Raw genomic sequence first — 144,179 nt, 5'->3', positions numbered from 1 at the left:
GTCTGGCCACAGTGAATCAAAAGTGAGCAAGACACTGCACACAGCATGAATAGCAGCCCCAAAAGCCTACAAGCAATCTTTTTCTAGATCAGTTTTCTGTATCAAGGTTACAAAAGAAAATATCCAGTCTTATCACAAGAAAGGACTCTGCCATTCTCAACACATCAGCTTCAATGAAATTTGAAATTACACAGTACTTTCCAAATGCTGTAACTGCTGGAATAATAGGACACTTACATATTAGCAGTTAAGTTTAAAAAGATGTAGACAAGGACTTGTGCTTTCTGCACTTCCAGCACAGAGCCACTGTACCCAAAATTTCTTGCACCTTTTTACCCATCTCTGTCAGCTGGCTTGGGTTTTTTTCTTTACCCTTGTTCGTAACACTGGCTTCCTCCCACCACCCCTGTATTTCAGACTAAATATCAGTTCTTATCCAGTCTACTGCCAAGCCACCTGCCACTCTTTTCCTTCCAGCCAGATATCAATTTTTCTCATTACCTACACTTGAAAATAAATCCTCATCACAATACCACACCCTCGTCCACTTAGGCTAACAGGACTGAATCTTCTCACAATCTGCTTTTCACAAGCAATTTGCTCTTTCACTAATAAATCAAAACTAATTTCCTCTTCAAAGCCAGCAACAGTTCTCCAATTGAAAATCAATTCCCCAACCTGCCAGACAATTTTAATACAGTTTAGCCCACCCTTCAAATATATTTGACATATAGTTTCTTATCTTAGTATTTCTTTAATGTAATGAGCTTTTTGGTTTTTATTTTCTTCCCATTTTCCCATCCAGAGGTGCTCAAAACTTGACTGAAGAGTTTGCTCTAGAAAATCTGAGGATGACAACAGACCCAGAAAGACAAAAGGTTATTTCACCAGTGTAAACTGGAAGACTAAATACTCAGCTGATCTGCGCCCTGAAGTTTGGTCCTAAGGACGCTTTGGAGACTGTCAAGATCAGAAAGCAATCTTAAAATCTACTTGAATCTGAGAACACCACCACAGCTAATGGCTCTTTTATTCATGGGACTGGAGGAAGGAGTGTAAGAAAGCACAAGAGGAGAGATGTGACTGAACATAATAGAAATATTCCGAAAAAGAAGAGTAAAGAGATGGTAAGAAGGTAAAGAACGGAGAGGCATCTGCAGAGATGAAGAGACAAAGCTGTTTACATGCTTGCTCTCTCCTTACTTCAAGCCATTTTATTTCCAGAATCCTACTGGGTTCCTGCTTCTTCCCGTAAACTCACCTCCTGCTTCATGACTGCAAGAAAGGGCAGCAACAATATTTTTACTCTTGTGGGAAAAGAAGAAAATTCCTTTTCTTAAAGCACAGGAAACATAACCATTCAGAAGCAGTAAGGACACATTATGCTCTGCCCCCAGTGTCTTTGACTGAGTCAGTCTATTTTTATTTATAGGTCCCTTGTGTTATCAGGAAGGATGGTTTCCCATCTGATTTCCCCGACGGCAAAAGAATGTCCATCAGTTTTGTTTGTTTTGTTACTTTCTCTAAAAGCTCACTGAGTAACTGGAAATTATGTCAAGATAAGAAAGATACTTCACCAAAAAATAGATAATTATTCTAAATTAATTGCGAAGAATTATAACAAATTAACCATTAAATGAGAGTTTCTATTTGCTTCTGAACCAGAAATAGGCAAAATTAGTTTCAACTAATAACACCACAAGAATGCTTACTGCTTCCAAAGATATTTCTCAACTAGAGGAAAATAATTAAGACCCAGATTTTTTGCTTAACAATTGGAGATTTCTTATTTCTTATCCCCCCTTTTGAACTAATCTCAAATAATCAAGAAAACAGTCTAATATTTTAGCTCATCTTATTTTGATAATAGAGGCAGCATCATAAAATTTAAAAAGCAATATAAAAAAAGAAGTGGAAAAGGAATACAAGTGTTCCAACGTTATACATGTAACTAGTTTCTCAAGTAAAAGAACAAGTCCCAGTAATAAATCCAATAATCTTAGGAATAAAAAATATCTATAGTACAAACTTTTAAGCAAATATAAATATCATTAAATGATGAAAAAAATGGCACACTGATTCACCATACATTTATATTCCTCCAGGGAAGAAACATTCCACAATTAACTTTATTAGTAAGCAAAAAGGTTACAGAGCAACTGTTAAGAAAGACAAACATTAAAACTAACTTGACTTGTGAACTTGTACTCAAGAATTCATCTTGATAAAAGAGCTAACTCCCACCGGCACACCCTTGTAACTAGGCCCAAACGACATTCCAGCAAAAAGAGACCACATTGGTCTCAACTGTTTGAAGTTTCATGACTTGACAAAAAACAAAAGGCTATAGTAATCCAAAAGTTCCAGTTGATTTAACAATCCATGAGTGTTAAAGAACTAAAGGGAATTAAATATATATACATATCTACGTATGTATCACATATAAACTACATACAATTAAGTACTCAATAATCGGAGGACAAAACACATTAATTTATTCAAATTAATTGAAAATAGCTTGTTTAAGTTAAGACTGAAATTAAAGAGAACATTTAATATAAATAGTTTGTTTTGCACATCTCTTTTTAAGCTGTTGTTCCACACATTTAATCACTGAAGCAGTCAAACAGTTCTTTGTTTTAGTTTTTTTTAATTAAACAAGGCATGCTACATTGCATATTTATGTAAGAAGCAATAGAATTTAACGTGTTCAATCCAGACTTTGAGTTTTAATTAATTACATTATGCTAAAAGCACACTGGCTATGGTTTCCAAGACAGTAATTTTTAACTTATTTTAACATGATGCATTTAGAAAATTGGAATTTAACGAAAGCATATACAGAACTAAAAATCTGCAGTTTACATTATTAAATACAACACTTCTAAAGAAATGCTACACAACCAAACAAATTTATCTAAAAACATTTTACATTTCAAATTGAGCAGTTCATTAAAGAAGGGAAGCACTATAATTATATGAGCTGAGCAGATTGTTTCTGGTCATAGTGCCCTTTAAAGGTTTAAAACCAACATATCTCATAATTTTATGAGTTATTTTTTTACATAAATTGAGAGAGAAAAATGTTCTCAGTTTGGCTGTTGGAGTTTCTGACCACCTCCTGTCCTCCCTGTTCTTTAGAACTTTGCCAATACTCAAGATCTTACTCAAATTTAAAATTCCATGTGCAGACCCTATCCCATACCCCTAATAGAGAAAAAACACTGATAAATGGGAACATGATCACAGCAGAGGGCATAGGCATAGTTAGGGACTATAGCACAGACCCTGGGGAGATAGAGTGGGGAGTGAGACCCATTCCACCTGAAGAAGAAAAGACTTTGGGGAAGCCTAACAGCTACCCCTTGTACCAGCAAGGAGGTTATTCAGAAGACAGTCAGGCTCTGTACAGGACAAGAGATGACAGGCATTAGTTGAAACACTAATAGTTCAGAGAGGATCTAAGCAGCAATCTTCCACCCTGAGGTCAGCCCAGCAGTGGATGTGTTGCCTCCATCCTTATGACTTGAGGGGATACAGCTTCAAGACCCATTCTGCCCTCATTACCCACCCTGCTTTTGGCAGGTGTTTGGAGCAAAAACCTCTGAGGTCCCCTCCACACTAAATATTACTGTGATTCTATAAATACGTATCTCTAATCAGAAGTTACATTACTTGGCTAAATTTAGGCCTTAGCAGCATTGTAATAATCACCTCCAAATGCTTTCATTTAAAACAAGCATAAAGAAATCCTTTTGATGTGTATTAACCACCTGTCTACCCAAGATCAGGGATGATATGATTGTGTTTTCCTTCTACATGTTGCCTTAGCAAGAAAAGAGACCACCAATTTTTCCTTGCATCATGCATATTTAACCTATTATTTTAACAGTGTGAGAAAGAGGACTCGAGGTCACTTCCCTTTAGGCATTCTCAGTCAGAAATACTTCAGCTACATTATGGCAAGTCAAAACAACATTGGGTTTCTTCTCCCAGATAGATGTGGGAGAAGGAGAAAAGTAGTTGGACACATTGATACAAAGCAAAAAGTATGCTACATGCTATTTAAAAGAAGGCTTTTTCCTATTTTCAGAAATGGCTTCAGGTAATCTAAAGCTGCTCAAAGATAGCTCATGGAGTTGGTAGAGCAGTCCACAAGATTACTGCAGGAGCTAGAAACGAGACAGACCATGCCTTCTAGCATAATATAGCATGTGGTTAACTTGCTCTAATACCAGCTAATGGCAAACTTCAAATCTCCTAAAATGGCTGACTGTAAGAAATATCATTTCACCACCTTGCACAGTCTTCTAATCACAGCATGTCTTAAACAACAAAAAGAGACATCTTGTATTATCACCTCATCCCCAAAATTTTACCTCAGGTTCAAGAGTTCAAAAATATTATGTGCCATAACACACAGAACCACCGCAAAACTGACAAACACCACAATTGTTTTTACAAAACAAAGTAAAAACATTTTCTATCATTTTAAGGTTAGTTTAAAACTCAGTTCTATGAGTTCACAGGCAAAAATATTGATAAGCTATCAGTCTCAGGAAGTCGCAAAGCTCTTAGAAAACAGACCTGTAAAAGTACCAAAGCTCAAGGAAATTACAGTACGGCTTAAGTCTGGTGCAGTCTAAAGGCACCCTACTGTAACACTGTTAATGTACCTGAACCAGCTTGAGTAGCAAAAGCAACATTAAATTTCCAGTGTTCTTCACAATTTACATGCTGTACCTTTCAGCAGCTGTAGTATAAGCTGTTACAATCACACATGCTAACTATAGTGCAGACGTTGCTTCAAATTGATTTGTTTCAGACTTACACTGGTGCAATCTCATTAACCTCAACCAAACTCCCTGGTTTATTTATTCTCTACTTTGACCTGAGCCTATTTCATCACACTGCTGCTAGGTCTGCTAATGCATGAGAATGAAAAGTGAATATTCCAGCTCATTTTTCACACTCACCTTGCACACAGCCTACTAACAAGTCCTACTAACAGATTTTCATTCTCATTACAACAAACTTAAATCTAACATGCTTCTCCCCAGCTTCTGCAAGCACACTTCCAAAATACCCACTGGAATTCAGTGAAGCCCCATCATTCTTTCACTGTTTTAGCGTGCTAGACTCCAACTTTAGGGATCAAAAGACATATATATAGGAATAGTACGTTAGCCTACTGTTAGCCAGCTACCTTGAAATCACCTTTAACTAAAGCCAGGTTAAGATAAAAGCAAGCAGAAGTATTTATTCACAAAATCCCTGACAGACCACATAGTTACAAAGGTTTATGAAGACCCAGGTATATAGACAATTAAGATAACCATGCACCTATTTACATAGTTGCTAGAATAGTTCCAAAGTCTCATCCTTTTGGGAGCCATCTGTTGGACTGGCACATGCTTTATTGCCCACAGCTGAGGATCTGGGTCTTGTGAAATTCCATGCCCTCAGATTCCACTGAGAACCCAAAATTTCTTTTGTAGCTCAGTCCATCTTTGGGGTTATCCAGGATGTGGTTACACAACATTTTCTCTGGCACTGCAAGCCAGCTTAAGAAGTTATCCTGTCTGTTTCCTTCCCTTGTCCCACTTGTTCCAAAGAAAGGAAAAACAGTTTTAACCCGAGTCACAGTTGTGATAAAGTCTTCAGCACAGCCCTACAAAAGGCTGTCGTGTTTACAAAACCAAGGGAGCAGCAAATACCACTGTTTGTCTACAGGCTGAGGAAAGAGGCAGTTTAAGAGCACACTTAATACATACCATGAAAACAAGCACCTCTACATTTCTCCTACATCTCTGGGACATTATGATTTATAATTCCTCATATAAAGGCCAAAACTTTCTCTGCTTGTATTCCAACCCATTTTTCCCAGCATTAGGAATTCTTCTGTCACTTGGCCATCAACTGCTAAGCAGCTACAGCTCGCTTTCTACTGCTCCTAATAGCAAAACCTCAAGGTATCAAAACATATATATTAAAAAAAGTCTATGCGTAGCAGACAATTTGTCAATATAATAAAAATAACTGTTTCTTTAAAACTGCATAAACCTTATTTTACAAGACAATAAAACCTGAAGACATTTCCATGTACACATTATTGTATGATTATAATATACTCCACTACAAATTAAGAAATAAAACTTCTACCGGTTCAAAAAATAATCCAAAGAGAGAACCTGTAGTACCAGTGCTGCAAAGTATGGCAGAATAATACTGGGAGTAAGACTGGAAATTCCAGCTATGATTTCCAAAATCATTTTGCAAGAGAAGCAGTTCTCCCCATGGTACATCTCATACTGAGAGGAAATGTCCTTAGTAGTTTGATGATAAAATTGAAAAACATGCAAGCTTTTAGGTTCACCAATCCTCCTGGCAGTTTTCACAAAACCTGTAAAATAGAAGTAGCTTCACTTTGTGTCCAATTTTGATTCTTTCAACTCAAGCTGCACCAGGGGAGGTTTAGATTGGATATAAGGAAAAACTTCTTCACAGAGAAGGTGATCAGGCATTGGAACAGGCTGCCCAGGGAAGGGGTGGAATCACTATCCCCAGAACAATTCAGAGACTGTGTAGATGAGGCCCTCAGTGGCATCATTTAGTGGGGTAAAGTTGGACTTAATCTTAAAGGTCTTTTCCAACTTAGTTGACTCTATGATTCTATAACAAAAAGATTTAAAAGGTCTCACTAATTCAACTCCTTTTACTTACTTCATTTTCTAACAACAATAATTTGCCTTCTCTACCTTTGTAGACCACGGAGTGGAATAAGCATGTTTTTGATTCTGCTTGTCCCTGAGGGGATGCCCCCTCATACAGACCAGTTGTTATCTGGACCCAGCTCCTGATATCCAAACATACATGAATACTCCTTCGTATAGGCCATATGCAACAAACAGTAAGTGGCTTTATTTTCCCTCTGCATTTTGGCAGCCTTTTGCTTCAGGGGAAGTAAGAGAGAGCTGGGTATTGCTGTCCCTTGCAACTGTATTACAGTTAACTTCTGAACAAACACAATCCAGTATTGCTACATTTTGCAGAACCAGCACCAAACAGTAAAGAATGACAAAATTCTCCACAATTGGGAAATGCTGCAAAAGAGAAGACTTTGGCTGGTCTGTAGTGCCTTCTGTAGTATGCAAGTACAACAACTGTACCACAGACTTTTTTTCTGAACACCGTCTTCCAAAACCAACCCTCACTTGAAAGCTATATTTTTAAGAGGCTTTTATCTTTGTAACCTCAGAGCCTCCTACCTTATTTGATCATCTCAATAGGTTTCCAAAGCACCCTTCTAACTCACTAAAACACCCCTCTTTTATTAGGAACTAGTGCTTGTTTTCCAATAGCCTTTGTCCTCAAATGCCATGCTGGAAGTCAAGTTTTACCTAATACATTCAGTAAGACCCAGACACCACCTGCAGCCCTATTTCTGTAACTGAATCCAGCCAAGCAATCCCGTATTTTCATGTTTAAGTTAACAGGGCTCCCACTCTAAAGGCACTTGAACTCAGGCCTCTAAAAATAGTTTGAGAAAAACAGTACCAAGCTTACTGTATATTTACATGTATCAAGATTAGACATTTAAAACTCAAAGCTTTTCATACTTCATGAGCTTGAGCAGGATCAAAATTGAGAGCAAGCCAAGCAAAAATACCAGAAGAGAGATAGCATTTGATGCCAACAAATACAAAATAATAAACTCTTGAAATAATAACTTGCATGAAAGAATAATCCCACATGGCATTAAATTTTAAAGCAAATATATGTCTTGAGGTATACATTAAGTAAATTGGGTTGCATCAAAAGGAGCATGAGCAGCAGGTTGAAGGAGGTGATCCTGCCACTCCTCTCTCCTAAGACTTCACTTGCAGCACTGTATGCAGTTCTGGTGTCCTCAACATAAGAAGGACATGGAACTGTTGGAACAAGTCCAGAGAAGGGCCACGAGGATGATCAGGGGACTGTGAAGACAGGCTGGGAGAGCTGGTGCTGTTCAGCCTGGAGAAGAGAAGGCTGCATGAAGACCTCATAGCAGCCTTCCAGTATCTGAAGGGAGCCTACAAAGACGATGGAGAGGGACTCTTCATCAGGGACTGTAGTGACAGGACAAGGGGTAACAGGTTCAAACTTAAACAGAGGTAGTTTAGATTGGATTTAAGGAGGAAGTTCTTTACTGTAAGGGTGATGAGGCACTGGAATGGGTTGCCAAGGAAGCTGTGAATGCTCCATCCGTGGTGTTGTTCAAGGCCAGGTTGGACAGAGCCTTCAGCAACACGGTTTAGTGTGTGAGGTGTCCCTGCCCATGGCAGGGGGGTTGGAACTTGATGATCTTAAGGTCCTTTCCAACCTGAACTATTCTATGATTCTGTGATTCTAAAATAATCATGCACAGAATGTGCAGCTCAACAGAATCTCTTCTTAATACAAGTGTAAGCCAGACAAGAAACAAAGTGTTCCAAAGAACAAAAAAAGACATCAAAAACATTCTTATTTCACCTGGTCTTTGTGGCCTCACACAAAATCAGAACTAGTTCATAGATTTATCTGAGGTTTGGACAAATACCAATGGCATTAGGGAAGGAAAAAAAAAAAAACAAACAAAAACAGAGGAAAGCCCAGAAGGGACAGAGGTACAGAAAAACAAAACATCCAAGAGAAATCGTCTCTCTTCTGACACAGAGAAATGCTCAACCATGATTAAAAAGCAATCTTGCAACAAAAGGAACTGTGTAACACTACTGTGGAAGATACTGTCAAAGGCACAGATGCATAAAAGGACATAATAAAAGGACAATGCATGTATAGGTTTTTAATCAATAGTTGGCTGCACCACATTGGATGGGTTTTTTTCCCTATAAGTCAGATTTAAATGTTCATGTTTGACTGTGCAATATGGTGACTGCATAACCAAAATTAGATGGACAATTATCTTCCAGGCAAGTTATTCTACTGGTCTACTCAGTACTTGGATTTTCCTCCATAGAAAACTCTCATGCAGGTCAACAGGACAGAAAGAAAGCCAGAAATGAAAGGCAAAATCAACTACACCTCAATACCCATGATAGCGCAAGCAGATTATATCATTGTCCATGTGAAACAAATCTCTCTGCATTCAGTACTGCATGACCCAAAGACCTTAACACTGGAGTGAGGCATCACTTTTTTTTCCTTCCAGCATCAAAAAGGCTGCAACTGAGCGACAAGATACCTTACAGTTTTACCTTGTAGGCATATAACTCATTTAAGTGAGAGGTTTAATCTTCCCTAAATCAACACAGCCTGTAGTAAAATGCACCTCTTTGCAAGTAGCAAATAAAACTGACTGCAGCCCTTTCAGCAGAACTATTATACGGAAGCTTCATAGCATATACGCATTTTTTGTGTGTGTTTCAAGCGTCCAGAGACAGTTCTACCTCATGGAATAGCTTGCAAAAACGTCACATCCAAAAATCCATTTACCTTCTGATAAATCACATCTGAAACAATTTAGAGAAATACAAATGCAAGCATGAGCTCAAATGTTGACTCAGATCTTGCTGGTCCTACTCATATTAGTCATCTAACTGGGCTCATGCTGAGAACCCTGTGGGAGGACATCTGAATTCATACGGAACCCACTGTAATCAGGGCACAGCCTGGATCAGAAGCTTTGGAACAGCAGCTCTATTAAGTTGAAAAAATATAACACTGCATTGTCTAATGGCAGTGTTCATATCTGCATACACACCTAAGTAAAAAAAAGGGGGGATGTTCTAATAGAAATTCTACCCCGTGAAAGTATAGTAGTACTAGGACAGGGTACTTCAGGTTGAAAGGCACCTCAGGAAGTCATCTAGTTCAACATCCTATTCAAGGTTCCAGTTATTTTTATTAAAAGAACACAAAAAACAAACCACAAGATTTTGATTGTCTTCTTCCACATCAGTTGTTTCTTCAAAACACCATTAAAACATTTTCTTTATAATTATGCATGCTTAATTATGTTAATCTGCTTTTTAATGGAAGTTTTGTAACTTTGGATAGTGGTTCACTTTTATCCATAACTAGCACTATTCAATTCATGTACCTGTTAACTAACACGGCATCTCTGAAACTCGCTTATTTCCATCCTAAGGTTCTTCTTTAGATGCTAGATTATTTCCTGTAACTGCAAACATCATCACTTAGCTCTTTGTTTACATAAGGTCATACTGTCGAAATGTCCAGAGCTCAGATAAAGAGACCAATAGCAAAAATGACAACCCTATTTGCAGCAAACTGCATTTTTTACCACTTCAGAAGGAAAACAGGACTGCAAGTACAAAAAGGCAGTGACATTCACTTTGGTAGTATTCTGTGGTAATGCGTAACACTAACTCCACATAGGTCAGAAACAGTAATTCTACAGAGATTTCAACTTTGTTTTCCATTAGCCTAATTACTACTTTTGACTGCCACACATAAGAAACAGCAGCAGTCTCCTTTCATTTTCCATCCTGCAGTTCTACTCAATCTGATCTAATCAACAAGAATGCTGAACCATTTTTTGCATTCTGTGAACTTCTTGCTCACTAGAACTACCCCTCCCAGCAGCAAATACTACTTCCCTGTGTTGCCGCTGCTGGCACTTACGGAAGTGAAAAGCTCTGTAAACAGCTCAGATTTAAGGCTCCTCCAGAAAGAACACCACTGCTTGAAATCCCTATCATTTCACACTAAAATACCGAAGTTGTTTGCTACAAAATTCTCTGTTAGCACCACTGAAGTCACTTGAGATTCATTCTCACAAAGCAGAAGACAGTGATGGCTACTGTGTTTCTACTGAATCCTCTAATTACTGCCACCAACTCTAAGAAGAGAAAGTAAATGGGCATGTCCAAAGAACATCATTGCAGTGTTACTCTCATACCAGTTACTAGGAAGATTAGGTGGTGGGGTAGAGGGGGAGAGAGGGGAGAAAACCCTTTTGAAGAATTTCTCTACTATCTCCTGTCAATACTGATTTACCACAAAACATAAACTTGAGAACTATTTCTCCCTCACCTAAACTACCTCTACATTGACTCTGACTAACCACAGAATCAATGGAGAAGAGGTGATAAGGTGGAAAGCTGTACAGGGCTAAGAGATGTCAGAAAACACTGACCATTAGGCACCTAAATCTGAAGTGCAAAATCACACGTGAAACTGTAAGTAGCCAGCCCAGTCCTCCCAGTTACGTTTCCCCCTTCACAGGAAGCAAAAAGCACATAGTCTGTGTCTCAAACAGACATGTCAACAAGTAATTTACGAATAACCCCAGCAAGGTGTTGTTTCCCACCTGACACACACTGCAGAGGTGAGAAGGAGAAACTTGACAACGGGGCCAATCAGGTTCTAATTAGACCAAAAAAAAACCCCAAAACAACCAAACACAAACCAAACCTTAGGAAGTTTTACCTGAAATTCTTTTCTTACAGAAAGTCTCTCGCGAAAACGAATAAAATCCATTAATTCACACCCCACATCTACGGGAATGATTACCCACCCAGGAGCGTTTTCACTACACAGGCAGAGAGAAACCGCAGATGCTTCTCTGGCTGTCTCCCCTCCTTCTGCAGCGGCAGATTTTGCTTTTTAATGTACTTTTTTTAGCGCTACAAGTACGTACTCGAGGAAGTTCTCCGGCAGAACACGCCACCTCCCCCGAGGCGCGGCAGCCACAGGGGGACGGCAGCTTCCCAGTCCTCCTCCCGCGGGCGAGAGAGCGCGAGTTACGCGGTGTGGGGACGGAACGCGGCAGTGACCCGCAAGCACAGCGCCGGGCGGGACGGGCCTCCAGCGCCGGCCGGGAGCCTCCACCCCCCCGCCCCAGGTACGGCCTACCCCTCAGCGGAGCCCCGCCGCCCCCCGTGGGGCCTCGCCGCCGCGGTGCCCAGCGCCAGTCCTGCCGCTCACCCACTGCCACTCTGCGCCCCGCATTCACACTCCGCAGGGCTCGGGCACGGACAGCCGCCTCACGCGGCTCCCAGAGCGGCCGGCAGAGCTTCCCGCCGGCGGGGCGGTACGGGACGGGGCACGGGGAACGCCGGAGGTGTACCCGCCTCCTCCCTCCTCCCTCCTCCCCGGTGCGGGCCGCACTCACCGCGGCGGCGGCTGCGGAGATTCCCCACGGGGCCCTCTCTGTCGCCATGCACGGAGCCGGGGCACGCGCGAGGCGGCGGCAGGCGAGTGCCGACCCGCGCGCTGCCCACTGCCTCCGCGCGCCGGGCCCGCCCCGCCCTGGCGCGCGGGGGGAGCGGGATGGGCGGGGCGAGGCTCCCGCCGCCCGCGTCAGCACGTAGCTGCTAGGCGGGCCGCGGGCGGCAGTGAGGTGGTGCGGGACGGGACCGCGGGGGTGTTAGCCTGCGCTCACCGTGCGGCGGCGGCGGGACAGCGCTGGCCTGCGGGTAGCCGCGTTGGGGACCTTCACCGTCGGCTAGCGGCAGCGGAGCGACCGTGGGGCAAGCACGAAGCGGCTGAGCCCGCTGTAGGCGGCAACCGCCCCTGTCGGCGCTAGAGAGGGCCCCAGAGCTGTGCAAATGCGGAAGGGAAAGCCTTTCCTGTGCGTGCGGCTGCTGCTGTCTGCCCCTGCCCGCATCCCGGTCCCTGTGGGGATCGAGGGCTTATTGTCTCTCCTAAGTTTACGCCTGCCGTCGCCGGTACGGGCCGCTGTAAGGTAAAACCCGAACTGAACTGAGACAAAGGGCCAGCACGCTCAAGTTTGAGGGACAGATCTTGCGTTGTTCAGCCGTGGTAAACAAAAACAGTGCGTCGCCGCTGTCGTCTCGCTACAACAGTAGGGAGTATGTTATTTGGCCAAGAGAAAAACTCACGTTCTGAGGGTAATTTTTTAAGCTAAGTGTGCACTAGTTCTGGCGCAGCTCCAGGCATTTATTGCACAGTTCTCATCTTGCAAATGTACGTTTTTGTGTAACTTACTAAGTGATGAGCTTGTCTCTGATTTTCTTGTGCATGCCAAGTAAATGTGCTTTGCGTGAAAGCTCTGGAAATAGGTTATCTGCTGACTGGAGAGATGGCGAGTTAAGGAAGGAACACCTGGTTCAGAGGATTTAATCTACAAGTACACACTATGAAGTCTTTATCCAGGAGACAAAGGAAAACACAAGTTGGGACAGAAAAGAGCTAAAAAAAAGCCATGTAAAAGTTTGAGAAAACAGAAAACAAAATTAGGCCTGTTCAGAACATGAGTTTAACTCAGTGTGTATGTATTTGATTTCCTTGACCATGTGGTTTAAAGGCTACCGAGTGATTCTGAAATAAAGCCAGTTACAGCATGTTTTCTTCTAGTCCCTGATCTCACTGAAAGTACCTGGCAGTGTTCAAGGCCAGGTTGGAGAGAGCCTTGGGCAACATGGTCTAGGGTGAGGTGTTCCTGCCCATGGCAGAGGGGTTTTAACTAGGTGATCTTAAGGTCCTTTCCAACCCTAACCATTCTATGACTCTATACTTGTGGTATTACATCTTCTAATAATATGCTTTTCATTTTAATATCTTTTTCTTTCCAGGCTTCAGTGTGAAAAACGCATAGACCATGTGCTGCAGTGACCCTGTATGTTGCTCACAAATGGGTCAAGGAAACCACAAATTAAAAATGTTTTCATGTCTCCCAGGTATTATCACCTAATATACCACTGATATCCAGACAGCTTAAAAGACGAGTAGGGTACTATGTTGGTTGTGCTGACTGCATGTCTAAGTCTCTGCTCATCAAGATCTCTCTGGACCAAACCCTCCAAATGCAAAGAATTCTACTGAAATACATATGGAGTCCTTACATTAACCAAGTTTCAACATTTTGTCAGAGTCAGGTTTAGTTGGGCTTGCAGAGCTAGCCAAACTCTTGAGTGACAAAACACACTGCCAGTTGATGAGATTATGAAAGTGTAGTCTATATTAGGACTCCAAACATTGCAGCTTATCTAATATCAGGCATTTTTACTTTTGTTTGCCTGCTATTAAAACTAGTTTTAATGCATTCTAGCATGGTATATATAACAAGAAACACTACCCTGTTTCACTAGTCTGTCTAGGATTGTACATTCCTTTGATTAGTGTTCATGCTACTCTGTTGATTTTTAACAAGTCCTTCCAAAGGCACCCAGAAATTGTCAGCATCTCAGATTTGGATCTTGTTACTCTTTGAGCATCCCTCTTTCCTTATTCTTTGCTAAAAGACTGTACATTTGCATGTTAATATGCTTTGGTAAAAGTGACACAAGGGAACTTGGAAGGATTGAAGTATCATTTATCTACATCCTATTTACACATTTAATTCCATGTATTCACTCCTGTGTGAAACACAAATATGTGTAGGGTGTGCTAACATACATACAACCCTACACACATAACAATAGAATCCTAAATTAAATGGGAATGTAAAACACTAAACTTAGTAAACATATCTCCCAGTAAGGGACAAAAATACCACTAATTATACACGAAATGTAATTTTTAAAACTGTTGTAGCAACTTCCTTTCAGAGTTAGTTTGCTTTTCAAAGCAAGTTACAAAACTTCCCACCTGTGCAAAAGGCTTAGTTTTACTTTCTTGATTACTTTTGCGTTCCAAATGGTGGTACTAGCATACAGACCAGGAAATACATTTTGTTTCATTTTCATATTCAGGCAGTTATAAATAATAGAAATGGTTTTGTTGTAGTTACTTCAAAAATTTTCACTGTTGGATTTAGATTTATAATTTTTAGATGAAAGTAAAATCAAAGCACATTCTGTATTTGGAGGGGGGGCAGGCAGGTTATTTGCAAAAAAAAAGTTAGAACAAGGCTAAGGAAGTTACTCGTTTAAATCTATGAAGTGAGACTCTGCATGTATATCACTTTTCCATCTACTTTTGGAGTAGGATGTGGAATTCTTAATGTTTAAAGGTGAGTATATATGTTGTAATAGCTCTTCTTCATTCTTCTCTTCGTGTAGGTCCAGCCTTAGAGAAAAACGTATTTCAATTTAAAAACCATGCTTTGTCTTTCCATAAAAAACACTCTTGAGGAAGACTTTTTTCATTATCTATAGTCATTCTCTGAAACCTATTTTTTGAGTGGTATGAGTGAATACCTCCTTCCAGGAGGAGAAAAGAGGGACAAGCACCAATAAATGCAGCTTTACATATGATTCACCTCCTGAAAGGACTCACTTCTAATTCAGCCACTTTGGGAAAAATAATCCCAAAACAAACCCAACAAAACCAAAAAACAGACCACTAAGAAAAAAACCACCTCCTGGTTTTGAGGGTCTCAATGGTTTGTTTCCTGCTAGACATTCACTTGATAACTGTTCGTCTGACAGACAGGAAAGAGCATATAAAAAACTCCACCATAATGTTTTTCTTCAAAGGCTGCTTTTGATACATATACCTAAGAATGCGAAGGTACTTCCCCAGACATTAAATCCTGCTCTGAACACTGCTCCTGATGGAAGCTGCACTTCTTTGACACTACCTTCTCTAACAGTCCCCTTGTTCTTATCAGGTGTAAAATGCTGTATCATAGAACAATCCCAGAGGAAAAATGAAAACTGAACAGTAAAGCCCCACAAAACAACACCACAGAAAAAAAAAACACCACAAAACCCATGCAAGAACAGACATCAGTTCAATTGCTGAGCAACTGAAGAGCACTCAGACACTATAGTGACTAAAGCAGTACAAGGACTTGTATAAACTGAAGAGGAATAATATCTAATAATGCTCTCCCCTCCACCATATCTGTAACTGCCCTGTTTCTTTTCCATAGCATTCTCCAGGAGCTTGGTAAGCTGTCAGTTTCCCACAGCCCTCTGGGATTTCCTCCAAGCAGTAGAGGGAGAAGACAGTGAAGAAGCTCTCTCCATATCCTACAGTGATCAGGATTCATGGTTCAGATGGAGGGAGTGTGCATGCCAGGTGTTCGATGGCATTAAATTGGATTAATGGAAGACAACATAATGGTATTGCTGTATTGCTTACCTAAATTGATAGCATATATGCAGATGAACCACACTTTATGTGAAGGATTTTCATCTTTCAAATTGAGTTACTATGGTTTTGTTGGATTAAACAGTTTTTGGTGGGTTTTCTGTAAATGAGAAAGATTCAGTTTTTGTTTGGTTTTTTTTTAATTTACTTTTTAATGTAAAAACTGTTTGCCCCAAATTATAAGTTGCTGATTGAAGTGAACAGCAATGCTAGTGCTAATCCCTACACTGCCTAGTGACTCTTAAATGTTCCAGGCCTCTGAACATTCTCATCCATGTGACTCAGCACAGATTGGAATGGATCTGATCTGGAGATGTAGTAAATTTATATCTTGCCAAGTTAGTTGAGTCACAGCTGAGGAGCACACAGGGTTTCCTTTGATGGAACATACACCTTCCTCCTATTACAGGGTAACACCTAGCATGCAGCCAGCACTTGTGTAGCTAGAAAAAGCAGGTAGGCAAGTAAGAGCAAGCGATTGTCTTAAATGTAGAGCTTCTTGAAAATAAAATTTGAAATACAGCCCACTCATGGCAAGTAGCTCAGTATAAATGGCATTTATACAGGGAACCACAAATTTACTGCCGCTCTGTGACTTCAGAGCTTTTTCCTTTGTGTCAAAGTAAACACATACATATGTTAGCACTATTGAGTGAGAAGAGTCAGTAGGAAGAGTCTGAAGTTCTTGTTCCTCAACAATATCAGCTAACAGAACAGAACAAAACACAATTAATGAACTGCAACCTGAGAAGGAGAACCTTCAAGTGTAGACTGCAAACCTCAGCTTGCACTGTTTGCCACTGGCTGTGCAGTCAAAACTCCTAGTGGCTGCAACAGAGATTTTTCTGTGTCTCATCAGTATAGGTCTCCATTGAGTTATGTTTTAGTTCCTAATAAAATTTTGCTTGCAGAGGTTTTGTTTTGTTGTGTTTTCCTGCAAGACTATTTCATCTTTAGAGCAGGATATCCTCTGTGTTGTACTGGTGCGTAAAACACAATGACAGGTGATTTCATAGAGGGGTTGGTTATACTGCTGTACAAATTTAATATATTTATATTCATAATAAAGAGACGCTCAAGTTGTGCCTTCCTGGGTCTATCTATCACTAGGAAAAATTGGTTATACCTTCCCAAACAATGTATTTGGAAGTCTGTGAACTTGAAAACCTCTCATAACAGATTTATGAGGGACTGGGTTTTGAGGGTTTTATTTTCATTTGTTTGGGAGGTTTTAATTTTGGAAAATCTAAGCAAACTCATACCTTCTTACACTAGTCAAACATGGAAAATGGCCCACTTCCCTCATATACACACACCAATATTTCTACTTTCAGCCTTGGGTTTTCTAGACATTTAAAGGGGCTCAGAAATTGACCAGAAGTTACTCTAATGTGGAGACAGTGTTCTCACAGGAGAATGTGTATTTGGTACATGAGGTCTGAATAACTCCAAAAGATACAGCAAGGCTGTGAGAGGCCCGAGGAAGCTTAAGCAAGCAATATAAGAAGAAGCTGGAATTCACTGATTTATGAGAACTGTGGACTGTTGGCAAGCTTTCGATGTCAAGTTCTCACACCTGTGCTTAACCAATTATATGTTAGTCACTAAGGGTCTTCAGGACAAGTATCCAATCATGATACGCCAAATTGTTGTAGGTGTGTGTAAGCAATAGTATATAAGGACTTAATGCTTTGCGATAAATGGCTTTTTGTCTGATCATATTGATCTCTGACTGAGTCCATTCCGCAGCACTCTAATGCAAAATTAAAAGTTTCCAGTCCAACTTCATGTAAATATCTTCTTCAGGACTTCATCCTGTGCAGTATTCAGGACTGTGTAATGACCTAGCATCAGTTTGCCCTACTAACCACACCCTTTCTAATGCACCCTAGGATGCCATTTGCCTTCTTGGCCACAAGGGCACATTGCTGGCTCATGGTCATCCTCCTGTCCACCAGGACCCCCAGGTCCCTTTCCCCTTCACTCCTTTCCAGCAGGTCAACCCCCAACCTGTACTGGTACATGGGGTTGTTCTTCCCCAGATGCAAGACTCTACACTTGCCCTTGTTGAATTTCATCAAGTTTCTCCCTGCCCAACTCTCCAGCCTGTCCAGGTCTCACTGAATGGCAACACAGCCTTCTGGTGTGTCAGCCACTCCTCCCAGTTTAGTGTCATCAGCGAACTTACTGAGGGTACACTCAGTTCCCTCATCCAGGTCACTGATGAAAATATTAAACAGCACTGGTCCCAGCACTGACCCCTGAGGGACTCCACTGGTCACAGACCTCCAGCTAGATTCTGCCCCATTGACCACAACTCTCTGCCTTCTTCCTTTCAACCAGTTCTTGATCCACCTCACTACCTGATCATCAAGCCCACACTTCCTTAGCTTATCTATGAGGATGTTGTGGGAGACAGTATCAAATGCCTTACTGAAATCAAGAAAAACCACATCTACCGCTCTACCATCATCCCTCCACCTAGTCACTTCCTCATAGAAGGCTATAAGGTTGGTCAAACATGACTTCCTCCTCATAAAACCATGTTGGCTGTTCTTAATGACCCCCTCATCCTTGATATGTCTAGAGATGGAGTCAAGAATAAGTTGTTCCATCACCTTTCCAGGACGGAGGTAAGTCTGACCTCCAGTCTATAATTACCCGGGTCCTCCTTCTTGCCTTTCTTATAGACTGGTGTGGCATTTGCCATCCTCCAATCCTCAGACACCTCTCGCGTTTCCTACAACTTACCAAAGATTATGGAGAGTGGCCTAGCAATGACCTCCGCCAGCTCCCTCAGCACCCGTGGGTGTATTCCATCCAGACCCATTGATTTATAGATGTCCACATTGCATAGCTGATCCCTAACCCAATCCTCATCTACCAAAGCAAACTCCTCCTTTGTCCTGACTCCTTCTGGGCCTATAGGAATCTGGGGCCCCTGGGGAGAGTCTGCAGGAGTAAAGACAGAGGCAAAGAAGGCATTCAGCACCTCTGCCTTCTTTATATCCTCTGCCTCCAGGGCACCCACCTTGTTCAACAGTGGGCCTATATTGCCTCTTGTGTTAGTTTTATTTGCTATGTATTTGAAGAAGCCCTTTCTATTGTCCTTAACCCGACTTGCAAGATTAATTTCCAAGGAGGCCTTAGCTGTCATAATTGCCTCCCTACATCCTGTAACAACAATTCCTCCCAGGTGGCCAGCCCCTCTTTCCATAATCCATCAATTCTCTTTTTCCACATATTTTCACACTTGTACATATATTAGAACTTTTTCCTATGTTTCAAGATATCTGTGGACATTTAGATGGAAAACTCTGTTAAGGATTTTTCAAATTAAGGTTTCTAGGAGTTAAATACATACAGATTCTAAATGCAATGAACTGCAGCTCTGTTAAAGCGCTTTTGCTTATTATAGGAAGTTAACCTTTGGCAGCACTTAGCTGTCTGTGAAAGTCAGGAAGCTTCAAAAGCTAATGTTTGTATAAATTAATTTCAGTCAGTAATTTCTTATCCTGTTAGGGTATTTTATTTTTACTTAATCTGTTCACGTAATTTAATCTGCTTTAGCCAGTGTGACAGGATGTGAGTGTGATACAGCTAGAAACTGAAAGGACAAAATACAACAGAACAGGTAACTAAATCCCTGTAAGGTCAACTGTTGAAATTTTGGAATTTCCTCACTGGATAGCTCAACCTTAATGATATTTTTGAATGTTTGGGTGTGTTTGCTGGTTTGGTTTGCTTTTAATGTATGATTAAGATACAATTACTAGGCTACTTGATTGTAATCTAGAAGTAAATGTCATAAAACTGAATCAAGTTTATCTTACACATTTTCCAAGCTGTCCACTGTATTCACATCATCCCCAGAGACCTTGAAGGGCAAGAACTTCTAGTACATGCATGATTACATGAACAAGAACCTTTTATGAATTCTTTCTAAAGCTCTTTAAGTTGATTACAATAAATCCAAAGTGAAACATTTAATGTGCTTGTAGGGTTTTTTTCCACTTGGTATTCTCAACTTAAGATAGTGAAGGAAAGACTCTAAGTTTCACTTTTGCTTCTACTCAGTTTTCTTCTGGTTGATAGTGTAAAGTAATAGCAAGTGGTGTTTTGATTCAGTCCTGGAAAAGCATGAAAAGAGTTTAATTTAAAATCAGAACCCTAATTCAGTTTGAAATAAAATTATAAAAATATACATTGTGCTGATTTTTAAAAAGTGCTATGTAATTATTGCTCAAATGAGAGTCAGTATGAGATGCTTTGCTTTACGAATATTTCTGGAAAAGTCAGTTACTTCAGAAAGCATCAATGGTGGTGTCCAGTGTGCACACTGGCAAAACTTTAACATAAATACATTTTAGTTAAGAATAATTATTAAGTATCTTTAGCATAGCTGTTTTGCCTTTGAACCTTCTGTCCAATTTCAGTTAGGACTAGCAGAAAGATGGAGGTTTCCCAAAGAAGTAAATTTCCCTGCTGTCTGGGTTGAGAAAGCTGCACTGCTATGTATCTGTGCAAACCAGCTAAGAAGCACTTCTTACAAAGAGAGAGGTCTGTCCCACAGGCTACCACTGCAGTAACACTGGTTTAATTCATTAATTGTGGGGTTTTTTACTCTATGTAATTTCAATTAATCAGTAACTTTCGCTGTTGCTCTGGATTTACATTGGTACAAACAACATCAAACCTGTGTCAGTGACTCTTTTTCTTTCTCTTCCTTTATTTTTCAACTCCAATCACATGGGTAAGCTTTTGAGTTTTTTTTATAATTAAAACAATAAATCAAATTCAGCTGTTCCCATTGCCTACAAAAAAAAAAAAAAAGAAAAAAACACAAGCAGCCAGCAACTGTTATGTTTCAAAACACTGGTTCTTCATTCCCCTTTTTGTAACGTAATGGAAATAAACCCCATATTGGAGTTCTCAGGGTTGAGCATTTCAGAGTCTAGAAATAGCTTCCACAAACTCTTCTTCTTGGAGGAGGAAGATTTTTAGATAAGGAGTTCCAGCAAGTGCTGCCTCACACTAAGGCAAACATACAAAGGACTAAAGTTCTCTCTTAGGCAAAGGGGTATGCATCACCAGCTGTCAAGCTTCCTTACCTGCATTTTATGGGGTTATATCGCTGCTGTAATTGTACATGAGGCAGAAACAGTGGCTAACTGTTTGATCCTCACAGGGCATAACTTCAAAATACATCATTTCTGATGTAAATTTCATGTGAAGGACCAAACAAATTGGAAGGGTTTACCTAATTTCTTGAAGAGTACAACTAGTTGTCATCCACAGAAATGGAGGAAAGCGATTTGTTTACTACTTTTTGCTAAATACCTATCCAGTGCTAAATGTTGCAGATTATCCTAAATTTTACTGAATTTTTCTATATTTTGTGTTTGATTATGAAGCAGTTATGTATAAGAACATCTTGATTTAAGAAGTTAGCCTCTATGTTAGCATGGGAGGCTACATTAGCTTAGAATCTAGATGCTGTGTTGCTTGATGTCGCTGTTCTCTGTGATGTGCTAGCCTTATTTCTTACTTTATACAGCGTAACCAAAGCACTAGGGTCTATTGCTGGCCAACTTTGCAACAAAACTTACTTTTAAGGTGACCTAAACTGCCTTCATTATGATACTAAAAAGCACATCACAGATCAAGAAGATCTTTGCCCAAGTGAAGACCCTTCCTCTGCACAAGTGTAGTAGCAGAAGAGAATGACACTGCAGATAATATAATTGTATGTAAATCACTAACTGGGAGTGTACTACGGTGTAATTTTTGTGTGCAAATGTAACAATGAAATCAGCATTGGGTATGCTTGATTTGTGGAAATTCCACCTAACACCCACCGCTGCAATAAAGAAGCGTCTGCTTCTTAATGCTATATTAGTGTTAAGGATTTTTATTCTTCCAACTTTTGGTGACATGAGCACTGTTGAACCTGGCATTTCCAGGGCCAGAGAGGCCACAAGAATGCCGTGCAGCCTGGGACCACCTTTGACACAGCTGTACCAGGGGGGGGCAAACCCAGTTCTCTAAGGTGAGCCATGTGAGTCCATCCTTCCTGGTTTTGAATGTCTTCTGCTTCCTCTGGCACTGCACAGTTGAGTCAGCCATAGGTGGAAAGCCTAGAGCTACCAGCAAATCCACATGAGGTATTTGTAGCCAGCAGAAACTGTGAAAATGGGGCAGTTTGTGTAGAAGAGATGCTGCAGCAGGCAACATCAAGAAATAATCTACTAATCTACAGATGGGCTACTGTTCAGTAAATGGCAGAGGAAGCAAGCTGAAATTATTTCAACAGAGGTGGCTTTTACTTGGAACCACCACTTTTTTGCTTTCCCTCAGAAGGGAAACTAACATAATCTGTCACACACATAGCTTGCCAAGTTCAATATTTGGCTAGCAGCTTCAGTAACACCAGCAGGAGTGGCTTGCCATGAGAATGGTGGGTGAGATGCAGCTACTGAAATCCTTAGAACTGAATTTCTTGGTTTGCTGTATGAGCTAGTGCTTCAAAAATATTCTGGCAAGGCTTGTGATTATTTTAGTTTTACTCCCTATAAAATGTTAGTGGGCTATAGAACAATATTTTAAAATATAGGAAGATAATTGAAACATTAGCACAGTTACATTTGTTTCTTCCACTGTGACTTTTTTTCCCCACTTTTTTATATTTTATTCCCCACCCTACTTCTTTGGAAAGCAAAGAGCTAAAAAGTAGTATCTACTCCCTAGAACTCCTTGCCTTAAGCCAACGCTGTCTATGTGTTGGAAACAGTCATTATAGTAGCAGTGGTAGACACTTTATACAATGAGACATAGGGCTTTCACTGGTGGAAGGTTAATGAGAGAAAACCCCACAATATTGCTATGTAAACACAGCATTAGGTCTTCTTCCTTGGCTGGGGGTCTTAAAAGAAAACAGTCTTTCAGCTTCATAACAGTGGAGCTGTATGTCAAGATTTGCCCTTGTGCAACCCATAGCCCCAGGACTTTATAAGAATTGCACGTTTAGTAGGATGATATGCTACTTGTTTTAAGGAAGCCTATATATTTCAATGCCTGTCAGCAAGAAACTTTGATTGTTACTAAATAGTTTGCTTTCATGCTGCACTTTAAAAGGATTCAGCTAGACCATTACCTGTGTGTCAGGTAAGTCTTTCTGATCCCAAAGCAGAAATCTTTTTTCTTTGAGGTCTTTTATGTGTTATTCATAGAGAGGAAACATATTGGATCCCACAGGGCTATCTAGCACTGTAAGAAACAGGAGCTGAAAGCTGACCAAGTAAAAAAAGCACTTGCTTTCAAACAATTAAATGCTAGAACAAATTAAGACTGTGTAATAGAGATACCATGTCTCAGTTTTTCTGGTGAAAACTGGAAGTCTTTCTGAAAATTGTTATTTCCCTTGAAGGAGGAATGTACTACTACACAGGAGATCACACTCTCTGTAATGAGCAATACCTCTTGGTCCTAAACTCCCTCTGACTTCAAGATGACAAGCCTTCAAGGAGACCTCTGAGATGGAAGAGAGGGGGACAGTGCTCTGTTTCCACAGCAGGGACTGGTAGGGCACATTTAGTTAAAAGAGCTCTATTTGCTTTTCCATTTTATGGAAAAGCAAATTTTCCTGGATGAAAGTCCCTGCAGTGAGGCAGATCAATGACCATTGGACAAAAGAGAGGGAAGTTGTCTGGGTGAGTGGCCAAGGAGACAGCCTGTAGAAAAGTCCGTGTACATGCCAGGGAACAGAGAAGGGAAGTGATCCTACAACTAGAACCCCACAGCAGCATGGTGGGGGCTGCTCTTCCAGCTTGTACAATAGAGGAAAGGCCATGGAACCAACAGGAAGAGGGGAGAACAGCAGAGAAAGCAATGTGCCACAAAGGAAATCTTTCTGAAGTAAAAATGTCAGGGTTTAGTCTTTACAGGAATCTAATGTAGACAAAATAACCCAGACAAATCCTACAGTAAAACAAACAAAACGACAACAGAAAAAGAGCAGAAATGCAGAGCCACAACATGCCTATAATCCTCATAAGGTGAGAGAAATGTTTGCACAGACCTGAGAATCTGTGCATCTTTGTATTTTCTAGTCCAGCTCCCTGTAGGATACAAATGAGTCACTTCATTCTTCTGCATCACTGGCACAGAGGCAGTTCTCCAAAATACAGACTTTGGAACAGAGGATAAAAATCCATAAAGCCAAAAATTTCATTATGTGAATATAGACAATGTACCTTTTCATATTTATACATCTATTACTTAGCAAAAAAAATTCAAATAGTTCACCAGTAGCACTATTCTTGCCTGGAGAAGATGTAAGGTAGAGGAAATCAATGGGAGAACTTACTGAAACATGAAAAGGTGTGAAAACAGACATTTCAAGTCAAGTTCTCTCATCGCAGCTCTTAGAAAACTGGGTGAGTGAAGAACATGCCATGAGCATGTTCTCCTTGGAAGGATACTTGGAAGGAATTAACACTTCTTACTGTAAATTTCAACCAGTAAAACTCACCTGCTTACAATGCTTATTTAACTCTGCAAGCTGAAACAGATGTTCATTCTTTATTTGTACTTCAAAATTGAAAATTAAGAACTATTTAGACAGCTCCCATATTCTTCCTGGGACTAGGCCTGTCCCAGATGGTGTGGCTTTAAATTAGCTCACCCTGCTCCATCACCCTCTTGTTGAGTAAGAAGCTGTTAAGGAGCCTGTGCGTCCCATAATAGCCTGTTCTTCTAAAATGCCTAATTATGTTCTACATACCATGGAAAAGGAGAGATCTTTTCAGATCAGCTCTTCTTCCTTTTGAATCCATATGTTATTACTTAGAAAAGACTAGAACAAGATCTTGACGCTATTTCAAGGGGACACTTACTGCTGACATTGATAGTGAAGGATGAGAAACAGTATTTTTTAATTAACAAACTGGCACATTTCAAAAAACAACAGGAATAACATGCTGGGTTGATTTATTTAACTTTGATTTGTTGTGGATATTTTCTTTGGAAGTATATTACATACATTACTTGAGTCACAAAGGCATGGTGAAAATAGTGATTAATACTCTTGAGACATGAATTATGAAGTAGAGTTTTACATTCTGAATGTAAAAATCTGTAGATGTGTTTATAAATACACATAGTTAAACAAATCTCTCAGGAAGCCTTACTGAATCAGGCACCTTCAGAATGTGGACACACAGACAAGCCATAAGTTTGTTTTGGTTTCCACTCCCCCACATCCCTTTGGTGACGTTAAAACAAATGAAAAACCAAAACTCATGCATACTGTGACCTACACCCAGCTTAGAGATGCATAGTATTTTATACCTAATCAAAACTACATTTCCAGACACATGGAAGAAAAGTGTCTGCCCTGACAGTGCTGAGCGATGATCATTTAGAACCAGGTCTTATCTTGCAGAATGTATCTACATTCATCACTGGCTAAAGAAACTTTTTTCTTACCCATGGAGAGAGTTTGATTGGAAAAGGCATAAGTAACTGTCAAGGAGCAGAATGGTTGCAGATTAGAAGCGAGATAAGAAAAACATTTGTTCTTAAACAAGCATGACTTTTGATGCAGCCTGCAAACACAAGTGCCTTACTATGCCTATCAGATTTTGTATAATGGGATATGTCACTAACATGTAGTGATGATCACTCGAATCAAGCCCTTAATCCTGCTAGCTCACCCACAGTTAAGCACCGGGTACTTCACACAGATCAGTCTCCAACAGATCTTCACCATGGGCTCTGTTAAAGGACTACTAGTGTTCATCATATGAACAGCACAGTGGAGGCTGCCAGAGAATAGTCGCCAAACTGATACAGAGGAGAATGGGGTGATGGCGGACAGACTAGCAGACATACAACATGAGGACAAATGTACAGACACCCACTACTGCCGGGGTGCACAAGGCCCACCCCCCACCCCTGCCCCCAATGTGCAGAGGGATTGTCACTAGTGGCAGGCTCCTGGCCGCTTCACTTTTGGGGCCTCTGGTCACCATTCACCCTGAAGTAAGGAGTTGCTTTTTACCATTGTTTTCTTGTGGCTATATCCTGATCAATACCAGTTTATAAATCAATTGTGTAACGGAATCATGTTTGGGATGGAAGGGACCTCAAAGGTCATCTAGTTCCAGCCCAGTGCCATGGTCATCTTCTACAGACCAGGTTGCTCAAAGCCCTGTTCAACTTGGCCTTTGAACACTGCCAGGGTTGGGCATTGATGGGACAGCCACAGCTTCTCTGGGCAACCTGTGGCAGTGCTTCACCACCCTCACAGGGAAGACTTTTTTACCTAATGCCTAATCTAAATGTCCCTCTTTAGTTTAAAGCTATTCCCCTTTCCTGTCACTACAGGCCCTTGTAAAAGGTCCCTCTCCAGATTTGTTGTAGGCCCCTTTAGGTACTGGAAGGCTGCTTTAAGGTCTCCCTGGTGCCTTGTCCAGGCTGAATAAGCCCAGTGCTTTCAAGCCTGTCTTCACAGGAGAGGGGCTCCAGCCCTTCAGTCATCTTCATGGCCTCCTCTGGACTCACTCAAGCAAATCCATTAATAATAAACAATGATAAAAATCAGTATTATTTTCTCCATGAATCTCCTCATTGCTACATCCACAAACACAGTTGTTTCTATATCCTGCAGTACACAGGGAATATAGGTCTATATGCTCTTTTTTTGTGTGTATATAATAATCTTACTGGTCCAGAAGAGATTAGCACCTGAACCTAACATCTACTGCTGCAGATAGACTACAAATCATACTGAAAAAATCTGTCCTATAACAGTGTCACAACTTTATCTAGCACAAGTGCTAGCTGGACATTGTAATGCTGTGATGCAGTGCATGACTTGTCATTATGCATACAATGCTGTCACCTCAGAGTTCAACCCCCACACTCTCTTCCCTGCAAGACTTTTCTCTTTTTACCCCTCCCACTGAGAACAGGCAGCAGGTGTTTTTCAGAGCTTGTCAGTGCGCTTTCTAGATCATACACAAGGAAAACTGTACATATCCCGCCAAGAATGATATTCTAAGACAGCTTACCAAGAGCTAAGCAGTAACTGTAAAATATGTCCCTTTCACCTTTTTGCTTTTAGAGCTGCCATCACACAGTTGCTTGTCTCACTTGGTATCCCCTTGGATGTAGACTAAACAGAAGTACTTTCATCAGACATACAAAATAGAAGCATGGAGATAGCCATACAGTGCCTAAAAAAAACAAAGAAATTCATAGGCAAAATTATGCCTTCTGAAAGCTGGTACTTTTCCTCCTGCTGCTCTCTCAAGAGTATAATTGAAAAATGGGGAAGTGAATGTCAGAGCCTGCAGAATAGCAGAATTATACCTCAGTGGCTTGAAACAAAATTCATTTGACTCATAGTATTACCTGTGGGTAAGGAAAAGAGAAGAGAGAGTATCTATGCTCTGGCAGTAACATAATCACCATTTTGAAAACATTACCCAAGACACTCACTTACCGTTTTGGCCTTGGTAACTTAACCTCCTGTGTGCTTCTCCAGACAGTTATTGCACTGAATTCTTCTATTCATGCACTGGCTTGGACTGAAGCAATAATCTCTACTACTCCAGAACATGTCCTACAGCAAGTTAACATGAATTTTCTGGGATAATCCCATTTCTGGGATAACCAAGGTGCAGTCAATTTACCATCACAGCTTAGAAATGGAAAAGAGTTTGACAATAGATATTTCAGAAGTAGAAGAGGGTGCATGCTAAAGGCACACTTTGCAGATACTTGCCAAAGCACCACTGCAGCAGCCTTTCCAGTTAGGCAAGTTTAAAGGAAGAGATTCTCCATTTAGTGAGGTGTTCTACTTAGTTCTCCCCCTGCCCCAACCATTTTTCTGTGTGTTCTTCAACTTCTCCCAGTATGTTAAAATTATTGCAATTAAAATGCATATTACAAAATACTTTTATTACTTAGTCCCCCCCCTCACTTGTACCACCTTATGGTCCAGCCTTAAAGTTTTCGGCATGAGTTTTCAATCACAGCAGAAGGATATTATTAGTTGTTCACCCAAAAGATTAACAAAATTGCTGATGGATAGCTCAAAGAATACAGGATTATTGAAGTACAGCTAATCAGTTCAAATTCAAATCATGCGAGTATTAAATCTGCCATGATGGATTGAGGTGAAAGATGCATCTCCTAGTAACTAGTATCCCCACCATGAAGTCTGTGGCTAGAAAAGAGTATGAATTGTCCTCACCAGAAATTAATTTCCTCTGTCCAGCTCTAAACTGAATTATTTTACTGTCTGTGGGATGACTCCACTGAAACAGATGTTAACTGCTGTTCTGCCAATAAACAAACAGCTTTTATCTGTAGGATTTCCTCCTAGTAAGTATTGTTCCCAGAATGTGAAGAGCTAACAATTTTAAGAAAGCTCTTACCTAAAATCTCCTCTGGAATTGTTCCTGTTTCTGCAGACTGTTCTGAGAAAATATATTTCTTTTATATATGTATTTTTTTCTCTGTAAAACAACTAATTCTGAGTTGCAACAAGCATTGTGCTGTACAGCTATATAATTTGCAGCAGGGCTATGGGTTAGCAGTGCAGCTTTAACACTGAGGTTTAGTTAAACACAGGTAATTTTATGACCTGCTTACTCTATTGCTAAAGAATCTGCTACCTGGGCAACACATTGCTGTTTCTATGTTTGGTGAAACTGGGACATTTGGAAAAGCTGTTACAGCTTCAAAGCTAAAAGCTTTAAAAGTTTAAAAATAATAAAGCTTGTGATTTTTGAAGTTTTGCCAATACTTTCATATTTTTATTTAGTTTATTTTCCAATTTTTGAAATCTGACCTATGCCACAATCTTGTATCTTTAATTAGTGTAAATTTAATATCTTTATTCTAGTGGCTGTTAATGTCAGATTGCACATTTCACCTTTTGGATCAGTGGCTCCTTGTAATTAGGGTAATTTTAATTTGGAAAGTTGCTAGTTTTTTTTACTGCAAAGGTGACAGAGGGGATCAAGGTAAACTGTTCTTGACCATAATACTTTCCTAATGTAGCTTAAATTCAAAACAAACAAATGAAACATCCCCAAATACTTCTGTTTCACTCTATTGTTCACTCTTATTTCAATCTACTGTTTTATTTACGGTTTCCTTAGCTGCCAATGAAATTTTGGAAAGATAGAAGATTGCAAGGGTCTCACCCTCTCCCTTCCTCCCATCCTGGCAACTCCCAAAGCTATTCTTTTGATGTAGCAATTCAAAATAGTCACTTACCTTTTCAAGTTCCATCATACAGTGCTGGAGAAAAGGTCTTGCAGTTTGGTGGTTGTGGTTTTGTTTTGCTGCTGTTTGTTTTGTTTTAAAGGGAAATAAAACCTTATTTAGGAAAAAATACTTTATTTTCCCAAACATTCTTAGAACAAAGTACAGTACAAAAATTACTCACGCAGCCTGCAGTAATTAATAAAACACTAATCAAATACCTAACTTTTTGTCAAGGTCCTTTTGGGTCCAATATACATTTTTCATATTACAGAGGTAATCCCCACTTTACAGTGGCATCAAATAAAGTTTGCAAGACCATTCATTATAAGACAGTCACCAGTATTTGCTCTATTATATACATATACCAGGTTTTGACATGGCTTTATTTTACTCCAGACACATTGAGCGTAGTTCAAAGTCAAGTATAGATTTCTCTCCTTGTGTCAGGAGTTCAGCATTAAATTCAGCAGGTTTGCCTAGAATCTACCAGAATTCTTTCTTGGGTAAATATTTATATCCTGGTAGAAACTTTTTGCACCTGTCAATCCAATAACCTGTTTCATAACAGAGCAGCTGCACAAAATGTGATGGCACAACTGTGTTTTTCTCCCTCGGAGCCTCCAGCTTGTTTTACTGCCTTTCACAACTAGTTATGAACTACAGTGTGTGGCATGCAAACAAACCTAAAAAGAATATATGCAGCAAGACAAACAGCTTCAAGGTTTCTCCTTCCATGCCTATCTTTGCAGAGGACACAGTAAAGGCACAACCTGTACCAACTTAGCAAGTCGTATAGGCTGTGATCTCTTCTGCAGAATTCTAATATGAAGGAAAACTAAAAGACAGGGTTGTGGGGTTTTTTCCTTCCTGTGAAACTGTAATTTATCACAGAATGGTTTGGGTTGTAAAGGACCTTAAAGATCATCTAGTTCCAACCCTACCACCCTGCCACAGGTGGGGACATAATTCAGTCAATGAAAGCAGGGATGAAGTATTTGACAAATTCTATACACATGCAATGTATAAACAAATGTTACTGTTACACCTTTACTTTTATTTCCATGACAATACCGTCTTTGCAATTACCTCAAGAATCTACTGTTTCTGTTGTGATAATTTGTTTTGCACTGCAAAGCTTGTTTTGGTCAATCTTATTTTCCCTCTTTATCTAAACCTTTTAGAAAAAGCTAAGAGTGAAGTTTGTAGGTACACAGAACTAGAACACCCCTGCATTAAAGCTTGAGGGCACAGGGACATTACAGGCACTTATGTCCCATTCAGTAGAATACAGTGCAAAGAGTCCCAAGCCAGCTGAGAGGCTAGCCAGCCATTCAATGTAGCACAGAATACTGGCATTGCATATATAAACAGCACAAGTCTAAACAGTCTAAAGTCAGCTTCACTGTTTATATGCAGCAAGCTTGGGTACCTCTGCACTGGAATCACCACTGTTTTCCCTGTGCCAGGATAAGCACAGGGAAAGGCAGGCTTTACCAGATCTTCAGAGCATTTTCTGTCACCCCATTTCATCAAGTTTGCAGATGTTTCTTATCTTATAGTTTTGCTAAGGTTGGAAAATCCAATGCCAACACATGTCATTAAGACTTTCTCCCCACCCATGTACTCTTCCTCGGGGGCCTTTGTTTCAATTTTAAACATGATCTGGAAGAAGCTTCTCAAGTGTCGCAGAAATTCAATTCTGGGGGAGAAAAAACAACAGAGTTTAAGAAACAAAACAGAAAACTCATTAGCAATACATATCAATACTGATGACAACAGCACTGAATACAATGAACAGAACAGAAAATGTTGCTTAGTACATAGAAACAAGCCTATAGGCTCCAAACATTGTTCTCACTTGTGCTGCAGAAGTGTCTAATGACCCCTGCTGTAACCAATGCACTCTGTATGAGCAGAGAGAGAAGAAATGCCTGGTAGCATAGAAAGACAAAACGGTGAGGAAGAAAGAAAGGAAAACGTGTAGCCAGGCAAGGTCACTAAGTAATGATGCTGACTTCCCATCGGGGCCATATGAACCTAATAGCAACCTGTGCTAATCCCCCCTCCGCTATGCTCAAAAAACAGAATTCAGAGTGATAGCTAAAAGTCTGGCCTTGTGTGCATACTTTAAGAAGAAAGACGTCAATTCCTAAAGCATGTCTTTGATTTGTATTATTAACATATCCACTTCTTAGTTAAACATTACATTAGAATCACATTCTGACTCAGAATTCTTCCTGTTTTCTCCCCTCGTTTTCAGGAGGGAAAAAAAAAAAAGTAATTTTCTTTTCATCACTTCAGAATAAGAAGCATAAAGAGACTAAGCAGACACAGCACTTGCTCCAAAACACACAGTGACTGGAGGGCGAATGACAGGAAAAGCTACTGAAAAGTATTAAAGGAACAAAACCAGCCAAGAAGCATTCCTGTCTTCCCCAAAACATGGAACAAGCAATCACACCAAAAGCCTACAAACAGAAAATTGGTAATTGCTCGTGACAGAAGTCTGGTCTCTTCCAATCATGGCCACAAGCATGCCTGCAGTCTTCAACTAAGGTTTAATCTCCTCCAGCAATTGGTATGTGCCCTTCTTAGGTTAAGTTTAACCTTTGGAGAAAAGGAATCCAACCCACACATTTGTTTGGCTGGCACTCTGTGAAAAGCCTCTGCTCTGCAGGCTGAGAGCATAATCACACATCATTACACCAAAGCAAGGAAAAGTGCCCACAAAATGGGAAGCTGGAAGCCAAGGTATAGGACTGTTCCCACTGCAACATCATGAGGCCTCTGAAAGCTTCCTGGCAGCTCCTGTTCACAGAAGCTATGAACAACAAAAGCTGCAGGAACAAGAACTGCCTTATGCACTTCATTCAGGCATGCTGCTGCTCCTGCACTTGAGTTCGTGCATGGGGTAAGGAGGGAAACAGCAGGACTCAGCAAAAGAGGCTCCTGTTACCTATAGGGGCCTTTTCTTAGGAAGACCGGAGAGTTGTCTCTGGGGCAGCCAGCTGAGTACTTCTGCAGGGTGAAAGCAGGCACATAGCTACTCATGCTACATACAACTTTCTATCTCTACCATCCCAGGCTGGTATCTGGCTTCAGCACAGATACCAACTCTCTCATTTCTCAAATGGATAAACAGTTGAAAGAAAACCAAAAAGCACCTTTTCTTCCATGCCTCCCCAAATGCAAGGTTTATGGTTGCTGCTATAATAGGCAAATGGGCATATGCTGGCACAAACACTTCAGTGAAGCTGACAGGCAAACAAGCTCTGTACTAGCCTCCTCCTTAGCTGGGTCCCCTCCCAGAGCTCTGGCAGTGTGACAAGAAAGCAGCCAAGCCCAAAACAGCAGGAGTGGTGTGCTGAGCTGAAAGGCGGGCACAGAATAAACTGTGTAAATGCCAGAGGCAGTGTGGAGCTGGGGGCTGAGAGATGCTGATCAGCAGGCTCTGTATCATGTTGGTGGGCGCAGTTCAGTACATACCTCTCTTTGCACATACATGGACTACTGCGCTTCTTTACCTGTTCTCCAAATTGAGTAAAAGCAGAGTGAGAAAAGCAATAGGGCTTTGCCACAGCTCCTTGGTACACGGGAAAGACTCATAGGGGTGCAAGCGAAGGGGAGGCTGCCTGGGAATGCCAGAGGGAAATCTGGGAGCAGCAAGAGACCAGCTGTCTTGCAGAAGTAGAAGCACAGTGGTAAGAGCCCTGGAAACAGGAGAAAACTGGAGGAAGTCAGGGGTATGTGACAGAGCACAGCAGAATGCAGGTTTGTATTAGCTAGAGGCTGATATGGGTCATGTGTGGGAAGGCTTGCACCTCAGAGGTGGAATCTGCACCAAACATGCATGTACGGACTGGAAAACTGGGGGGGGGGGGGGGGGGGGGGGTGAGAGTTATATATAAGTTTTATGTTGCTGGGAATTTAGAACCATATGCTCAGGCATGAACAAGGCAGAATGGGATACTTTTCCTTAGACCCATGGCGAGCTACATGAGCCACACTGCAGGTCTTCCTCAGTGCCAGTGCTTTCAAATAAACCCCCACTGTATTTCCAATAACCTGAAAATGGTAAACTATCTGTTTACCAAGTGCAGTATTTCCCAGAAGCCTGCTAGTACACAACCACCTCACACAGCTCTCCGTCAGGGCAGAGCGACCGACCTGCAGATCCGTGCACCAGCGATGACTCCTTAGTTCGACTACCGCAAGACCAGAGCAGGGTTCAGCTGGCAGCACCGGCGGCTCCGGCACGGCTCCACAGCGCCCCGCCGGGGCCGAACGCGCCCGAAGGAGGAGTCGGGGGAGCTCGGCCTGAACGCACAGCTGCCCGGTGCGGCCTGCAGTGGGACACGCGGGCCGCCAAGGGGCGCTGCGGCCAAGGCGCGGCCCCGGTCCCGGTTCCAGTCCGGCGGGTGGAACCCGGGGAGGAGAGGGCAGAGGAGGAGAGGGAGAAGGACGAAGAGAAGAAAGTGGGGGGGGGGGGGGGGGGGAGGAAGAGGAAAGGAGGCGGCGGAGAATGGGGAGAGGGATGAGGAAGAAAGGGGGGGGGGGGGGAAGAGTAAAGGGGAGGGAAAGGAGGAGGGGGAAAAGAAGGGGGAAGGGGGGGGGGAGGGAAGGCGGAGAAGGTTGGTGAGGGAGGAGGAGGGAAGAGGAAGAAGGGAAAGAAGTAGGGAGGAGGAGGGAGGGAGGGAGGGAAGGAGGAGGGGGAAGAAAGGGAATGGGAGAAGGGAGGCCGGGGCTGGGTGGTTGCGGGACCGGCACGGATGGCGCCCAGGATGGGGCCAAAAGCACTACAGGATCCCTGCCCACGGCAGCCCCCCCTCAGGCGCTGTGCCCGTGCCCTCCCCTTGAAGCCCCTAAACCCTCATGAAAACCTCATGAAAGCATGCGGCATGGCGCTCAGGCTTTCCGGTTGCTCTCGTGGCTCATGTCAGCTCACCCACATGCAGTCCCTCCAGACTGTGAGGTGGCAATGCTGCCAGCACCCTGCATTTGGTTTTTAAGCTCAGCTTGACAGGCACGCACTTCTGTGAAATCTGGAGCGTGAGGCAAGAGGTCTAACACGCAATAACCCTTCACAGTGAGGGTGGTAAAATACTGAATAGATTGCCCAGAGAGGTTGGAGACATGCAAGGGCAGGCTGGATGGTTCTGGGCAATCTGATCTAGATGAAGCCATTCATCTAGAAGCCACTCTAGGGGCTTACAGGGTTTATAAAGAGCTTCAGATTCTGCTGGGTGAAGGTGTTACATGGAGAGATGTCACAGCCCCAAGAGAGAAGAGACCAATGAAATGGAACATGACAGTACTGCAATTTACTTGAAAAGCCTGCACATTCAGCGAGTTGCTCAGAAGTCATATTTCCTAGCCCTTTATGAGCAGCTTTTCTCAGGGGTGCTGCAGAATGCGTTGTGTGATCTCTGAACAGATCTTCACAAAACTGATGAGTCACAGATTCTCACAGAATCACAGATTTTATGATCCCATGTGACATGCTTCACAATGTCTGCTCTTGACACTCATTCCTGCTGCACACTCCTACCTTGGAAGAAGTGACAACCAATCCATTTGAAATCAGCCTGCTTACAAAATAAACTAGTGTCCTTGAATGATTTTCATAGCATCAAACAAACAAGGCAGAAAAAAACCCCCACAAAACATAGATGGACACATGCTTAACTGTGCACTTACACTTCAAACACTGAAATCTACTCTTATTAAGCCTTTCATGTGGATACTTACTTTACAGGGGATTACTTCACCCCTGTGTAATGGGAGGCTTCCCCATCTTACCCTCAAAATGTGGCTTCCAAGGTATCAGGGGTTGAGAATAGCAGTTAGGCAATTTCTAGCTCTCAAGTGATGGCACCACCATTCTTCAGTTATCACAGTACTGTACCTTTCACGTATACAGCACCGGTACCATGATAACCGAAAAAGGACAGTTCACAGTCTTATTATTTCATGCCATTGTCAGATAAACAATCCTCCATCTAATTAAAGGAAAACTGCTCAGGCTCTATGAATAACTGTGATCTAGTCACTTGTCAGTCTGATAGAATAAATGATCCTTTTAACACTAAATACCTAATCTGTGTGCTGCAGCTAGCAATGTAAGAAATTTAGTCCTTTTTCTACCCTCTGAACCACTACTGCCTGCAGACAAAGCTTTTAATAAAAATTGAGACTGAAGCACCAGATAGAAGTCCACTGCCTGACAGGGCTAAAGTTTTGGGGTTGCATAAAGCTCCATGGATTGAATTCTTCAGCCATTTCCTATGGAAAACCACAGCTTCAGTGTTTGGCCAGCCATTTGAAATGCCCCATTTAATGCCGCAGCTACACAGAGATCACTAAGAAAATGTGATAGTGTATGCTAGGCAACAAAAAGCAAACTGATATATACATACAATCTAAGACGAAGAACCAACAATAAAACCCATTTCTGCAATTCTCAGAACCAGGAATAATACAGACTAGTAAGGGAATCATCTTCTGATCCATAGAAATAAATACTAGGTAACCTACACCACCTGTCTTATTTGAAGACAGGTACAAGGTGTTCTACTTGTAGCCACAGGCTAAGTCTTACATATTAAAAAAAAATACATCTGTGTAATAAAATTAGCGAATTAAACAAGACTGGGTAATTAAACAGAATAAAGCAACTTACGTGTATGGAGACAGAGGTCCTAACAGGACTTTGGAAACATCTCGTTGTCCAAGGGTCATGAGGAGCAGAGCAAGGCTCTGATTTGTTGAATCTACACAGCCTCCCTGCAAACCAGAATGTTTTAATAATTAATCTCTGTACAAACCAGAAATTGGGATGGGAGGAGAGTAATGAAGGAGAAAGATATACTTAAAAGGCTATATTACCGCCCCAAATTTTCAAGGGCCAAAAAGATAAAAATCTGGGTTTTGCAACAATGACAAATTAATTTCACATGTCAGGCTGGGAGAGAAACAGAACTAAACCAGAACCAAATAAAAAGGTCCTATTAAAGATCGCTCCCTGCCACGGAATGGACTCAGTCAGAGATCAATATGATCAGACAAAAAGCCATTTATCGCAAAGCATTAACTCCTTATATACTATTGCTTACACACACCTACAACAATTTGGCATATCATGATTGGATACTTGTCCTGAAGACCCTTAGTGACTAACATATAATTGGTTAAGCACAGGTGTGAGAACTTGACATTGAAAGCTTGTCAACAGTCCACAGTTCTCATAAATCAGTGAATTCCAGCTTCTTCTTATCTTGCTTGCTTAAGCTTCCTCGGGCCTTTCATGGCCTTGCTGTATCTTTTGGAGTTATTCAGACCTCATGTACCAAATACTCATTCTCCTGTGAGAACACTGTCTCCACAGCTCGCAGCCTGTTCTCTTCTAACATCATAGAATGATTTCTTTGCAGTAAATTGAGAATAGGTATTAGTTCAGTTATAGCTCATGTGCATATGAAGATACCATGAAATGCAGAACTTTCATATCTATGAAGTTATATTTGGACAAATAGATCAGTGCTTGCAGGTGCAAACCAGCAAATTAGAAGTTGTTTCACACATATCCACCTAAGCTCTTGCTGCTGTCTTCTGTGGTTTTACATTTGTAAAACATTTTCCCCATCATATTTAAAAGTAGCTGTTTGTTTTTTTTATTGCTATGTGAGAGCCATGCATAAAATTACGTAGAACTACACTCTCTTGTACATGCTTGACTGTAGTAAGTCATACATACATGGTAAATTGGTTTGCATTTGGAAGGTGTTATGATGCATATGTAAATTAGAATTGAAAGGTTTTCTTTGTTTACAAGGCTTGAATGTAAATTAAACAGGGCACTTTCAGTCAAAACTGCATTAGAGAGAGTTTAACAATTACTACTATGCAAGCACATTCAAAATAAAATATCCAACATGATGTTATTTTGGATGTTCTCAGACTGAGCCACAGCCACACAAAATCTGCGAACAGTTCCCCACTGGATCAGGCCTAATGCTCAGCTCTCTGAATAAGTTCTCTGTAGAGAGAAAACTAGAAATATATTCTTTTAAAACTAAATTCTCTACTGAGGTAAGGTGGCCGTTTCCTTTGTGGACAAGGGGTAACCTGCTGTAATTTTAAGAAACAACACCATCTAAAGAGTTGAGAGGGGCAAAATAAATTCTGGGCTATATAAGTTAAGAAAACAAAATCTTGTGACACCCACAGCACATTTACTCAGTGAGAGGGCAGACAGGAGGACCTTTCCAAGGAGAGTTGCTGAAAATTTAATTTTTAAGATGGCCTTGCTTCAGGGTGGCAAGTTTCAGCTCTGGTCTTCTGAAAAAGAAACCCCGAAAAACCACCCCATACCAAACCAAACCTGCAACTCTGTACTTGCAACAAATGATACATCACAAAAAAGGAAACATCTTCATTACCTGCCACTATCATGATCTAGCAACACACTCTTACAGTAGCCCTTGCCCTTTTAGTTGTGTGAGCCTGCCATACCAAAGTGAAATTCTTGCACTCAATGTAATGTCCTCTATGGGACTGATTCAAGACTGGTGCTTTGTCTTAAATGGACAGAGTACCTACAAAATTTGTTGGTGCAATCTAGAGCCACAGCTCTAATCAGCTGTATTTGCCAATCCAAAACATGCACAAGAAGCATATGAGAGTTTGGTAAGTATTTCTGGCAAAAAACTTTCTGCATCTGCAGTTTAGTTAATAACTGCTTGGTTAATAACTCAAAAGGCTTTTTATAACTCAGATGAAAACTTGACATTTTCTGATCTTGTTTTTGTTTTTCTAAAGTTGAAAACATAGAACATCTATTTTTATGACCAAATTTCTAGAAAAAGTTCAGACAGCATGGAGACAACCATGTCCTAAACAATATAGCAAAACATGATACATGGTTACATAAGCTCTCTTGCTGCAGTGAATCAGCCATCCCCACTATTGTTGTGCATCAGGAATGTGTTGTTATGCCCATTCCCACATAGGCAGTTGCCAGACAGGGAAATTAAGTGATCTGCTTATAATCTAATGATCCTGGAGCAGTAACTCATGACAAATGAGGGACATGCTGCACCCAAGAAGGCAAACTTTTTTCTCTCAATCCACCTGCCACTTATGCAAGAGTGCAAAAGTCAAAAACAACCCTCCCAGGAAAAATAGGATGGACAAAGTCAGAGCTAAACTACTGACATTTGTTCCAAAATAGCTGACATTCACTACCAACACAAGATGCACCTTCCAATCCACATTAATTCACTTTATGGCAGTTTCTCCACTATTGTGTCTGTGGACAAAGCCACATCCAGCTGAGTGTGACAATGAGAGACACAGATCACTTAAAATCCTGTCTACTTTGAAACATTATTATAGAAATACCGCAGCTGACAAATACTCCAGGTGTTGGACAACAGTGTTTCAATAAGGATTCTTCGGAGCTTGACGCTAGCTTTGATTTAGTCTTGTTTATATTATGGCATACACACATTTTCCTCCCTTTCCTATGCAGTACACACTTGCATGCCTTTTTTTTTTTTTTTTTTTTTTAATTCCAGAAGAATGGAGCAGAACCCTGTGACACTGAAGTAAGGCCATCTTGAAAATTAAGCCTTTGGCGAAATGCTTCACTCATTTTAGCTCTAGTTCAATAAAACTTGTGCCCATCCAAGCCCCCATAACAACATGACCTTTCTTCATTAAACGACTCAGCCTTAAATATGTATTGCGCCCTCTCCTATTTTTCATGATCATAAGCAACATAAACATTCAATCCTTTTCCAGTTCTTCCAGGCCTTTCCATTCTGCAAATCACCTTCTATATAAAGCTTCCATAACCAGTGCCTTTCAAAGACATGAGGAAAATACTTATTGGCCTTCTACAATTAAGCTAAAATAAGAACTGTATGTGGGTTTGTAAAGGCAATGCTTTTGAGTCAGCCACTCAATGTCCCCTCTTTCAGGGCATTGTAATTAGCACTGTACTGCTTAGTATTAGTGAATTGATTCTGACATCTTTCCATTAATAAAGGTACATAAAAAACCTCCACTGATTCCAAGAATCAGATCACCTCTTTCATTTCTTTTTGAAAGCTTATCAAAAAAGGGACCACTTAGCATTTAACATATCAAGACTCATATCCTTAAGATTTCCCAGGTAGTAAAATTCACATAATAGCAAGCATTAAGCAACCACTTTAAGAGATGTCCGTGTGCCCCTTTAAACAGAAATGAACTCCAACAGCTTTGTGGGGGGCCCAAACAGCTAAAGCTCTTCTACAGATAATTATCTGCAATGCTCCCAGGATGTCCTTTTCTGGTCAGCACTCCTTGGCTCCTCTGCCCTCTGCCAAAGGAGCCAGGCAGAGACACAAGAAAAGACACAGATGGAGAAACAAAGAGACAATCTAAACACAGGGCAGAAAATTCTCCCTTGAGTCTTGTCCAGTGAGCAGCTGGTGTAGAGTGTGACTTAAAGACTGCCTGTTCAGAGCAACATAATTCTTCCTCTATGCACAGCTTTCCCTCTTTTTTTTTTTGTTCAGTAAACATTTTATCTAAGCAAAGAAACATTTTAAAAAAATATTTTCAAATTAAATAAACATCGCATGCTTTGCAACATGTTTTACATCCTCTCTTGGGTCAACAATAGATCAAACTGACCTAAGCTCAGAAAAACAAAGGCAGAAAGATGATGAGAAAACTCATCTTTCCAAATTCCTTGCTAGCTAGTGCTATGTGAGCATGCGTGTCATACATGAATTCAAGTGTGCATTCCAGAAAATACCCACCATATTGCCTATGACAGGCAGAGTGGGAAATTCATGAACAGTGAATAAGGACTGAGCACTCCAGCAGATAAACAGCACAATAGCCAAAAACGTGAACAAATGGACTTTTTCACCATGAGCTGCTGCTGAGGAGGACCACAAGCAGTCCGTACGCTGCTCAGCACTTGTCAGTCACTCTTGGACTGACATGTTCCACACATAAAAAACCCTTCCAGAAGCACCAGCACTACCATAGCAGGCCACAGCTAACAACCCCACTCACTCAGAATCTGGTCTTCAAAGATACTGAAACCTCATGGCTCATCATTATATCATCCAAAGACTTGCCTGACCCTGCTTCCCTCTCTAATGCTCTTTTCCTGTTGTCCCAAGATCCTCAGTATCTTGGTGCTTTGCAGAATTTGATTAATCACATTCAAATGGCTACAGTGCACTGAAGTAGAAAATTTACCTAGTTCAGGCCTTTCCAGCCCTCCTAATTTTGGAAGACCTCTGACTCTGAAGAAAGTACAGTATCTAGACAAATTCCCTCACTATTTTTAATCTGTCAAGTGCCGGACGATTTTCAAAGAAAAAAAAAATACCTATTGCACCTGATGAAATGATGTGGAAATTGGATTTTTGATGCCTCTAAACACCTGACTACCTAAACATGTTTTCCAAGATATTTCCAAGGGGTCTGGACTGTACTCAGGAAGAACATCTGTGGTGCTTCTATGAGAGAAGACCCTGGGCTACAATAGGTAAGTCCTCAAGAAAGATGGTGCACTGAATAAAGACCAAATGTTCCACAAAGACCGGAACAAATGAGCAGATTGGTAATTCAGACTGATGAAGGGCTTGCAGCAGAGAAAGGAAAAGATAACATGGGCAGAGATGAACAACCTGCTATTGGCATGAACCCAATATATGAAGTTAAGGGGTATTTTTATAATTTACTACATCACCAAATACAGAATCTCATTAGTGGCTTTTTTAATACGTGCAAAGCCTTATCAGGTTATTCCAGTTCAGAGCAATTACTTTTTATTTAAACAGTGAGTAAAATTTCTAGGCGACTTCCTAAACGCCAAACACATTTTGTCAATACTAACAGCTACTTATTTTAACCGTTGAGGAGATACATAAAAAGAGCAGGCTATTAAATCAGGAACTCACCATGATGCTTATTGACAAATCATTTGTAAGAAGTTGCTCCTCCACTACAACTCTCACCACAAATGAAAAGAAAAATAGAATAATAAACCAAACAACCAAATTATACCCCAGAATGTGCACTGTGATGAACTTAAGATTCCCATGTAAACACCAAACTAGCTCCCTTCCAGTAAACCATTCAGCCGATTCCTCACACAACCAACACATCTCAGCACATTTGGCTTTACCATCATCACCATAGAGCAGCCAGCACTGAGGCTAGCTGCTTCACTCTCCCCTTCTTCTTCATATATCCTCCCACTATTCCATTTTAGCTTATTCCATTACTAGTTTAAGAACACTGACTTTATTACCCCTGCTACTTTTTAATAAAAAATAACCCAACCAAAAACCTAGTCCATGTGTGGCCAACTGAATTTTATTGCTGATAAAAAGGAATTAAAGAAAAATTTGCCACTACTGTGATTCATAGCAACATCTCCTGGCCATAGGAAATAATATGGCCCAGCAAAGCATTGCAGCATTAACACACCATGCAAAACCACTCCTTATTTGGATGAAGATGACACTGGTAGGATCAGATTTCTCTGTTTGGATTTGAATGCATCTGAGGATGTTCCCAAACCACCTCCTCCTTTACCAGTAGGTCATCGCCATCTTCCACTACAGCTATATACACAAAACATATTGGCCACTTACCCTGTAGACCTCCTCAAGCAGCAGTTTAGCACAATTCTGGCCAAGTTCCTCAGGAAGCACAGCTGCTCCCTGCCCTTGAGGGTTTGAGGCTAACTCAGCACTGAGAACACTGCCATTGATGGTTTCTGCTATAAGGCACAGGCCAAACCCTGGTGATCTGAAAGAAAAGGAAAAAGTACTTTTAAGGACCAAAAAAAAAATAGAGGAAAATAAAAATCAAGTAAGAGGCCAACTATTTCCAGTCAACCATCTCCTTAAGTCACAAACAGCTCCTCTCAGAGGAGAATACTTCAAACTGGACTTTCTGACAAATTTCTTGTTCTATACATTCAATTCACCCTGGGAAGAACACAACAAACGTTAATGACAGTATTTAAAAGTCTAACCCTGTGCCATTTGCCCCAAGTCCACTGTGCTGGTTATTCGTGGCACAAACAACAAAAGAATAAACCATCCCAACTTCAGAAATACCCTCCTCTACTAAAAAAAGAAAAAAATAAAATAAGATACTGGTCTTCCACATTTATTTAATTCGTGTTTGATGTACATTTCAAAGGTACCTGGAGTTCCTCCTCTGCAACATTCAAAAAGAAAAAGTTTCTTAAGGGACCAAGCTCTTCCCCTGGAAGCTTCAATATTTAGCAGGCATTTATACAGCAGCAAGAAGGAGAATAATACAAAAAAAAGTTTGATCCACATTGCTTGTATTTCAAATAACTTATTTTCACTTTCAGTTCAATGCTATCCAAATCATTACAACCATGTAAGAATTCTGAACATACAATTTAATGAAAGAAACAAAACTCCCTATTTTCCTCAAAGCTTAGGATCCTCCAAATGCTACTGTGAGAGTTAAGAAATTTCTGCTATAGGAAAACTAGAGGGCTGAGTACAGCTTGCTGAGAAGTCAAAAGGTTGTAAGGAAGGAAAAGAAGTCACATGATACTCTTATTTATAGTCTCTGGAAGAGCACCAATAGCTAGCCATTCAAAATATGGCTAACTTAATTTCACTCAACATACAGGATTCCCAAGTTTTGGGTTCCTGCTATCTCCACTACCCAAACTTTTTAATTAAAATAGTCCCACTGATCCAAAACTGTGAGGAATGTCATCAACGTCAACAACACACACAACCAAACCACCACTACACACAAATTCCCCCTGTGCCAATAAAATAACAGTTCCTCCAGAGGCATATTGGCAGGATGAGAACAAAAGAAATAATGTGTGGGAAGCACTGATACAACTGCCTGCACCTGCTGAGCAATACAGAAGCTATCTTAAAGATGTTTCTCTTCTCCTTTTCTTCCTCTGAAAGAGATCTGAAGAGCAACACAAGAACATCAAAGGTGGGGGGCTTTTTTTGGATAAGTATCCTTTAATAACTAACTATACCCCTGGCAGATTTTGTTAGGGCCTGGGAGCATGTGGTACTTTTCCTAAATAAGAATTGAAATCTTCCAGTGCCTCATGTATGCTCATACAGTATTAGGAAACACCTGCACAGACAAACCTTTTGCTGCAAATGCTTAAAACAGAAGTGGGAAGTTTGGGGTTTTTTTTTAGAGATACATTATAGGTGGCAGAAGATGCTCAAATAATGTATTTCCTGAGGCTTTTGGCACAATGAAAGGGATGTAGTTGGAAGCTCCATATTCTGAAATCAGGGCTTGGTTTGGCTGGCACACAGATGGGCTGAACGAGTCTTTGCTGGTCTTACTTATCACCAGAAGCTGTATTGGAAACAATAAGGCATATTGCTTTCCTTCCTTGTCTTGCTCTAAGACTCACACACAAACACTGGGAACCAGGTAATAAAAAAGGCTTTGCCAAAGTGGCATGGTGTTAGCATCAGGTATACTGCAATTGCACTGGTGCAATACTTATGCTGAATGTCACAGCACAGAACCATCAGAAAGCCACACGCACCAGCAAGGTAGAGAGGGATTCAGTTCCTCTTCCCATGCTATTATTTATTCCTCTGCATGGGCTACTCGTGCAGGTAGTAAATGTAATTCTGCTGCCATAATTAATTTGACTTTTTCACTTTACAGACTCCCAAAACCACACAGCTCCCAGAAGAGTTTTGTTATTCTGATGACCGTTAACAGCCTAAAACCACAAGACTTACTAACGTGGAATATTAAGTATGATGAAGGGTTGGAAAAAAAAACTTAAAAGTGAGTAAACAAGTTTTAGATTTGTAAACTTGCAAACCTAACAAGTTTTCTTTCAGGTAGTATTTCTAAAAGCAGAAACTGTGAAAGAAAATGTGCATACTTGGATTTGAGCATACAGACAGGACAAACAAACTAGTTAAGTAGAACTTCTTCAGCCTCAACGAAAAGTGACAAGAGGACATCAAGCTGACAGACATCAGTAGAGCTGTCTGAATCCCATTCATCACTTCTGTGTTCTGATGGCAAACAAAATATATCCCAGTAAAGTAATGTCTCAGATTTCCAGTCCTCACTGGTGGAAGGACACTTCTTCAGCTATTTATGTAAGTGTAAAGCAGAAAACAAACAGCTCAAACACTTTTAGAACAGTTTGGTCCCATTTCCATTAGGATATGTAGTCAAGCTTGAATGCTGTTTTTCACAACACACCTCTGATCTTAATCTCATTTCAAAGCAACAGGTTTAGAACTGAAGAGAGCTCAAGTCACCTTTACTGCCAGTAATGATGTCATATTACATTCCTTGTTTAAGAAAACACAACTTCTATTCCTGTACCATGAGTAAAACAAAAGTATCTACTGAATCACTCAATTTCTTCCCTGTGAGGAATTCTGAAATGAATTCAAATCTATTTCAGGTCAACAGAATAGAAGACCATGGTCTAAAAGCCAATAAAAGTACAGATCAGAATACCCTATAAGATGAACCAACAAAGAATTACATTTCTGCTTGCTGTGAATACTGGCCACTTACTTTCCAGAGCTGACCCCTTTCATATGATCCGTGTAGATATAAACGTCAGGAAGGAATTTATTCAGGATACTCCTTGCAGATTCCACTATTCTGTTTGCCATCTGTGGTGACACTCTGACAGAATATCTACATTTTCAAGCTAAGGAATGCATTGTGGTCACACAAGAAATTTAAACCAGAGACTGGCAAAAGTGGAAAAGAGGTCCTAATGCATTCTATCAGAAACTGTGTTTTGTTCTATACATCCATTCCTAAGTCCTGGTCCATCTTCTGTGCTTAGGAGAAGCACACATGGATAAGTACTCTCTATAGTCTTTCACTGATATACCTTGAAATAAGGTACACAGAAATGTGCAGAACAGTTTATTATGAGTAGTAAGCATCTATTCTTAAAATGCCCTTCAATAATTTAGAACTGCTGTTTTGTCAACCCATGCTTTCTTAAGATGGAAAAGATCCTGTGTCCTCTCCTCTACATATACTATTTAAAAGATGGTGATGGGAGAAGTTTCTCTGAATTAGAAGCAGAAACACAGGACTTGTGCTGCTATCAGAGACAAATGGGGTAGATGAAATTCAGTATTTTAAGAACAGAAAAAAAAAGTAATTTAAAAAAAAGCTAAAAACATCTTTCTTCTAACTATGTTGCAGTACTGTGAGGCTATTAAGTTCACTGGTGCTCTAGTCACTCAGCATCTGAAGGTAATGATTCCAAGAAAGAAGAAATTACCACCTTCCTGCTCACTTCAACCCACATCTGCTCAGTATGTGGAGATGAACTGCCTTTGTGCCCTTTCACTCAGATGTTGTTTCAGTGATATTCCCAACAGATCTTCAAACAAAGCACATTGTGCTCCATGTTCCATCTCAACTAAAATGCAGACTCATGCTCTGCACATTTAACCACCCACCTGCACATAGAAGCACACAGCAGTGCAGAGTGACACACTCTCAAACCTCCCAGCAAGCAGAAGGGAATTTTCTATTCTACAGATTTCTATTACATTTTCTTGTGGAACAGGTAAACAAAAAGATTTAAGATCTTAAGGGCAAAATAATAAATTCTTTAGGGCAAAATAAGCATAAATAATCAGAAAACTGAATATTCTGCAGAGTTGGTACATTCAGTATTTTGGATGACTATAAAAGGTTGCTGCAACACAAGCTCCCCAGCTGTGAAGATCTGCTCAGCTGAATCACGAACAAACAAAAACGTGCATAGAAAAGACCTAAGCACTTATCTTACCAGATGTTTTATTTTCTACTGGCTTCAAGACGACATAATGGCCAAACTTAAACAAGACTGCCTCTCACCAGGCTTGAAAGCAAATCATTAACCCTGAGGAAAGCTCAGGAAAATCTAGAAGTGTAGTATCAAAAAACTGTAGTTTGCAAACATCAATCAAATCTAGCGATACTGGCTCAGAATGATGCTGTGCTGCTTTCTATTAACACAGAATCATAGAATGGTTAAGGTGGGAAAGCACCTTAAGATCACCTAGTTCCAATGCCCCTGCCATGGGCAGGGACACCTCACACTAGACCAAGTCTAGTCACCCAAGACTCCGTTCAGCCTTACCTTGAATACTGCCAGGGATGGAGCATTTACCACTTCCTTGGGCAATCTGTTCCAGTGCCTCACCACCCTCACAGTGAAGAGCTTCTCCCTTATATCTAACCTAAACTTCCCCTAAACTTTAGTGCCCCAATGACACTAAAGCCATGATCATTGCTTCTCCCTTCACACAGAAGCTGAGGATAATACTTGCTACAGAGGTAGATAAAGACATAAAGAAATTACTTTCTTCATGGAAAGACTATGACAAGCACCACCAAAATCATGAGGAGCTGCCTCCTTTTTATTCTACAGCACATATACCCAGTAAAATTGCCAAACACATTCAAATGCTGCAGTTGGACACAAAGGTGAGTGTCCTGTTCTCCCACACAGTTATGGTGGTATGACATAAAGTAAAAGGAAGAATAGGCTGCAAGTCTGCATCTCTGGCAGGAAACCTACCCCATTCCTGCTTTCCTTTTGAGTCATCACAGCAAATTCACAATGGATACCATGTAAAAACCACGAGAAAAAAAACGCCAAACCCAAAATATTAACTAGATGTGCAGTTCTGTCTGCAAAAGTAAATGCTTCACAACAATATTTTGTGCCCTTATATTTGTGAAGTAGGACCTCTTCCATTTCCAGATCTAATGGTACTACTGAAAGTGAAGTGCTAACAAGCTTTTCACAACACAAAAAGCTCAGTTCATATGTGTGCAGTGAGGTATGAATTGAACTAAGATTTAAGCTCCCATCTAACATTCTGCAAGACTCATTAATAGCCAAGGTGTTCAATGCATAAGAAATGCATAAGAAATGCATAATGCATTTACACAAAAGAATCCTATTTTGCTGCTATGTAATGGAAAGTTATTTTAACTTTTTCTTGCTATTGAAAAGATTGGAAATAGTGCTGTTCAGTTTTAAATATATTTGTCTATTGATGCTTTTTGAACAGCAGCATTCTGAACACAGCAGTTTTGAGACACCTGAAATCTAGTTGTGTGATCATTCTGTGCAATGTCAGCCTGTTATCTGGATACATGCTCAGCAAAATGGCTGTATTTCTGTGACTTCAAGTTGCGAGACTCATGTTTTTGAGGAAAAATCATTTAAAAGAAGAAAAGCAAGTAAACAAAAAAGGATACGCAGTTCCTCTGATGCGCTTGATTTTGCCTGGGTCTGTAAATTGAATAGGCTGCAAAACTCTTCTCACTGGGCAAGCAAACACTATTTCTCCACCTCCTTTGGGAGGCATTCCTCTCCGGTTGATCTAGGAATGACAGAGGAAATAAAAGTTAGTAAAAAAAAAAGTGTAAAAAAAAAAGTTAGTAAAGAGCACAAAGAATTTACTTACATTCTAAAAAATTACAGCTTTTTTCACATACAATAAAATGTTACCAGTAGGAGTACTAGGTGAACACAGGCAAGTAAAAGACACCCTAAAGGCAGAAATGGATTTTCCACCAAACCTGTAAGCAAAAATTGGTTTATTTTTTCCTCCTCTCTCAAGTACAGTAGGGCATGGTTTCTCAATGGAAAATAAAACCAACCAAATAAAAACCCAGCATCTTTACCAGGAAGGCAACCTTGGCTTAAGATTGGTCTCTCAATAGAAAATCTGTACCTCACCACTGAAGACAGTCTACAAGTGTTTGATGCTCAATATGTATATAGGGGACAAGAATAAACTTATTCCCACACACAGGTCTTGCCAGACCAACTTTGTCCCATTGCCCCAGCCAGTGTCCATAGGGATGGGGATAGGACATGAATTTGGGGTGAGGGTGGGGGTCTGGGTTAGGGGGCTTATGGCCAGGCAGTGCTGAGGAGCTGGAAACTGACCCTGCTGCAGGGTCACTGGAGCAGAAGCTGATAATCCCAGAGTGATAACATGGAGTCCTGGGCCATGGGCAGGGTTGAGGGAGGCACCTGGGGTGGAGGCTCAGCAGAGACTAGTAGTGTGGCTAGAGCCTTCACACTTCACACAAAGTTAAGAACAGTATTCTTAACTTTGAAAGTTTATAGTTTCTTTTTTCCAACCTAAACCAAAACAAAATAACTATATTCTACATTCAGGTTTATTTGGCTTATGAAGAACCAAGAATGTTTCTCAGCTTGTAGAGATCTGAGACTAAGAAAAAGTCAGTGCTTTCTCCTTACCCTTTCTATCCATAGTCTTTGTGTCTCTGCTGCCATATCTTCAATCACTGTGTGGCTGGTATGCCTTCTACAATATGACAAGAACTAGAAGCAACTTTAGAAATGTGTGTAACTACAACTAGGGACAGATACCAGCAGCAAGCATATGGCCCTGTGAAGCACTGCAAAACTATCCTTTTAACATGTGCTAGAAAAAGAAAGGAATTAATTGTCTTACCTTGATTTCCAGACTTTTACCATCAATTCCAAACTTCTTCAGTAGGGGTAGAGCTGTTGCCTTAAGGACATCAACCTATATAACAAAGAAATAAGAAAGCAGACTCTTTATTGAAAGTTACGTAAGTCAGTAATTTAAAAATCACTGCCTTACAAGTTGCCTAACAAAGACAAGATTTCTCCATACTGGTATTTTATGGGAAGACATGAGAAAGAAACACAGAGCGCTTTGGCTACTCTGAAACTACCACAGTATCCCATTACTCAAAAAGCTGCTAGAACAAGATACTGGTAGATGGAATTTCCTATTCTGGATTTGTTCTCCGGCCTGATTTTTACTTCTATTATGGTTCACCTAAAAAGCTAATTTGTTTCTCTGAACATACTTATTGAAAAGAATTATATTCCTCTGTCATTGCTAAAATATTCTTACAGCTAAATAAATGATTGCAAAAACCTTTGCATTTTGGAGCAGGCCCTTGATTTAGCAGGAAAAATGTCATCCTTCTGTCAAGAACTTCTTTTTGTCAGTTTATGAGAAACAGAAGCTTCCAGTTAACTTCTCTTGAAATACGTAGAAGAATCTGAAGTGGATGACACATCCATGTATATCCTTTGATCCAAATGCTCACCAGATCCAGATCTAAGCAATATTTTCCGTACAACTGCTCCTCCTAATTGCTGGGTTAAGACAACACTGACAGCCATCATCTTCTCTCTGCTGAAACTTCAGTAGTATTGCCAAAAGTGACAAAAATGATTTAGCAGTGCAACAGCATAGGGAGTCACTGAAGACAAGCAGCATGGGAGAGACAGGACCAGGACAGCATGACCCAAGAGAAACTAAATTTGGGTGAAGGAAGACAGCAGCTGTGGAGGCAGGAAAAAAGCCTTAGACTTCTTCCCATGCCTTCAGCCAGAACCACAATTTGAGTTTCACTCTGTCTTTGCAAGCCACTGACATAGTAGCTCATACATCACCTACAAAGCTGTCAAAAACCTGTTAGAAACCTGTCCTGAGTAGCTACAAGCATATGCTGCAGTTCTCATTCGTGAAACCCTGCTGACCAACACACTTCCTTTCTTACAGAGAGGCATTTGGCAGTATTTTTAATGACAGTGTCAATATTCAAATATCTTCATAAAAAAACCTCTCTATATCAATTCTTTTCATATTTATGTATTTTATTCTTTTTACAACTAGGCTACTTTAATATGGCCTCTCAGCAGTATTCATTAATCATAAAAATTAGACTTTTAGAGCAAAAAACCCTGTGCACACAGACAGACACATGAATACCGCTGGCAAAATTTCCAAAAAGCTGATCTGGTTCACATTAAACTTACACAATATTCCTCCCTCTTTCTTATGTAACAAAATATACCAGTAAAAAAAAAAAAAAAAAAGAAAGCTTCAGTGTGTCAGCTAGGAACTGCCTTTCCCTCCTTCATTTCTGCTTTTCCAATTCTTTGGACTGAAGTCTGTATCTCTGGAGAAGTCATGCTGCATTAGTATTAGGAAGCTGGATTAATCTTGAGTCTGCTTTATCTGTCTCCAAAAATTTCAAGACTTGTCACAGCTTTAGGCCTCAGACAAATTCCAGGTATGATACTTATGAAGTAACAGACACATAATAAGAGACTGTCTCTATTCCAAATCTGCAGCCTTCTAAATAGAGAAGTATTTAAGAAGTGGAGATGGCTGGTCTGCATAGTAGACAAGTGGGAGGTCAGGCAGAAGTACTTCACTGGAAGACACAAGGAAATAAAAGAACTGAGACCTAAAACCGTATTCCCTACATTCAGCCATAAAATCATTCTCCAGCTCTCCTTGAAGGGCAGTTGGACTACACAACACCAAGTTGTACCAAAGCAAATGCACCAAACCACCAAAGACCTCACTACAAATACCAGCCACTTGCTAAGTCCCATAGACATTGCTTGTTCACAAACTACTGTAAATACAAACTTTGCTCCTTCTACAGATATCTACAATGAGTTAAAAAAAAAAGCCAGCATGAAAATAATTTCAGTTGAAAGACCCACGGAATAGCTGCATAAAAACTTCAACATTCGCAAACTCAAACATTAAGAACAATTATTGTAAAGCCAGGTTTATGCATCTGTCAGGATAACAGTATGTAGAGAAGGAAAGTTAACTAAGAGCTATTATTTGCACGCCACCTCCACTGCCTTCAGAAAGGTACTTCACAAAGACCTGCACATACATTTTACATGGAGAAACTGGAAACTGCCGCAACTCTTTACTCCAATCCCACCTGGCTGGTCCCACAAACTCTCCATGGTCAGGTATCATCAGCAGTGTTCTGGCTTGAGCAATAGCAGTCATTTTTTCTCCTTCTTGGTAGCTAGTGCAGTGCTGTGTTTTGACTTTCGGGCTGGGAATGGTTGCTGATAGCAAGTATGTTTTGAGTTACTGCTCAAATGTTTGGTTTGTCCAAGGACTTTCTGAGCCTCATGCTCTGCCAGGGAAGGAGGGGAGGAAGGAGAGACAAAACACCTGACCCAGGCTAGCCAAAGAGGTATTCCATACCATAGCACGTCATACCCAGGATGTGGGAGCGATGGGGGGGGGAGTGAGTTGATGAGCTGTGCAGTTTGGTTTTAAATCATGACAAGCAGTCACACAGAAAAACATAATGCAGACATAGCCTGCCAGTGAACAGTTCAGGCAGGTACTCAAAAGTCACATCTCCTACTGGCAAGCATGAGTCAAAGCAGAATCCCTCTCACTCATTTAGGATGTATCACTCACACACTGCTATCACCAAGGTCCAACCTGAGCAACACTCCTGAGCTTGTAGCAGGTGATCCTTGAATGTTAACCAGGAGTCTTGGGCCCCCCTGCCCTCTAGGGCTATATCCCATGGAACCTTGCTGAGCAGGTTCCTGAAGAGGCCAAAGTCTGCTCTCTTGAAGTCCAGGGCAGTGAGCTCACTGCACGCTCTTCTCACTGTCTTGAGGACCTCAAATTCAACCATCTCGTGATCACTGCATCCAAGACTTCCCTGGAGAGTCACATTTCCAATGAGCCCTTCCCTGTTGGTGAGCACGAGGTCAAGCAGGGCACCTCTCCTCGTCAGCTCCTTTATTGCTTGCAGGAGGAAGTTGTCTTCCACACAATCAAGAAACCTCCTGGATTGCTTGTGCCGGGCCGTACCGTCGCCCCAACAGATGTCAGGGTGGTTGAAGTCCCCCATGAGAACAAGGGCCTGCGAGTGTGAGGCTTTTCCTATTTGTCTGTAGAGTTCTTCATCCACAGGTTCCTCTTGATCAGGCGGTCTGTAACATATCCCCACAGTAATGTGTCCCGTCACTGATTTCCCCTTACTCCTGGCCCACAAACTTTCTGTTAACTGATCACCTGTCCCCAGACAGAGTTCCATACTCTCCAGCCTATCCCTAACATAAAGGGCAACTCCCCCTCCCCTCCTACTGGGCCTGTCTTTTCTAAAAAGCCTATAACCTTCCATTCCAACACTCCAGTCAAAGGAGCCATCCCACCATGTTTTGGTGATGCTTATTATATCATAGCCCCGTAGATGTGCCCACATCTCTAATTCCTCTTGTTTATTCCCCATGCTACGGGCATTTGTACAGAGGCATCTGATCCGAGCTCCAAATGAAGCCAGCTCAGTGGCTGGAGCGGCTAGAATATTACTACATTGCTCAGAGTATTTATTATAGGTGCTGGCAACTGACTGGGTGTGTTGGGATGGAATGATGCTCCCCTCCCCCAACACAACTAGTTTAAAGCATCCTTGACAAGTCTGGCAAGCCTCCCAGCAAAGCCACTCTTCCCTTTCTTTATCAGAGCAGTTCCACCAGCCCCCAGCAGGCCTGGCCTACAAATGTGGGCCCCATGTCCAAGACACCCAAACTCTTGACTATGACACCACCCTTTTAACCATTTATTAACCTGTCCAATCCTCCTTGCCTTTGGAAGGTCCTCCCGTGTCTTGGAGAACTGTCGAAAAGACTATCTGAGCTCCAGAACCCCTGACCACCTCTCCCAGAGCTCTGTAGTCCTTCTTTATACTCCTCAGGCTACTACTATCTATATCCCTAGCACCCACATGTATCACCAGAAGCAGGTAATAGCCCATGGGACTTACTAGAGCAGGCAGCCTCTCCGCAATATCCCTGATCCGTGCCCCAGGTAGGCAACACACCTCCCTTGCAACCGAGTCAGGCCGACAGATGAGCGCTTCTGTCCCTTTCAAGGCAGAGTCCCCTACTACTACAACCTGCTGCTTTTTCCTGGCGGCACCAGTAAATATCTTCTGTACCAGCGCACCAGCCGACTGTTTCTGATGCAAGTGCATTTCCTCATCAACCCCCTGCAGGACAGCAAAGCGGTTCTGGGTGGGTACAGCAGATTTAGGAAGAAGCCTCTTGCTTTTAATTGCTCTCTTCCTCCTTTTGTGGTTTTTTTTTGTTACTAATTCCCAGCTTCCCTGATCAACAGCTTCCTTCTTTCCTTCATGAGTTAGAGGGGAAGCTTGAGGCCCCTCTGCTGTTTGGTCCTGGAGCAAGCAGTCCTGCTTCCTCTCAGCTTCCCTGACATCTTGCAGCTTACTGACAACATCCCGTAGCTCGGCCACCTGCTGCAGGAGGACTTCCATCAGGGAGCAGCGAGCGCAACCCTGCCCATTCTGCACCTTTCCCTCACCAGACCAGTGCAGGCACTCTCTACACTCCAAGCTCTGCACTGCAGCCTCCCCACTTACCAGCTCTGTCTGGGTGCCTATGCTGGCCACCACCGGGGCGACCAGGGCAGAGCCCCCAGACCGGACCCTGGTCATATGGCAAGTGCTCACCATCCTGCTCACCTGCCTGCGCAAACTGCCCGCAAACTGCCTCGACCCGCTCTGTTCGCCCACTCTGTTCACCACGCTCCTGGTCGCCGTGCTCCCTGGGTAGATTTTTAACCACTCACAGCTGGTGCCACTCCTCCTGTCTCCGCCCTGGTGAGTCACCTCCTCGCGGTAGCTGAGCTCTTGAGCAAGTCCTGTCGAGGACTTGAGGCTCCCCCCTCAGTGGCTCTTGCTGTTCTGTGGTGAGGCTTCTGGATGCTGATCTCCCCCGGCTCTGCTCCAGTGTTACAGGCGTCCTTTCTCAAGCTACTCCCCTTAGCAGTTTCAAAGTAATTTGATCTACCACACCTTCTAGAGTTCTTCTAAAGAGTCAAAGTGATTACATATTTTTGCTATTGTAATTTTATAATTGTCATGTGATACCTGTTTCTAACAGAAAGAAGGCTTCACAGCAGCATGGTATAACCATGTCCAGCATCCAACAAAAGGGAAAAATTCCTGCCTTGTCACACCCAAATCTTAAGGACAATTTCCTCTTTTTACAGTAAATAAACATGTGGGGCAGGAAAAACAACCCATCTAATTTCTAACAGAACAGGAAAAGCAAACTAGTGGCATGGCCTCACACTGCATTTAAAGGGAGCTTCCACGGTAAAGGACAGAAGAGTATAGAACTAGAAGTCAAAAGCTGGATTACAAACTGCAGTGTGGAGGTGATGCAGAAAGGGAACAATTTAGCAGATGCTTGTTTGATACAGAGTTTGCTGGCAGATACAGTAGGCAGATGCACTGGAGAATTCTGTGTATGAGGGATGATAAAATGTATCATATTCTAAACATTTCTTCCTAATGTATATTTTTAAGGCAGAAATCCTTCTCTGTTACTTAAATTTTATTACATACCGAAGGATCTACTTGGTCATTTGTTACTCCCCTCAGGACAATCTTCAATGGATGCTTCATGAAGGGTGCCAAGCAGACCAGGCTTTCCAAATAGTAGCCAATACCACGAGTGGGGCTGCAGTCATGTTCCACTGAGCCACCATACAGAAGACCAGGCTGATAATACAGGGTAGTACCTGTGGAAGACACCAGGCGAGCAAAATAAATGAGAGCACTACCAGCATGCTTGCATTCACTACAGCATAAAGACAATTTGCAAAGATGTATACAAACAAATTGCAAACAGAAGAATTTATGACAGATGGTAGCACTTCCAGCAGGCTATTTCTGTCTGCAGTTAATAAACAGACCAATGTGTGTCTGTCTGTCTCACATGTCTTTTTTCCCTCATCTCCCCAAAACTCAAGGGTCTCTTAGCCATTTCCAAAATGCTGATACAAGCAGGTATTATTCCCCACAGCAGCTAAATATTCACCAGACTATCAAGTCATCATGGTCTCAGCATATCTGGTGGTAGTTCATCTGCTTTACTGACTAACCACAATCCTTAAAATCCTTACCAAAAAAACCCACAAAAAACAAAATCACAAAGAAACAAAAAGACCCCCCACAACACAAAACCCAATCAACTAACCAACCAGCCCATCAACCCAGAAAAGGACTAGAACCAGATGAGATTTTTATGTGGGATGCTTCTCACTCAAATCAACCCCTTTTCTGAGTATGCCTAGGCAAACAGTCTTGCTTCAAAGTTTACCTTTCTAGAAGTCAAATACTGCCTTCTACAAAAATCTGTTCTGGTTCAGAGAGACCTTCTGCCACTACAGAATCATGCATACCAAATAAAGTATTAATTTTTGTTCTTAGTCAATACAGTTTTTTTAACTCTGCGTTTTCATAGAATTATAGAATAGTTAGGGTTGGAAAGGACCTTAAGATCATCTAGTTCCAAACCCCCTGCCATGGGCAGGGAGCACTGCTCTTCCTGGATGCAACCAATCAATAAACAACTTCTCAGCTTGGTTATTTCTGATCTTTTCAGTTAGTGACATCGGAACACCTACCTCTGCCAAGCTGAAACTTTAACTGCAGGAACTGATAAAAGGCCAGAAGACCAGAAGAGCTAAAGACTACAGATCTCACCTGTCTGGTTTATTTCAATCCGAGAACCATTGGTCACTTTGTCAATCAGGCGAATAAAACTGGCTTCAAAATCTAAGGAGTAGAACAAAGACATTTTAGAGTGCCTTAAACTTATTCCTGGGAAAACAATAAGAAACTTCAACACAACACTTATATATTTTCCCTTCCCTGCTTTTTGTGACAGTAGGGCTACCCTCACTCTCAACCTGCTATGGTATAATTCTACCACATGTGAAAAGGCAATTAGCTGTAATATCAGACATGTTAATTTGAGCTTCCATGCTCATAGGCATCTCAAATCAACTGGAGCGCCCCTAGATGTGACACTCCTCTACCCAGAATGCAATGAGTGATACAAGCTGACAATTTTGACCACAGACCTACCTGCAGAAACTAGTTTTTTAGTATTTGCATAATACGATTGAGGGCCCGGTCACACAATGCTGGTTCTTCTCTCTGTCAGGATAATTTCTAAACCCAAAGTTTATATGACAGTGCTGAGATCTCTTCTAGCACAAGACTGCCTCCTTGTGAATACATCTCTCTCTTTTGGCAACCAAACCTGTATTAGAGTTTTCATTGCAGACATTCCAGTCACGAAAAGCAGAGAGAACTGCATGCTGAATCATCAACACAGGTCAGGGCCTGTTATTATTCTTCTGTTAGAGTTACAGTTTACACTTTAACCCATATATGAAAAAAGGCAATTCAAACACGTTTTTTTAAAAAAAACACATGGCAAACCCTATAACTTTTAAAGCCATCAAACTTCCCATGGTAATAATAAATACTTTGGGTCATGGCAAATGTTAGAGAAAGCACACACGAATGTTTTGAAAGTAAGAATTCCTATGTATGAACGGAAGCCTCCTCAAGAAGCAGAGTAGTATTTATGCTCGTCCTTGTGATTTTGTATCTTGCCCAAAAAATAACTGAGCTTCACAATGATGTTTCTTCCTCAACCTCTATGCTACTGTCTCCTTACTTCAGTTTAACGAGCACATTTGCTCTGGGGTGCCAAAGGTCCTGTGTGGGAAAGAAGAAGGTACTCCCTACACAAGGTTTCCCTCGAAGGGTCCAGAGTGTCAGCAACTTTCAAAAATAAGAACTAAATGAATTTCACATGTTTCACCTTTACTGCTGTATCGCCAAACACCAGTTAAAAATTGAAGCATAAAACCAGATCCACTTAAACTGTGGGAACTTGGGCTCACAAGGAGGGATGTGGAGCTTGACGCTGGGCAAGTAACTTAAAGTGACAGCCGAAGAGCCAGCAGTGCCTGCACCTTTGAAGAACCCAGCCGTACAGCGAGCGGGCCTCGCATCATGCCGAAGAAGACAGATGGCCCTGGGTGAAGGCACGGCCGCGGGCCCGCCGCCGCAGGTTTGTCTCTACGCAGTACACCGGCTTCCCTCGACACACGGCGAGGGCCGCCCCACTCCTGGCCTCGGCCATTTCCATACCCCGCGCCTCACCCCAAACGCAGACCCGATACCCACGAGGACAGCCTAGGGTGACACGGCGCCTGCGACTCGCGGCGCGCGCCGGGAGCGCAGCCCGTCCGGAGGAGACACCGGCACCTCCGACACCTCGGTGTTTCCCGCAGTGAGGTGCCAGGGCCGCCCGCAGCCGCCCCCGACCTCTCCCCTGGCGTCCGCCGGGGTCCCCGCTCACCGCGGAGCCCAGGGTCCTCCTCCTTGGCGCGGATCTTGCGAATCTTAATGGGCCGCCCGCTGAGCGTGGCCAGCACCAGGCGCTGCCGCAGGAAGTTGCAGCCCGCGTAGCTGAGGCACTGCGTCTCGGCCGCCATGCCGCAAACACGCGATGGCGCGCAGGAAGTGCGCAAGAAAACACTGCGGTCAAAGGGCGCCGTTACGGCCGTTATGGGGCGGTGCTGGAGGAGGCGGGGCGAGGTGCGGGGCAGGACCGGAGCAGAGGCCACTGTCACCGTTATTCGCGTCAGCAGGGGCGGTGCTGCTGGTGGCACTCATCCCAACAGCGAGCGGGCCGATCCCGGAAAGGTGAGTCGGTTGATAGCAGGGAGGTAGCTATTGCCTCTGCTCTTGTTTCTGCTCCCCATACCTTCATAGTTTTAACCGAAGATTAAAACGTTTAAAAGCATCGATGTCTGACTAACCGGAGCCGGTCCAGCGGCGGCACCCCCAGTCCTCGCTGAGGCGCGAGACCGACAATGTGGCGGCTCCGTGATCGCTGTATCGCGGAGTGTGACGGGGCGGATGAGCTGGGGGCCTCCAGCACCACAGCGGGTTAGTTTCTGGGAGGGGGTTCCTTCAGACACCCTTTTCGGGAATGGGCGGGATCTCCAGCCTTGACGTCAGCCGGTTTGACAGCCTTTATGGCAGTGGCACAGCCTTGGGTCCTTTGAGAGAGACTGAGTGAAGCTTCCAGTCTGTATTTTCTGAAAAACGTGGTTTATAGCAGGGATGTTAATGACAGTTTATGGAGTTCTGGAAGGGTTTGGGTTGGAAAGGGCATTAAAGATCATCATATTCCAACCCCCCTGCCACCCACCTTCCACTTGACCAGATTGCTCAAAGCCCCATCCAGCCTGTCCTTAACCACTGCTAAGGGTGGGACAGACACAGCTTCACTGGGCAACATGTGCCAGTGCTTCACCACCCTTACAATAAAGAAATTCTTCCTAATATCTAACCTAAATCTCCCTTCTTTCGGTTGAAAACCATCTTCTCTTGTCCTGTCTCTAGAGACCCTTGTAAATGTCCCTCCCAAACTTTCTTGTAGGCCCCTTTAGGTATTGGAAGGCTACCCCAGAGCCTTCTCTCTCCAGGCTGAACAAGCCTGACTCTCTCATCTTGTCTCCATAGCAGGGGTGCCCCAGCCCTCTGATCATCTTCTTGGACTCCTCTAGACTCACTTGAGCAGGTCCACGTACCTCTTGTGTTGGGGGCCCCAGAGCTGGATGTGGCACTGCAAGGTGGAGTCTCACGAGAGCAGAGTAGAGGGGCAGGATCACCTCCCTCAACCTGCTGCTCATACTCCTTTTGATGTGGCCCAGCGTATGGTTGCTGTTTGGGTTGCGAATGGACACTTCGGGGTCATTTTGAGCTTCTTGTCAACAAACACCCCCAAGTCTTTCCCCTCAGGGCTTGTTCTCAATCCAGTCTCTGCCCAGCCCGTAGTTGTGCCTGGGAGGATTGCCCCAACCCTGGTGCAGGACCTTGAGCGTGGCTTTGTTGAACTTCATGAGGTTTGCACTGTCCCACCTCTCCAGCCTGTCCATGTCCGTCTGGATGACATCCCTTCCCTCTTGTGTCAGCCCCACCACACAGCTTGGTGTAATAGGCAGAATTGCTAAGGGCACATCAATACCACTCTCCATTATCATCAGCAAAGATGTTGAACAGGATTGGTCCCAACACTGACCACTGAGGGACACGACCCATTACTGGTCTCCAGTTGGACATGGAGCCATTGACCTCAACTGTCTTTGTGCAGCCATCCAGCCAATTCCTTATCCAGTGAGCAGTCAATCCATGAAATCTGTGCCTCTCTAAATTGGAGATGTATGGATTCACAGGAATTGGCTGGCTCACGCCAGAGGAGTCACTGGGGTGCATGGGCTATCCCATATGGAGTCATTGCGGTGTCCTGGGTGCTCAGGCCTCTCGCTGAGGATGGAAGCAAGCAGCAGCACCTTGGAACATTCCTGGGGCTCCTTTGGTGAACGGAGCTCTCCATGACAATGTGGAGACAGAGGGACAAAGGAAGCCAAAGCCCCATGCGGCCCATCCCCAGCCTGGTGTCACGCAGAGGCAGCACCCCTTTGCTTCCCCATGGGAACCTTCAGCTGACAGGGTTGACCAAAGACCGAGGCTTTATTTCAAAGCATGACCTCACATGGAATGGAGCCAAGTCAGTTTGGCTTGGCTGCCCCAGCTCTTGCCCACCCACACAGCCTACTCAATGGGGAACACCCAGAGAGAAACTGAGCAAGCCTTGAGCTCTGCAGGCACAGGTCAGCACCAGAGAAACACTGGTGTATTTTTGGCACTGGCTAGTCACAAATGTAAGCCAGAGTGCTAAGTGGGCAGCGAGGTGTATCCCTTCCCTTTGCTCACCTGTGATGTCACAGTCACGGCTGCACATCATGTGGAGCCAGGAACCTGTGAAGTCAAGGTGACTCCTACACCACTTGGGCCACCACCTCTTGCCTGGTAGGAGTTTGCTGTGTCCTGGTGGCTGTGTGCCCGTGTCTGGCATTCTCCTCCTGGCAGCTGTTTTGGGGTTCTTGCCCAAGTGCCCTCCCCCAGCCAGGCATCACTCCTGCTTCAGAAGCAGGACAGACAGGCTTGCAGGGGAGCTTCCTTTGTCCCCAAGATGAGAAAGGCTTCTCCAAGAGGGCAGCGCACAGCCAGTAGCAGCAGGGACAGACGTGCAGCTGGGCCCACTCAGGTCCTCAGGAACAGGTACAAGGTTTCTCCAAGGACCATCAGCTGCAGGGTCAGGCCCCCAAGAGCTAAAGCAGGGTCTGGGGGGACACGATGGAGGAGCTGGCGAGCACGGTGGGCAGCACAACTGTCCCAGGGAGTGGGAAACCCACTGTTAGTGGGGAAGAGGCTCAACTGAAAGCCCCTCTTGTCCCTGGGGCCAAGCCCCAGGTTCCTGTTGGAGGGCTCTGGCTGTGGAGCTGCAGAGGCCCTGGGAGGAAGAGGGGGCTTTGGCGGAGGGCAGCTGCTCCCCTCTGCCCATAGGCCTGTCTTGTGGCCAGGGCCTTGGCTCATGCGGCAAGAAGGCAGTGCCAAACAGTGTCCTGCCCTTTCCCTCCCACAGGTGCCCCTCTTCTCAGGAGGACCAAGGGACCAGCTGCAAAGAGCCAGCATGCTGCGGCTGCAGTGCTGCAGCCACAGAGCGTAAGTTCAGTGCTGCCTTTCACCCCATGGTTGCACCAGGCCTGCCTGGCTCATCTGGGAACAGCCCTCAATACCCAGTATCATCCTGCCCCAGGAGCGGCCTGGGACCATTTTGCCTTTGTGACCATGACGGAGCTGGCCATCATGTCTGTAATAACCACGGGGCTACCATAATAACCACGGGACACCCCTGTGGGGTAGAGATACAGAGCCCGAAGCCTCATGCACAGTCCTGCCCCATCCTTGCTGTCAGTGCCCTGCCTGCAAGGGGATCCTGCCGGGTCTCTGTTGAGAAACAAGCAACACCCTCCAGGGCATAAGCCTGCCCTGTCCCACAGGGAGGAAGTGTGCAGGACCAGCACGCACCTCCTCTCAGGGGGTCGGCCATACCCCAGACAGGGTTCCTCAAGAAAGCTTCTCAGGCTTTTCTCCCATTTCTTTGCCCAGGGCTGGTATTCAGCTTTGCTTACAGAATGGCAAAGGCTGTGATCTTCCTTTGGAGAAACATCAGAAAAGGCATCTCCATCCTGTGAGTACAAGTGTCTGTTACTGACATGGAGCTCGGGGGTGCCAGAGGGTCAGGGTGATCAGATGGGAATCTGGTGGTGCTCCCCACCAGGAGAACCCCTGGTTCCCCTGCAAATTGTTGTTCAGCTCATAAGAGAAATTCCTCTGGGCAGGGCTCTGCCTTGAGCACTGCTAACCCCAGGACTCTCTCTGTTTCAGGAACGAGAGGCTGTTCATGATCTTCTGCTTGATGAGCCTCACTGCTCTTGGTTAGTATTTACCTGCTGCCAATGGAGGCTCAGAGGAGTGAGGTGTGAGCCTCAGCATGAGGCAGAGGCAGTGAGGACCTGTGTGGTCCGTACAGCATCTCACTTTTGTGGATCTGGGAGGTCACAAGGTGCTTCGCTGCATGCAGATGAAATGGGGCATAGCAGTGGGGTGCAAAGCCTGGAAGCAGGGCTGTGCAGCACCCCGAGGCCCAGGGCAAGAGTCCCTGCTTGGATCTACCTCCCCTCCTGCACCCCTTTGTGGTATCCTCAGCCAACCTCTTGCCACACTGGTGTGGGAGGAGACTGTGTCACTACGGGGATCTTTAGAAACAGCAATAAAATTACTCTCTCGGTGATGTTACAGCTGGTGCCTGGTGCGGGACCTCGCTGCTCCTTTGGCAGTTGTTTGGAAAGAATGCGCCACAGGTCAGTGGGACAGGAAAGTCCTGCCAGGGAGCACTGCAGGCGATGGGTGGGTGGGTGAATCGCCCAGTCCTCTGGTGCCAGGCAGTGACCCAAAGCAGCAGCAGCAGCTTCTGCTGTGCCTTCCTAGAGCTGCTAGCTCGGGGAAGCCCCAGCTGCTGTGGGACTCCAACAAGAGCCTTTCCCTTCCAGAGGCAGCCTGCACCTGACCTGAGTTCACTGTGGTAAGAGCCCTCTCCTCTCCGCAGCCCTGCAGCACGTTTGATGGGGTTAGCACGGGCAGATGAGCCTGTGCTATTTGCTTTCACTTGCACAGCACCCAGAGCTCATGTCTTCTGCTCTTGTCTGGGCCTTTTGCTAAACCTGGAGGGGGAAGGAAGTGCTTGTGTAAACCAGGGAAAGAAAAGGGTCTCGAGCATCACTGTCTGTGCTGCTCCTGGGCTTGGAGGTTCCTCACATTGGTGGGCAGTGATCTGACAAGATGCAATTTCCTGGTGACTGCAGCAACACACCTGATGTGTGGAAAGGACAAGCTGGAGAGCTGCAGCAGCTGAGGGATGAGGTGAAACGTCTGGCTGCAGAAATCCGCTCTATAAAGAAGGTGATCCTGCATTCTGGAAAGAGGGCTGGGCAGGAAAAGGCCACCAGCCAGCCCAGGAAGGACCTGGTGCAGGGGGCCCTGCTTGTCCCAGCCTCCACACCCCTCCCTTGCCAGTAGCTGCAAGTTGAGCTCTAGCGCTGTAGAGGCCTTCCTCGTGGACAGCTCTGACGTGGTTGCTTTCCTGTTGCTTGGTGTCTTCCCCAGGAAGCTCAGCAAATGAGAGAGGTGATGTCTGACCCCATGGAGGTGCCTGACTGGACTCTCAAAAGCACAGGTATGGGCAGCCGTTGGGTCCAGGCAGTTCTTGTGCTGGGCTCGTGCTTGGCGTTCCTGAAATCAGGCAATGCTACAGACACTGCTCTCCGAGGTAGAGGGAGGTGGGACAAAACCACGGGGCCCATGAGTATGATGTAGCAGTCTGGCTCCCTTAGGCTCAGCCCAGCCCTGCTGCCAGAGCCCTCCCTGCTGCCTTGGCCATGCCCGATGGCATTTCTGCCCTTTCCCACTCCGTGGAGCTTTCCTGCAGAATAAAAGCATGTGGCTGCATCACCCTCTGCTGTCCACACAGCAGGACCTTGCTTGGGTTTGCTGCCCTTGCCGTGGAGGCTCACTGTCCCCCAGCACCCACAGATCTTCTCTTTGTGCGCCTGGGAGAGAGATGCCATCACCAGGTGCAGGGATCCCTTGCGTTTCCCGGGGCACCTCCAAGTATCCATTGCGGCATGATTTAGCAGTCACCTGCAGCTACCAGGTCCTTTGCACCTGGAGCCAGTTGCAGTCAGCTGCTCTCTTCTGCCCTCAGGGACTGCCATCGACCTGCAGAGTTCATCCAGCACCTCTGCATGGCTCAGAAGGGTGTTTTGGTTCCTGTTTAGTGAACCCTTTGAAGAAACCTTTGTGCAGGTACAGTAGCAGAAACTGTCAGTGCTGCTTCTCTTGCCTCTCTGGATCAAGTTGGGGCCAAGCCCTGGGTCATCTACTGTCTGGCCGGGGGTCTTGCTCAGGTCCAGGGCAAGGATCTGGTGCCTGACACCTGAGGTCCCACACGGGGCTTGGCTCCCTGGATAAAGCAGATGCTTCTGCCTGCTTCCCAGCACACCATGCACCTGCAGCAGAAGCACAGCCCCGGGCACAGTGCTGCCTGTGCTTCTGCAAGCAGGGGAGCGAAGCCCTCACATTCACTTCTCTCGCCCTCTGCTTTTAGCCTGATGCTTCCCCAGGGTACTGCTGGCCTATGCAACAGTCTCAGAGCGAAGTGCTAATCCGACTGCCCACAGAACTACAACCAACAGCCATCACCTTACAGTACTACTCAAAGATAGCCACTCCACTGGCAACTGTCCGTAGTGCACCCAAGGATTTCACTGTCTCTGTAAGTCTGTGCTGGGCTCTGGGCTGGGACGTGACCACAGGTAAAGCTGTAACCAGGACCTGCTGCTCCCTGCGCATCTGCAGAGATGTGTGTGTGCTCCCAAGCACTGCCCTTTCTAGAGGGGACATTTCACAGACTTGCTCAGCACGTTTTGGCCCAGCACCTCCAGGGCCTGGAGGAGGAGACACAACCCCGTGGGTCTCCCTCTGTGGCAGACTGTGCCAGAGGTGCAGGAGTGTTGTGCAGATGGCTTAGTGTGAGGTGTCCCTGCCCATTGCAGGGGGGTTGGAACTAGATGATCTTGAGGTCCTTTCCAGCCCTAGCTATTCTATGATTCTATGATCACTGGCCCAGATCTGGCATGAGCATTTGCTTGAGCCTGACCTGCTCTCCTGTGCATTTGTCTCCAAGGGACTGGATGAGGAAGGCCATGGCGAAACTCTGCTGGGGTCATTCCTCTACAGCATGCAGATAGAGCCAACTCAGACCTTCCCTCTGCAGGTACAGTGGGTGCGCATGGGCAAGAGGCCAGGGCAGAAACACCAGTTTGCCAGCAAGTCGCTTGCAGGCAGAGAGTGGACAGGCCCTAGCACGACAGGGGCCTGAGCCCTGCGGTGCCCAGAGCTGCCTGTTGGCACCTGCAGGGCAGTCAGTGGCGAGGAAGATGCTCAGCACCGTGCTCCGGCAGCAGGGCTCTCCCCTGGTCCTGCTTCCTGGCACAGGTGACCCTCAGGTCCCCATAGCTGCCCACCACATTCTCTCTTGAGGTTAGCTGTTTGCTCTGCAGGGGCACAGGAATCCTTTGCCTCCTGGGTGGGAGAAGGGAAGGGGGGAGAAGCTGCTTCCTCAGCCAGAGCAGGAGCTGGTCCCAGAGCAGGGGTCTGGCTGGCAGAGGAAGACATGTGGAGCCTGCTCTCACTGTTTGCATCCCAGCAGTGACACTGCTTTTTCCTGTGGTTTCTTTGCAGAATGGCATCTCCAGAGCCTTTCGACTTCTGAAACTCAGCATACAGAACAACTGGGGTAGACCAGGATACACCTGCATTTATCGAGTGCAGGTGCATGGGAAGATGGTGCAGACAAATGCCATCAACAAGACAGATGTGGAGACTACCTTCAACAAGAATTAAAGAGGAAAATAGACCAGAGGAATCTGTTCCTCCAGACTTAGAGCAACCTGTTTGTCTGGTGCAGAGCAATGTCACTTCAGTGTCCCTCTCAGAGTAGCCAACTTATTTCTGCCTTTTGCAGGCTGAGGCTTTCCTCAGCCTTTCCTTTTTCTCTCTACCACACAGTGTTTCCTAACCAAAGGAGACATCTCCATTTGTTGGAAGCAGATGCGCTTTCACAGCCTCTCTTTGCCCATGTTCCATGTTGAAAACTTTTGGCACTTGCCAAGGTCTGCTCCCCATCTTTTCCCAGAGGCTCCCTCAGCAGTCCTATCACAGCCAGTGCTGGTACAGGGATACGCTGTACACCAGTACAGCAGGCAGGGGTGTGTAGAGGAGCAGAGATGCCTGGGCATGAACAGGCAACAAGACTAAGCTGGCCTGTATCAGCACTAGTGTGGCCAGCAGGGCCAGGGCAGTGATCATCCCCCTGTACTAAGCACTGGTGGGCCCGGACCTCATATCACAGAATCCTAAGGGTTGGAGGGGACCTCAAAAGATCATCTAGTCCAACCCCCCTGCAAGAGCAGGGTAACCTAGAGTACATCACACAGGAGCTTGTCCAGGTGGGCCTTGAATATCTCCAACGCAGGAGACTCCACAACCTCCCTGGGCAACCTGTTCCAGTGCTCTCTCACTCTTACAGTAAAGAAGTTCTTCCTGATGTTCACATGGAACCTCCTATGCTCCAGTTTACATCCATTGCCCCTTATCCTGTCACTGGACATCAATGAAAAAAGGCTAGCTCCATCATCCTGACATCCACCCTTTACATATTTGTAAACATTGATGAGGTCACCCCTCAGTCTCTTCCAAGCTAAAGAGACCCAGCTCCCTCAGCCTCTCCTCATAAGGCAGGTGTTCCACTCCCTTCATCATCTTTGTGGCTCTGTGCTGGACTCTTTCAAGCAATTCCCTGTCCTTCTTGAACTGAGGGCCCCAGAACTGAACGCAAGATTCCAGATGTGGCCTCACCAAGGCAGAGTAGAGGGGGAGGAGAACCTCTCTTGCCCTACTAACCACACCCTTTCTAATGCACCCTAGGATGCCATTTGCCTTCTTGGCCACAAGGGCACATTGCTGGCTCATGGTCATCCTCCTGTCCACCAGGACCCCCAGGTCCCTTTCCCTTTCACTCCTTTCCAGCAGGTCAACCCCCAACCTGTACTGGTACATGGGGTTGTTCTTCTCCAGACGCAAGACTCTACACTTGCCCTTGTTGAATTTCATCAAGTTTCTCCCTGCCCAACTCTCCAGCCTGTCCAGGTCTCGCTGAATGGCAACACAGCCTTCTGGTATGTCAGCCACTCCTGCCAGTTTAGTGTCATCAGCGAACTTGCTGAGGGTACACTCAGTTCCCTCATCCAGGTCGTTGATGAAAATATTAAACAGCACTGGTCCCACCACCGACCCCTGAGGGACTCCACTGCTCACAGACCTCCAGCTAGATTCTGCCCCATTGACCACAACTCTCTGCCTTCTTCCTTTCAACCAGTTCTTGATCCACTTCACTACCTGATCATCAAGCCCACACTTCCTTAGCTTATCTATGAGAATGCTGTGGAAGACAGTATCAAATGCCTTACTGTGCTCAGTTCTGGGCCCCTCACTACAAGAGAGACATTAAGGTGCTGGAGCAGGTTCGGAGAAGGGCAATGAAGCTGATGAATGGTCTGGAGAATACAAGTCTTATGGCTGAGGGAACTGGGGTTTATCCTGGAGAAAATGCGGCTTGGGGGGACCTTATCACTCTGTACAACAACCTGAAAGGAGGTTCTAGTGAGGTGGGTGTCGGACTCTTCTCCCAATTTACAAGTGACCAGACAAGAAGAAATTGCCTCAAGTTGCACCAGGGAAGGTTTAAACTGAGTATTAGGAAAAAAGTCTTCTCCAAAAGGGCTGTCAAGCATTGGAACTGGCTGCCCAGGGAAGGGTTCAGTCATCATCCCTGTAGGTATATAAGACGTGTAGATGTGGTGTTAGTGAGATTGTTTAGTGGTAGACTTGGTAGTCCTAAATTAAAGATTGGTCTCAATGATCTCAAAGGTCTTTTCCAACCTAAACGATTCTGTGATACTCTGATTGGTTAGAAAGGAATAACTACTACTTGTTTCATAATGTAAGCATAAGCAAAGCAATTTAGAGCACTGCTAATATCATTATCAAGTAAACAGTTTCTTTTCTTCACAACAAGCATTTGATGTAGTCAGAAAACAACACAGGTTCCAGTTCATTTATATCCTTAAAAAGCATGTCAAAAGCTTCTTTAATGATTGTTCCCTTATCTTTTCCTTCCCAGTATCTCTGCCAAATAATATAGTCCAGAAGCTTTAACATTTGTGTTATAGTGTGGCTTTATATAATACACTGTGGCTCTGCATTCAGTGCCCCAGAGAAAACAATACACATTGAATAAAGACAACTCTGTTAATCATAACCTACCTTACATTATAGTTCACCCCTTTTTTTGAGAGCATCTGATGATTTCTTTAAGCAAAAAATAGCACATCATAGATATTTTTGCAAAGAAATATAACCAGTTAGTGAAAATACCATTTTTCTTGTCTACTTGGATCTCAACAGACATACCAATATAAACATACAGATGTGGAGTGTTTTGGGTAAGCCACAGGATGGAGGTAGTGAGTAGACTGACAACAATGACAGCAAAAAATCCTTTCCACTGCGTTTACAAGGCTCTGCTCACTTACCCCGTTTGCACGCACACACAGAATAAGCCTTCTTTTCAGGGAAGTTACTAAGAATTCCAGAGAAATTTGTAGAGCAACGACTGCCTACCTGTCCACAACCTCCACCTTACTCTGAGTGCGTGGATCATGCTCACTGAGCATACCTTCATGATCACTCTCTCCTGAATAGCAGAAAGAGAAAGTGTAGTTTAAGGCAGCACAAGATTACTTGCACTTGGAAAATAACCAGCTTGGACTGAACCTGATGTTTTCTCACTGTGTGGAGGAATGTAGGTAGGAAAACATGGATAAGACAAAAAGCATTGTTTCTTCTTAAGTGTGCACTGTATACTTCTACAAGAAGATCAATTTTTTGAAATCTTGCAAAATAGCACATTCCCATATGTGAAAAATACAGGTATGTTTTTTTTTATGGACAGTATATAGAAAAGTTTGCAATGAGCACAATAGAAATACGTAGAGATTACAGATACAGTAATGACTTTCCAGTTAATGACAGCATGATTGCCAAAGTCTCGTAAGAAGTTTCTCTGAAAGGCTCCTACTTTGCCAAATGCAAGCTGCCTAATATCATCTTAAATAAACACAGACGTAATTTATAATACAGAGGAGCAGCAGAGATTCTTCTTCAGTCTCCCTGAATGATTTTTACATTATAGGCACTAAAGCCTTCTAGGCCATCAAAACACAAACCTCCATAAGGCACATAAAGAGATAAAAATAATAGGAATAGTAGAGTACAATCCAGCTTGCAGAAATGAGAGACTTCAAAAGCTCCCTGGCAAAATTAAGAGTAGGACTGCCTTATCTCAAAGACATTAGAAGAAAATACCTCTTTCTTACCTTTTAAAAGCAGAATGCCTCTGCAATTATTTCTTAGAACAGCATTAATATTGTGATTGCTTGTGTTAAGCTTTGTTGTAAGGCAGTGAGATGAAACAAATACTTGATGACACATGGACACTTTCACTGAACATAAAGACATGCAAATCCATCATGCTTAGCCTGCAGATCCAAGTACACAAAGCAAGGGATGCTGAAAACTTACAACAAATGCAAATAAAAGCAACAAATGAAAGCACAATGGATATGAATAATTGGATAAAATGAGGAAAATAACAGCATTAAAGATCATCCTTGCTGCTCTCATTAAGGAGTAAAGACACACTGATCAGGCTAGAATTTTTGAAACAAGAAGTGACATGCAGCATCCAGTTGGAGACACTGAAAGCTAGTTTTCAAAGTGCTGCTGATGATCAAGTCAAAGGCAGGCATAGTATGACAACATAATGATCTAGTCTACTGCTGAAAACACAGAACCTAAGCAATTTCGAACTACTTCCAGTTGAGTCCCTATGTTCCAACTATAAACAGTACTAAGGAATTAAATTTTTAGAGTCCCACTCAGCAGTAAGGAATCTATTAAATGATATGGAATAACATAAGCAGTTGGAAGCAGTCACCTTATTTTAACAAGGCAGCTCCTAAGAAAAATTATCATATAAATCTTAATTCTTGCACAAAAGGATTGGAATAATTTTACTAGTTATTTTTATGATGATGTTTATCATACTACAATTTCAGCAAAACAAACTATACAAGCAAAATAATGCTATGTAAATAATTCATTAGGACAGGAAAAAATAAAGATATTTCCTTGCTGCTATTGTAGTCTTTTGTTGGGTAGGTTTAAATTTCAACTATAATTTCAACTACAAAAAAAATACTGGGCCTAACACATATACCTAGAAGTTTCTCTAGTACAATTTCAGTAATCCCACTGACTGCAAAGAAATGATGACTGTGATAAAATGGGAAATTAGATTAATAGGACTGTCTGCTAACCACACACAAAATCTAAAATATAAAAGAACAAAATTTATATTAATATCTATAGATATACATCTTGTAATAATAAATTACAAAAATTCCATGTAATTGCCTTTGTTAAGTGTGTATATATATTCTCACTAAAAAAATAACAAAGGAAAAAGTAACACCATTTTTTCTGCAGTGGGTGGACCATAGGAAAATACTTTTCTGTCTTCTATCTTCTTCTTTAAGCTTTGCATTTCTTTAGTTTTCCCTTTCTTGGTACATTCCCTATCAGCTTTAAGTGCCATCTCATTAGGGATCACGTTGCTTTGCTGCAACCTATTAGATGCATTAAAGGGGAAAATGTGACAGCTGAATCCATAGACTAGAGAAACAGAAGGCCTGGCAACTTACAGGCACCATACTGATAGCTGTACACAGCCACAACTCTGAAATTGACTTGTCAGTCTGCAGCAGACCTGCAAAACTCATAAAACATTTACTGATAATGTAGTAAGCAGACAACCCAGCTAAGGACTTTTCATAATGCCAGCACTACTGCTATTACCCAGAAGGCATCTTCAGAAAAGAATTCTGTGTTTAATTATGAACAACAAAAAAAAATAGTGACAAAAATAGTGATGCTGGCATATTTTTAGATTTGGAACTTGCTACAGTGGGCAACCAAAGTCATTTCACTAGAAGAAAATATTAAACTACAAAGAAGAGAAATGCCATGCTTCATGCATAAATGCCATGTCATTTATCAAGGCCTCTTTGTATGTAAGTTGAAGAAGGTTGTAGTTTTTCTAATTAGTTTATAGGAGAATTTCTGCAGAGTTATAATAAGCAAGTTTAGAAAAGATCTCTTTACAACATGTCTTCTACCACTGTTAAGTTTATGCCATGATGATCCTTTGTGATCTAGGTGTGATTTCCCCAAGAAAATTAAGACCACATGTTCCAAACTGACTTCACTTGTAATGGTATCATTAGATTATCTTCCCTATTTACAGCTATAAATTATGGCAAACATTTGTAGGAACTTGCAGTTTTCATCTGGCTCCAGACAGAATTTATCGTGTTCCACCAGAGAAGATCCCATTGCCTATCTTTCTTTGTTGACTTACTCCCACACAAAATGTTTATCTCCTTTGCTACATGTATTGAAGGAATAACACAGTCTGTCCTATAGCAGAAATGGGGAAGAGTTCAATATAACTGGACAAGCTGCCATAGCTAAATCTTCCTGTTCCTCAGATAACACATGCAGACTGTGCACTCACAAGTCCAGATGCTCCTCTCATTTGCTTCATAGGAATGCTTTGGTTTGCCTCAATTCCCTTTGTTTAATGTTCAGGTTCTTCTCTTCAGAATTCAGAAAAACTGAAATAGCAAACTTCAAGCATCATACTCACTCCTAAAGTGATATATAGTAGTAATTGGAAAAACACTTTAAACAATAAATTGCAAACCTTGCAAAAGGAAAAAGTCCTCTACTGAATATTTTATATTTTATTTTTCAAACTCAGAAAAACCTAGGCAACAACAAAAAATTAAAAAATATGACTGTTTAGGATAATTTCACTAATAATACTGGCATTTAGATCTTCAGAACTTAACTGGTTCTTTTAGACAAGTGTATTAATTTTTTTCTCTCAGCATGTACACTCAGAAATTTCATGTTCTAAGATTTTCAGGTTGAATTCTTTGATGTTTCTTGCAAATTCTGATTAATTTGTAGTGCTACTGGATGTGAAAACTAAGTGAATAACTCATCACTGAAAGTTATTTTACTGAAAAAGCATCTCCCCATATGTACCAGAATTTCCTAATTACCTACCTGTAAAGGTGACACAAGAAGACAGAGAAAGATTTATCAGCCCTGAATTATCCATATACTCATTTCACTACAAAGTAAGAAACTGTTAAATGGTTATTTTCAATGTACAGCCTCTTCCAAACAAATTTATGCTCATTAGTCATTGGCTTGGTCTTGGGATGGTGTCACAGTAGAGCTGACAATAAACTTTATTTCAAGATCATTCTGTTGACCTGAACAAAATTTGAAACTAGGCAATGCAGTGCTACAACAGGCTCTATCCCTGTGTTGTAGTTTAAACCTACCTGGTAACTTAGTACCAAGCAGCTACTTGCTTACCCCCAACCTCCCTGGGGAGGATAGGGAGGAGAATCAAAGAATGTAAAACCCATGGTTGAGATAAGAACAGTTTAATAACTAAAATAAAATATATTGATAGTAGAACAAATACCAACAATAACAACACTGACAATAATAATAGGAAACAACAACAATAAAAAAAGAAAAATTAAACTTTAGAAAACACCAGTGATGCCCAATACAATTTCTCACCACCTGCTGACTAATACCCAGCCTAACCCAAGCAGTGATCTAGTCCTTCCGGGGTAACTCCCCCCCCCCCCCCCCAGTTTATATACTGGGCATGATGTGCCGTGGTATGGAATGTCCCTTTGGCTAGTTTGGGTCATGTGGCCTGTCTCTGCTTCCTCCTGGCTTCCTGTGCCCCTCTTCACTGCAGAGCATGAGCGATTGAAAAGTTCTTGACTAGGGTAAGCATTGCTTGGCAACAACTAAAACATTGGTGTGTTATTAGCATTGTTCTCTGACTAAATCCAAAACACAGCACTGCACCAGCTACGAAGAAGAAACATAACTGCCACAGCTGAAACCAGGACACCCTGACATTAAATTTTCATTTGCAGTGCAGAATGTACTTTTGTTTTCATGAAAACAGATGGTCTCAATATGAAAAGAAAGGCATTTAAGGTTAATCAGGATTTATTTGGACTGATGCAACCCCACAGACATGTTAGATGAAAAGTTCCCCTATAACAGCTTATGTTGTGAAGACTGTACAACATGATGTCTGTGGGTACGAATTAAGGGACAGGCTGGTACGGGTGATACAGTTGTGGGGATCTATTATAGACCTCCTGATCAGGATGAAGGAGTTGATGAGGCTTTCTACAGGCAACTGGAAGTAGCCTCGCAACTACATGCCTTAGTCCTCATGGGGGATTTTAACTACCCCGATATTTGCTGGAAGACTCACACAGCCAATCATTCACAGTCTAGGAGGTTCCTCCAGTGCACTGATGATAACTTCTTAATGCAAATGGTGGACAAACCAACTAGGAGAGGAGTGCTGCTAGATTTAGTACTCACCAACAAGGAGGGTCTGGTTGAAGTGGTGATGGTCAATGGCAGCCTTGGCTGCAGTGACCATGAGGTGGTGGAGTTTAGGATCCTGTGTGGGAGGAATAGGATACCTAGCAAGGCCACAGTTCTGGATCTCCAAAGGGCCAACTTTGGCCTCTTCAATCAACTGCTAAGGGAAGTCTCATGGGAAAGGGTACTAGGGGGTAAAGGGGCTCAAGATAGTTGGTCAGCATTCAAGGACCACTTCTTCCAAGCTCAGGATCAGAGCATCCCAATGGGTAGGAAATGAACTAAGGGAGCTAGGAGACCAGCGTGGTTAAACAAGGAGCTGCTGGGCAAACTCAAGCGGAAAAGGAGAATCTATGGATTATGGAAAAAGGGGCTGGCCACTTGGGAGGAATATAGGACAGTTGTTAGAGGATGTAGGGAGGCAATTAGGACAGCTAAGGCCTCCTTGGAAATTAATCTTGCTAGTTGGGTTAAGGACAATAGAAAGGGCTTCTTCAAATACATAGCAAATAAAACTAACACAAGAGGCAATATAGGCCCACTGTTGAACAAGGTGGGTGCCCTGGAGGCAGAGGATATAAAGAAGGCAGAGGTGCTGAATGCCTTCTTTGCCTCTGTCTTTACTCCTGCAGACTCTTCCCAGGTGCCCCAGATTCCTATAGGCCCAGAAGGAGTCAGGACAAAGAAGGAGTTTGCTTTGGTAGATGAGGATTGGGTTAGGGATCAGCTATGCAATGTGGACATCTATAAATCAATGGGTCCAGATGGAACGCACCCACGGGTGCTGAGGGAGCTGGCGGAGGTCATTGCTAGGCCACTCTCCATCATCTTTGGTAAGTTGTGGGAAACGGGAGAGGTGCCTGAGGATTGGAAGATGGCAAATGCCACACCAGTCTATAAGAAGGGCAAGAAGGAGGACCCGGGTAATTATAGACCGGTCAGCCTTACCTCCATCCCTGGGAAGGTGATGGAACAACTTATTCTTGACACCATCTCTAGGCATATCAAGGATGATGGGGTCATTAAGAGCAGCCAACATGGTTTTAGGAGGGGGAAGTCATGTTTGACCAACCTTATAGCCTTCTATGAGGAAGTGACTAGGTGGAGGGATGATGGTAGAGTGGTAGATGTGTTTTTTCTTGATTTCAGTAAGGCATTTGATACTGTCTCCCACAGCATTCTCATAGATAAGCTAAGGAAGTGTGGGCTTGATGATCAGGTAGTGAAGTGGATCAAGAACTGGTTGAAAGGAAGAAGGCAGAGAGTTGTGGTCAATGGGGCAGAATCTAGCTGGAGGTCTGTGACCAGTGGAGTCCCTCAGGGGTCGGTGCTGGGACCAATGCTGTTTAATATTTTCATCAGTGACCTGGATGAGGGAACTGAGTGTACCCTCAGTAAGTTCGCTGATGACACTAAACTGGCAGGAGTGGCTGACACACCAGAAGGCTGTGTTGCCATTCAGTGAGACCTGGACAGGCTGGAGAGTTGGGCAGGGAGAAACTTGATGAAATTCAACAAGGGCAAGTGTAGAGTCTTGCATCTGGGGAAGAACAACCCCATGTACCAGTACAGGCTGGGGGTTGACCTGCTGGAAAGGAGTGAAAGGGAAAGGGACCTGGGGGTCCTGGTGGACAGGAGGATGACCATGAGCCAGCAATGTGCCCTTGTGGCCAAGAAGGCAAATGGCATCCTAGGGTGCATTAGAAAGGGTGTGGTTAGTAGGGCAAGAGAGGTTCTCCTCCCCCTCTACTCTGCCTTGGTGAGGCCACATCTGGAATCTTGCGTTCAGTTCTGGGGCCCTCAGTTCAAGAAGGACAGGGAATTGCTTGGAAGAGTCCAGTGCAGAGCCACAAAGATGATTAAGGGAGTGGAACACCTGCCTTATGAGGAGAGGCTGAGGGAGCTGGGTCTCTTTAGCTTGGAGGAGACTGAGGGGTGACCTCACCAGTGTTTACAAATATGTAAAGGGTGGGTGCCAGGATGATGGAGCTAGGCTTTTTTCAGTGATATCCAGTGATAGGACAAGGGGCAATGGGTGTAAACTGGAGCATAGGAGGTTCCACGTTAACATCAGGAAGAACTTCTTTACTGTAAGAGTGAGAGAGCACTGGAACAGGTTGCCCAGGGAGGTTGTGGAGTCTCCTACGCTGGAGATATTCAAGGTCCGCCTGGACAAGTTCCTGTGTGATGTACTCTAGGTTACCCTGCTCTTGCAGGGGGGTTGGACTAGATGATCTTTTGAGGTCCTTTCCAACCCTCGGGATTCTGTGATTCCTGCAATATGAATCCAGTTTTAACAACAAACATGTTTTACTCCTTCCTGCTGGTTGATTGTATGAGAATATGAGACTACTGCCATGGTTGTATCTTCATGTGGGCACCAGATCCACAGAACCTGAAGAGCTGGAGACACCTCTCTGAAAATTCTGAAGCAAAACTATAATTGACCCTATTAGCTCAAAAGATAATGTCCTGCTACACACTTGGTCCCAGTCCTCCTTTGCTTTTTAGCAGGTGAAAAGAGGAGAAAAGTAGGAGGGCATGCTGGCACAAAGGTCTTCTCATAAATTTGGCTGAGGAAAGGGGAAGAGAGCTCTATTATATAAATTTCTGTACATGTATTTGTATGTGTATGTACGTGTGTGCGTGCATATGTACGTATGTTTGCTGCACACACACATACACTTACAGAAATCTATATGCACAGAAGGAAAATCTGCAAAGAACTTCTTGAATACTTGCTGCCCTGGGAAGGGGCTGCCTTCTGCAGGCTTCTGAACTAGCCACGCACACACTGAGCACCAGTGTGGGGTCACTTTCATGCAGTCTTTTTGCTATCACAGGACAAAATAAGATACTCACTTGTTAGAATACTTTTGTATTTCAGTTAGTTGAAAACCTTACCATGCAAATTTGCTGTGCTGCAGTTAAATCCTGATGTATGGAGGGACTTAATGTCTTCTTGGATGACAAAGCATTTCCACTGCTACTTCTCAGAAGAACTTTGCCTCTCTAAAGACTGTTTTTGGAAAGATTTGTTTGTTCTCACAGGACAGTTCTGTTAGAACTGTGAAAATGCTTAAACTGGCATGGATAAACTTATGTGCAAAGCTTGCTAAAAGCACAGGTTGAAGTCTTGCTTACTGCTCATGACTACAAGCCTCTGTCTGGCTGGAAAAGTCATCTGCTTTGGGCCCAGCAGCATTTTCATGACAACATGGTGTTAAAAACCTCATAATTTCATAGAATCATAGAATGGTTAGGGTTGGATGGGATCTTAAAGATCATCTAGTTAAAAAAAAAAAAGGCAAATTACTATGTTTTTCTTTCTATTTCCTACTTTGTAGTTTATGGGTCTCTAGCTTCTTAGAAGCTAATTACCAAGCAGAATAAATCCTATGGCAAAGCCTCAAGATTTCTCCACTGGCTGCTTCAAATAATAAACTAGAAATCTTTACCTCCTGTACAATACTGTTCCCTTACCAGTTTTAGAGGAACCTCTGGTGAGAAGCAAGCATCATCATCCTCAATTCACAGGCCTAAGAACTGAAGCACTTAAAGGCATAAACAGGATTGAAATAGTTACAAGGTAGGAAAGAAGACACTAAGAAAGACATAAGTCCCACATGTGCTGTCAACTACTATCAACGGTATCTCTCACATGATATACTGAAACACTGACCGTACCACTGTACAAACTGCTTGAATAACTGGCATTAAAATATAGTCTTTTGTAAACTAACAGCTGTGTTATTACGTGATTTACTTACTGTCGTGGTTTAAACCAGGTCCCCCTACTCCCAGAGAGTTAGGAAGGAAAATCCAAAGAATGTAGCCCCCACGGATTGAGATAAGAACGGTTTAATAGCTAAGGCATAACACAAAACCCCTACTGCCATTTACTACTACAAATAATAATGATACAGCAAACAGCAAGTGAAAAGAATACAACACCCCACCAGCCACCGACCCATAACTCACTCCACCCTGCCTGGCCGAGCACCATGTGCTCCCTCCTCCATTTTCCTCCAGAGCTCTCCCCTCCAGCTTTCTCTTTCCCAGTATGCCTCCTGGGCATCACGTGCTATGGTATGGAATACCTCATTGGCTAGCCTGGGTCAGGTGTCCTGTCTCTCCTTCCTCCCGGACTCCCCTGCTCCACCTGGCTGGAAAAAAAAAAACCTTGAACAAAAACACCCTCAAAACATGCTCAAACCATGACACTTACCACACTGACCGAGCATTCACCTAGCTCCTCTGCATTGCTTCATTCATTTTCCCTCCTTGTTCCCAGCAGGCTCTTTCAATAGCTAAATGCACTGAGACAGATGCTTTGCCATTTAAGGCATTCCTGCAACCATAAAAATTTGGCCTATGACTTCCAGTGTGGCTGAACCAAAGCTCAACAGCTAAACTTCAAGTCTCAAAATAATATTGCCTCTAAACCATGGGAAATTTTAAAATATCAGCTATTTCTTTATAGCTACAGCTGCTGGTGTTCATCTTGTTGCACTTCAAAGTGGGCTGTAATTTGTAAGCCTAGTAAGTTTGTGGAGACACGCTAACACATAGTGGTCACCTTATTCCTCCTAAGGCAATACATCCTTTGCCAGCTTGGTCCCCCAGCTCTTGCAGAAATTCTGTCTTTCTTGGAAGAAGTTTCAAAGCATGGAGAATGCGTACACAGAATGAAAACCGTAATGGTCAGGTTTATCTTCCATTACCATCTTCCAAAACTATGGAAAGGTGGATGGAAAGGACCCCTCTTAAGTTTCAGAATTCTTTAGAGGAGGGCAGAGGTCTTTTTGTAAGACAGTAAAGCTGATCTGCTGCTGCTTCTTGTCCACTTTCTTTCTTTCAGCCACACATGCTTTCCTGGCACTTCCACAGTCACAGTCATACCCTGGAGCCCCATGGTATGGAGTGAATGTCTAATACTTCCAAGTATCAGTCATCAGATAACATAGGGTCAGAAAAATATTTTTAATGAGAAAATGTCAAAGGAAAAAAGTCTGCTTTCATCCCCCCTATATATTTGCCCTTATAACAAAAGAAAACAGCCCCCTTTTTTTTTTAACTTACATAGCTCTATTAGATATGAAGACTGTTTCTAATTCCTAGGTGACCTTAACTGCCAGGTAACACTTCAAACTTTTGCAGTGTTTTATTAATCCTTCTAGATGTTCTTTGTTTCACAGTCTTTCTGAAAAATGTAACAAGTATGGCTCAATGACAATACAACACCTTACATCCCGCCTATGCTTATGTTTTGAAGATCCACAGTAACCCCATCATCAAGCATAGTACTGAGGATGCTGCAAAAGTTAATAGTCAGAACCTAATTACACAACTTTTCCCAAATCTCCTAATCTTCTGTCAGTTGCAATTCAGCCATTAGAGGTATATACACTCCCAGATGATAAAAGTAAATATGTGTATTAATTGCAACATAATTTTCCTAGATCAAGCTAGAACCTCAGTACTTCTGGGTGAAATCAGCATAATTTGTCTTCTGATTACCTCATTTTTTTTTCTCTCATATGTTTTTGTGTTCTGACTTACTGACTTCTGCCATTAGTCAGTGCTTGTCTGACAGCACAAACAGCAATCCAAGTTGCACATTTTCCACCATACTGCCTGACAGAAAATAATTTTATCATCCCTTTTAAAGGCAAACAATATCTGCAAAATAATTTAAAAAATTAGGGTTTCCTATCCTCCCCTCCAATGTCTTATGTTAATAATACTGAATAGATAACATATGTGGGGCATAAAGGCCACTGCAAATGGCCTTCCCCTGATTATTAGGTAGATTATTATTATTTTACTATTATTACTACTATATAGGTTCTGCAAGTGTCCCAAGACTCAGATGTGGAGCAGACTCTATTAGAAAAAGCAACAGTTATATACAGTTTGAAGTGACGTCCCCATCACAAAGACATTGCAGTCTACAAATTTAGACTGTCAAGAACTAGACTGTCAAGAACTATAATTCCCCATGTGTAAAGAACAGAACTTCCAACCAATAGTGTTAAAAATTCATGAGTCATTCCCTAAAAAATATGGAGGATGATTTAAACATCATGAGATTAAAAAAAAAAAAATAAAGTACAAAAGATGAGTTCTGCTTGCCTCCAAAACACTTACATTGCATTACCATTGTATTTTTCAACTTCTTCACACTCTGCTGGTCTAGAATCCTAGGCAGGCAACTAAAAAAGCTGAGGCTTAGTCGCAACCTGCTATTACTCTTGAGTTTTGTGATAAAGCTCCTGGTGACAATTTGGCAATGTGATGATTGTTTAGGTCTAGCTAGAAAGCATGTCCAGGACACTGAGTATTTTCAAGTTCTTGAAATAAGTCAAAAGGTCAGATCATGTGCTTGTAACTTATTTTTGAGAGTTGCATAGCGAATAGTTCAGAATGTCTTTTTCCACTTCACCCTCCGGATCTTTGGGAATGTAACTTAACCTATTTCCTCAAACTCGTTCAACATTCTCCAAATTAGTGTTCACCCACGCGTACATTTCAATGTGTTGCCAAGAGATGTGAGCTTTAAAATAATTTTGTCATTTGCTATTATTATCTCCTATCAAGATAGTGTTCTGCTTCCTTATGTCTTCATTAAAATAAGTCTCCAAATGGCGTGTAGGTGAACAAAGCCTTTCAATTCCACTTCTGTCATTTTTAAAGAGTGGTACAGAGTAGCTGTCTGCAAGAATCAATAATTGTGTAATTACATGTGTTAGAGTAGCTACATGTATGATGTACCACATAGTGAGTCATTCTGCAGAAATGCTGGAGCAGCAGTAGAATATTGTCCTATACTTTGCTCTTTGTTTACTGTCACCATATATTAATGTATATGCACTTTGCACACTGTGGAGATGAAACAACGTTACACCAACATAGCAAAGCAATACCATCACCTTCATTTCGGGAACAATTTATCATTCTACTAATAAAATGGTATTTGTTTAACATACTTTTACCTCTCAGTTTCTCAAGATCCAAAGAGCTGATTGCAGTACAGTGAGGATCCAGCCTTCCCACATGGTCCTGGAGGTCAGCTGTCAGTGCAATTGTGAAGTAACTCTCGCTCTGGGGTGGAGATGCCTTGTAGATAGTGGTGTGCCAAAAAGCAGTATTAAATACCTTTCTTTTTTTGCAACAGCAAATAGGTAGTGATATGATAGTGCAAATGATAGTGCCCAATCCATGGTCCAAGAACCCTGGAAACATATCATGTCCAGTTCAAATTCCTGTTAGTAATTTGCCTTAAATCATGTACATTTATGAGTCAGCAGGTGACAAGCTATTGCAAAATCAAAAGGTCAGCTTCCACTCCACACAGCTGATGTATTTATCTTCTCTAAATACCCTCTTACTCACATCTGGACCTCCCTGCTAGTGAACTATGTGAGCTGACAGTGTAGGTGAAATATGTGTTGTTCATACTCACCTTTGACATTTGTATAATTATGAAGGAAAACTGTTTGTAGTCATGTTGGTCTAGCTCTTTCCATGGACACCTAAATGGCTGAATAATTAAGAAAAATGGAAGAACCATTTTAAAAGCCATTACCACAATATGCACATGGATTTATACAGCTGGTGGCTGTGTAAATCACTTCACACATGTGTCATCATATTTACCAGGCAAATGAGAACTGCTGAACTTTGTAAAACACATCTGCCCTTGATGCCTTTCAGAGCATGGCTTTCCTTCAACCCTCTGTAAACAGTACATCACTACCATTTAAATCTCATTTTGTGAAACATTTTCATGCCACCTTCCCACTCTGCTTGGGACTTCTTATAACATCTTCTTACAATATAAAATGTCTTCAGCCAAGCAAATGTACAAATGTTGTATGAAACATTTATGCTACTTCAGAAAAAGTTCAAAGCATTTTTCACTGATAGGAATTTCTTTAATTATCACATGGGCATGGCCTTTTCCAGCTTCCATCAAAATCTTTGACAATATTCACTGGGACTAGGAACACTTTCAGAAAAAATAGAAGTGATATAGAACATAGTGTTCCAGATCCGAGGTTTTAAAAGTATACCATGCACCATTATGAACGAATTCTAATACGCTTTCATCATTACTCTTTTATGTTAGTTGGACACAGGTGGGTTCTTCTGATCTCTCAGTGAAAAATGGCTGATAAAACACTAATGTTTAGTTGAGATGGAAGAAAACTGGGTTTTGGTAGAAAAAAGATACTCAGCATTAGAGACCTATAAACTAGCAAATAAAAAATCCCATCTACCATCTTCCTCATAGCTGTGATCCCACTGGCTCCAACACAACTAAAAAATCCCACTGATCTGCCACAGGATCTCAAAGAAAAGGGAAGTGAAGGCAAAAGGAAAGGGAAGGGCAAGGTGCAAAAAAAGAAAAGGAAACCCTCCTCTCCTTGTTGCTTTTAGGCCAAATGCAGACTATTTTACCTATAATGTATTTTGACCAATACCTCCATAATTCTGGAAAAACTCGGTTGAGGAAAACACAGAGAAGAATAACTGATTTGATAAGGTTTAAAGTGTCTTTGGCAAGACAGTAGAAAAACCTATGAAAACAGAAGATAAAGCAGATACTGGCAATCCTACTGGAAAGAGATAACAAGGATCCCTCTGTATATTCAGAACCAGCTATTGGAATACAAATACCTTTAAAACTAAAAGAGTGGGTTGGATTTGCTACATACACCAGTAGGAGATCAGGTAGCTGAAATCCAGCCTACACTGGATTAAAGAGGAAGAGGATCTCTATTACTGCTATGAAGCCAATATCCCTCCAAAAAGTAGAAACAAGCACCACATCAGCTCTGCCCCTGGAGACAGTCAGAGCATGTGTAAAAAAGATCCTGAAGGTCCTGTTGATTTATTTAACAGGTTGGCTCAGGACCAGATTTTCTTTTTTTTTCTTACCCAGCTATATTACTTAGTATATATGGTAATCAGACTTTGTGGTCAGATGTCAGGAGGCACAGACTCTAAGCTGCAGGGAAAAATCCTGCAATTTTGGGTGCTTACTGCACTAAAGTATTACTACATGCGTAAGACATAGCTTTGTGCATTACCTTGAGCCTCATTTGGCTCTTCACTGAACTCTATCCAGAATCAAACTCTTCACTTCTGTCTCTATTTTAGCCTTCCTATTTGGCTATAAAGATGAGAACCAAAGCAAATTGACTTTGCTAACAGCCTAATTCTGGAATTTAGAGATACAAGCATTGCGCTCAATGGCTCATGCTTAGCGAACACCAAGAAGATTTTACTTCCCAACTTACTGTATTCCAAAGACAAAAGAATTTCAGGAATGTCAACCTGCTCGAGCAAGTTCAGAGAAGTGCCATGAAGATGCTCCGAGGGCTGGAGCACCTCTCCTGTGAAGACAGGCTGAGAGAGCTGGGATTGTTCAGCTAGAAAAGAGAAGGCTCAGGGGAAACTTTGGAGCAGCTTCCACTGGCTAAAGGGGCCTACAAGAAATCTGGAGAGGGATTTTTTACAAGGACCTGTAGTGACAGGACAAGGGGGAATGGCTTTAACTGACAGAGAAGAGATTTAGATTACATATTAGGAAAAAAAATCTTCACTATGGGTTGTTGAGACACTGGCACAGGTTGCCCAGAGAAGCTGTGGCTGTCCCATCCCCAGCAGTGCTCAAGGCCAGGTTGGATGGGGCTTGGAGCAACCTGGCCTAGCAGAAGGTGTCCCTGCCCATGGCAGAGGGCTGCAACTAGATGAGTTTTAAGGTCCTTTCCAATCCAAACAGTTCTGTGATTCTATGATTCGGTTACTTTAATGGTAAAAGAATCCAATGCAATAACATAATCCAATGTCAAATGTTGACAACTGGAAATGTTCACAGTGCTTGGAAATACTATCCTTCCTACTGGATTATTTTCTCATTAAGATGAAATATTTTAGACAGGAATTGATTACCCTGTTTTGAAATTTTGTATATGCTCCCTGACTCAATGTATTCAAAACCAGTTGCAAACTTCCCACCTGGTGGACTGGCCTCAGATGAGAAAAAAGCAAACTCAGTTACTTTACCTGCATTCAGTGTATTGGCACCTGTTATTCGAAATCTTTGCAAAATACTGTTGTTTAGCAAAGCATTTAAAACAATGGAATACCCACAGTTTCAGCAATTTCCCTCCTTCACCATAAGCTATGAAAAATGGCACTTCATTAGTTTTCCGTGGATCATATCAACTGTCATCAAAGCTTATATAAATTACAATAATAGGCTGACCTAGGTAGAAAAATTTGAAGACTAAATAAGGAAAAACTCAATTGCTTTTCCCTCTCTTAACTACAATCTCTGAAGGTAATTTTTTTAAGGAGTATGAAGCCAGAAGTTTTCTCTTGTTACTCAAATGCCTCAAAAAGCTGAAAACATTCCTAGCCTGTGACATTACTTGCTATGTTCCTAAGTAATTTACTTAAAATGCGGTTAAGACAGCTCTGCATATTGGAAATGAATGCTGAGACACAAGTCTACATACATATCAGGCCACCACGTAGTAATAACTCATCAATGTAATACTTACTTATGTATTTATGTATGATCCCAGGTCAACAATCCCAGGGATTAAAGTAGCCTTTAAGAAAAAAATTATCCATGTAAATGCATGTCACTTCTGCCCAGGGAAATGTTCAGATTTTCAAGACTAATTCCTCTCTATGTTTCACCAACATAAAAAAAAAAATAAATAAACACAACTCCCCACCCCATGTTGTCATGCATACAATCATATCCATGATCTACTGTAAGAACTTTGTAACAGTGAGCAATATAGCTAAACAATGTATTCCTATCCTCTGTACACATGAAATTCATTGACATTTTTTCACACATACATCCTATTCATTTCACAATTATTCCAGGTGACTTGAAATCACACAAGACTAAAAACAGTTTCAATAGAATTTAGATTCTATGATTCCATAATTTTTCTCTGCTGTGCTTGGCAACTGTACAAGCAGCTATCCTCCCAAAATAATAGTTATTTTCATCTTTATCCATAGCTGAGTTAATTTTTAAAATAACTTCAACATTTCAAGAATGATCCATGGGCTTGGGCTAAGTTTAATTTTTCTAATTTTATTGAGACACTTTTATTACTTGTTTTTTGTTGTTGTTACTGGTTATATATATATATATATATATATATGTATACCTTCACACAGAAACTGCCAGGATCAAAGCCAATGTCTGTCACACTATAATAGGAAAATCAAATTAAAACCAGCTTGCTCATCAGGATGTTTAAAACATCTCTCTTTCACCTGCCTAAGTATTTTTAAAAATGCTTGTTTAAGTTTCTATGGATGCTGTAAGTTATCAACTTCATTTTTTCAAGGTCATATCCATGGAATTATATTTGATGAAGTAAAAAAAAAAAGAAAGACAAATTATTAAGAAACAAGACAAGAATTTTTGGCATGCTATTTTCAAAAATTTTTTAGGGACAAAGCACTAGCAGGAAAGAACAGAAGCCTTGTACAGACAGGAAATAAAAAGTATGCAGCGGTCTTTGGTACAATTCAATACACATTGTTCTACTGCTGAAGAACATAAAAATATGTCTCTAGATTTCACAAATTATATAATGTATTTGTTTTATGTTTTTTTTCTAAGGTTGCACAACCCCTTTAAAACACTGCAGACTCTAGGAAGGCATGTATCAGCTACAATCACATTGCTTTATACCAGTAGGAGGGCATTTTTTTGTGATAAGAGTGCTGCAGACAATTCTAGTAGAAGGTACTAAACAATACTTGGCGGGGGGGAAAGAAGGATACTTAAAACATTAAGAGAAACATACAAGCCATGGAAACTCACAGAGGAAGAAGTAAACTCTAACTTAATTTTAGCTGTTTTCAGGAAACATTATGTTGCAGTTATTTCCTCTAGCTCACCAGAAGAGCTCAAAAGAAATGCAGAGTAAGTTGTAAGAAGGAATACATGAGACAGTGAATTGACAGAAAATTAAAGGAAGGCCTAAACTCTGAAGCTGTCTTCCAACTGATTCTGTTGCTACAGTCCAGAGGCACCACTTCCTGGGACAAATCAGACCTTTTACTTACTGAAAGTAACATCTGAGATTGCCAGTATATTTGTGAGAAAATAAAAACTTACACTCTATGGTAGTGAGAGCCAAGGACAGACCTCTTCCGCACAGGATAAGCCTGATCATTCCCACCCTGAAACCTCGTGTGCCTTTTTCTTCCTGTACCTCTTTAGTGCCACCCATGCTTTGCTATGTGTCTGTACGGGAGTCTGGACATGGTGTTTCTTTCTGTTTCTTTGCATTACTTATTTTTGGTTCTCTTTCTCTCTGTTTTTGTAACATGGTAGTAAGCTAGCTTTCCTTTTAAGCGGTCTGGAACTTTTTATGATTTAATAAAGTAATAGATACTTAGACATCCACTACCATGAGGCTTCCTTTTATTTTTTTAACTAAATTTTCCTGATGGTGAGAGATGCAGACAAATTACTGCAGAAGCTCAACACATTTGAAAAAAAAGAACATGTTTTTAGGTGTCTCTATATAAATTTAGGAACCTATATGCAGTTGGCTCTGGATTTTAACCCTTGGGATAGATGATAGCTCTTGCTTTTCATCCAAGTGGATTTCAATGCTTTTCTCTACCTCAGCAAGGTATGCATTTGTTTTGTTTCCTGAAGCTGTCACCTAGAATACCAGATCCACGTGAAGAGCAAATGTGACATGGTTTCAATTGCAGTTTTTGTTGATCTACCCCATGCCTTAGCTACCTGGTCATCACAGATGGAAACCATGCAAACTTCACTAGTGTATGTTTGGGATGGAAAATGTCTAGTGCAATTAAATGAGGTAAATTAAACTTTAATTCTGCACTCTCCTTCATGTCATCGTGTCTTTCAGCAAGACAAGAGCAGTCTTTTTTTTTTCCTTGCATTTACCAATTGATCTCCAAGTTTGAAAATCATAATCAGCAAGCTTAGAAGCAGAAATCCCTTGAGGAATTGGGTCCCAATGTTATATACACCCTTAATCATGCTTGTGTGTGGGGTGGGGGAAGAAGACCATTGTCAAGGACTTGCACTGAGAAATAAATGCTTCTTCAGAATTTCTGCATATAAACGCAGTGGGAAATGCTGCAAACCACTTCTGTACTCTCTACCCCAAATTTTCTCACCAGCAGTACAGGGCAGAATACTCCCCCTTAATATTTAATCAGAGCTTATGCCCAGTGCAACCACTGGTGGCTTTCCAGCTGCCACCAACACCCCGGACCAACTTCTCTGTCTGGAAACATGGGCCTCTTACACCGCCATGCAGAGCATGGAGGTTGCCTGTCAGGCAGCGTGGCAAAACAGGCGTTGCCACGGGACAACCTCCCCTCTCGCAGTGGGGGGTCATAAGGCATTAGGATCTTATGTCTCTCTGGCACAAAACCCAACAGCTCGGCCATCTTGGGAACAAAAGCAGAGAAGCAGGCTGGCGCAAGGTTTGGGCATGGCACTCACCAGCCACGGCCGCGGGCTGTCAGCCTCTGGCAGGGAACATCAGCCGCCTTTGCTCCTTCCTTCCCTTCCTCCTTGCCTTTCCCTGCCCTCGGCCCGGGGCTGCTGGGCTGGGAGAGGTGAAACGCTCCGGACAGCGGCGCCTCGAGCTCTCCTCCCTGCCCTGCGCCCCGGCAGACCGAGCCCCTAGCGGGAAGCCCACCAAGGCGTGCCAGCTGCAGCCGCGCCCCGCGCGACCAGCCGGCGGGCTGGGCGGACAGGGGGGCGGGGGTTGTGCGGCTGGAAGGCGGGCACTGGCCGGGCTCTCCCGTTGACAGGTGAGATGGAAGGTCTCCGCCTTCCCTTAGAAAGCACGCAGCAGCGCGGAGAGCGCGCACCCAAGGAGGCAGCTCGGCTCGCATCCGCTCGCCTCCCCTCGCCTCAACTCGGCTCGGTTCGATTCAACTTGACTCGGTTGCGCAAGGCGTGGAGCGCTCCAGAACCGCTGCCCCCCGCTATGGCGAAGACGGACAGGAAGGGATGCAGCTGCCCGGCGTTCCTGAAGAAGAACTGGCTGCTGCTCAGCACGGTAGCCGCCGTGATAATGGGTGAGTGAGGGCGGCAAGACGGGCGGCAGAGGCAGTGCTGCGCCGCCGCCCCCAACCCGGCCTTGCCTGGTACGTTACGGCCGTTCCCGTCGCAAGGCCGGCGTGGCGCCAGACCGGGGCCCGCAAAGCCAGAAAGGGGCGCTCCACGGCCGCGGACCGGGCCGGGCAGTGCGCGGCCACCCCCTGCCTGATCCCTCCCGCTGCTGGTGTCTTGGAAGCCTTTCAGCTCTTAACGGCGGACGAGGGGGACCGGCTGCCCTAGCACCTTGGCGAGCAGGCCGGCTGAGGTGTAAGGGGGGCCGGGGCGTCGCGCAGCCGTGCCCGCGGGGAAGAGGTCCGCAGTAGCGCGGTGCTGCGGAGGCCGCTCTGAGCGGAGTTTCGCGTGTGTAAGCGTAGCGTTCCCCAGCTACCAACAGCTAGGTGCCGAGGTGCCGAGTCTCCTCCGGGCCGCGCCTGCCCCCCGCATGCGCCCCTCTGGCCTGTGTGACAAAGGTCTGGTGACTAGCAGGGCAAAACCGTGTTGCGAAAAACCTGCAAGCTCACCGGTTGACTGCGAGCCCTTGGTGCATAGGTGCTGCCCCATGGCAGGCTGTGTCCCGGGAGAGCAGCTTGCCGAGTCGGGTCGTGCGGCGGGCAGAGAGGCGGGCTTCGGCTGGTCTGCAGGTTGGAGTGGTGCCGACGTGGAGGCTGCTGGGCAGGAGGGTGTTGTGATGACTTTGGATGCTTCTGGTGGCCTAAGCAAGCAATACGGCTGGAAGAGTTAGGCAATGCCACCCAGCTTTCAATGGGGTTTTCAGGGGTGGTGTAAACATAGGAGGGTATCTCCTGTGCTTGACAATTTTCTGGAGAAGCAATGAGTTGAACGCCATCTTTTTAGGAACAGGTGTGCAAAAGGGCCAAAAGAAGCTGTCAGATTACTTGGCTGAGGAGAGTTTTCCATAGGATGTAATTTTGGTCGTTTTCACGCATCCTTTCCATTTTATCTTGGTGATTATTTTGATGCTAAGCAAGGATTGCTTCCTTTACGTTACTGCTTCTCTAGAGAAGCACTGCTTTAAGTATTTCAGTGAGAGCAGTTGCTGTTTGATGGGTCTCTTTCAGATAACTTTTCTTGCTGATAGGAACTTTGACTGGAACAAATATATTTTTGTGCATGTTGGTTCAGGAGAGGATTATTCCTTTTGGAATTCCAACCAGCTATTTATAAGCTGTAAGTAGAGCTGTACTTATTACACACATGTGTTTTCCTCCACCCGTTCAGTATTTGAAAGATCTCAGTTCTTTTCACCTCCGTAGTCAGTGGAATGCTTTTTGTGAGTTCATATACCAAGTGCTAAGGGCTTGCTTTGAAAATATGTCTACACAAGTGCAGGAATGTGTGTCTGTTTCTGTGTGTGTACAGTTGGTTTTTCAGGCACTCCTGTTAGGCACAATTCTGTGAGTTAGAATCATAGAATCATAGAATAGTTACGGTTGGAAAGGACCTTAAGATCATCAAGTTCCAACCACCCTGCCATGGGCAGGGACACCTCACACTAAACCATGCCACCCAAGGCTCTGTCCAACCTGGCCTTGAACACCACCAGGGATGGAGCATTCACAACCTCCCTGGGCCATTCCAGTACCTCACCACCCTCACAGTAAAGAATTTCTTCCTTATATCCAACCTAAACTTCCCCTCTTTAAGTTTTAACCCATTATCCCTTGCTCTATCACTACAGTCCCTAATGAATAGTACATATCCAGCATCCTTGTAGACCCCCTTCAGATACTGGAAGGTTGCTGTGAGGTCTCCATGCAGCCTTCTCCAGGCTGAGCAGCCCCACCTTTCTCAGCCTATCTTATACGGGAGGTGCTCCATCCCCTGATCATCCTCGTGGCCCTCCTCTGGACTTGTTCCAACAGTTCCATGTCCTTTTTATGTTGAGGGTACCAGAACTGCACACAATACTGCAAGTGCTGTCTCACAAGAGCAGAGCAGAGGGGCAGGATCACCTCCTTTGACCTGCTGGTCACGTTCCTTTTGATGCAGCCCAGGGTACGGTTGGCTTTCTGGGCTGTGAGCACACACTGAAGCTGGCTCATGTTCATTTTCTCATTGACCAACACCCCCAAGTCCTTCTCTGCAGGGCTGTTCTTAATCACTTATCCACTCAACCTGTAGCTGTGCCTGGAATTACTCTGACCCAGATGTAGGACCTTGCACTTGTCATGGTTAAACTTCATGAGGTTGGCATCAGCCCACCTCACAAGTGTGTCAAGGTCCCTCTGGATGGCATTCCTTCCCTCCAGCGTATCAACCGTACCACACAGCTTGGTGTCATCGACAAACTTGCTGAGGGCGCACTCAGTTGATGACATACTTGTGTGCTGATTACAGAATTGGTCAAGAAATACTCCCTTCTCATTATCTTAAGTGTAGGTAGGTAGAAATGAAGTGTGTGATGTGATCCTAGAAGCTGATAATTCTGAAATGAGATTTCCTAGAGAGCTACAGAGCCTGGCAATGTGGAAACTCGGGAGACAATTTGACCCTAATCCCCTAATGTGGGAAGTCTGCTAATGGGACTTCACAGTGAGAGTGACAGGCACCCAAATTACCTCCTGTGTTAGTGGAGTTTTCTACCTGCTACTCTGTAATTAACAGGTCAGAACTCAGGGGAGCTCTGTAATTTGGCAGAGAGAGTCTTCATAAAAATTCCTTGAGCTTTGGACCAAATTACATTTTTCAAGAAGCCGTGTATCTGCTGCATTGTCAGTATTGCATGGAGCTGAAGTAAGTTATACAAGGAGAACAGTGAAACCCTTGTAAGGATGGCTTGGTGGAATTGTGTACTATCTTTATATTACAGCTTGAGGAAAGTTTGTAATACACCTGGAGTCCACAAACCTCTCATAATTAAACTTACATAGTTATTAATTTTTACAATACACTGGGCAATTGCTCTGAGCTTTATTGATCTACTTAATGTGGAGGAACAATTTAGCATTGATCATCACTTACCAGTTTTGAAAGCAGAAAGTGGAAATACCAAATACAGCAGGCAGTGTAAATGCACCATGAAAGTTGTCCTGCTGTGCTGCAGAGTGCCTTATATTCCAGCATCATCATACGGAATCATGATTTTTGCTCATTGCTGTCAGAGGTGTGTTCAGCATTCTCATGCAATATGCTTATCTTTGCTAGAATTGTTACTGAGCTGAAAAGTATTCCTAATTGCTTGTTATGTGCCCCTCTGACAAGAGGCGACAGAAACATATAGAAACCCCTCAAAATTCCAAACACTTTTTCCTTGAAGAGTAATTATTTTCTGTTAGATTTCAAGCATTCAATCAGTCTTCTGTCATTTACTTTTTCAAAAAAACATTGGAATTTATAGCAGTTGAGGGGGGATTATTTAAAACCTGTGCACAAAATATCGCAAGAATGTCACATCATTTTGGTGAACACCCCTCTGATAGCCATGAAAAGAGAGCAAAACCAAAACCTGTAACTCAGGAGGCTGTTTTTCTTGCCTTAGTAATTCTGTTTCAGACCACCAAACTGATGCAGGAAGATCTGTGAACTCAGATTTGGAATCTAAAATGGACTGAATTTCAGATTCAGAGCTAATTCTGAGGCTTGCAGTTTGTATAATTTACGTGATGGCTGCACCTGAATATTGGTCCTGGGAAGTGGGTTCTTAGTGTATACATAGGGCATGCGGTGCGTCATCTGTGTTGATCAATTCCTCAGAGGTCAGAGTCAGGCTCTTATGTGCCTACCCTGTCCCACTGCCCTTTTCTGGGAGGCAGAGGGGCACAGTAGTAGCAGCCTGTAAAAGGAGGGGTAGCTTGTATCTTTTTGCTCTGTTGGCCTTACTAAGCCCAAAACAGCTGATCTAACAAAATCAATTTAAAAGTCAACTTGCTTTAAGTGCTTCTTCAGCCTTTATAAAGGAAGCTATATTGCTTCTAATTTGCACAATCAAGTCAAAATAAACCAGAAATATCCCTGAAATTTACTCACCCTGAAACAGGTTTCCAGAGGATGGTTGTGAAGGAAGAGTTTGTCACACTTCATAGGATTTTCAAAGACCATCGATTTTTTATCATCACTTCGTCTCCAAGAGGTCATTGCTGCAATGCAACCAGTCATGAAGGTAGAAGGCTGATGATGTGTAAATACTTGCTTCTTTGTTGGTCTGTGGGGCATAGCTTGCTAGCTTGTAGTCCTGAACAGTTCTGCAGCAGAACAGTTTTTTTCTCACAGTGAAAATTAAAATGTAAGTGATTTGAGTGCATGTAGTCTCAGGTATTGAGCTGCAGCAGTGCTCTATACTAAAGCAGAGATCTTTTTACAGACTTGCAGAGTATACACAAGTAGGTTACAGGTTTTTTTGACTACTTACATTTTTCAAACCTGTTAGACCAGTATCATTTTGTCATAGCTCCATTGTCCGGGAATCTTATTCTGAGGTATTTGGCTTGTGTAAATTTCCAGGTCATGTGTTTACAAGTACTTTATTCTATTCTTTATTTTTTTGTTGCTTAATAGGGTGTCTCTCCGTCACTTCCTACATTAGTTCAGAGCTTCAGATAGCTGTGAGCCTGCCTGTGACTCTGAACTGTTGTTTTTCCAACAGCATGCATGAAGGCACTGGAATTGTTCAGGTGTTCACGCGGCAGACGTGAGGAGTGCGGCGCTGAGGTTGGCGTTCCACCCCTCACCAGGCGCCGTTTCCGCATCCCGCCGCCGCTCACGTTTATCAGCGCTGTCTAACGCCAGTTGCTCTGCCGCCCGCACACGCGTGTCCCGGCGCTCGTGACGCTCGGCGTGCGAAGGGGAGGGGCGGGCAGGAGGAGCTGTCCGAGGTGCCTGCGGGGCTGCCGGAGGACGGGCGGGCGCTGCGGGGTCGGGAAGCGGCTGCGGGAGGAAGCGACGAGGTGACCGATCGCGGGAGGGGTGATGAACGCTTCTAGCGTGCCCGAGTGCCTGGGGTTTGCACCTCTGAAGTGAAGTGCATGTAGGCCCTCCAGGATCAAACACCTTGCTTGTGCAGTTGCTGAAAGGTTGAGTCTGGCATAAACTGTCCTTTTCCTCCTGCATTTCAGAGCAAGATTTATATATGGGTAGTTCCTATCTGTAACATCAGCATTGCTGAAACTTTGAGTGATGTGGCTCTAGCTGTTTTCCAGGATTTGATGACAGCAGCAGTCACTGGATCTTCTGTTTTTTACTTTATGGTATCATCCCAGGAGCCCGTATACCAAAAGCTTATTGTTTAATTTTAACTAAATTATTATTTGGTGTTATAGAATTAAGTAGTAATACCTCCCTACAAGAACGTTTTTTGTTCATAGGTCTATGTTAAAAAAAGAAAGTAATAAATTTATTAGGTGTATTCACACCTGCTAAATGAAATGCTAGGCTCCCTCTGTAATCAGATATGGCGGTATTTGAGAGCTGCTTTAAAAGCACTCATTTCTTTAAAATTCATCCGTGTAAGAGCAGTGCTGGCACATGCTAGCATTACTGTAGGCCCACCAGTGCATTCGTACAAGAATGAACTTCTCACAGGGTGAAGACAACAGCAGAATAGTTAGTAGTCTATCACACACTCTACTGATGACCTCTCAGCACCCAGAAGGCCAACCTGTATCCAGGGAGGTCACCATACTCCTGAGGGTGAGAAGTTTCTTTTCAAATGTAGCCTGCAGCCTCTAAACCACATAAACCCATGAAGTGTGTCAGATTCTTCCAGTAAGTTGTTTCTGTCTTTGACAAGTGTAGTTTGAAAATAAAAAGCCTATCCTGGATACTGAGTAGAACTTCACCTTTTTCATTCCCACCTTCTCATACTTTTGCCAAAAAGCGACCTGTTAGCTTAATTTAGTCCGTCTTCAGTACCATTTCTCTTTGCTTGCACAATACAGTGTGAAGGTTGCAAACAATGAAGCAGATTAATTGCCTCTTGAAACACAACAGGGAAAACAGAGCCCTTTTCTTCACAGCAAAGAAAAAAATTAAAGCAAATATACTCAAGCAAAGGAATTACTACCCTGTCAGTTTCTCACAAGTATAGTTACAAAGTAAGTATCTGATTACTTTCTTGAAATCTGAAGCATAACATTTTATTAATTTGGAATTCATAGGAAGTGAAGACCACACATCATGAATCAACTGTGGTAGCATGAAAATTAAACAGAAGACTCTGTTTTTTCCCTGGTATGATTTAGAGCACCATAGATGATACTTGTGAATTTTTATGCCTCATTAGGCGGTTGTGGTGCTAAGCTGGTTGTTCTTCTATGTCACACTGCATACAGTTTGATACAGGACGTGATCTGCTCATTAATGTGTGAAACCCAGCAATTCTGAAAAAATTACTGAATTTAATTTTAAAGACAGAAGTAAAATGTATAATGGCTAACTCCTTAATCTGAGAGATTTGCAGACTACTGAGGTTCAGAAATGCTCTGAGCCAACAAAAGAAACCAAGGACTGAAGTTAAGCTTGATGCCTCTTTTGCTCTTGAGATATTTTGGAGCAAAGAAAACCCAACTTTTATTTGTTCTTCTGGTGTGTAAATTGTTTTCCTATTGTCCATGTATTTTGTATCTTGTTTTAAGATAAAGCCTGGCTTTCACTGTAGCGAATGAAGTGGAACTGTTACTAGAGTTAACTTTTAAATTAAGAGAGCTTTGGAAGGAGTGGGCTCTACAAAGCCCCAGACCTACCAAAGTCAATAAACATTTCTTTGTATTTGAAACAATAATACCAGTACCAGTAGCAGAAAAACATTTACTGTTTCCAGTTTTCCAATATTATTCAAGGGAAAATACTACAATGTAATTAGAAAAATATTTATTGTTTTCTGTCTATATCTTAACAAAGCATAAATACCCTTTCTTATTATATACCTCAAGAAATACAAAATCTTCAAGCTCAGACTACTCATAAACAACAGCTGCACTGTTTGCAAATATACCTTCTTATTTTATTTTTTTTTTTAAACAAAAGCCTCATAGCAGCATAGGATTTGTGGACGGCATTTTTACTTGTAGCCCCAGAACAGTAAGTCATGCTGTGAGATCATGTCTGTATCATACATCATGTTGAAAATTAGGGCTACATTGGACTTGGTGTTCCAGATTTATTTTTCTGTCTGCCATTGTTCCATGTATTGTATATTCCATGAAAACCCAAAAGCATACCAAATGATTAAATTTGACATATGATAACCATTTATATAGATTATATGTAACATAAATATGAACACAATATATTGCAAAACATCAATTTTTTGATCTTTTCATGGTTTTGGAACAGCAAGACAACCTGGCTTTGCTTAATCTGACCTAATTTTCTATGTACTATCTCTGATTTCTCAAGGCTTTGATGTCTTTATTAGTTTCATAATAATATTTCTTCATGTGACTATCTGTCTCTCTTTAGATTCCACTAAATTGCCATTCTGTCTGCTTATCTCAGTTTATGACAGTCAGAATCATTCCACTGTCCTTCCAGCAAGGGAATATCTAGAACAGATTGACCTATTTACTGTCCTCTGTTCTCTTCACAGTTTAAAACAGAAGCTGTAACAAGGATCAGAATCTGTCAGGTATTCCTAATTACTGGTCTTTCGCTTTTCTTACACCATTGTCCTCCATTTAGTTTCTCATGTGCTTCAGAGGTCTTAAAGGAAGGTGTGTTTTTCCTGATGTACTCTGTTTGGCTAATATCTTTGGGTGGGCTATACAGGATATACAAAGGTGCTCATATGGCTTTGGAATAGCAAGCAAATGTTGTGGAAGGAGAAGAGATCATCAGTGGGCTTTTAAAAGAAAGGGAGAGAAGCTCTAATTTTGTGGGTAGTATTGGAATGGTGCCATTGGTTGTGTAATATGTGCGTCCATGTAAGCAAGATGTTAGACACTAGAACTGGGGACAAGACAGTATCTGAAATAAGTTACAAAAAGGGTTCAAATGAAAGCTCTATTTTATGAAATTGAGTGGATTTGGAGACATGTAAGCAACAAGACCTGTATGTGTCTGTTTGACCATCAAGGAGAGAGGTCATAGTTAAGGCATCCAAGTTACAGATGGGTAGGGTGAAGGATAATGGTAGTGGTTTTAGAAATGCAAAAGAAGTGTGAATTACTATTGTCATATTACATTTCAATTCTACTGTAAAATATAGGATTATGAGATAGAAAGGTATCTCCTAGGTTACATTTAGTCTACTGCTGCTTCAGGTTACACTATTTTAGATGAATTTTTGTAACATACCATGTTTTACATTAAAGCTGGGTATGCTTCTTAGTCCTTCCTTATAGGAAGCTGTATTCATCAGTCTGATTGTTGAAAGCCTTAAAATTTCGAGTCTGAATGTGTTCAGGTTCAGTATGCACCCATTTGTTAAAACATTGCTTTCTCTGCAGTTCAACCATTTTCTGTATTTCTAGCTCACTCATCCCTGTTGGGCAAACCAGTCTCCTTTCAGAAGGCAGGCTTTTCAGTCTTTTAATCACTCTACAGTCCTTTGTGTGTATTACTGTTTGAGTCCACTTTTTATGGAGTCTTAATGAGTTTCACACAGTATTCCCACACAGAACGGGTAGGTACCAAATTCGTGAGGAACTGTAGGTTGTGTTACTGCTGGGAAAGAGCTGCAGTTTTTCTCATATTGCTTAACTTATGAGATAATCATGCTAATAGATGGTGTTTATTATGTTAAGATTGTTAGTGCTGTGCTTAACTTCACAAATTCTAATGAGTCACTGGTTTGTGGAAAAGCTGTGAAAGACGCAGATTGCATCTCTGCTACAACTTAATTTATCTTAGCAGAGTTAAGGGCTAACCAGGGAATTAATTCTTCACAACACCTCTTTGTATTTTTTCTGTATGTTAATGGACTGCTCCTATAGGTAGATTCTGTGTGGCAGTTCTCATTAGTGTACTAAGATACGTGCACAAATGAGGCATGATCATAAAGTTTTTTTCTTTCCTTCAATTGTATACTTTTGTCTTGGCTTTCTCAGATGGACATTACATCTGAAAATATTTGGAAGATGTGTACACATAAAATTAATCTACAGCATATTTAGATAAATTAGAGGAAACTAAGAGTCCAATAGGAGATGCTGCTGAATTATTAAACTGTTTAGCCATCTGCATATTGCTGTTCTGGGGGAATACTGGTTCAGCAATCAGCAGAACTGTGGTCACTTGCAATCACAGGAGAGTGGCCACAGTTTCCCTTTTCCTGGCTGAATAAATAAGCCGTCCTTGGTTTGACTAAGGGTGGATCCTTGAAGGGCTGCATTGCAGAGAGGCTGCTCTGTGGTATCTGTGACTGCTGCAGTCTGCTTTGTGTTATCAACCCTGCTGCAGGCTCCTACAGCAGAGAAAGTAGCTGGAGTTATGTGGCTTTGTTGGTTGCAGCAGTCTTTCCACCTCCTGTGGGTACGGGGAGTAGCCCACACTGGAGAAGCTAGTTTTTCCCCATCTGGCCAGTGTTCCACCTTCAATCCTGAAGTCACTGTACACCCGAACTTCCCTCACACTGCATTCAGATGACAGTGTGTCATTATGTTTAGGAATTTACAACCGCTGCACCCTCAACAGGTCGATCAGAGAGAGGACATAGGGGTTCTCACTACTACAGAGGAATTAGCATACCTTCCTCTAGTACATTCTAACTAAATATTTTTCAGTAGGCCAAGATCTGTCTTGGGAACTTTATTCTGGAAGGTTTCTGAGAGAACTTCTCTTCACATATACTTGTAAGCAAGATGGTAGTCTGTGCAAAAGCAGCATCCATAGAGTTAAGATCAGTTACCATGCAGTTTATACCCTAGAGACTTTAAATTCTACCCCAGTAGTTGTCTGCAATTTTCTAAGAATCCTGTTTTTTTTTTCAGTTAACATCAGGATTTTTATTGAAAGGAATATTGTCAAGTAGTTTGTGAAAGAATAAAACGCATAACATTAGAAATATATAAAAATAATGCAAAAAGAGCTGAATTAATAAGCTGAAATAATAAGTTTGAGTGTTATTACAAGCCGTAACTTTTTCTACATCCTCTATTTTAGTGTTTTGTAGTTGGCACTGTGTATTGCTCTGTAGTTAAGAGATGGCCAGTGATATTATTGAACCTTTAGAAAGAGCAGAAACAAAATGGATTTTATAAAATATTACAAGAGGACTTGGACTGTATCACAGATTGCAAAAAACTTGCCTGCCCATGCTGTAATTTGACGTGTTTATATTTAATGTTTTGTGTTGTATTTCAGATCAAGTCAGTGACCTATGTTTGGTAGCCTTTTCAGTCCTGTGTGTCATCTGCTGTAAAGATAATCCAATTAAGTCCCACCAATCATTGCATCCCCATCCAACAGGCCAGACTGGTTCTGTGTAAACACAGCCATCATCTCTTAGACCCTGGAAAGCCCAAGGCTTGACAGATGTGATGGGTACAGTGCTATATGCAGTGCAGAGAGTTCCTGGTACTATCCCCTTTTAGTACTTTAGCCCAAGTAGTGTTCTCATCCCTCCTGCCAGTCACAATCAAGGACAGTGGTAATATAAGCAAAATCTCACTAATTAATTCCTGGCTCCAGGGCTGGTGTCAGCATCAGAATTTTGGGGTTTTGACCATTAGTCAATCTGTACAGCACCAGGTCTGCTGTGGCAGATGGGGTACGCCTGTCCCAAAGCGGGGAAAAGATTGTAGCCCAGGAGCTAGCAGTACTCCTGGTTCAGAGGGATAACTAGGTTCAGAGGGCCTGACACCAGGTTCACTAGATGTGAACTGAGGGGTAGCATGCCACTGTTGGAGTCCAGATCCACAAGGCAACTTAGGTGCATTTCTGCAGCGTGGGCAGGAAACAGGAGAAACTGGAAGTTATTGTGCAGTAGGAAAATGATGACACAGTCACCATCACAGAAACATGGTGGAATGATTCACATGATTCTGGTGCTGCAGTGGATGGAGACAGGCTCTTCAGGAGGGATGAGCAAGGAAAAAGAGGTGGTGGGGTTGTGTTGTATGTCAGGGAGTGCATCAACTGCCTGGAACTCAATGTTGTGAGTGAGAAGGCTGAATGTTTGCAGGAGAAGATCAGGGGGGAGACCAAACAAGCTGATATCCTAGTAGGAGTCTGTTATAAACCACCTAGTAAGGATGAAGGTACAGATGAAGTACTCTGCAAATAGCTGGGAAAAGTTTCAGGATCCCTTGCCGTTGTTCTCATGGGGGACTTCAACCTATCAGATGTGTGCTGGAAGCACAACACAACAGAGAAGAAACAATCCAGGACATTCTTGGAGGTGTGGAAGCTAACTTCCTATCACAGCTGGCTAGTGAGCCAACTAGGGGAGATGCCTGGCTAGATTTGCTATCACAGAGAAGGACTGGTGGGTAATGTGATAGATGGTTGGAGGCCACCTTGGGCAAACCCATCACTAAATGACTGAATTTTCAGTCCTTAGAGAAGCCCGGAAGAAGGTCAGCAAAACCTTAGACTTCTGGAGGGCTGACTTTGGCTTATTTAGGATGCTGGTTGGCAGAATTCCTTGAGAAACATTACTGAAGGACACAGGGTCCAGGAAGGCCAGACACTCTTCAAGGATGAAATCCTTAAGGCACAGGAACAGGCTGGTCCCCATGGGCCGACAGTCAAACTGGCGGGGAAGAAACCACTGTGGCTGAACAGGGAGATAGTGCTGGAACTCAGGAGAAACAAGAGAACTGATCACATGTGGAAGAAGGGACTGTAACCCTATGAAAAGTACAAGGATGTTATTAAGTTATGTAGAGAGAAAGCTAGAAAGGTGAAGGCACAAATAGAACTAAATCTGGCCACTGCCATAAAAGATAGTAAATACTTTTAGAAATATATTAGCAAGAAAAGAAGGGCCAAGGAGAGCCTCCATCTTCTACTGGATACTAGGGGAAACCTAGTGACAGAGGATGAGGAAAAGGCTGAGGTACTTAATGCTGCCTTTGCCTCAGTCTTTCATAATCACACCAGCCATCCTCAGGATACTCAGTTCTCCGAGCTGGATGAGGGAACTGGGGTTGTTTAGTCTGGAGAACGCTCAGAGGGGGGACCTTATTGCTCTCTATAACTATCTGAAAGGAAGTTGTAGTGAGGTGGGGGTTGGCCTCTTCTCCCAATAAGTGACAGGACAAGAGGTAATGGCCCCACGCTGCACACCAGAGGAGGCTTAGATTGGATAATAGGAAAGATTTCTTCACAGAGAGGGTTGCCAAGCATTGGAACAGGGAAGTGGTAGAGTCACCGTCCCTGGAAGTAAAAACCTGTAGATGAGGCCCTCAGTGACATAGTTTAGTGGTGGTCTTGGCAGTGCTGGGGTAAAGGTTGAACTTGGTGATCTTAAAGGTCATTTCCAACTTAGCTGATTCTATGATTCTACTTCCTGCTTCCCTCTCCCTGGGTAACACAACAACAGATATATTCCCTGGGGCTTTTTATGCTGGGACTCCTGGGACTACCTGAAAGATAGTCCCAGATAAAATATAGCCAACAGATTTCTCTTGGTGTTCTCATTTCCAGTAGTTTTCTTCTTCTTTGTTTTTATTCTCACCCTCACCCCTCAATTATCTTAGTCTGCATTTACAGCCTCTCTTTGAAGGATTTCTGTCTGTTACCAAGCTTATAGAAACGCTATGTGCTACCTGGAAGAGCAATGCCAAGGAATTGAGTGCTTCATACAGGTTTAGACAAGAGAATTATGGCCTCTTCGCATACTGCAATCCTAGGGACCCAGACTGTATGTTTTGGTTTCTGTGTCAGTGTCTGCTAGTGGAGGAAATGTAGACACCATGCTATACAGCATGTGTTGTAGTTTCCACAGTTGCAATGACATATTTGCCTCAGAAAATTAAAGTTTGTACTGTTTTTTCCACTTTCATTCTTCTCTTCTGCCCAGTATTGCAGACTTTAATTAGTACATGCTATTGAGCTATAAGTAGTGGATTGCTCTTTTGGTGAAATTCATAACCTAATTTAGCCATGTGGGCAAGAAGGAAAAACAAGGAGAAGGGATGGAAAAGAAAGAAAAACAACTTAGCATGGACAAGAAGAAAGGTAGAGGGGTTGAAACTGAGAAAAAGAGGAAAAGGGTAAGCAGGAAAAGTCATGTTTTGCTCTGTAAAAAAAAAAAAAGGTAGAAGTTAATTATTCCATAAATGAAAAAGAGAAATTAAAAGAAAGGAAAAGTCCCAATATATAGTAGATGCTTTGCCTAATGCAGTTTTTTTTTTTTTTGTAATTAGAAGTACCTGTAAGAATTAGTTTCAGAAATTGTGAAGTATGAGTAGCATTCATATAGAGAAATTAATGTTTTGCAAGTCTTCCATCTATATACTTACTTAGGGCTGGTGTAATCCATGTGATATTAAAAGCACTGGTGATCACTGAAGTGTGTGCTGGACCACACCTTTTTTTTGGGCATTATAATTCCCAGAAAGAAAATACTAGTTGAACTTGGTTATTGACATGAGGATCAGAAAATTCTGTATATATCCATTTCCAGTACATTTGCAAATTTGTTCAGCTGACTTGCTAACCTTTTCTTATTACTGTTACAAAATACAGTATCTTACATTTCCATGCTATGTTTGAGCAGATATGCTAGATGCTAGCTCAAATTAAAAATTGGATTCATTTTACTGTATTTTGGCATAATACACAATTATTAGTATGGGTTCTTTGGCATACTACACAACTAATATAGATATAAGTGCTCTGTCTCATAAAGGAATTGCATGAACAAGGTAGTGAGAGCAATAATGTAATTTCAAAAGATTGTTGTAACAAGGAACTCTTTCCTCAGTTGCTGCCATTAGATTAGTAATATCCTTACAAAGATAAAACAAACAAACCCAAAAAAAAAAAAAGCCCAAACAAAAAAAATCTCCCAAAACCCAAATACAAATACGTGGTTAGTATAAGGAAACCCTGCTAAATTCTTGGGAGCACTTGAGAAGTTTTTGTAGTGAAATCTAAAGAAGTGGAAAACTTTGAAGAATGAAAATGAGGCTGAATTCTTCTGCCTGCTAGTAGTCCTGTTCCGTGATAAAACTGGTCAAACATGACAATCACCACCTGGAATGAAAGGCAGGTGGTCACTAGTTACACCTGCTCAAAGTGAAGTAGCATTACACATCTTCTGTCTTGATGTCGCAGTCTAGTCTTGATGCAGCATAAGTATATGTCTATACTATAATGTGAATAACCTGAAGGCATGGAGATTATCTATATGCTTAGATTCAGCTATTTACAATGGTGTTTTCAGGATCAAAGCCTTAGCAACTTACTTCAATACACGTAACCATTTTATAAACAGAGTTTGATCTTGCTTGGACTTATTTTGAAGTCCAAACTAACTGGTTTGAAGACATCTAATTCAGTCACTGGATTAGAAACAGATGTCATTGTGTTTACAATCAACTGTGTTTACATAATATGGCAAATATCATCAAGGCTATTAAGATTCAAGATTGCTGCAAGAAATTTAAACTGTCCAACTTAACTGGCATATATGACACTTAAACCAGAAATTGTTATAGATTCTTAGAGCAACCTATTTGCTTGAAAGGTTAATTTACTAATTTTCAATCTCTTTAATAACAGGAAGCACATAGTAGGAGTTTATCATCTGCCCATATTTTCTTTCAGCCTGTTTTTACAAATGGAGATAGAACACAGAAAAAATCTTTTTGTGCTCTCAGAGGCAAGTTCTGTGAAGGTAACTAGTAGTTTACATTTCTGCATCAAACTAACATCCAGATAGCCTGTGAACCACAGGCATGATGAATATTTAGGAAGGATTACTATGAGGGTGGTGAGACACTGAAGCAGGTTGCACAGAGGAGTTGTGGATGCTTCATCCCTGGCAGTGTTGAAGGCTAGGTTAGACAGGGCTTGGAGCAGCCTCGTCTAGTAGAAGGTGTCTCTACCCATGGCAGGCGTTTGGAACTAGATGAGCATTAGATCCCTTCCAAACCAAACCGTTCTATGATTTTTTCAAAAATCTTTGCTTTCTAGAAGAGAATGAGTTTCTTGTTCAGTTGATAACTGGATATGGGATCCCTTCAGTACCAGTGGTACAAACCAGCTGTCTGTGGATTTGCCTCAATCTTTGAACCTGCTGGTGATGTCTGCTTCCACAACTTTAATCATGTAGAATGAGGAACATATCCTGTAAGCCTGTTTAGTCTAACTTTACACCAGCTTCTTGAGTAACATCTAAGTCAAATGTCTTGTATAGCATAAAAAATAAAACTGGGGGAAAATGGGCATTTGACTTGGGCACTAGTAGCTTTCATGGGATCCCACAGGTTTACATGAACCACTGAGCCTGGTAAAGGTAGACTGGTATCTTTTTGTGCTGTTGTAACAATTCTGCTGGAAAATACACACCACTGATGACACTAAAATAACAAACGGTGTAAATAATTCTATTAACTTCAGTAGGGCTGTTTGTATGAGTAAGACCTTTAAGCACTCAGTGAGTAACAAAGGGTTCTGCTTTGCCACATCTCAGTTCAGTTTGAAATTTTATCTCTTGATGTTCAGTTCAGCTGGGACTGAAGCGCTGCAAAGTTTGTGTGTGAAACAACAGTTGTAATGCTTTCTAAACACTGCTGAACACATTTCCTATACCAGTGATTTTCATTTGAAAATCACGTTGAAATGCAAACTGAAGAAGTTTGTCTTTTGGCCTATGATTTATTTACTTTTAGTAGAAATCTTGTTTGTGGTTTGTCTTAGAAGCTAGAACTGTCTGATAACTCATTTAATCCAAAGGTAAGAGGAAGTATGAAAGTGCCTTGTGCTGTGGCTCCATCAGCGATTATACTTGCAGTTTGGTATTTTGTAGATTGATCACGTATGTAATGAGTGTGAGTATGCTGAGTGCATTTTTGTTGATCAGTTTCCTGGAAATTATTAAATTGATTTAGCGATTGTAGTCACACACTTTTCTAATTACGTAGAGCAGCAAATAGTGAAAGCATTGCTGCTGTATAGATGTATTTTCACCAGTACAAATTATCTAAAATATTTATATTTTATCACTTTTCAAATGATAGTGTTTATATATTGTATTGATTTTTTTTTTTTTTAAATGCCAGTTGTGGGTCTTCTAGAGCTAATGAAACTGGGTAAAAAGTCACTGCTGGACTTGACCAATAATCAGAGGGCATAATCAAGGTTTGTCCAAAAATATGCTTACAGACATCCTCCAAGTTCAGAATTATATGCGTTATTACTATGCCTATCCCTAGAAAAGGCAACATCTCTAATTTGCTATAGAAGTTTCACTATTGTTGTAAAAATGTGTCTGTTGCTTTTTTTTTTTTTTTAAGTATTCTCTCCTATTTTACCTCCTTTTCCCCCATGTGTCTACTATAAATTACTGCTGATTTGTTCCACATCTTTTTGTGCCTTTTAGGTATTGGAGTTGGCATGTTGGTACGGGAATATGGCAAAATGTCTAACCTGGGTAAATCCTACTTTTCCTTTCCTGGGGAAGTGCTGATGAGGATGCTCAAACTTATCATTCTGCCGTTAATCGTATCAAGTATGATCACAGGTATGTCTGGAATGCATTGTTAGCTGATGGGATTATCACTGTGCTTTATTTTTCTTTCTAAATGTAATAATCTTAAAAAATATGCTATTTGATGGAACTCTATAATGAAAAGTATAGATTGCATACATTTAGATATTTTTCTATATATAATGAAAATGGATTTGGAAAGATTAGCACAATATCTGGTAATTAAGTTGTAAGGAGCTGTGAGATAATAAATGTTTATAGATTCTTGTGCCTCTTTCTCCCTGTGTTCAGGAGAGGGTTAAACAATTGCAGATTGCAAGCCCAAAGCTGCAACTGCGTATTCTTAGGTACAGTGTTAGCTGTTGCAAATAGTCTCACGTTGCCATTTCATAAGAAGGGGGGAGCTGATCTCATATCGTGCCATCATAAAGAAGAGGAGACTCTTCAGCTGCACTTCTGTGGTCTCAACAAATTCCCATGAGGTATCTTGCTTGAGCTTCGGCTTTTACTGAATCCTTTATTCAGTGCACTAACCTGACACAAAACTATAAATTAGGGAAAAAAGGAAAAGTCTGTTTGGTACACTTAGTTCAAATGGGTTTTGGGGAAGTGCAAGAGAATGCGCAGGGAGGCTGTGGCCAGGAAGGTGTTATAGAAAGAAAAGCAAAACTTCCCTCTTCTGGAAGAAGCAAGCCAGCCCTCGGCTGAAACCCCACCATAGCACACAGGAATTTACTAACATCTCACTCAGTAAGTGAAGACAGACAAAGCCAAGCAAACTTGTCTTTATTCTTTAAGCCTCTTACTGAGTGAATATCGTTGTGATTATTTTCTTTTGGCTTCCTACAATGAATCAGAACCCATTTATCACTATATTCTCCCCTTTAATCCTCATAAAGCCTCTAGTTTGTATTCATGTCCAGGTGTTTGTTGGTTGGTTAGTTGGTCATGGAAATACATTAGACATTTGCAGAAAAGGAGAGCATGCTGTGATGAGAAGGTGAAAGGGAAATTTTGATGATGTCATGAAAGTTCTTTCAAGAATAGGGTATTGAATACAAGCTCCCAGGCTCCTCAAAGTTCATGGCCAAAAATATTAGTAATTTCAGCAGTGCAACCCAGAGTGGGCAGGAAGAGCCTAAAGGAGGCTGCCAAAGTCTCTGGAACATATCTGTAATGCATGGTGACAGGAACCCAGTATTGCAATTAAAATAAAGAACACCAAGAACGTCAAAATGGAGACATCCAAACAGGAAAGCTGCAAGAGGCAGAATGAGAAATGGCAGCAGAAAATAGTCAAGAGCTGTTTCCAGAGGAATGAAGGGAGATGAAACAGTTGTTAGTATGTAAAAGACAGAAGAACAGAGAGAGGTTTGAAAAAGGGCTTGGTGTTTTAATTAATAGACAGGACAGCAGCATTTTCATAAAGAGTAGGAAGTGAGAGAGAAAGAAAAGGAAAACTGAACTCTACTTTTATCATATTGAACTTGAGTCTGTGACTGGAGATCCAGGAAAAGCTGCCAAGACAAGATATATATTCTTTCTTGCCAGACAAGACTGTATATTTCTTTTTTTCTAACAAGCTTTTATTTCTACAGTGAAATGGGACCTTTGTCTTCAGAAACAATATCATTAGGATACCCATGAAATACATTATTAAATGTCTGGCTCTTGCGAGGGGAAAGAAGAATTATGCTGTTAAAAATATTATACTGCTATTTAACATTCCAGTATGAGTAAACTGTGGTTGTAACTACTAGTATGAGCTTGGATTTTAAAACCTGCAGAATACTGGAGTTAAATTCGTATGCAGAGATGAGAACAAAATGCTCTAATTCTGACAGTGGCATATCCAGTATACATAGAAAAGAAGGGCTTATTTTTTTCTACACTTCTATGTTAGGTTTTTAGACAAGAAAAAGGAAACGATTCATAAAGAACAGAAGCTACTTCAGCAGCATATATAGAGCTTTGTTGCTCTTGAAGACAAAAGCAGTAGCTGCCTGAGTGCAAGTAGCAGTGAAATGTGTGGCAGGCAAATGGCCAGACATTTCTGTGCATGGTGGTTTTCACTGTTAATCTGCATCCTTCCTCAGAATGTTGATGAGATATTCTGCATCTTGTAAAAGAAATACAGTAACCTTTCAAGTACCAGAAATGCATATTTGAATTGAGTTATTAGGCTTGTGTCTAATCATAAAGCACACTAGTCATTCTTCCTGTTTTGCGCTGAGTCAGACAGAATGGTTGAAATTGGAAGGGAGCTCTTGAGACTACCCAATACAACCCCCCTTGCTGAAGCATGGTCAGCTAAAGCAGATTGCCCTGAACCATATCCAGTTAGGTTTTGAATATCCTCAAGCATGGAGACTCTGCTACCTTTAAGGGCAATGTGTTTGACCAGCCTCACAGTACAACAGTGTTTTCCTGTTCAGATGAAATGTAATGTTTTTTAGTTTTTGCCCATTGTGTTTTGTCTTGTCACTGGGCACCACTGAGAAGAATCTGTCCCTGTCTTCATTCCTACCCGTGAGGCATTAATACACATGAATAAGATTCCCATGAGTCTTCTTTTTCCAAGCTGAGCAGTCCCAGCTCTCTCAGCTTGTTGTCATGTGAGAGGTCCTTCAATCTCTTCATCATCTTTTTGTTCAAAATGGGAAACAAAAGAGCTGGAATGTAATGAAAAAAAAATCAAGGCAGCGTATTAATCAGATTGTTGTTACTTCTGATGTTTATCTTTGAAAGTCAGAACAGTTCAGACTTCAGCAACCTTTTTATTGTCCACTATATTAGTAATTGAAGTTAAACCACGCTAAGCCTGTGCCTATGCTCAGGAATAGACCTGCCAGTTCCACTACATATAAAACATCCACTGTATACAGTGCTGTGAAAGAGCACAGACAAAAAAATGGTGGGAGAAAAAACCTATTTTGTTTCCTATAATGCAGGTCTTCCAAATAAAATTTCCTTTGGTATCACCACTCCTGAGGTAGCAGCTGCCTCAGCAGTTTCCACTTCTGCAAGTACAAGAAGCACAGCTATTGAGAGGTGCTCTGTGACTGTGGCATCTTTAGCAGGCCGTGTGCGTCACCAGCAGGAAAACTGATTTTCAATCTTTGGAAAGCCTTAATCTAGCTCAACACACTCAGAGACTGTATGTTCAGATGATGAGACACCTGCATGTTCTTTTTCTGTTTCTGAAGCCAAAAGAGCCTCCAGGAAAGCAGGTCTATTGAATGATACTTAGTAAACCAGTTACCTGAGCTTAGGCAGGAAACTCAGCTTGTCCCTCTGTATCATGTACATGGTGCAAAGGACAGAGAATGTTACACTACTGTTAATGAGCTTTACCATCAGTTGTACTGAGGGAAGCTGGAGGTTCCGTCCCTGCTGTCCAAGTGCAGTCATTGAAGCAGGGAGGTCTGCTGAGTCATGGGCTATTAATGGACAAGGCTTTGTGCCCATCCTCTTTGGATTACTTCTGTCATAGTCATCTCCTCCTTTTCCATCAATATCAGTTGACCTTCTGCAACTGAGACAGTCCCTACATTATTTAAGGTTTTAAATTATAGTAAAAAAATATTTCAAGTGCATTTCTGGTTCATGGAGCATGATTACCACTAGCTATCAAGAGCAAAGAGCCCCCACACTACAGCCATTATCATGCATCGGCAGTCACTGCCTCCTGTCCCAGCCATATCACTGGGGGCTCTTGGTGCACTGCTGTGGGTGGATCCGTAGTGGGTTAGTGTCTTCTGCTCTTCTGTTTGGGAGCTAAGGATGTAAACAAGTCCATTATATAAAACACATCACATACACTTTTTTACTCAATTTTTCAGAGTGCGGATATCAAAATCAATTAAAAAATTTAGTGTCATATTAAAGTTTTCTTTTTAGGAGCCTAGAAGCTAAAGTTTGTCCACCGATAGGTTTTAACATCAGTAATTTGGAGGTAATGCTATGCTTTCAGTACTCCAGGTTTTCTGTATTCACTCCATACATATTTCACTTGCAACAGTGCAGAGGCTATATTCCTGCTGCATCTGTGAACTGAATCTGATTTCTGTTTTGAATCTTGCTAACCTGTCCATCTTGGCAGATTGATGTGTCATCTTTCCTCATCATATATTTTTATTATATTCCACCTAAGGAACATCACGTCTCGTGAAAAGGCATTAACGTAAAATTATATAACCTCTAAGAGCTTTCTAGAGGAAAATTACAATTTTCCTTCAAGTGGTAATGTTTGCAAATAAGAGAAATGGAAGGCAGTACTAATACATTCTTTCTATGCATATAGTCCAATAAGCTCTCTAGGCAAAGATTATAATACAGTGCTGCAATGCTCATTGTGCAGACTGCCTACAAGGCAGCACAACCATCCCTTAGCAAATCGATATCCAGAGTCAGAAATTTTTCATTACATTTAACCTACAATTAACCATCTAATGTTTTCCACAGTACTTCATCCAATGCAGAGATGTATAATTACACTGCTCCACAGCAGTTTCACTGGCACACTAATCACAGAAATATAGGATGGTTTAGGTTGTAAGTGACCTTAAAGATCATCTTGTTCCAACCCCCCTGCCATGGGAAAGAACAGCTTCCACTAGACCATGTTGCTCAAAGTCACATCCAGCCTGGCCTTGAACACTGCCAGGGATGCAGCAGCCACAGCTTCTCTGGGCAACCTGTGCCAGTGTCTTGCCACCCTCATAGTAAAGAATGTTTTTTACTGTCTAATCTAAATCTCCCCTTTTCCAGTTAGTGCGGTGTTTGAAAGCTGGATTTATATTCAACAAAAAGGTGTGGCTATTTCATATTTCAGGGGCTGTTTGGGCATGGAAGACAGGTCTGGTTTGTGACTGTGACTTTGTCTAGATGATTTACCTGGCTGCAGTACTCGCAGAGGTTTCTTTATTAGCTACTTGGTTTCTTTTAACTGAAATACTATTTGTTATTTGTATTCCCAAAAGTCTGAGTAACCTTTTTGAAAAAAAGCGAAGTACAGAAACCATTGACAATCTCATTATATTTCTTAGGAAACAGTAAGAAAGCTGTAGACCAACCTGGAAGCAGCAAAAAGAGGTTGAATATTAGCAGTTGAGCAAAGACACTCCTGTATTTCATGAGAGTGGAGTTGCCCTTTGCATCAGAAGAGTGGATGAAGAAAGAAAACCTGAGGACCAGTTTGTATTCAGAATGTTCCAAAACAATCTTTCGGAGTGACAAGGCAGAGAAAGACAAATGTTTTTCACAAAAGGCATAGCAAATCAATTGCCTGGGTTTTCACAAAGGTTCAACAGCACCAGTACCACTGAAACGTATATTGCAATAACTTTTCAAGACTTCATTGCAACTTTTCCAGCACTTCCAAAATTACAAATTTATTTAGGGGCATTTGCTGTTCCCATGTGACACCAAAATGGAAAAAAAAAAAATTCCTCCTGTTAGGGAGAGAAAAGGCAACCACATACTGGTATTTCATGAAATTGCAACCTTATGTTACACTGAAGTGTAATTTTTTTAAATCTGTGAGAAACTGAAATAATGATACATTCTTCTGTCAGTGACTACAGGTAAAAACTTCTGGTAAAAACTGGTTTTACAGGTTAATCCTGGTTTTACAGGTAAAAACTTCATGTTTCATACTTAGGCTGAATTTGTCTACATCAGACCATCCCCTTTGGTAAGACAGCTTTATACAGTAGCATTTCAGGGAAGCCACTCTAAATACATACAACAAAACAAGATTATGAAAGAAATTTCAGAGGGACTTCAACTAAAGTTGCAGATGACTCATGGTGCTATTATCCAGTTGTAACAGGGCTCTTGGTTTGATTGGTTTGAATCATTTCACAGGATAGACAGGGATTCTAAATTAAGAGTCAGAGAAGCTATGCCTTTAACTTTGGCCACACATATTCCACATGCAAAAATCAGTAGTTGAACACAACCCAAGGTGAAATTCGTCAGTTGTAATCATTACATTTTCCCACTTCTGATTTCTTGCAAGTTTCACAATATTGTGCTTCTTCCTGGTTATGTTTTTAAAGAGTAAACTCCTGGGAATCCTCTAGTAAAAGAGCAAAAATAACAGCTATGAAAATAAAATTGGTAGACTTCCTGGCAACACCAACCAAAAGATGCAAGTGAAAACAAACCATATACAGTATATAAAAGTTACTGCAGTGTGAGGAAGAGCTGGATTAGTTTTCCTTTTTTGTCCAGCATTTAAGATGGGATGTCCATGTTTCTTACCCAGAAGTATGTGTCTCTCCTGCATGTTGAGGGTCTGGTACCATCCTCATCCCTATTGTGCTCTAATGCCTTTGAATACTCTTGTCAAACAAAATTATTAGCATCAGTCGTATTATTTATCCTCCCATTCTTTCGTAAAATAATAATAATAATTAAAAAAACCATATACAGTACAGATTTTCATTTTGATAGGCTTTTGAGGTTTTGGGACAAGAAAGAGAAGATGTGAGAGACTTGATTTCACTGATTGTTTTCTTTTTTATTCTCTTACAAGTGTATATGTTGCAAATTGGAGAAAGTTGAGGAAAAAAAAACCCTAATACAAATAACTTGTTGAAGACTGTAACATAGAGAACATAGGTGCTGAATTTTAGAAATCTAGGCAATTGATCCCCAAATAGCTTCAAATATTAAAATCTTACCTCTTTTTTTGCTAAAATAATGTGGGTAGAGAGTTTAGATAGATTAACAAATTTTAATGCTTGTTGGTGCCTTTGTGTGTCCTTATATCTTATGTATTACAGCAAAAGAATAGCATTCCATACTTCAGTGGCTGTAGCTGAATTAGAACACCCTTGTAGGAAAATTTCAGGAACTAATCTGAAATGCCGCAGGTTTGAAATGCCCAGGGATGGAGGAGAATCCATCATGCATATTGTCATTCTGTACAGTAGACTGCATTTACAGTTTATCTGCTTAAACCTGTTTAAACACTTAAAACTTGGGAATAGGCTGAGGGAGTGAAAGAGCAGATAAAATGGTTATAAAACTTTAGTGGTAATCCACAGTAGATATGCACAGTAGATAGCAGTTTTTGTGATCTTACTTGTGCTTACAAAACTGCAGGCTCTTCATTTTGAGTAGCATGTGTGTCATCTTAGATTGAGAAGTAAGTTTTCTTATGAACTGAAATTAGTGTTAGTTATATGCTCTGTTTAATACATCTTCCATTAACTTTTTCAGTGATAACCAAGAAATTACAAAGCCATGATATTATTTCAAAAGAAATGCAATTTTCAGTTGGCTTGACAAGAAGTTCAGTAGCTATAAATTGCAATATATTATCAATGGCTCACTATAGACAGTAGAATATATCTGGAGGGAAATCTGGTTTTATATATTGTGTTTTCTTATGTGTAACAAGCTAACATGAAAAAAAAGGAGCATAGCAGCATAAAGCACTCAGTGCAAACCTGCCTGTGGCACTGGTAGTGAATCCTACTTCATTCTCTAAATAGAATCTTAATCCTGTATAAAGTTTTATTTCAGAGTACAGCAGTTTAAAAAAAAAAACAAAACCCAAACCCACACCTGTTGTCCTCAGAGCATACTTGTACTTCACTTATTCAGTGATATCTGCCTGACTAATTTGTGTGGTTTTATAGTGTTTTTAAAGCAGCACCGACATCACAGTGGAAGCATAAGATGGATTCTGCCACAGCTTACTCACTAACAGGATTATTATCTAGTTTAAAAAAGCAGGGTCAAAGTTTTCCCCTAGTTATGCCTCTGTAACTCCAGCGAGCATAACTGTTTGCAGAGGGATTTAATTTGGAGCCAGAAGAATGGCCATCACATAAACTTTGTGTCATACTAATTGTAGAGTCTTTATAACTGAATACTCTAGGGAAATGACCTTACATGATTATTAGGTTCTTGGCTGAGTCAACAAGACTATCAGGCAAAAAAAAAATCTTAAGGCAAGCTTTGTGAAACACTTCAATCCTTTAAAAGATCTTACCTCCACTATCCAAATCCTCTTGACAGTCAGTACAACAAGTTTTAGAATAAAATTCTGTGATCTGTAGTTTTATGAACTTTTCATTAAGAGATGGAACTGTGGCAATAGCAGTTTCCTCTCTTTTAAAAGATGTAAAGTCTTCTAAGTCAAAATATCAGGTGCAAAAGTTTCAACATTGACAGCCTTGAAATCAGCTTTTGTATTGTCTGCAGAACACATTATTTATTACTATCTATTCTCAAGAGTTCCTATGGCCATTATTTCCATAGCTGAGCCTGTGGGAATGTGAAAGTCCTGCTTTCTACTTGTTTTTTTCCCAGTTCCCAAGGTGAGAAATAAACATGATGGCCCGGATTCTCTGTCCATTCTGTTCTTTGTGCCTCAAACACTATGCTTAGTGCTGACAGCCTCCTGTAATAGCTGTTTTTTTCTGTGGCATAGTTTTTTTACTGTGCACTGTTCTGTATTCCCTTGTTGTAGTAGTAGTTCTTTTATTATACTTATTTGGTGTTCAAATGAGATAGTCTTTGCATCATAATTTTTGCATGTGTATGTAGTTCTTCTGTACTCAGTCTGATGATATGCTGTCCCATGGAAGATTCCAAAATTATCAAATAGATGATGAAACAGAATAACCTTCATTTTCCCCTCCCAGTACTGGTTGTATTTTGAGTAACAATTAACAGAACTAGTATGGCATTATATAAATGCCGTAGACAAAGTTGTTACTGCTGTTAATGCACCTTCTGAAAGACATATCAACACATGCTGAAGCCCAGAGATGAGTAAGTTACGTTTGTGTAACTTACTTTTAAAAGGTATCTTGATTTTTCTTCCTTAGTTTTTGGAACTTTCTTTTTCTTCCCCCTATAAAATTGTGTTTCTTTGAAGTTAAATACCCTCATGGTGATTTTGCTTTTCTGTACAAAAGAATCTGTTCAGTCTTTGATAATCTGACTCAATAGTCATGAAAAGATAAGTCCCTCACAAATGCATAATAAAGAGATAGCAGTGAATTATTAACTTCTGTGGTTATAGACAGTAAACTTTTACAGTCACAATGGTAATTTTACCCTGGTTACTGAATTGTATGTGTGCAGCTATAACTGTAAACCTGTTAAACAATTAAAAAATACTTCAGGAGCAGTTTGATATAATACGGTTGCCAGAAGTTAAGCTGACCTCAGTGTAACACCCACCTTAGCACTTCCTCACCTTTGTTAACAAAACCTACCCTCAGTTCCTGACAGTGACAGATACAGGCAGAGGAGTGGAAACATCCCAGGCTTCAGAAAATCTTTAGGCAAAAAAACCCAATTAAACCTGTTAAGGAAGGTGAGCCCACCAGAAATGAGCCTTGCCTGTCTGTCTGTGCCTTTGGGGAACCTGGGCTAACAGTCCTGAGCAGCTCACTTCCCATGGCTTTTAGTTTTAAAGCCAAAATATTACAGATCTGAAGAGGGTGAAGCTATTAAGTGAATATGGAAATAAATTGTAACATATATTCATAAAACAAAGAAGTCTAATTTGTCATGACATCAGGGAATCAGAAAAGCTCATATATATATATTTCCTAGAAAATTCATGGGGAACTTGATTTCTGTGAAGAAGCAGAAGCAAATATGTTGGTCCACTACAGACATTTTTCAGAAGTACAAGTGGCAATTAGGTATTCAGGAATATCTTGAATAAAGACTAAAATCCTGCATAGAAATAAGAAACCATGAATAATTGTCTTTACAAAAAAAAAAAAGCAGGCTTCACCTAAGACTGTATTTTAGTGTGTTGTTTTTGTGGTTCTTTTTGCAGGTGTTGCTGCTTTGGATTCCAGTGTTTCTGGGAAGATCGGTTTGCGAGCACTCATCTATTATTTCTGCACTACAGTCATTGCTGTTATACTAGGTACTCTGTGATACTGTAACTTTTTAAATCCTCATTGAAATCTGCAGTTATGCAGTAGTGTGACATTACTGATTTCCCAAGACAGGATGAGAAGAGGCAGGAATCTTACCAAACATCTTGTCATGCTTATAGCCAGGTATAGGGAGAAGTTAGTGCCTCTGTTCACACTTGCGCTGTATTCATACGCAGAATGAAACCACAGGAAATTTTGCCATACATTTCAGCTCAAGGGAAATTAGGAATTGTCTGCTTAGATAAACAGTGATGGCAGTGGGAAAGCTGAATGAACATCAAAGGCCAGCCTAAATTACAAAGTGATTTCCCCAGTATCAAAATAATAGGTTGTTGGTGATTCTCAGATTCGAGAATGTATAATATATCTCATCTGAAAGAATAACAGAAAATACTGCTTCCCTTGTCATCTCATTTCCTTCCTAAACAGTTTTTGTCACTTCTTTCATTATCAGGCTCCACTCATAGTTCCTGTGAAGTCCACATCTCCACTTTCAGGGAGTTTGTTCTCTATAAGCAACATTAAAATCTTCCATATATGATTAAGCAAACATTTCAGCCTGCCTTGCTAAATAAGAAATAAAATTACACCCTTCTCTCTCACCTGTCAAGTAGTTTGTGCCTTATCTGTATATTTTGTTGAGCCTGAGTGGATACTATGTCTAGATATTACCCACTAAAAAGAAACATGTATTTGTTTGAAGGACAAAATGTATGTGACCTATTTGTAAGGCAAAGCAATATTTAACAATAGAAAAAGAATCATATACAGACACATGAGGCCAGATCAATTTTTAGAGGTTGAATTACTGAGCAGAATAGATCACTATGGTTGTACCATTTAGGCTGTCTCACCTGTCTGGAAATTTTCTGTGAATATGTAGTGAAGAAAATTAATAAAGACTAACATTAATTAGACTAAAAGTAATGAGACTAAAATTAATTAAAGACTAACTTTGAAATTAGCCCTACACAAAGAAACTCCTAAGAATGGGTTAACCAGGTAATCTCCAGAGGTCCCTGCTATTCTAAGTTATTCTATGATACTCTAGTATTATTTGTTTCGCTGTGCAGAGTTACACAAATTCAGTTCTGCTTTTATTCACAGCTATCATTAGAAGGCCTTGTTCCTGTTTGAAGAGTCCTTCAAATGCCTCTTTCTCCTTGCTGAGATTTAGTAGTTTCATTTGCTTTAGATTTGTTTGGTTTTGGGGGAGAAAAAGTAAAATAACATACATTTGGAAAGGCCTAGTAATTAATAGTAAAAATGCCTAAAATAAAGTTACTGAAGTAAATGGAAAAATTGTCATTGATTTCAGTATTCATAAGGTTAAACTTAACTGTTTCTTGCCTGTAATTTTTTGTCTGTTTTGGAAGCCATTTCTTTTACATAACTTTATTGCTAATTAACTTTACCAAAACATCTGTTGTACATTGGGATCACAGGACAACACACTTGTATTCATATCTGAAAGTTACTAATAAGAAGAACTGCATAAGGGAGAAGGTAAATGGCATTTGAAATTTCACCATGCAGAAGTTGCAGTCCACTTCAGCTGAAGCCCAGCTGAAGTAATTTACTCTCTTGATAAGCAGTAGTGGTTTAATGGCATAGATGCAAAACCAAAGCTAGAGTACCCATGTCCAGTGTCAAGGCCACAAGTAGCTCCTGTGTTGGAACCCACTGTAGATTTCCCTTTTCTGAGCATCCCTGCATCCAGGGAAAGCATTTAGTGCATTTAACTCGTGAAGAATTTAGCTACACAGGATACACCGAGGCATGGTTCACCATTGCTTCTTGCTTGCATTGTGAGCTTTTCTTATGGTTCTCCTTCTGCAGGGATTGTCTTAGTTGTGGCCATTAAACCTGGAATGCCTCAAAAAGCAAATGAGATTGACAGAGTGGGCAATACCCCAGAAGTCAGTACTGTCGATGCCATGCTGGATCTGATCAGGTGAGGTTTTCTCTTATAACTTTCCACACCCTTGTTGCAGAAGTCCCAACAATACATATAAAGTTGTGATGTGTAATAAAAATGCTTTCTAATGTTATTTGGATGAATACAGAATATCTTGCATTTCAACAGGCTAGACATTTTGGAGCATATTCAACTCAGTTTGCTAACAAAAATTTTCCTTACACTATAGACTTCGGTTAACAAACCACTGACAATAAAAATACCCTCCTTTGTAGAAACCAATACGCAAGAGTTACCTATTATGAAGAAAATACCCAGAAAAGATTGAATGATTGATGGTTTACTGACTAACAGCTTCTGTGTCATCCAGCATAGACAACCGCCTGAAATTGCAGTGCTCTGTTTCTGCTCCTCAAGGCAGGTTGCAGAGTAACAGATGCAGTATGCAAAGGTTTCTTGGGGTTTTACATTCAACAAATTTGCTGCCTCACCAGTATCTGTGGCAGTCTTATGATGAGTCTTTTCCCGCTTGCATCCTGGAACATTGTAGATACTTGAAGTGGTCAGAAGAAGGAAACCCCTATAAAAACCTGCAGAAGACTTGGGTGGGTTTTCTGAACTACCATGTTTTGAATTTAAAAATTAGAAAAAAGTAGAAAAAAGGCTTGCATTTCCAGTAGTGGGTGAGTAGTTAGCTCAAAAATTTTTTGTGGATTATCTTTTTTTCTCCAGCTGCAATTGGTCACAGGTTTGTGTCACTATTCCTGCCCACTCATTTCCTTTTGTAGAATTTTTACTTAATTTATCTGTCCTCTTCTGCCTGTGTATTACCAGAATGGCAGCTCCTTGGCTAGCTCATTTTATGCCTCATGGTCACTTGCCCAGAAATCAATGAGGAGAACTGTACAAACAGCTGCATTATAAACCTAATTGGTCTATTACCAGCAACTTCTATATGAACATTTCCACACACATTCACAGGGCTCATGTAGTTCCATGCACAAAATGTGTTCCTGTATTAAGCAGTGGTGTGAACTGGAATTCAGAGTAGCTAGAGGTTTTGCTAAAGTTTGTAGTTCAACTTTTTAAAAGCAAATTTAAGACTGTAAATAGGAGTTTGAAATCCGAAATTCTCTTTCAGACAAACTAATAGTTGTCCTACAGATCAGATTCGAATCTGAACAGTCTTCAAATATAAAGGAAAATCCCAGGCCTATACAAAGTAACCTTGCCTTGAGGAGTATTTTCTTTAAAAACTTGAAAAATAAAGGCAGGAGTTTGTGAAAGATCTGGAAGAAGGATAAAGACTTCTGTTTCAATATCTAAACTGTCTTTTTCCACACTGGGCTGATTATCCAGTAAATACCAAATTAATGCTTTTCTTCTGCAGTCATTTGAATCTGAAATTGGCAGTTAGAAAGGAGACACACAACTGGGTTGCACTGCTTTTGATCTGATTTCCTAATATTTCAGTATGCAAAAAATGGTTCTTAACCCTGAAATAATACATGGGAATCATCCATCAGCCAAGATTAATTTCTGAATTCAAAACTGCAATAGAGGTCACCAGATACTGATTCTTCTAGCACAACATTTATAAGAGTTGCTATTTGTTTTCTGCTGCTATTTGACAAATCCTGTAAAAATGGAGTGTCCTGTATTGCTCGTGGAAATGATGGAGATGATGCAGCAGGGAAAAAAAAATAACAAAACCAGTAAGTTTAGTAGTTCACCAACATAAATGTCTAACACTGAAAGATGAATTAAAAAATTCAATAGTGGGAAAACAGTCAACAAATCACTTGGAGTCCTAAACTTCCTGGACTTCATATCTCATGTTGCTGAATCCACTGCTTTCTGGATAAAGGAATGCAATCTGATCTGTTTTTCAAACAGCAGGTTTTATCATTTGTTTATATAAGCAGTGTTTTCTTAGCATACTATAACGTTGAAATGCCTCTACTTTTTTTATAGGAATATGTTCCCAGAAAACCTTGTCCAGGCCTGTTTTCAACAGGTAAGTTTGAACATTCCTTTTTGCTATTGTAGTTTTCATTGTTAACTACAAGTTATTTTTCTTTTATGTCCCCCAAAACTATGTCAGGTAACAATTACTTCTGAGAAGTCCAGGAGTATCTTAATCTCCCATAAAAAAACAAACCTTTTTTAAAGCATCTTTGTTTCATTTCCATTATGGTAAACACTTGGTTACCAGCTATTACGTCCCTGATCATCCATTGCAAAAGACAGTGTTTAGGAGATGGGTGCAAAAACCAAGCAGTGTGTTAGACAAGATTTTTCCTTTTGGGACAGGCAGAGTTAGAAGAACCATGTCACGATGGTCTATTTCTTTGTTTTTAAAAACCCTCAGTGTCTGATGAAGTCTGAATCGCTTGGTCCTCACCCCGTTGTGTCTGCCATCTAATATCTGTTGCTTGACCTGATGATCTGTCTTAAGGAAGAGGCAGACAGTTGGTAGTCTATTTGAGGCATCTTTCAGGAAAAGTGCAATATGCAAGATAAAAGAGGAAGATGCTGTCTATATATAGATTATTGGACTTCCGATTCAGTCATCTTTATCTATAAATACATGAACTTTTTTTTTGTGATGTTCTCTGCTTCCCTTTTTTGCTTGCCCCTTCAGCTGCCTACCGGTTTAGCTGAGGTTTATAAGTGAGGTAGTTAACCTTTCCCAGGAAATTATGTCAACTATCCAGCTGTGCAGAACACTAAATGTATTTCCAGTTTATAAAACTTTTTCATGTATTTTTTCTCATATTAGTTACTGTCACTCAACATTAAGGGGACAGACAGGTTCTTTTAGAGACCCATGGCAGTATGACAATGACACGAAATTGTAGTGACAATTAAATCTTTATTTTCATAACAGGATAGTATGATCAGAATAACACAGAATTTATAATCAGGTGGCATGGGATTTCTATAAGGATAATCAGTGTAGTACAGTTTTATAATAGCACCACTTAGCTTATGGTTTCGTGTCACTTGGACTCTGCAGATTAGGTCAAATCTCAATACATGGTTTGCTGTATCAACGTAACAATCACAATCTAGACTCATATAAAAGAGTACGAGTCTGTCACTCAGTCTTCAGAGGAAGCAGATGATGGGGGTTGTGCCCCTGGCCACTGGCAGGTCCTGGTCTCACCATCCAGCAGTCACTCTGGTCCAAGTTCCCCCTTAACTGCTTGGTTTTACAGACAGTGCTCTATGTGCTCTCGCACTTCCCTGTTCTGTAGGAGGGTCACCACCTGTCCTGGTGCTTGGGCCTTCAAGGCCAGTAAGGAGGGAAATAATTAGCCTGGTGTCCGGTAATCTTTACGCTGGTCTACTTGGTGCATAGGACCTTCAGGGGAAAGAGGACTAAGAGATGACTAGCTCAGCTACAGAAAATGGCTATTCACCTTAGGTAATGGCATTAGTTATGCTAACCACATTACTAGGGCTCTGGCTGTATCAGGTGGATCTGCTCTGCAGACCTGTACTGGTGTGGCTGACAGCAATTCTCTCCAGACTGTTGCAGCAAAAAGTCCCCTTGTCATTGCTAGGAGGTGTATGTATCTCATCCCCCACAAGACTACATCAGGTCCATAGGAAATCTGAGAGCCTGGGAAACAGAATTCATAGCATATTATCTATGAATCACTTGTTTGATATACAGCATCTGAAGTACAGAACCATGATGGTTCACATGAATTGGGAATTAATGTCTTTGTCTATGTTTGCTACCTTCAAGTTAGACTGGTTCATTTTTCCCTTATTTTTACTGGGCAAAGGCTATGCCTTCGTCCATTCTTCAGTTTCCTCATGTTTCTAAATAAATTCTTCCCTTTTTTGGAAAACTTTTCCAGTATAAAACTAAACGTGAAAAAGTTGAAGCTACAGCTGGTGTGGATAAAAACAGCTCCGCATTGACACAACAACCTGTTACAACTGCTACGACAGCAGCGGATTCAAAGGTGAGACCTTGGTTGTTGTATTCCTTCATAATATATGAAGCAGGGACAAAGAACATAGAATAAATTTGATTTAGTTCATGTGGCTAGTGATTAAGAAAAGGAAGGAAAAGGTACATAGATTTTATCAAGGGCTCAAAACTTAGGTAGTAAATACAAGAGGTAATTATGAGGATCTTCAAGTAGGGTTTAAGAACACCAGAAGACTCCACTGGTAATTAAGCAGTCCAAAGATAATAGATAATGTGAGCAAATAATACATTCCTGTACTCCATTAAATGTGTATGCTAATGAATTGCCAATTTGCTGAGAAATTAAACACAACAATCAGTGTGGAAGGGGTAGATATATATCCATGAGATGCTGGAGCATAACTGTAAGCACTGCAGAAAGAAAGAAATGAAAAATCATAATACATTTTTTTTAATGGAAAGCAAAACAATGGAAGGCATTTTTTAAATAATAGTTTGTTACACTGCCAAAAAAAATAAAAATCCTGACAAAAGAGAAGAAGAGGTTTAACAAGTGTCTGATTACACATGTGGAAAGCTTATGAGCCTTGTTTGTTTATAAAACCTAGACTTATACCAGAGGAGAGAGAGAAAGAAATTCAGTGGATTATGAACACAGAACTATGAAACAAATCAATATGAATTTTATTATGCTCCTTCAAAACTTCATCTCATAGTAATGAAAGCATGCAAACATGAGCTATATGAAAAGACATGACTTAAATCCTGAGGCAGGATGTTGTGAAGAATTGCACCATTTCCTTCATATGTTCATACTGCACAAGCACAGAGGAGTGTGTGAATACCTACCTATTTAGTAGGATTTTTACATTACCTGTATCCAGTTCTGCTATAAACTATGTAATTTCACTGATTTCAGCTAACAATAGATTTTAAACAAGGCAAAATTGGATACAATTGTCTTAGTTCTTACACAATGGACTCTTTATCTTAAATGCAGACACAAACCCTCCAGTTCTTCAGAAGTGACCAGAAGGATTCCACATGAGCTGTGTTTTGTTCTCCACAGCAGGAACTAAGTCTTGAGTATATTGAAGCCATGACTGTGGATACCTAGATGTTGCCAGTCTATAGGAAGGGCACATAAATTAAGGGATGCTTTATCCCCTGCTAGGCTTTGGTCAAATCCTCACCTAACTTTAAAATACAAAGCCTTCAAAGCCAATTTAGTTCTACCTTGAACATGCCTGCTTGGCACTGCCAGAAATAGAGTCACTGGGGAAGAGCTCTGTGTCTTTTCAAGGGAAGATCTAAATGTGTTTTAATTTTAGAACTCTTTAAATTCAGTATTTTCAGCTAGTAACTTTTTTCTCTTTAATCTAATCTGTAGAACAAAACCCAAGAATACAAACTCGTGGGCATGTATTCCAACGGCATCAATGTGCTGGGGTTGATCGTGTTTTGTCTTGTTTTTGGAATGGTTATTGGAAAAATGGGAGAGAAAGGACAAGTGCTTGTGGATTTTTTCAATGCACTGAATGAAGCTACAATGAGAATAGTTGAGATAATTATGTGGTAAGTCCAAAGACATACTGACATTTTCTAACAACTTTGAATGGGTTTTGTCATTGAAGAGGTAGGAGCAGACTCATGCTTGCATGGCTGGTAAAAAATTTCCTTTCTACAGAATTTGATTCTTTTGAGGAGACAGGGCTTCTACTTACAATATACTAAAGACACGGTTCTTATAGGTACACCAGAAATATGAGTGTTTCATATATTCTTGCCACAGGTTTATATCAAACCAGTACAACTGCATTAGTGATCTGAGGACTGCAGAAGCATTACCACTTGCATGCCTTTCTCTATCTTGAACACTGTTCCCTCATAGCCATTATGTTCACAGGATAGCTGTCCTTAGAGCCAATTTCCTTTAGAAATACGAATTAATATGCGAGCCACAGAACAAAATCCAAAATGGTATGCAAAATGTAACCTATTATCCTATACTTGGTGCTAGTGGGTTTTGTGAGACAACATTCTTACAATATTCTCTTCTAATATTCTCAGGAAAAAGAATTAGAAAATGTAGAAACTCTTCTGATAGTGTTTGGTTGGACTTCCCAGCTATTCACAGAGCTTTTGTCCATGCAGATCACAATTACAGGGTCAGGACTAGAGGCACACGCAATCCTTTCCAGAGCTTAATCCTACATATGGAGTGCCTTGTGCCATTTGTTGCAGTACCCTGCTCAATACCCACATGTTTCACACAAACAGTAACTTAACATATCTGGCTCTTCCGTGGATTTTTCTTCCATCCCAGCACACTGAGGTGCCTGTAGCACAGTAAAACTGTACAGGGTTTAGTTGCACACATTTTGCTGCCTTTAAAGAAAAGTAAATTAATTTCTTCAACTTAAAGTCCTGTGCTAGGCAGCTGTTTCAGTCCTCAGCTGCATTACAGCCCTGTGAAACAGACTGCCTTACTCTGCAGCAAATTACCACTAACAAGACCTGAGAGTTAGCACATGCCACAAATACAGGAAACTACCCGTAAGCTGACCTGTGCATTGTCATGCACGTGCCTGAAGCTGTGACTACAGAATTCCTGTTTCTACAGATGTGGGAGGTGTCGTCTTGAATAAGGTGAAATTTGATGCTGGCAATATGAAGAATTAATTCTACTTTCTCTAAATTTAGGGCTCAGAAGGAACTAGGCCCTGCTTTGCACAGGGTCAAGGTACTGTTTTATTTGTGAGATAGCACATACACATTTTATAAGTTTCTATTTTAAAATAGATAACTTTAATATATTCACAAGTTTATAGACTTATTTATACTAAAAGCTCTGAAGTGGCAACTTGTCTCTGTGACAGCTGCTCTGTGGTACCAAAAGGAATGCAGTGGAGCTGGTGATAGCATAAGCCCTGATTTTTGCCTTGAATTTTCAGTAGGCCATGCAGCTGTTGATGTCTGTAAGGCATGGCCTTGTGTAGATTGACTAGGGTATAGGGACCCTTCCAATCAAGCAACACACTGATGACTGTACTATCCCAGCATACTAAAATCACTCTTATTATGTGTTAGGTGACACATATATATCCCTCAGTGCTGCATGGCAGCTGTGGTAAGCACAGGAGACCTTTCCATCTGTGTGTGATTGCAGAACACACAGACAGTGGTCTCAGCTGTACAAGCTTCCACTTCCAAGTAAACTGATGGCTATGCATAAATATTTGCTGTGGTAGTGCAAAGCCCACACTTCTGTGTATTCAGTGACACCATCTCATATAGTACTTGTTAGATGATGCATAGGGTTACACTTACTCTGATTTTCTAATCTTTTTTCATGATGTCTGTTGAAGTCCTGGCACAAGTGAATAAAGTCAGTTGCACAATAGAATACAACAAAAATCTTTAGGTGCATAATAGAATAGAAAAAGAATCTTCCATCTGTTGTAAAATGTCACACTACACAAGAAATTATTCCTTGGTGAGCACACAATATTTCTGAGAATGCATTTTTAATTACTTTATTTTTGCTTTCTAGGTATATGCCAATTGGTATAATGTTTTTGGTTGCTGGGAAGATAATAGAAGTTCAGGACTGGGAAATCTTTCGTAAACTGGGTCTCTATATGGCTACAGTACTGAGTGGGTATGTCATTTCTTAAAGATGAAATTTTATGTGTGCAGTTTTTGGAGCTTGATTACAAATCAGTTATCCACAACACCCAGCCTCTTCTAGGTCAGGGGCAAAAATTCTCATCAGTGAGTATTATGTGAGGATGTTCTGAATGCAGGTTTTGCAGATTGCAGGTTTTGTTTTAAATGCTTTGCATTCTTGGGAAAAAAAAAAAGAAATAAAGGCTGTTCTTGTATTCATTGTTTTATTGATTCATCTTAGCTGGTCCTGTATTTTTGAGAGTAGTAGAGGAGTAATGCTTCTTTTAGATAGTAGGAGTTGAAAAAGGGTGAGGTTGTGAATTATGGCTATTGGGGGTTACCAGCCTATTGAAAATGCACAAATACCTGGGTTAAGTTGGGAACCTCCATGGGACGTGTGGGCTGAAGGTGTATCAGCATAGACCCAGCTCCACTGCCCAATACAAATGCATAGTAAGTACAGTGTACAGCAAATGATGCCAGAGAGGAAACTGATCCCACCTCAGTGCAGAGCAGGTAGCTAACATGAAGAGAAACCCTGGACATTGCACTGTTTGTTAGGCAAAGCTAGCTGGGGAAGCTGCAAAAGCAGCAGTTTCTGTCTGAATAACTTAGCCAGGCATCAAAACATTTTTTCTATTATTTTTCTAGAACCTTAGCTGTGTAGAACAGTCTGAGGTAGAGGACAGTGCACAATGTGGAGCCTTGCAGATGTGGAAACTTAGAAGGGGCAACTTAGCTGCTCCAAATGATACAGATTGTGATTCTGTGATCATTATATATCTCTGAAGACTATTGTACAAAGAACATGTTCAATAGATAAATGGGTATTACAGTCCCAGTAAGTTAAATGCATTTAAATTTCTATTTCCAATTCAGTGAAGCATAACTTCTAGGCAGCCTTGGTTCATTGCCTTAGCATCCACTTATATAATTCCTTCAGTATACTAAGGATGTATTCATGTTTTATCTAGAGGGTAGATCCAAAATTGCTCAAGAGCTTCCTTCCCCCCACTCTGCGCACATGCATGCTATTCTGCAAACATCATTCAAATGCCTTCTGACAACCAAGTGCTAAGACTAATGTATTAGTCTTAAAAACAAACTTCTCTATCATCAAGAAGGCTCTTTTCTTTTTCTTTTTTGTATTAATCTTTGCTAGCTAATCACATTTATTTCAAAATTGTTTTGTTTTATACAAAAGCTAGTATGTTTGGACTAGGTTTTCAAAAATGATTTGAGATAAAATTACTTTCTAATTAAAAATCACAGCTCCAAAAATAGCACTTAATCATGACTTTTTCAAAATATTATAGAAATGAAGGCAGGTAATGTTTGTTTAATGCATAAAACAGTTTTTTTGAGTTTTCATTATATATTTGAGAAGAAATAAAATTTTTAAAGAATGTAAAAGTTTATGTTTACCAAGAGACTGTAAAACAAGAGACTAATATTTTCTATATAAATTATAAATGAGAGCATGACCACAAGTTAGGTACAACTCATTTATAGAATGGCAGTGTATCACCTCTGCAAGTTTTCTGTGTTACTGACTCCAGGTAATTTAGAGGAGGAATGTGCTGGATGGCTTATTGCTGTCCTTTGACTTCAGTTAGAGATGAGATAGCAAGTTTTACAGTTTTAGATCTGATAGCAAGTTTTATGACTGTTTACCTATCACTGCTATTTGGACTGTGACAGGGTGTACCTTACTTAAGAAGTGTGTGTGAAGACACAGTACGTTCTCCAGAGTACTTTGCAGAGTAAACTACCACCACATATAGTCTCCCATTTACCTAGTAACTGTGGGCTTGACAGGCACAACAATTTCAGTAGATTCCCAGGTACCAGCAGAAAGATTGTATACTGTAAGAGTGCCTACTTTTACATCCTTGGAGAGGAAAGAGTCTCTGTTTCCCCAGACTCTCTTGCACATGCCACAGTTTTCCCTAATGTGTACTATGGTAGATCTGCTCAGCCTTTCTGCCGCCTATGGGATGGCCTACGGTGAGTGATGCTCAAGATGTTGTGGAGAAGGGCTAAACAGCAGAACATTATGTGCAAAACTGACCATCAGGCAGAGCATGTTGTAATTACATCACAGGGAAAAAAGATGACAATGTACAGTCAAGGCTATAGGCTTCAGAGAAAAAGTACTACATTTTCCAGCCTGCAAGAATACCCTTTTTCTCACCTCTTGGCAAATCGGAGGAGTGCTTTTCTTTGTTTTTGTTTCTTAAACACTTTTTGGTTTTCATCCATATTTGCTTGACCTTGTCTGTTTGCAGTGTGTTCTGTTCATCAGTGTCTTCTGTAGCTGTCTTTCACTCTCTCTTTAAACTTCATCCTGAGAATTACAGGTTATTTTAAACATATTGGTGTATTCCCCATCAAGAAGAATGTGTTAGACCTTGAGGGCTGGTGATTCTTACCCTCCTCTTCTTTTCCTTTAAATTCCCTCTCCATCTCATCTTCTAGCATACTTCTTCCCATCTTTATTATTCATGACCTTTCACATTTGCAGCCCTACCAGCTCTCAACAGCCACTGTCTGCAAAATGTTTCAGTCTTTATGTCTTATTCAGGCCATCATGAGACTTCTCCCAGTGCCTCTGCCCCAGCTGGCCACTAAATATCTTCAACCTCTCACTTTTAAAGGTTGCAGTGTCAGGATGAGGACAGGTTAGCAGTCACAGAAGGGGAAAAGTAAAGTAGGAGTGTCCTGAGTTCAGCTATAAGTTATTTTCCTCCTTCTTGGTAGCTGGTGCAGTGCTGTGTTTTCGACTTTAGTCTGAGAGCAATGCTGCAAACACAGGGATGTTTTTAGTTGCTGGCTAAGTAATGCTTACTCTGATCAAGGACTTTTCAGTCTCATGTTCTGCCAATGAGGAGGGGCACAAGAAGCTGGGAGGAAGCAAAGACAGGACCCAAACTAGCCAAAGGGATATTCTATACCACAGCACATCATGGCCAGTATATAAACTGAGGGGAGTTACCCAGAAGGTGTAGATCTCTGCTTGGGTTGGGCTGAGTATTGGTTGGCAGGTGGTGAGCAATTGTGTCAATAAACATCACTGGTGTTTATTGCTTTCTTTTCCCTTTCCCCTTTTAGTTTTATATTCTCTTCCCTTGTTATTCCCCCTATCATTATTATTATTGCTGTTAGCAGTAGTGATTTGCGTTATACCTTAGTTACTGGACTGTTCTTATCTCAACTCGTGGGAGTTCATTCCTTTAATTGTCCTCCTCATGCCTCTGTGAGAGGGTGAGAAGAAGTGGGGGAGTGAGTGAGCAGCTGTGTGGTTCTGAGTTACCAGCTTAAACCACAACAAGGAGGCATAATACAAGTGTCAGGACTCACAGTCTGAGGTGGAATTAAAAAAAAAAAAGGAATCTGTGCCTATGTCTCTTCTGAAAGCATTAAGGCAGCTGCATCTCTGAATGTGTAACTTTGGGATTCTGCCATTCTGGGATTCTGAGGGAGAAGATTCTTCCTATCTTACAAATAAACCATAACAGAATTTTTCTTTTCAGTTGCTGATTATGATTTTTGGTATAAAATCTTTTGCTGCTTGATGTGAGTTGCATTTCATGCATGAAAATAAATATTAATTCAATTTTGTTTCATGAAAATCAGTAATAGAAACCCGGATATGCACAAATACTTTATTTTGGACAATGCCATATTTGTGCTGCCACTAACAAAGCACATTTTTCAGAATAGCTATTAGGAAGCCAGTATGCTTCTTGATGTAAACAAAATGTTTATTGTCATCAACATTCTCTTAAGACACCCAGCAACACCCATACCACTTTATATATTTTTCTGTATGGCACCATTGTATAAATTCTTAGGTTTCTTTCTAGAGTTCTTTACAAATTTTCATCAATACATGTTGCATGCTGTTATTTACATTCGACTAAATAAATTGTTTGTTCATATACAGAATGAAAATTCTAATACCTGAGGCTTTAAAAAAGATATTTTTTTTTCCAGGGAAACAAAGAGTTAGGTTTTTGGGTGGTTTTTGGTGCTCTTGTGAGTTTCTATATTGTGGCTACTTCTCTCTTAATTACCTGGTTTTGATGGAGCATATGGTACCATGATTTATCGCTGTCCTTATCAGATGCTCTGAAATCATAAAACACTATTACAACATAGTGACGGTCACAAGAACATCTTGTGAGGACATCTTCACAAGGACATCTTATGATGACTTATCATGCTCACAACAGACTGTTTACCTCTAATGCCCACAAAATTCTGTGCTAATAAGCATTCAGGATTAATGCACAAAGTTCACATTCAGTGCACAAGTTGAAGGATGAATTTGTCCCTAAAGACCACCCAAATATGGAGGCAAATACATCTGAGCAGCCAAAGTCAAGAGGACAGTTTGATCTTTGCATATCAACTTACTTAATTTTAAAAATTAATAGTTGCAAAAGACAGTATTTCAGCAACTTAGAACATGAAAGATAGTGAGACTAGATATATCTCAATTATACAGTCTGAAATACCTCACTATGTTTTAATTGTAGACTTAAGTTTACACAGTTTTACACAAAATAAGTGTGGACATTTGTTATAGGATCATGTTTGAAGTTTCTGCAGAAAGATGTGGACTTCATTTGCCCATGACTGGGAACCTCTAATTCCAAGCATATTCTATAATAAAGGCAGATAATTTTAAAAAGATAATTAGGTTTATTTTTCTGATTTGTCCCTAGTCTATATTGTAAGGATTTGGTAAGAGAGTGGAGTATTTTAGCATTCAAATAATACTCTGCATATGAGTTCAAATATTATTTATTACTTCAGTTTTCTCATCTTCATCAGTTTAAAATTATTTTTAATAATATATTAGTCAATTCTTGTTTTCTTTTGGAGAGAAAGACAATTAATAACCTTTCTGCCTTCCAAAATAAAGTTTAGACAGTATTAGTCTCTCTTTTTTTTAAATGGTATACTCTCTAGATTTTGAACACAGAGTTTCTTAAGTGTACTTGTGGCAGAACTAAGATACCTGCTCTTACAAGGCAATGAAATAGATCCATTTATTTCACTAGTCCATTTTATTTTGCAGACTTGCGATCCATTCCATTATAATTCTGCCACTAATCTATTTCATAATAGTGAGGAAAAATCCTTTTCGGTTTGCCATGGGGATGGCTCAGGCACTTCTGACAGCCCTCATGATTTCTTCCAGGTAAACAAACATTCATTTTCTGTAATGTTCTGAGTTGTAATTGCTTTGTTTGTGCCCTTATTTTACTGCTACTTTGTTACATACCCTGCTTTCACCTGGACAGTTCTCAGTCCCCAGGAAGTTTCATTAGTATTTCTGTAGTACCCAAAAGGGCACTATAGATCGTGCTGGCTGTACACCAGCTTCTTTAAGGGGGAGACGATTCATTACACACTACATTTTAAGCCTTTGCACTGTTTCTGTGATTATACACATCATAGAATCATAGAATAGTTAGGGTTGGAAAGGACCTTAAGATCATCAAGTTCCAACCACCCTGCCATGGGCAGGGACACCTCACACTAAACCATATCACCCAAGGCTTCATCCAACCTGGCCTTGAACACCGCCAGGGATGGAGCATTCACTACCTCCCTGGGCAACCCATTCCAGTACCTCACCACTCTCACGGCAAAGAACTTCTTCCTTATATCCAACCCAAAACTCCCCTGTTGAACCCATTACTCCTTGTCCTACCACTACAGTCCCTAATGAAGAGTCCCTCTCCAGCATCCTTGTAGGCCCCCTTCAGATACTGGAAGGCTGCTATGAGGTCTCCACGCAGCCTTCTCTTCTCCAGGCTGAACAGCCCCAACTTTCTCAGCCTGTCTTCATATGGGAGGTGCTCCAGTCCCCTGATCATCCTCGTGGCCTCCTCTGGACTTGTTCCAACAGTTCCATGTCCTTTTTATGTTGAGGACACCAGAACTGCACACAATACTGCAAGTGCTGTCTCACAAGAGCAGAGTAGAGGGACAGGATCACCTCCTTCGACCTGCTGGTCAGGCTCCTTTTGATGCAGCCCAGGATGCAGTTGGCTTTCTGGGCTGTGAGCACACACTGAAGCCGACTCATGTTCATCTTCTCATTGATCAACACCCCCAAGTCCTTCTCCGCAGGGCTACTCTGAATCTCTTCTCTGCCCAACCTGTAGCTGTGCCTGGCATTGCTCCCACCCAGGTGTAGGACCTTGCACTTGTCATGGTTAAACTTCATAAGGTTGGCATCAGCCCACCTCACAAGCGTGTCAAGGTCCTTCTGGATGGCATTCCTTCCCTCTAGTATATCAACAGAACCACACAGCTTGGTGTCATTGGAAAATTTGCTGAGGGCACACTCAATTCCATTGTCCATGTCACCGACAAAGATGTTGAACAAGAACGGTCCCAACACTGATCCCTGAGGGACGCCACTCATTACTGGTTTCCAGTCGGACATTGAGCCATTGACCACAACTCTTTGCGTGCAGCCACCCAGCCAGTTCTTTATCCACCAAGTGGTCCACCTATCAAATTGATGTCTCTCCAATTTAGAGACAAGGATGTCATGTGGGACAGTGTTGAACACTTTGCACAGGTCTAGGTAGATGATGTCAATCATGACGATTTACTGTGTAATTTTGAGGATAGCTAAGACTTAACTGTTTTTTCCCTTAATTAGAAGAGATAACAACAGTTACTTTGCTTTTTCGTAGTGCTGCCTTCCTGCCTTCCTTAGATCTCCATTTGAGTCTTAGAGCAGATCATGCTCTGAGAAAAAGGAAAGGTAAAGGAAACAGTATGCTGTTGCTTGCACTTACTTTATGTGTTTATCTCCATGCCAGTTCAGCAACTTTGCCTGTCACCTTCCGTTGCGCAGAAGAAAAAAACTTCATTGACAAAAGAATTACCAGGTTCGTTCTTCCAGTTGGAGCTACCATCAACATGGATGGCACTGCTCTTTATGAAGCAGTAGCAGCTATATTTATTGCACAGCTCAACGACTTACAACTGAATACTGGCCAAATAGTTACCATTAGGTAAGACTAAAGCTATCATATGCATCTTGTTGGAGGTGGGCTTTTTAATGAATGGTGCATTGACTTCGGCCATCCTCTGAAAACTCGAAACTATCATTCATAGCACAGGAAGTAAAGAAACATTCTCACTTCTTGGTCCAAGGCCTTGCCTGGGCAACCTGATGAGGAGGTGGGATGGGCCAGAACATGCAGCAGGTATACAGTATTGTTCTGGAAATTACCATTATTCTGCCACTGCAAACACTTGCAAACGCAGCTCAGCCTCTACCTTTGATCCATCCATGTTGCTTGTTCATCCTGCGTTGCATGTTATTCTGCATTGTAACCATAGCAGTATCTATACATCACTTATCCCATGAACTTGTCACCAGACATTGAGTACGTACTATTCATACATATTTGGGCTTCTTTCTTGCAGTAAAATAGCCTATTTGTGCCAGAAGATAAGAGTTTCTGTGAGCAACATTTATTCTGAATGCCTTTTCTGGGCTTTGTCATTTAGTGTTGCAGCTACAGCTGCCAGCATTGGGGCTGCAGGTGTCCCCCAAGCCGGACTTGTCACCATGGTAATTGTACTGACTGCTGTTGGACTTCCTGCTGAAGATGTTACTCTGATCATTGCAGTTGACTGGCTTCTGTAAGTTTAAGGCACTTGATATTTTTATTGTTTTTCTTGCCTTTTTAATGTTTATGTAAGTTGTGTGGGAACATGTGGGTCTGAAAAAGTAGCAAAACCATTTAAAACTGTTGCAGGAATTGGCCAAAGATTCTACTTATGGCCAGGCTTGTTCAATATAGAGTTGAATGCAGCAATGGCTTTAATTCTGAGAGAAGTCCCACTGCATGGGATGGCAGAGAATAACCTCACATCCAGAGATGCTATCAACCTTAAAATAGTGACCACAGTATTAATAAATTATAAGCGTACCAAGGAGTGCTTCTGGCATGTCAGCTGCCACTGTATTATGCTAAATTCATACACCATTCATCAAAATCAAAAGCAGAACATTTCAGCTGTTTTCCACAATGCACATAAAATTCATACACTGGTGAAGAGGTAGTGGAGCACAACATGAACTAAGCAAAGCTGATCTTGGAATCCACATGTGCACACATGGCAGGCTGTACATGAGTCTGTGCTACCAGCATTACTTTGCCATGGTTGTTCTTCACTGAGAGTTTATCACAGACCCAGCCCCTTGATCAGCAAGCACACACATACAAACGCAGCATTCCTTATCCTGATCCCAGCCATCTCACCTCAGGGCGCATCAAAACCCCTCAGTCCCATTAAGCAGTTCAGAGAAGCATTTTCAACACAAATCTGTAAATCTTTTCTGTTCATCTTATACTGAGATGTTTCTCTGCTACTTTTTTAAAAGGCCAAAGAATTACAAGAGTGTATTCTGGACTTCAGAAGGATGTCAGCATTCAGTTTTATTCCATGATTCACTGGGAAAGAGTAACAGGATTTGCTTCCTAAACTGTGTAATCTTTAGTGCTCAAATCAAGGTCTTGTTCATTTGCCATAACTAAATTTGGATAATGTTTCATCAGTATCAATGCAGAGATCTTAATAATTTCGTAGTCTCTGCATGGCTTTTTCTTAGGCTTATATTTACACTCAAGGTAGAGTCCTGTTTCTCCCCTACCCTTTCTAATAATTTTCTTGAAGGATTTCTGCAGCAACCTGTGTGTTTCACAGATATATATAATTTATTTGATTACATAAGTCTCTTTTGCAAGCAATAGAGAGAAATACCAGTCTGTATGAGCATAACTGCTGCAAACAGAACAGCTCCAGCTACAAGTACATTCTCCCCATCAACTGTCTGCCACACTGCCTAATAGATTCATTTTCTGTGCTCCACAACCATTTCATTTTTCCAGCTCTCTTTTCCTTGTAGGTGTTGAGTTTTGTTAAGGATAGTGAAGATCAATACAAACTCACAGATCAGAGCAGATATCTAAAAAAATAGAAGGACAGAAGAAATGTATATTGGTTCTTTTCCCAAAGTAGTGTCTTAGCCTCCTGCAAACTCACAGAGTTCCTGAGGTAGAGGTGGTTTTTGTTCTCAACAGTTCTCAATAGGTTTCTTCTTCCATAAATGCCTCATTGCTTTTGGGATGCATATAAACTTTCAGATTTCCACAAGTCCTGCAGAAAGGAGTTCTACAACTGAACAATGTGTTGTACAGAGAGATATTCTGTTTTATTTTAATCTGCATCCTAATAATTTTGTTTGATGCCCTCTAATTCTTTTATGGGAGTGAGAGAGAGAGAGCAAAAGAATTGTTAATTCCTTATTTCTCACATAATTTTACAGATACAAACTTGTCCCTGCTTTGAAAGTCCTCAATTTACCTGATTCTTAGACACAACAAAAATGCATGGTGTCACAGTTTAAAACCAAACTGCACAGCTCGTTCACTCACTCCCCCCCTTGCTCCCCCAACTCCCGGAGAGTTAGGAAGGAAAATCCAAAGAATGTAGCCCCCACAGGTTGAGATAAGAACAGTTTAAGGTATAACACAAATCACTACTGCTACCACTAATAATAGTAATAATGATAAAGCAAATAACAAGTGAAGAGAATACAACACCTCACCAGCCACCGACCCATAACTCACCCCACCCTGCCCGACCGAGCACTGACCAATACCTCCACCATCCCCCCAGAGCTCCAGCCCTTCCAGGTAACTCTCTCGGTTACATCCTGGGCATGACGTGCTATGGTATGGAATACCTCTTTGGCTAGCCTGGGTCAGGTGTCCTGTCTCTCCTTCTTCCCCTCCTTCCCTGGCAGAGCATGAGGCTCAGTCCTTGGACAAACCTAACATTTGAGCAGTAACTCAAAACATACTTTCTATCAGCAACCGTTCCCAGCCCAGAAGTCAAAACACAGCACTGCAAGAGCTACCAAGAAGGAGAAAAAATGACTGCTACTGCTGAACCCAGGACACATGGGAACTATGTGTTCCACCATGAAACAGACAAAGAATGCAAGCTGTTTCTAACTGAAATGTTTTTCAGATTAAGGTGTCTTGCTGTGTAAAGCAAATTAAAGATTAATTTCGTGTACAAGGGATCATTGCCAGTGCATTTTGCACCTCAGCAGATGGAATGCACATTGTGATGACACGTAGATTATTAGCACTTTCACCTTTTGTACTTACTGCCTAAAATGTATTATTTTGCAACCCACTAGTAGTGGCTTATTAACAATCCTCTAGTTAATTCTGAACTTGACGAGGTTTTATTACATAGGCTTGAGGAGAACTTCTATGTTTTTAATGAGGAATAGAAAAAATTTGAGAAGTATTATGAAAGATGAGTTTCCAATGTGGTTGGTTTCCCCACTTGTCACACTAATCCCACCAGAATTTTAGTTTACACCTCTCTCTTCCTTTCCCTAACATGTTTTTCCTTACCACATGGAGAACACATGAGTCCTTTTTAGCAGTGGAGTTCAGCAGCTGTAGTAAAATAATATATATATGAGACACGCTGATTCACTTCACTATTGCTTTTCTAGTCACTTCTATTTGTGAATCTATCAGAGCAACTTGTTCTGCCAGAGAGCCCTTGCAGGGCTGTGTAGCTGTGAATTAAAACAGCGAAGCGTGACCTTCCACAGTCCCTACTTGAGAATGCTCATTTTCAAACTTTGCTATATCACACGGTTCTGTTGCTCCTCTGCCAAATAGTGGCAGATTTTTAAGGCTTGCAAGTCACTTTTTGTTGGGAGAAAAATCAACAGTACACAAGTATTCTATTTCTTTAAAGTGACAAACTTACTACAGCTTTGTACTTCAACCTTATAACAATGAGAAGCTAACAGAAGATAGACTTTCCCATTTCCAGGCTTTGGGCCAGAATACTGAAGGTACTGGTCTAAGTGCTCCTCTGGCTGAGAGAGTGACTGTTAGAAAGACAAAAGGCACAATGCAGTTTCTTCTGCTGCACCACACAGACTCTTCTCCCAACAAAAACAGTCTCATCACAGAGAACCAGCTGTGTAGCATAGTTGAGTACCTGAGAAGTGATCCTGACAACATTCTGTGAGGCTGCACACAGCAGTGTGATTACTGCTGTAACAGACTAGTGACATGACTTGCAGTTTTGCACACTCTGTACAAAGTAATTTGTCATGAAAGTGACTCCAGGTTTCTTCAAATACAGAGGGGAAAAATCTGTTTCTTGTTGTACGTTATTTTTTCCTTTCAATTACAGAATTACCCCAAATCTGCACTGGGCAAAAGACACTCTGCATTTTCTAGAGTAGCTTACTTTTACTAAAATGATTTTCTGAGTAACACACAGAATAGTTTGTCTGACAACAGTTTTATTCCATAGGGATCGATTCAGAACAATGGTAAATGTCTTGGGAGATGCCTTTGGTACAGGAGTAGTGGAGAAGCTCTCTAAAAAGGAGCTGGAGCAGATGGATGTCACCTCCGAAGTCAACATAGTCAATCCTTTCGCCTTGGAAACAACGATCCTTGATAATGATGAAACAGAGACCAAGAAATCTTACGTCAACGGAGGCTTTTCTGTGGATAAGTCTGATGCCATATCCTTCACGCAGACATCTCAGTTCTAAAGCCAGTAGCTTTCAGGCAAAACAGGAGCATCAAAGGACATGTCCATGTGCAGTATCTCAAGAAATTTAAGCATAATTGATAACTAATTACTTCTTACATCAATTTGATTTACCACATACAGAGTCTGATTCTCCTTACCAGTTCCGCCCCCTTCTCATAACCTTTCCCAACAATTTAAACTTACCACTTTTAGTCCTTGCTGATACGTTGAAGAAAAAGACAGTTGTAAAATACTTTTTTTTTCTTTTTTGTTAATTTCCTAAGAATATACACTATTCCTGAGGCTATGAGATGCCTCTTTGCAGTCAGCATGCTCATAAACAGGTATCTTAGCTGGGACAGCTAAATGTGGTTTACTCAGGAGTAGTATAGCATTTCACATGTTACCCACGTTATAGAGCACCCGTATGAAGTCCCTTTTAACATTCTTGCCTTCTAAACAGATTGCACTGCACTTGACACCTACTGTAACCTGCATGTGCCAAAATACTAATTTTTGCAGCTGAGGGGATAGCACTTGGGTGATTCAGGAAGTAACAGACCAGGAAGGCCTTGTAATAAGTATTTTACTGTGAACAGGGCTTCATTTTTCTTTACTTGTGAAAAAATTGGGATTGGAAGAATTTCCAGTGTTTATGCAGATAGTTTTCCCCATGACTTCCATGTGAATGGCAGCTGCTGGGAGTGCCCTTCAGATGTGAAATAGATTGCTGTGGGTTTGCTCTTCTGGCATTTGCAGACCTTTTTTAAAGTGATACTTCACTGATTTAGGTCCACTTTGATGGCCTCCTAGCACTTTTCCATCAGAAATAAGTCTGTTCACCTTTGACTCTAACCAAATATTTATCAGCCCAAAGGTAAGCAGGAGTCATGAATATGAAAATAGACTATATAGCAACACATAGTGCAAATCCTAACCCTTTCCTCATTGGGATAAGGAGACATACATTTTTTAGAAAGAAGCCACTGTCACAAAGCTTTTTACACAGACTGGTTGGGTTTTTGCTCCTTGGTTTTGTTTGCCAGTTGAACACCCAAGTTTGTAGCTGCAATACTACTACAGTGCCAACATGTCAGCTAAACTGTATTTTATGAAACATTTCTGGTCCCAGAAAGTCATGCCTTCAGTTGGCTTGCCATAGGATAAGAAGCACCAAGAATTTCCTCATAAAAATCTAAATATTCTGAAACATTTTATACAAGATTTCCATGGTGCAAAAGTCACTCTCTCAAGAGAGGAGTTGCTGTTAAAATTTTTTTGGCCTTGCATATTAGACTTGTGAGCCATTTTATATGTAAACTGAAATTCATATGCAGTTCTTTGTAAATAAGCTTGTGGTAAACTTAAAATTGTACTCATATGCTAACAAAACCCTTCAAATTCCTGCAGTGTGATGTACTCAATTCAGTCCTACACTTTTGTACTTAAGTAAAACAGAAGCGTGCCAAAGAGAACTGATTAAACACAGAAGAAAATCGTTACTGTGGGTGTTGCTAAACTGCACCTTAAACCAACAAGTCAGTGCGATGTAATACTGTATTTAGGTTGAAGTTTGTGAACTGTTTGGAAGTGTTAATCTAAGTAATGGTCTGTTTATACAAAATGAAGAAAGTGTACAGATTGAGTAAGTCAATCTTTTACCTGTGCAGAAATTATATGAGACAGTCTTAATTTGTACAGCTTTTTGCTTGTGGGAGATACCCACCAGTTTCCAACTAGCCTATAATCTACGCTTTGTCTTTCGTTTTTTAAGCTAACTTGTTATGATCACCCCATTATATAGTCACACTGTTGTGATGTACTGTGAACAGTGTTCCTAACGTGTTCTAAATAAATAAATAAATACTCTCTTTACTCTTGTTTTAGTCTGCCATCCTCTCCTCAATGTAGAATACTGAATTCCTCTAGCTATAGCAAGAAAAACAAAACATAAAATTAGGATTTATGTTATCTTAGCTAGTGACTTGGCTATGGCTTTGGCAAGAATTACTCTTCTTCCAATAAATGCTTCAGAGCACAATGCTGAAAAAGACCTTTAAATGCAAGAAAGTCATTTAGCTATGAATTATCTGGGTTGAGAGTATACTATTAAACATACTCCAAGCAGGGGATTATTTATTTATTGTTTATTTATTTATTGTTTATTTATTTATTTGGATCAGATTCAACTAAGAAGGGGTTGATGGTGCTGCTTTGCCATCTATTTCCCACCAACAGACTAAAGCAGATGCTGAAGATACTATTAAATTCAAGGATGATTTTCCTGACACAATATTCTGAGTATGAACCTTCTATATACGTAGAAACATTGTGCATGGGCACATCTTCTCCTGGTCTGGAAGCTTTGGAGATGGTGGAGAGTCTCCCATCAGAAAAGCACCTACAGGCTTTGACCTGTTAACCCATGTTGTTACCTTCCTGTGGTGTCTTTGAAGCTGCAGAAGCTATCATAGGATTGGACCCTGTATTTTGAATAATATATGTGGCGTTAAGTCATGGAAGGCAAGGTTAGTCACTTGCGCATTCCTCCTGAAATATTCAGGGACTTATAGTTCAGTCTTTATGCTGAAAAAAGCAAGCACCTGGACATAAACATAGACAGGCTGTTGACATGCACAGCCCAGCTGTATCAGCTCCACAGGAGTTTGAACTTGTCATGGCTCAAGTCCAGCTGGCAGCTCAGTAATGTGCAGCCACTCTCTCATCTCATATCCCCCCACACCATGGGATGAGGAAGAGAAATAGACAAAAGGTAAAAACACGTGCTAAGAGCATTTTAATAATTGAAATAAAATATTATTATAATAATGCAATAGTAGTATCAATGGGAGGAGGGATGGAGGAAGGGAAGAGTGAGCCCTGCCCTCCAAAAACCCCACAAGTGATGCTTGCCACCCACTGACAATGCCCAGCTTAGCCCCAGGCACCAACTGGCCCCTCCCAGCCAACTCACCCCAGTTCAACCACTCCCCCAAACTCACGGTTAGGTCCTTCCCCTATGTTACTGTTTCAGGCCCCGTTTGACTATGTATAATGTACCTTGGAGCATCCTGTGTGACCGGGCAGGTGACATGACTAACAATGGAGCGTACACAGCTGTGTGGAGCTACAGCCAGGCAGAGTTTTTTTTCTGGTTTATAACTGCAGAGCACAAAGAAGTCAGGCCTGCCAGGGCACAGGAAGCAGACCAGGCAAGGGGCAGCAGCCAAGCCACAGCACCCTGACCACCAGAACAGTATTGCATGCTGAAAGAGCAGATAGTTTAATGGGAAAGACCATGGACTGCCTATAAGTATTCTTTCTGGAAGCCAGTATCTTCATTTGTGGTTGGCAAAGGCAAAATTCAGAATAGACAGGGTGTGTTTTTTCTGATCCCCTACTCTTCGTAGGGTTTATCAAAAGCTGCATTGTTCTTCACAGTCTGAATTCACCTCCAAAAGCCCACATTGTCACCAGCATTCAGAAGAATGTGTGAGGAGGAAGGAGCAGCAGAGAGGAGCTGTTATGGACTGACCCTTATCACCATTCCTCGTCCTCTCAGGCAGCATAGGAGCAGGGGGAGGGCAGGAGTCAGCAATGAAGGAATGAAGTCAAGCCTGCAAAGAAGGGGATTTGGGTTGGGTCCTGGGCTCCTCAGTGTAAAAAAGAGAAGATGCTGCTGGAGAGGGTCCAGTGGAGGCCATAAGGGTGATGAGGGGTCCAGAGCATCTCTCTTATAAGGAGAGACTGCAGGAGCTGGGCCTGTTTAGTTTAGAGAAGACTGAGAGGGGATCTCATTAATGCATATGTCAAAGGCAAGTGTCAGACTCTTTTCAGTGGTGCCAAGCAACAGGATAAGGAGCAATGACCATAAACTATAACACAGCAAGTTCTACCTCAACACGAGGAAGAACTTGTTTATGTTGCAGGTGGCTGAGCCCTGGAACAGACTGCTCAGGAGGATTGTGGAGTCTCCCTCTCTGGAGACATTCAAAACCAGAATGGACACATTCGTGCGTAACCTGGTCTAGGTGGCCCTGTCTTGGCACGGGGACTTAACTAGATGATCTCCAGAGGTCCCACCCAACCCTGACAGTTCTGTGATCCTGATTTCGGTTTTAACCATCCAACTGTATTTTTACTTTGCAGACGATTTTCCTGAAGTTGAATCTGTTTTACCTGTGACAGTAACTGGTCAGTGATAACCTTGTCCTTATCTCAACCCTTGAGCTTCCCCATCTTGTTTCCTGTCCTGTTGAGAAGGTGTGAGAGAGTGGCTGGGTAGGCAGCTGACGGCTGGTCCAGGCTAACCCACCACAATAATATATGCAATATATACATATGTAGAATTATAAATAGAAAGGGGTGGATAAATGTTTATAAATATGTATTTATTTACACATAGATACACTATGCAGTGTGCTACAGCATGTAGGTACTACTACTATACAATATACTATAAAACAGATAATATAAACACATTTATTACAATACAGAAATATGAATATCCCTAAAAGCAAAGGTATAAAATGGGCAAAACATTCTTCAGTAAGAGCTAATGGAAAGAATAGGCCAGGGGAGGGTCCTGCATTTTACCAGGCTGCAGAACAAGCACTACATGTCTGGGGTGGGGGGAACTTGTAAAGGACAAAGGGACACCAAAAGGGTGATGGGGCACCAGGATATGCCTGATATGGGATATGCTACAGAGCATGTGCAAATCCTGCCATATGCAGGGGCTGATTCTGTGAGCTGGACCACAAAGGAAAGGACCTTAAAGGAATTCTCCAAAGAGCCACGCGAATGAGAAGAACCAGCTGATGGGCTTGTGAAGCACACACGGGCTTTTGAAGTGTCATACAGTGAGGGCTGGTGGCGGGCAGACCTTCCTTTGCCTGTGGTTGTGGGGATCTTCCAGCTACCTGTAAAACCACTATGGTCTGCTGCTATGTATGTTGCCTTGTCCTTAGGGCAATGACCTTACAAAAGGCTTCAGAAAGACTGGTCTGACTGAGGAAGGGGGAATTAGGACCTGGCCGTGACTTGTCTGCCTTCTTGTCTGGGCATTCAGAAGCCAGAGAAAAGAGCATGGCCACAAAAGTGATAACAGTGTTCAAGGAAACAAAAAGCCGGAGAAGTCTGACTGGCAACCAAGTTCCCCCATTCCCTGTCAGGAAATTTTCTCTCTTCTTGAGCTAAATTGATTGCTCCGTGTTTGCTTTCACAAGCATGTGTAATAGCATGTGAGCAGACCTGTGCCACAGCTTCTGTTAGCTGGGATCTACCATCTTCCTGGGGAATTGGGAAGCTTTGGGGTTATAAATGACCTTTTTGAAGCTTCCGAAAGGAGAAATGCTGGTCTCAACAGAAGCCAAGCAATAACCTGGCTTACAAACCAGGATGCTTATAGCTTAGAGAAGGCAGTGAGAAAGCACTGTAAAAGAAACAGGTGGTTGAGGTCGATCCACTACAGGAAGCAGAGTTGGTGGATATGCAACCATTTTCTACCATAATGATGGTGTTGGCACCCTGTCAATAATTGCATAGACATTCAAGAATTAGCTTCTATTTGATATTCACCACCTTATAATGCTTGTCAGATGTTAATATTTTCCTTTTCAGCCATGTACATATGCAATTGAAGGAAGACATATATATCTTCTCTCTTTTCCCTCCACCTGAAGAGTGCTAACATGTTAGGTTTAACAAACAAACCAGTGTGTGGACATGCAAGTAGAAGTGAATGGAGTACATGTTAAGGTATCTTCACCTTTTAACTGCCTTATTTCTCAAAGAACGTGTGATGGGTCATCACCATTATCTTACTCATTATGATTTCATAAGTTTTTACATCTTGCTGGCAATAGTGACTCAGTTGGTTTTGCAAGCAAAAAATCTCCTGACCAGCTGTGTGCCATGCCCTCCAAGCATCATGCTGTCCACCTCATAATATTCCAGTGATGTGAGAGGTATAATACAAAACTTTTGTTTTCAGCAGTGTCAAAATAATGGGATAAATAACCTTTGCAGCCCTCAGTACCCAAAGCCTGAGGAAGGCTGCTTAATTTCATGGGTAGAAAACTTAAAGAGTCAGTGAAACATATACTCCGGCTGGATACTTGTACAAATTCACCACCATGGGTGATAAACTGCATATGTACTCTTACCTGTGAAGCTGACTAACAACAAAGTAGGCATCCCAGCCTTTGACACTGTGTGCTAGGAAAGATAGCCTCAAAACTCTGTCTGGAAACAGCTGAGTAAAGCCCACAATACATATTCTGCCATCCTTACTTAGCTTTCCTCTTTGTCCCTTCCTCTTCAACCCAAGAGGCAACTGGTGCCAACTGCATGGCAAGAATGTAGTTTGGGTTATGTGTTGCAGTTTCCTGCATACATTCCACGTCATAGTTAATATAGCCCTGCCTCTGGAATTTCGATCACAGGCATCAAACACCAGTGGTGGTTGACACTGCAGATCTATTGATAGCACAGCTCGCACCTCCAGCCTTGACACTCTGCATGGGTTTTAGACTCTTCGCAGAAATCTTACCCAAATTGTCAGTTTGTTTCTAACAGATGGAGCCTTCTGTCTCTGCAAACATGTCCCAGACCCACACAGCAGCTTCCAGCTGGGGCACCTGATCTGTCCCCAGGTTCACTGCACAGCCATGTGGCAAGCAGAGCCAGCAATAATATTTACAGCTACAGCCATGGTTATACAATGTATGACAAATCTCAGGGGAAGTTTCTTACCCTCCAAATACCTTCCTTAACATGATTATAATGTTAATCCTGTAAAAGGAGGAAGCAGATCTTGCAATATTGAAGCATTTGGCTTAAAAGTCCCACAGATGTTTCCCCCGAGGATGATATGTTTACATGTTGAAACTTCTCAAACAAGATGTCAGTCAACATGATCCTCCTGCACACAGCCCACCCCAATTTGATATGTAGGTCTTCTACTCTGCTTAGCAGTTCTGCTCCTGTTACATCCCTCACAGCTGTAAGCTCTGTGTAATGCTGCCAGAAAAACTGAGATTATTGTGACTGTTATTTAGATGAACTGAAAAACACCACCTTTTTTCATGGTTTTGAATCAAAGTATATGTCCTAATGGCTTTTACAACAATGGCAGCTGGGCAGAAAGACTCATCAGAACACAATTCTCTTTTACTTTGCACTGAGTCTAAAAATTTCACAGCCTTTATATAGCACAAATTAATAGTGTGAGATTACAGAGCTATACATGCCGACAGTTTCAAGACAGAGCAGAGAGTTATCATCAGGTTCAAAGAGATGATATAAATTATCAGAATCTGCTCTACACCCCAAACAAAATAAGCTTCATGTTGTGACACCTGATCTAAATTAACTAAGCTGTATTCTACATATTGTCTAGTGTTGAACCTCAGGACCAGCCATTCCCAGTGCTGAACATGTGCTACAGAAGCCATGGAGTGATCTGCCACCTCTTCCAGCAGCCCTGGTACATTTGAGAGGGGTTGTCGTGGTTTAAACTAAATCTGCACAGTTCCCCCTTTGTTTCCCCTCCCCCCCCCCCCCCCCCACCTTCCCACTCCCGGAGGGATGGGAAGGAGAGCCAGAGGAATACAACTCCCACGGATTGAGGTAAAATCAGTCCAGCAATCAAGGTATAACAGAAATAACTACCGGTACCAATAACAAATCAATGTTAGAGGAGACAAACAGGGAGAGAGAATACGATACCACCCGCCAACACGAGCACAGCCCGGAGGAGAGAGCTCACCCCTCCCCTCCTAGCCAGTTTACAGTCCCCTCCCCGAGCAGGACGTGCTGTGGTATGGAATACCTCCCCGACTAGCCCAGACCAGGCGCCCTATCTCTCCCTCCTCCCTGGCAGAGCATGAGCTACTGCTGAACCCATGACAGGGGTAAATGTGGGCATTCAAATGGCCCCTTCACTGCCTGGGGCTGCAGCCAGTGGAAGCCCTGGAAAGCATCCTTGCTGCCTCTTGCTTTTCAGAATGCTGCAGTAACTGGGAAATCCCTTCCAGGGGATGATATTCTGCCCTGATGGAAGACGTGCTTATTGGCCTACTAGGTTCAGAAAATCCATTTGCATATAAAAGCCTCCAGTTGGAGGCTACAAACAATTGAATCCAAGCGCAGAGTCTGCACTGGGAAGCTACGTTAAAAATCTCCCATCACTGTCTGTTGAAACAACGCCACAAAAGCTTGTAGCTGAAGAACACTACATTAACCATTGTTTCAGTCACAGTCATTTGATCTTCCTCAGAGCACGTCTAGCTGAAATCAACTGTGAGTAACTCCCATTGACCAAGCTGTACTGATCAATGGCACAATATGGCAACCATACCAATTTTTAAGAGGAAGGTGACAGTGTGCCTAAGACAAGTGCTACACAGGCTCTCAGTGTAATAATATCTGGTCTATGATATTTGCAAACACAACAGAAGAAATCTTGGACAGAGGTAAACAGTCAGTTGCATAGCACAACAGTCACAGAAGAAAAAAAAAACAAACAAAAAAACAAGCCAAAACCCTTTAATAGACAAAAATAATGGTGCATCTTGGTGTGGACTTTGCTGAGCTGCAGCCAGGATGAGCAAACAGTTGTGGCAGTTAAGGAGCAGTCCTCTCTGAATTCAAGGCAAATGAGGGAGTTCTGAAAACAGTAGAAGCCCCTATTCACAGAATAGCTCAATAAACGGAGAACATGTTGTTTAGGTAGAAAGAAGAAAATAATACAGTGCATTGTAAAGATGCAGTGAAGGACTATAGAGGGAAAACCACATAGGTTCTGAACTGGTAAAGAAATTACAACAGTGGAGCAAACACAGACTGCAAGTGCAATCAAAGAGAACATGCACAGCAATACAGTTGTAATGGACAGTTTTTGGAGGGCTACCCATCCCACAGGTGTTTGCAAGAACATCAACCCTGCAGAGCTTGGTCACAAGCAACCTGGAGTCAAGTTTGCTTTGCATTAGCAAGATACACAGGAGAAGAGAAGATGTATATCTCACATGTACTCCCATTTCAAAATTAACTATTGGGACTTACTACTCTTAATATACACAAGTCTTCTGGGGTTCCTGCAGACCCAGAAGCATCTGTACTTACACTCTTTTTCCAGCTTAGACCAGTTAAAAAAAAAGGTTCTGCACAAAGCCTAGCCCCTTAGATTGACCTATCTGCCTTTTCTGTATTCTTTTTCAGGTGCCAAGATACATATTATTAATCTTTTTTCATAACCTTCAACTTATCCACCCAGTAAGTGATTAATTCTTGCCAAAGACACGAATTAGCTCTGCTTACTACACTCTCCTGCATGAAGTTTCTTGTAGGATGACATACTCTCTTCCCCTTTTCTCAGACATCTGACTCAGACTGTTTGTTTTACAGGCATATGCACAAACAACTTCTTTTTGATCAATATGTTTCCCCTGCTTATTAAAACAAAGCACTGAGCACCCAGCAGAGTAAATTTTCATTTCATCACCAGAGCTGCAGGCAGTGTATTCCAGTTAGTCTACAGTATTAGGCAAAGACACAGCTTCTTCTCCTGTTCAGTAAGCTCAAGATAAGAACTGCACTGCACATAAGCCAGAAGGGCACTGACCTTCATTTACCAAGAATCCTTTAATTTAAAATGTATTGACTGTATGTTTTAATGGGGACTTCAATATAACAGAATGTTG

General features: G+C 41.6%; 3 protein-coding genes and 2 long non-coding RNA genes across 5 annotated transcripts; 3 read left to right on the top strand and 2 right to left on the bottom strand.

Annotated features, from left to right (window-relative positions):
- Positions 1-12,361: 12,361 nt before the first annotated feature.
- Positions 12,362-17,034, top strand: LOC115947454 (uncharacterized). Its single transcript, XR_004081383.2, has 3 exons — positions 12,362-12,691; positions 13,542-13,646; positions 15,785-17,034. It is a non-coding gene; the product is annotated as an uncharacterized lncRNA (long non-coding RNA).
- Positions 17,035-29,401: 12,367 nt separating this feature from the next.
- RCL1 (RNA terminal phosphate cyclase like 1) lies at positions 29,402-57,538 on the bottom strand. Its single transcript, XM_005155003.3, has 9 exons — positions 57,386-57,538; positions 55,711-55,782; positions 54,568-54,743; positions 48,828-48,902; positions 47,596-47,720; positions 44,887-45,012; positions 41,952-42,108; positions 35,966-36,069; positions 29,402-30,985 (listed from the first exon to the last, which is right to left on the bottom strand). Exons 1-9 carry the CDS (start codon positions 57,519-57,521, stop codon positions 30,835-30,837), a joined length of 1,122 nt encoding a protein of 373 aa, XP_005155060.1. The 5' UTR covers positions 57,522-57,538; the 3' UTR covers positions 29,402-30,834.
- On the top strand, positions 57,536-65,505 carry LOC117437913 (sperm-associated antigen 4 protein-like). Its single transcript, XM_034072713.1, has 12 exons — positions 57,536-57,732; positions 60,524-60,603; positions 61,051-61,132; positions 61,330-61,379; positions 61,744-61,805; positions 61,995-62,026; positions 62,307-62,403; positions 62,608-62,677; positions 63,206-63,306; positions 63,608-63,775; positions 64,187-64,276; positions 64,744-65,505. Exons 1-12 carry the CDS (start codon positions 57,536-57,538, stop codon positions 64,903-64,905), a joined length of 1,191 nt encoding a protein of 396 aa, XP_033928604.1. The 3' UTR covers positions 64,906-65,505.
- Positions 65,506-79,678: 14,173 nt separating this feature from the next.
- LOC115947456 (uncharacterized) lies at positions 79,679-86,419 on the bottom strand. Its single transcript, XR_004081385.1, has 4 exons — positions 86,222-86,419; positions 83,256-83,306; positions 80,147-80,224; positions 79,679-79,800 (listed from the first exon to the last, which is right to left on the bottom strand). It is a non-coding gene; the product is annotated as an uncharacterized lncRNA (long non-coding RNA).
- A 133-nt stretch (positions 86,420-86,552) lies between these two features.
- Positions 86,553-136,353, top strand: SLC1A1 (solute carrier family 1 member 1). The gene is made up of 12 exons (XM_005155004.4): positions 86,553-86,805; positions 103,275-103,415; positions 113,200-113,292; positions 115,145-115,259; positions 117,198-117,240; positions 119,096-119,203; positions 120,563-120,747; positions 122,726-122,833; positions 127,928-128,050; positions 129,693-129,887; positions 130,390-130,524; positions 134,245-136,353. The coding sequence occupies exons 1-12, from the start codon at positions 86,715-86,717 to the stop codon at positions 134,489-134,491; spliced, it is 1,584 nt and encodes a 527-aa protein (XP_005155061.1). The 5' UTR covers positions 86,553-86,714; the 3' UTR covers positions 134,492-136,353.
- Positions 136,354-144,179: the final 7,826 nt, after the last annotated feature.

The sequence above is a fragment of the Melopsittacus undulatus genome, chromosome Z, assembly GCF_012275295.1.
Source record: "Melopsittacus undulatus isolate bMelUnd1 chromosome Z, bMelUnd1.mat.Z, whole genome shotgun sequence".
Classification (NCBI taxonomy): Eukaryota; Metazoa; Chordata; class Aves; order Psittaciformes; family Psittaculidae; genus Melopsittacus; species Melopsittacus undulatus.
This window is presented reverse-complemented; position numbering and strand designations above follow the sequence as displayed.

What these genes read in the sequence shown, in the direction of transcription:
- RCL1 (XM_005155003.3), bottom strand. Translation starts at nt 57,521, where the DNA reads ATGGCGGCCGAGACGCAGTGCCTCAGCTACGCGGGCTGCAACTTCCTG. An exon ending in TGCTTGAGGAGGTCTACAGG is followed by an intron (nt 36,070 to 41,951) that starts GTAAGTGGCCAA and finishes TCTGGTTTGCAG; the next exon opens with GGAGGCTGTGTAGATTCAAC. An exon ending in GGACCTCTGTCTCCATACAC is followed by an intron (nt 30,986 to 35,965) that starts GTAAGTTGCTTT and finishes TTTCTCCCCCAG; the next exon opens with AATTGAATTTCTGCGACACT.
- LOC117437913 (XM_034072713.1), top strand. Translation starts at nt 57,536, where the DNA reads ATGGCGCGCAGGAAGTGCGCAAGAAAACACTGCGGTCAAAGGGCGCCG. An exon ending in GATGAGCCTCACTGCTCTTG is followed by an intron (nt 61,380 to 61,743) that starts GTTAGTATTTAC and finishes GTGATGTTACAG; the next exon opens with CTGGTGCCTGGTGCGGGACC. An exon ending in TTGGAAAGAATGCGCCACAG is followed by an intron (nt 61,806 to 61,994) that starts GTCAGTGGGACA and finishes TTTCCCTTCCAG; the next exon opens with AGGCAGCCTGCACCTGACCT.
- SLC1A1 (XM_005155004.4), top strand. Translation starts at nt 86,715, where the DNA reads ATGGCGAAGACGGACAGGAAGGGATGCAGCTGCCCGGCGTTCCTGAAG. An exon ending in AGTCATTGCTGTTATACTAG is followed by an intron (nt 113,293 to 115,144) that starts GTACTCTGTGAT and finishes CTCCTTCTGCAG; the next exon opens with GGATTGTCTTAGTTGTGGCC. An exon ending in ATAGTTGAGATAATTATGTG is followed by an intron (nt 120,748 to 122,725) that starts GTAAGTCCAAAG and finishes TTTGCTTTCTAG; the next exon opens with GTATATGCCAATTGGTATAA.